This window comes from Solanum dulcamara, chromosome 8 (genome assembly GCF_947179165.1).
Source record: "Solanum dulcamara chromosome 8, daSolDulc1.2, whole genome shotgun sequence".
NCBI classification, from domain to species: domain Eukaryota; kingdom Viridiplantae; phylum Streptophyta; class Magnoliopsida; order Solanales; family Solanaceae; genus Solanum; species Solanum dulcamara.
Window position 1 is genome coordinate 5,870,687 of NC_077244.1, and position 144,179 is coordinate 6,014,865.

At 34.2% G+C, this 144,179-nt stretch overlaps 6 protein-coding genes and 2 pseudogenes across 7 annotated transcripts; 5 read left to right on the forward strand and 3 right to left on the reverse strand.

Annotated features, from left to right (window-relative positions):
- The first annotated feature begins 9,753 nt into the window (after positions 1 to 9,753).
- Positions 9,754 to 12,368, forward strand: LOC129899760 (putative late blight resistance protein homolog R1B-17; annotated as a pseudogene).
- Positions 12,369 to 20,514: 8,146 nt separating this feature from the next.
- Positions 20,515 to 22,079, reverse strand: LOC129901498 (receptor protein kinase CLAVATA1-like). The gene is made up of 2 exons (XM_055976697.1): positions 21,181 to 22,079; positions 20,515 to 21,084 (listed from the first exon to the last, which is right to left on the reverse strand). Exons 1-2 carry the CDS (start codon positions 21,816 to 21,818, stop codon positions 21,036 to 21,038), a joined length of 687 nt encoding a protein of 228 aa, XP_055832672.1. The 5' UTR covers positions 21,819 to 22,079; the 3' UTR covers positions 20,515 to 21,035.
- A 29,857-nt stretch (positions 22,080 to 51,936) lies between these two features.
- LOC129901282 (pentatricopeptide repeat-containing protein At5g59600) lies at positions 51,937 to 54,997 on the forward strand. Its single transcript, XM_055976418.1, has one exon. It carries the CDS (start codon positions 52,129 to 52,131, stop codon positions 53,719 to 53,721), a length of 1,593 nt encoding a protein of 530 aa, XP_055832393.1. The 5' UTR covers positions 51,937 to 52,128; the 3' UTR covers positions 53,722 to 54,997.
- Positions 54,998 to 59,748: 4,751 nt separating this feature from the next.
- LOC129901283 (transcription factor LUX-like) lies at positions 59,749 to 61,207 on the reverse strand. The gene is made up of 2 exons (XM_055976419.1): positions 60,097 to 61,207; positions 59,749 to 60,016 (listed from the first exon to the last, which is right to left on the reverse strand). The coding sequence occupies exon 1, from the start codon at positions 61,009 to 61,011 to the stop codon at positions 60,118 to 60,120; it is 894 nt and encodes a 297-aa protein (XP_055832394.1). The 5' UTR covers positions 61,012 to 61,207; the 3' UTR covers positions 59,749 to 60,016; positions 60,097 to 60,117.
- A 4,156-nt stretch (positions 61,208 to 65,363) lies between these two features.
- LOC129900761 (putative pentatricopeptide repeat-containing protein At1g12700, mitochondrial) lies at positions 65,364 to 71,057 on the forward strand (annotated as a pseudogene).
- A 1,387-nt stretch (positions 71,058 to 72,444) lies between these two features.
- Positions 72,445 to 81,989, reverse strand: LOC129900902 (pumilio homolog 2-like). Of its 2 annotated transcripts, none has more exons than XM_055975984.1 (10): positions 80,621 to 81,989; positions 78,423 to 78,858; positions 77,427 to 78,351; positions 77,202 to 77,343; positions 76,990 to 77,097; positions 76,584 to 76,796; positions 76,396 to 76,506; positions 75,238 to 75,432; positions 73,308 to 73,578; positions 72,445 to 72,849 (listed from the first exon to the last, which is right to left on the reverse strand). In XM_055975984.1, exons 1-10 carry the CDS (start codon positions 81,194 to 81,196, stop codon positions 72,812 to 72,814), a joined length of 3,015 nt encoding a protein of 1,004 aa, XP_055831959.1. In that variant the 5' UTR covers positions 81,197 to 81,989; the 3' UTR covers positions 72,445 to 72,811. The 2 variants fall into 2 exon arrangements, with proteins under 2 accessions (XP_055831959.1, XP_055831960.1); XM_055975985.1 differs by having other exon boundaries at positions 73,404 to 73,578; positions 80,621 to 81,988.
- Positions 81,990 to 107,378: 25,389 nt separating this feature from the next.
- LOC129899949 (uncharacterized) lies at positions 107,379 to 110,142 on the forward strand. Its single transcript, XM_055974942.1, has 5 exons — positions 107,379 to 107,516; positions 107,620 to 107,688; positions 108,160 to 108,307; positions 108,408 to 108,820; positions 108,956 to 110,142. The coding sequence occupies exons 1-5, from the start codon at positions 107,397 to 107,399 to the stop codon at positions 109,763 to 109,765; spliced, it is 1,560 nt and encodes a 519-aa protein (XP_055830917.1). The 5' UTR covers positions 107,379 to 107,396; the 3' UTR covers positions 109,766 to 110,142.
- Positions 110,143 to 133,687: 23,545 nt separating this feature from the next.
- LOC129900688 (probable E3 ubiquitin-protein ligase RHC2A) lies at positions 133,688 to 135,375 on the forward strand. The gene has a single exon (XM_055975701.1). It carries the CDS (start codon positions 133,850 to 133,852, stop codon positions 135,002 to 135,004), a length of 1,155 nt encoding a protein of 384 aa, XP_055831676.1. The 5' UTR covers positions 133,688 to 133,849; the 3' UTR covers positions 135,005 to 135,375.
- The last annotated feature ends 8,804 nt before the right edge of the window (positions 135,376 to 144,179 follow it).

Below are 144,179 nucleotides of genomic sequence, written 5' to 3' on the forward strand. Positions count from 1 at the left end.
GAATTTCAGCATCAAGAATCCATGATAAAGAATTTTTTCCAGAAATGTCAAGTGCCATAAATTCAAGTTTTGATAAATTTGACATGATAAAACTGGGATAGAAATTAATTTTAGAAATAGAAAAGACAACTAAAATAAAATTTCTTTAGTAGATATACCTGATATAGAGATTAATTTTCTGGAGAAAATTAGGACTTCGTGCTGATAACGTGTTATAAAATATAATATACTTGGTTTACAAAATTAATTGGAAAGAGACAGTGAGGCAAAATTAGGAAGAGATAGTGAGCCAAGAGAAAAGAAGAAAAATTATAGTGTGTATTTTCTGTCTATCCGTTCTTTTCATATATCCAAAGAATGGCCAAGAATGGCCATTTATATAAGGAAAGAATACAAGTTAATCAACTTGTCAATTTGCTAATCAACTTGCCAAATTGCTTTAGTGGATCCATGAAATGGACATCCACTAATCCATTTGTTGTTTAACAGAATATACTTTCTACAAAAAAATAATTAAAAAGGCTCAACTAACATAGCATAAAATCATAATAAAGAGAATTGTGAGAGCCATTCTTATGGAGGTAAATGTGAAACCTCCTTCAGATTATTAGCTTTTAATAATATACCTTTGGTCTTCTGAGAAAAATTAGTATGAACTGAAGTCTAATCTAAACTTTTGTTTGCTTTATCAAATGGGGAAAAGGGCCTCAGATATCCCTCAATTTTGTGATTTAGAATTGATATACCTCTCATTATAAAAGTGACTCACAAATACTCCTATTGTTACATAAATAGCCCAAATGTAACCCTTTTGATCTAATGAGAGTGAAGAAAATAATTTTAAATTTATTTTTTTGGATTTTTTATTTTGTGGGATTCTACAACAATTACATCTAGAGGCAAACTGTTGTCCAAAATTAACAATAAAGGAACTTTCCTTTTAACCACTTTCAACATTTAAAGGAAGAAATTTAAGCATGTTAACATATCATTTATTATAGTTTCTCAATGAATGCTTATTCAATAAATTTTGTATAAGGGCTAATATTCTAAGTAGTAAAAGCAAATTAGGAAATTAATCAAATGGAATCTTTTAAATGTTGTTTGTGATAAGAAGTAAGAAAGTGAAGTATAAGTCACAAGGGTCATTTTTAAAAATATTAATTAACTACTTACCAACTAAAGATTTTTTGGCCTTAGCTGCAATATTTTTTTACTAATTCTAATTCATTCACAAGAAGTCTGTGTGAACATTCAGCAAAGTAAGATTCCAAACATAAAAGGTGTGATATATCAAATTTGGAATAGGCTGTGAGATAAAGTGTGTGGTTGGTATGGTGAAGAATAAGTTTCAATCGAATGGGACTGACTGAAACGTGGATCGAGAGCCCAAATGGGGAAGGAACTGACTATGATACTATGTTAAAAATATGATATCTAACATAACTCAACCCCTGAAATCTAACTCATGAAGGGGGATTGTTTAAGTCCATATAAGCAGACCATCAATTCATTCCCCAATCAATGTGGGACTGCAACCCACTTTAACAATGATTAAAGGAATTCTACCCATGCTTCTACTGGGGGGATTGATCCACTAGTTAACAACCGCAAAGACGCAAATGCGGATGGAACTGGAGCAAAATATTCTGTTTTGGAGATTACTGAATCACCAAATTTTGAGAAGCAATTAACTGCTAGAAACGGAGTTGAAATTTGTTGGGAAAATGCGGACTAACACGAAAATATATATGGTCAAATTAATAGAAATAAAATGGAAAAATAATGACACCAAGAATTTACGTGGAAATCCTTTTAAATAAGAGAAAAATCACGGGCCAAGAGGAGTAACTGATATCACTATAGTAAGGAATTTTACACTGGGTAGTCATGAGTACAATACTCAAAGTTACCACAACACACTCAAAAGAAATAACAAGTTAGGATTGTCGTATGATAGAATTCATATGATAGAATTCAAGTTAGGATTGTCGTATGATAGAATTCATTGTTGTGTTAATGGCTGCATGTTGTTCTACAAGACTGATAGTGAATTAGAAAATTGTAACTTTTGTGGACAAGCTCGTTATAAGAGGACTCCTACTGGAAAGATGGTCTCAATTAAGGCGATGCATTATTTACCTCTTATTCCTAGATTAAAGAGGTTGTATGCATCGATGAGATCTTTCCCATATATGAGATGCCATCGTGAATATAGAAGGCGGCCGGGTGTCTTGTCTCATTCATTTGACGGAGAAGCATGGAAACATTTTGATAACATGTATCCTGATTTTGCTAGTGAACCAAGAAATATAAGATTAGGGTTGTGTGAAGATGGCTTTACACCATTCTTTAATGTTGCCTCACCTTATTCTTGCCGGTATGTATTTCTTACCCCGTACAACCTTCCTCCTGAAATGTGCATGACAAGTCCGTACATCTTTCTAAGCCGTGTTATTCTAGGTCCTCATAATCCTAAAAGTTTGATTGATGTCTATCTACATCCATTGATAGATGAGCTTAAACAATTGTGGTTTGAAGGCGTAGTGACTTACGATATATTAACTAAGCAGAATTTTGTTACGTGTGCTGCTTTAATGTGGACTATTAATGATTTTCCTGCATACGGAATGTTGTCTGGTTGGATGACTGCTGCAAAGCTTACTTTTCCTCATTACATGGAAAATAGTAAGGCATTCACCTTAAAGCATGACAGAAAAAATTCATGGTTTGATTGTCATCGTCAGTTCTTGCCAATGAACCATGAGTTTAGAAAGATGAAACATGCATTAAAAAAACAGGGTTGAAAATGACCCTCCACCTCCATCACTGACAGGACATCAGATTTGGGAAAGAATTTCTCAATAGCCTAAAGTTACAGAAACTCCACCGTCTAGACTTCCTGGATATGGTGTTGAACATAATTGGAATAAATAGAGCATATTCTGGGAGTTGTCGTATTGGAAGGATAATCTCCTACGACATAAGCTTGATGTGATGCACATTGAGAAAAATTATTTTGACAATTTATTTAACACAGTGATGGATGTTAAGGGCAAGACAAAGGACAACACAAGAGCTAAAATGGACTTAAAGAAATACTGTAGGAGAAAAGAATTGTGGTTGCAAGAACTATAAAATGGTAAAATTGTCAATCCTAAAGCTAGTTATTCATTCACATTGGATGAGAAACGTGACATATGTGAGTGGGTTGAAAATTTGAGAATGCCAGAGTGATATGCTTCGAATTTGGGTAAGCGGACAAATCTGAATGAAGGAAAGTTGATAGGTATGAAAAGCAATGATTGTCATGTATTCATGAAAACTTTGATTCCTATTGCTTTTAGCCATCTACCTGATAGGATATGGAAGCCAATCACAGAGGTAAGTCTTTTCTTTAGAGATTTATGTTTTGAAAAGTTGTTGGAAGAATTATGCCGGTATTGGGATACCAAAAAAATCAAGGCTTTGTCCGAACAAGAAAGCCTAAAGGGTGGCTCGTTGCACACCGGAGGTACAAAGAGTGTTGGTATGATTCAGAGGGAGATAGTAATATTTCTAAAATTTAAGTTTAAATTCATTTTCTTAATTAAATTATTTGATAAAATATTATTTCATTAATTGTATTTTTATTTATAGAAAAAAGAATTGGGACGCACTCCCTATCGTCATGAAGTTTTTAAAAAGACTCATGTAAAGAAAAAGAATAATGCGTCGGATCCGGATGAGTGGGTGGAGGAAAGGGCCGAACGAGCCTATGTAAGTTATTATAATAATGTATAATATATTTTGATTCTAACTTTTATGTTTAATATATATATATATACGTGATATGAGAGATTCGTTCCAGCTAACACTTGAATAGTCCACTCAAATTTGGATAGAAAACGTGGTTGGAGTCAGCCACAAAAGCCAAATATATAGAATGGGCTCTAGAAATAATGTACGACGACTCGAATCAAGTTTAGAAGGTATTGGATCATCGCATCAAGACGAGGCTGTTGACGGGGTTCAGATAGCTGCTATGTCTCAGCAAATTGCAGAACTTACATGCGCATTGACAGAAACTGAGAAAAGAAGGGAGAAGCAAAAAAGTATGAATGAACAAATTGAGCAAAGTAAAGAACAAGTGCTCAATCTTTCCCATCAACCCCCGCCCCGTTATTCAAGAGGGTCCACTCCGGATGAATCCGACAATAGTGATGAATACATAGCAAATAGTCCTTAGCTTCCCTATGTTAGTTTATGAATATTTTAAAATTTTTTGTTAACTTTAAAACACTTTAAATCATTCTAAATAATGACTTTATTCGCTTTAACTGTTTAATTGTGTTTATTATTATGTATTTTGCGTATTTTATTTGTTGTTATTTGTGTTTAAATGAGATGAATTGTTATGAAGTGAATTGAATTTTGATTGCAAGTAGGCAGCATAAACTGCAGGTTTCTACTGTAATAAATATTGCAGATAAGCGACGGACTGGGTCCTTTAGTACGTCGCTTTTCTAGAATTTTTTAAAATTTTTTTTTAGAAAAGCGACGGACGGAGACTCTAAGTCCGTCGCCTTTCTGAAAATTTTTAAGAATACCAAGATCAAACAGCGACGGACGGAGACCAATAATCTATCGCTTTATATTAAATAATTATTTTTTAAAAAAATAAAAAGACGGAGTCTATCATTTTTTTATATATTTTTTAATTAAAAAAATTTAGGAGCGATGCAGTCCGTTGCTTTTTGCGACCCTGTCCATCGCTTTTTAAAAAGCATCAAGCAAAAAAGCGACAGAAGTGACTGCGTCGCTTTTCCATCGAGTTTGACCAAAAAAGTGACGCAATCCGTCATTTTTTCATATTTTTTTAGTAGTGCATGCACCCAAAGGAGGTATTTTCATCTTCTAAGAGAGAGCTCATGCCAATAAGTTTTTTGCACAATTCGAACTTGTCCCTTGTTACTACTTTGGTCAGCATATATGCATGATTCTCATTTGTAGAGATCTTTTCAACCTGCATAGATTTGTCATCTATCTTTTCTTGAATTGAGTGATATCTCACGTCTATGTGTTTCGTCCTTGCATGGTACATTGAGTTTTTGCTCAAGTCTATTGCACTTTGACTATCACAATAGACGACATACTCATTTTGATGCAAGCCAAGCTCTTGAAGAAATTACTTAAGTCATATCATCTCCTTGCCAGCTTCAGTAGCCGTAATATACTTATCTTCAATTGTAGACAGTGAAATAAACTTCTGCAACTTCGACTACCATGATATAGCTCCCCCTGAAAAAGTAAACAAATATCCAATAGTGGATTTTCTGTCATCAAGATCACCTACCATATCAGCATCTGTATAACCCTTCAAGATTGGATTTGATCCTCCAAAATACAAGCATTTATCTGAGCTTTCTCTTAGATACTTGAGTATCCACTTTACAGCTTCCCAATGATGTTTTCTTGGATTTTAGAGAAACTTAATGACAACATCAACTGCATGAGCAATATCAGGTTTAGTGCATACCATTTCATACATTAGACTTCCGACGATGGAGGAATATGAAATTTTGGCCATGCTCTCTTTTTCCTCCCTAGTTGTAGGACATATTTTCTTGGTCAACTTCATAAGACCAGCAAAAGATGTTCTAACAGACTTAGCATTCTTAATGTTAAAGCGCTCTATTCTACGTTCAATGTACTTCTCTTGTGACAGATAACTCTTCCTTTCATATCTAAGACGAGTAATCCTCATTCTCAAAATTTGCTTGGCATAACCCAAGTCTTTCATGGAAAAAGACTTACACAACTCTTTCTTTAACTCGTCAATCTTGGAAATATTCTTGCTCACAATTAACATATCATCCACATATAGTAAGAGGATGATAAAATCATTGTCAGAAAATTTTTATACAAACACACAGTGATCTGAGGGAGTCTTTTTATACCCTTGCTCTCCCATAATAGATTCAAAATTCTTGTACCAGTGTCTAGGAGCTTGCTTTAGCCTGTAGAGACTCTTTTTGAGGTTGCACAAAAAATTTTATTTACCATTTACTTTGAAGCCTCAGGTTGTTCCATATAATTATCCTTTCTAGGTCACCGTGAAGAAAAACCGCCTTCACATCCATATGCTCAATTTCTAAATTAAGAATAGCAGCCAAACCAAGAACTGTACGAATGGAGGACATTTTCACGACAGGAGAAAATATTTCGTCAAAGTCAATACCATTCCTTTGACCAAATCTTTTAACAATCAATCTAGCTTTGTACCCGGGCTTCAAGCTGTGTTCTTCAACTTTAACTTTAAACACCCACTTATTCTTCAAAGCTCTCATGCCCTTAGGCAATTTCACCAACTCATAAGTATGGTTATCATGCAAAGATTTTATCTCATCTTGCATGGCTTCAATCCATTGATCCTTATGCTCATTTTCCATGGACTCCTCATAACACTCAGGTTCAGCCTCGTCAGTGAGTAGCACATACTCATTAGGTGAATAACGATAAGAAGGAATATATTGTCTTGTGGACCTCCTAAGAGGAACATTTGATTCATCCACAACTTCATGAGCAGGAGCATCATCAATAATAACAACATTGTTATCATCAATATCAACATGTTAATCTGGGACTTGATTCTAAGCATCACCATGATCATCAAGCCCACCAATGTCATACACACTTGTATGAGGAATTTGATCAAGATGGACTACTCCATCTAAACTTGAAGATTTTAGCTTCTTCGATTTGTCAATATCTTCAATGGTTTGATTTTTCATGAAGACGATATCGCGGTTTCTCACAAGTTTCTTCTCAATTGGATCATATATCCTGTAACCAAATTCATCAATGCCATATCCAATGAAGATGCACTTCCTTTTCTTGGCATCTATCTTTGACTTCTCATATTTTGGCACATGTACAAAAGCTTTACAATCAAATACTCTCAAATGGTCATAAAAAATATCTTTGTCATACCAAACTCTATTTGGAACATCACTTTGCAAAGCAACAACAGGAGATAAGTAAATAACATGTGCAATGGTCAATAAGGCTTTACCCCAAAAGGAGTTCGACAACTTTGCTTCAGAAAACAAACATCTAACTCTTTCCATCAAGGTCATGTTCATCCTCTCAGCCAACCTATTAAGCTAAGAAGTCTTAGGAGGAGTCTTCTGGTGTCTAATACCTTGATGCTTGTAGTATTCATCAAATGGTCCACAATATTCACCACCATAATCGATACGAATACATTTCAGTTTCTTTCTAATTTCTCTTTCAATTGAATCTTGAAACTACTTAAAGACACCCAACACTTGGTCTTTAGTCTTAAAGACATAGACCCAAAGCTTTCTTGTGCAGTCATCAATGAAAGTGACAAAGTAGAGTGCATCACTCAGAGTCTTTATCTTCATTGGACCACATAAATCAGAGAGCACCAACTCAAGCGACTATGCCTTTCTTGAAGGAGGGTTAGACTTAAAGGAAACTCTATTTTATTTTCCAGCCAAGCAGTGCTCACACTTTTCTAGTTTAGCACTTTGAAAATCTGACAATAATTTCTTCTTGGCTAGAACATTAAGTCCTTTTTCACTGATGTGGCTAAGCCTCTTATGCTATAGCGTTGAAGATTTATCTCTCTCAACTGCATTCATCATATTCACACAAGTAGAAGTTGTAGTTTAGTATAAACTACGACGTTTGTTACCATGAGCCACAACCAAGGAACCCATAATGAGTTTCCACTTTCCATCTCCATTGGTACTAACATATCCCTCATCATCTAGAACACCAATAGAAATTAGGTGTAGACGAACATCATGTGCATATTTTACATTGTTCAAAACTAGTATAGTTCCAGCACTAGTTTCCAAACAAACTGTACCAACCGAACCACCCTAGATACAGTCTTATTACCCATACTCAAAAAAAAATTACCCATACTCAAGGTTCCAAAGTCACCAGGAGTATAGGAAGAGAAAAAATCCTTCCTTGATATCACATGAGATGCGGCACCAGTGTCCACAACCCAACTTGACTCATCCTAAGAAATATTTATCATGTCTGCATCAAGAACGGTAACAAGTTCTTCTGTGGTGATGGTGGCTACGCAATTTTCATTACCATATTCTTTATTTTTCTCTTTGTCTTTGTTCTCCCTCTTCAATTTTCGACAGAACTTCTTTGTGTGCCCTTTCATGCCACAATGATAGCACTCTATACCTTTAAGTCTACCAAGATTTGCTCCTGTTATGTTCTCTATTCTGAGAACTACGGCTCTTGTTTCTCCCCATTAAGGCCAGTCACTGGGACATTCGAGGAAGAAGAATCTTGAGATTTTCTTCTCATCTCTTCAATCAAGAAGTTGCTCTTAGCGAAATCCATAGAGATCACACCATTCAGAGAAGAATTTGACAATGAAGTTCTAAATGTTTTCCAAGAGTCTGATAGGAAACCAAGTAGAAACAAGCCTTGAATTTCTTCATCAAATTTAATGCCCATAGCAGATAACTGATTCATGATTCCTTGAAAATTATTCAGGTGATTTGTCATTGGAGAACCACCAGGATATTTTAAACTTAGCATCTGCTTTATTAAAAATGTTTTGTTATTTTCAGTCTTTCGAGCATACAACCTTTCAAGATAATCCCATAGGGTACGAGCATGTGTCTCCCCAAAAATATGGTTCAGCACATTATCGTCAACCCATTGCCTAATATGTCCACAAACTTGTCTGTGCAACAGATTTCACTCTTCGTCTGTTTTATTATTAAGCTTCATAGTAGTAAAGATTGGTTGATAAAAATTCTTGACATAAAGCAGATCTTTCATTTTCCCCTTCCAAATGTCATAATTAGCATCATTCAAAGTAACCATTCTACTAGTGTTGGCTTCTATAGTTTTCCCCCCCAAAATATATAACTTTTGCAAATCAAAGTAAATCTTTTCTAATGTAGAAATTTAGATTGTGCTACCACAGAACATAGATAAAACATTGCTCTGATACCAGTTTGTTGGAAAAAATGCGAACTAACACAAAAATATCTATGGTTAAAATAATAAAAATAAAATGGAAAAATAATAACACCAAGAATTTACGTGGAAACCCTTTTAAATAAGCAAAAAAACCACAGGCCAAGAGGAGCAACTGATATCACTATAGTAAGTAATTTTACACTGGGTAGTCATGAGTACTATACTCAAAGTGACCACAACACATTCAAAAGGAATAACACTCTTTTGGTTTCTCACCTTACTAAAATATCGCTAACACTCTATTGTTCTTCACATATTATTTTCTTATAGTTTATGGTATACCTCACTTTGCTCTCTAATAACTTTTCTCTCTATCTTGGTGTGTTTAACAAATGAGTAAAAGTGACCTATTTATAGGAAAAATTGTCATTGATGACATCAATTAGAAACCAAAATTCAAAGTTAGGTTTCTTGGTAGGAAAGCATGGTGAGATTTGGTTGTTGAGATTTTTCAACTACCAATCCACATTTTTGACTCACCAATTTTTTAACCTAACAAAGAAAGAAATTTGTGGCATGGGATGGATACCAACAAAATTGTAGGTGCAGAGCACGTTTGTTTTGATGATACTCGTGTACTAATACAAGCTCTAATTCTTGAAAATTCTGGGCACTTTTCAGCATTATCGTTTAGTTTCTAACAGTAGATATTGAAAAAGGTGAATAGAAATGTTGCTCTTATTTGATGAAACTTATATTTAAGAGTTGGTGAACTTGCAGAAGATGGCACACAATGACATTGACAATGTGTTAGATCAGCTAAGATGGATCAAGAATGGAGGTGATTTGGATACAATCAGGATTGGTCTAGTTGAGATACTTGAAATAAACCTAAGATTTTTTAGAATATTTATAAAGTACCATAAGGTTCTTTTTCCTAATTCGTTGGTCGAACTCACAAAGACAGCCAAATCGGTTGGGGAAATGCTTCACTTAGTTTTTTCGTCGAATTCCAGATGAACACAAAATTAATCTTGATCAGGAAAGGCCAGAATTACACTTGCTAGAATTCATTGAAGGTAATACCATTTTAAGGTACAATTATGAGTTGAATGGTTCCTATATGTCGGAATATATGGACTGGATCAGAAAGAATCTAAATTATGCACTGATGTTCCTGGAACTCACTCCCTCAACGAATAAAGAAAACGTTGTAAGAAATCAAATTATAAAGCAAGTGAAAATCATTCAAAAGAAAATGAGATTTTTGAGATACTTATATGCCACAGAGATAAATGGTTACGTCGACCATGAGAAGTGGAGTGTTTGGAGACTCGAATTTGGTTCATGGCTAACAATGTGGAACTGTTTTATGGTGTTGTTTCGCTTAGCATTTATGAGGATGAAGATGTTATCTTAAATAAACCTCCGTATCTTTTATGCCTGATTGTGCTAGTGGAGCTGGAAATGAAGAAGATCTTTCTTAGTGAACTAAAGACTTCAAAGTTTACTCAATCAAGAACTTTCAAGGACAAGAAATTACCAAAAGGATTTTCACATCATCTCCACAGTCTTCTGATGTACCTCAGAAATAAAAACCTCGATAACTTTCCTAATAATGTCTCTGCTCCAATTATTGATGTGGCAATAGAGTTCTTGTTGGTTTTCCTTAATGCTGATGAGTCAAATCATGCTATTGATGGCAACTGGTTGAATGAGGTTATGGAAAAGGTTGGAGCTATAGCGAGTGATGTTCTATATGTAATTCAAAAGCTTCTTCCTAGCTCTATAAACAAAGATGACGCTAGCAAAATAAATATTTGCTTGATACATATATTGGAGAAAACTAAATATCTGAAGGGAAAAGTGGAGACGTACTACAAATGCTTAAAATTGACTCCATCTCAGTTTCCCACTGCTGGTGGATTGTGTTTTCTGGAGTCTCTTTTATGGAACTTGAATGATATGTCGAAATATAAATCAGGTTTAGATTTCATGATGAAACCTCATGTTGGTAGTTTAGAGAAAGAGCTATCATCTCTTACACCCATATTACAGGAGGAGTTGTCATCTTTGTTATCCATTTTCAGAGATGTTCCAATGGTGCACCATGACCATAAAATTCCTAAAGATCTTCAAAGGCGTACTATCAATTTGGCATATGAAGCTGAAGTTTCCATTTACTCTATTTTGCTCAGTATAGTGCTCTTTGGCATACTTTTTGCTCACTTCCTGCAATCTTAAAAGAGATCAAACACATTTGTGGGGAGGTGACTGAGATGTGGTCGGCGGACGTTGCTCTTAAGTTGTGTTATATGATAGAATCATCTAAACATCTGCCAACTTGACATACCGATCCTGTGAATGAGGAGGAGGTAGTGGGATTTGGGAATGACACAGAAACGATAATTCAGTAACTGATTAGAGGTACAAATGTGCTGGATGTCCTCCCAATTGTAGGCATGGGAGGACAAGGGAAAACGACTATTTCTAGAAAGGTGTACAATAATGACATAATTATTTCTTGCCTCAATGTTCGAGCATGGTGCATCATTACCAAAAGTTATAACCGGAGAGATCTATTACAAGAGATTTTTAGTCAAGTTACTGGTTCAAAGGATAAGGGAGATAAGGATGACGTCCTTGCTGACAAGTTGAGTAAACACCTAATGGGAAAGAGATATCTCATTGTCTTGGATGATATGTGGGATGGTATGGCATGGGATGACTCAAGGCTTTCCTTTCCAGATGTTAGAAATAGAAGCAGAATAGTAGTAACAAGTTGACTTGAGAATGTGGGTGCGCATGCCAATTGTTGCAGAAAAATGTATTTCAGACCTGAACTACAAGAAGTGAGTCTAGCAGTTGCAAAAAGATGCAAAGGATTGCCTCCAGTGGTTGTCTTGGTAGCTGGAATAATCAAACGGAAGAAAATGGAAGCCTATTGGTGGGATGTGGTTAAAAAATCTCTACTTTCCTTTCATGGTGAATCTGAAGGATATAGTTTGTCAGTTATGCAGTTAAGTTACCTGAACATTTAAGACCATGTCTACTTTACATGGGGATGTTTCTGGAGGACGCAAGAATTCCAGTGTCTAAATTGATAAGTTTATGGATTGCAGAAGGACTGGGAGACTAATGGAAGAGGCAGCTGAAGGTTACTTGATGGATCTCATCCACAGTAATGTGGTAATGGTTTCAAAGAGAAAATATAATGGTAAAGTCAAAGACTGCCAGGTTCATGATGTGGTGCTTCACTTTGCTTGGAGAGAAGTAGAGAAGAGAAGTTTATGTTGACAGTACAAACTTCTGAATGGAAGGAAAAGCTTCAATTAAGGGATTTCACTCATTCCGAAGAGTGGTGCCTTCTTATAGATATGATGCATAAATTAACTTAAGTTCTTGAACTGTCCAACTTACATATCTCAAGGTGGGATGTCTCGAAGGAATCCTTTCCCCTTCTTGAAACACTTGTTATAAAAGGGTGTTGTGAGCTTGAGGAGATCCCCTTTAGACTTTAGCTTTTCAAATGCTCCAACACTGAAAAAGATTAAGTTGATGCACAACGAATCTCTGGAGGCTTCAGCTGAGAGAACTAAAGAAGAAATCATAGAGAACGAAGGATTTGACCGTCTTAAACTCATCATTATCAAAGTAAGTAGAAACAAACTCCTATCCTATGTGCTGTTTTTAAGTAGAATTTGATAACAATGTGTTTAATACAGTGAGGAAAGCTATCACTGGCAGCTCTGAGTTTTTTCTTGTAACCACAACAATTGTATTGTTTTATTCAATGCTCGCTTTCGCTTTATTTCTCCATGTTGATCTCAAACTAAGGAGGATGTGTTCGAATTTGACAACTGCTTAGATAATTAATGTTGCTATGCTGTCAAGACCCAAGCTAGGCCCTAGACGTGACACCACATACATAAGGTAATAAGACATTCATAGAGAAAATCATAAATGCGGAAGGAAGTCTCAAGTAGATGTCTCAATAGAAGAGAATCAAAACATAATCTCTGAACAAATGGGAGCTACATACTCATAATAGTCTAGACATGCCTCTTCTACATTTAGATGGGCATAGGACAAGTTCCTAGCTCACCAAAACATAAAGAAAGAAATATAGTATGAACATAATAAAAGACACAGCAGGTTCGCCCTCGAATCATGAGGACTCACCAAAATAGCAAAGCAGAGTAGATCGCCAACTAGCCATGTGGAGGATGAGAGTCGACCCTACATTATGAGACAATGTAGGCACAAGTATGCATTAGTACGTGGAATGTACTAAATATGTGAGAAATATGCATGAACATGAATAAGCGGACATAACAATATGAACATGTGATGCATGACCAAATATCTTGAAAACATTTAGTAAAGTCAATGCATCATAAAACATCATACGAGCTTATAAAAAGAACATAGTACTTTGTGGAATATTAACTTTAACCGACATTTAAGACCATGCGAGCTAGAATATGAAATTCGATGTAACTGCCACATTGAGAAGAGAGAGGCTACTTGCCATGGTAGACTCCGTATCATAATCATAAACATGTGTTATATGTGGATTCACTAGCTAAGCCAATTAAGGCAACCTACGGGGGCAATGTAGTTTGGGACTAGGGGTTGCTACTAGAGACTCACTTACCAAGGTTCCACCACAAAGTCCTCTCGGTGCTTAGTTAATTCCAACGGAATAAGTAAATCATTAACATTAGGAAAGGCAAACAAGTACCAATCCACATTCATAAAATACATCATAAGAATAGCTCCTTGAAAATCATGATCATAACATATTCATATAGACACTTGCCTTTCTAAGCATCTAAGTCATAAATTCTTCATATTGTGAGAAAACCTTTCACAATTCATTCATTCATACTTGAAACATACTTGAAAAATTAGTTCATAGCTTTACATAAATCATTCATAAATCCTTGATCATAAATTCATAGTTGATAGTTGGAAACCATAGCATTATGCATAGGTCCATGTGAAATCAATATAAAACCATGTAGTAATGTACAAGCATGCATGATCAAGTGAGATAACATCAATTGAGTCAATATAGACCCATGGAGAATTGACTTGAAACCCTCTTGAATTGGGTAAAATCAAATTGGAGACTTGAGATTCTTCTAGGACCCAATGGATGAATGAAATTTATTGGTGAATTCCCACGTACCTTAAAATCGAAGCTTTAACAATGATGGTGATTGAAGCTGTAACACCCCTCAAAATTTTCCCTAAGATTCGGGCCTTCTTTGTATACGTGTGGGGCCCATCGTATTTATTTCAAAGTATGTGCTTGAGTTAAGATGAGTCCCTGAGAAATTAGGAGCGTTGGAGGTGATGTGGGGTCATTGAGGACCCCTAGGACCGAGCTAAGTCCAAGAGATCCGTTGTGGCTAAGTTTAGGACGAGTTCATGTAAGTAGGGCTGGGCGTTCGGTATTCGGTTCGGTATTTTCAAAATTCGAGTTTGATAATTCGGTAATCGGTAATTCAAAGTATATACCAAATACCGTACTTTCAAACTTCGGTTCGGTAATTCGGTAATCGGTAAATCAAACTTCGGTTCGGTACGGTATTCGGTAATACCATATTGAAGTCAAAGTCCACACGGAATATGTTAGTAGATCATATTCACAATAGCAATAATAAGAGATGTGAAGATTTTTAATAACAAACTAAACAATGGATCGAATACAACTGAGTTTCAAACTAATTGTAAAAAATATGTACATTATGGCTTATTCAAAATCTCCCAACTTCAAAGACATATATAACCCCAATGATGAAAATCCAGGCATTGCAGAAAGCCAGAAACTGTTAAGGAAAAAAGGGAACCCTCTAGTCAATCAAGAGACTCAGTAAGAGCCAGAGGTGCGACATTGGTTGTTCGACTTGTTTCATCCTCCATCTAAACATAGAAGAGATAAGGGAAAAAAAATCAAGCAGCAAACAAGAAGTATCCATTAAACAAACACAAGCTAATAAATACTCCTGATATATCAACTACTCATCGCGACAGCCTACATGTAAGAAAATGCATTGCTGTAACAGTTAAAGGTTTAGAACTAACAACTAAAATGAAAATCAAAACCACGAAAGGGGAAACTCCAATGTCGCAATCAGTCAGAAAATTAACACACTCTTCCAACCATATCAAGCAGCAAACAAGAAGTAACCATTAAACAAACACAAGCTAATAAATATCATAATCCTAAATATCAGCAGATTAAGATGATGTGTAATCAGTTTTCTACGTCGACTTCTAGCAATTAATGACACGGATGCCATAGTATAAAAACAACAGCTGCTTCAAAGCAACCCAAAACTTGGTACTCGACACTTATAGATCTAATAAGAACTAAAGACAAGATAAATCAACCAGTCCTTAGCTTCAAGTTTTCCACACGCATATTAAACTGATCGACTAACAGAAAAACTCATATATAAGTATAAGTATAAACACTGGTCTCGTATTCATAATCGAAATACTGGCCACCTAATAGGCCTTCACAAAACAACAGTAACATGAAACTTGTCATTGTTGGGGTTTGGAAAGAGCATTAACCAGATTAGGCATAAAGAGTGACAGAAGCCAATGAGGCTGTTAAGTTTTCTGAATGACTGACTATAATACCAAAAGGAGTAACATCTTAATTACTTCAAGAAAATTAACAGAGAAATGCAAGGTAGGAGAATGATGTTAGATTTACATTGCAATATATCATTTCCGACACAATTTTTTCCAGCAATAAGAGAACTCAGCACTTTGAATCAATAGCAAGCCGAAGTGATGAACCAAGTGTCTGCAATGAATCCTTGAAATTTCAAAAGAACATCTTATAAAATGGAAAAATGGAAAAATCACATATAGGTAATAGTAAAGAAACTAAACGAACACATTTGGCATAAGTACACTCGCGATTTTTTTGACTCATCTATCAAAAAAGACAATGTAAAAGCAAAGGAGCTTAAACCTCTCTTGGAAACCTATAACTTAACATTGGTTGTCGACTTGTTTCATCTTCCATCTAAACATCGAAAGATATTAGAAAAAAAAACAAATCAAGAAAGGACCCAAGTAAGTAGACAGAGAACTCAGAACAGCAAGTCAGCAGTTAAAAAAAACATTAGAAGAAGAACAATGGGCAAACACCTACAAAACACGGTTAAAAATAAATGATTTTAAGTTTTGTAAATGTGTACAAACATGGTTAACTAGGTAAGAGGAATTGAACGGCATCCCCAATTTGAGTTCTAGAAAACAAATTAATCGAAAAATGGAAGAAAAAAAAGGGAAACAAAAATTTGGAGAGTAGGTAAGTCAGAATACATTAGCATAAATATTGAAGCTCACAGAATCATTTGCTGACTCTTGCATATTGTAATTTCCTCCTCCTTACCATTGACAAGAAATAAATAAATATGAACTTTATACTCTGAAAACACAAAGAAGTCGAACAAAAAAAAGAAATTAACTTTGTGAAGAATGGACACAAAAATCTGATACCAACTTCTAATGTATGTTGCTAAGACAGACTAAACATGTTGCCTCAGCTGTATGTCGAACCCTCCATACAGTTCTTGTCTACAGTTCCACTCACTTCAGATTTTCAGATTTTCAGGATAATAAGAGACATCAATCAACATGAATCTCTTACCTGGAACTTCTATTTCACTAATTCCGTACAAATTTTTCCAAAAGATTTGATATTTGATGGAGAACGGGAAGCTGATGGTGGCGTGAAGGGCTGAAGGCGGCGTGAAGCTAAAGGGCTGAAGGCAGCGTGAAGACTGAGGTCTGAGGCGGTGGTGAACTCAGAAGTTAGAACTTAGAAGTGAAGAGTGATGAGTGAAGAGTGAAGATTAGGGTTGGGCAGTATAGAGATAATATTTAATACTGAAATGGATAGGTTAATTGGGCTAATGGGCTGTTAGGGACTTAGGGTATGTTACATAATTGGGCTGGGACTTAGGGTATGTTAGATATAGTTAAATTATACGAATGGGCCCAACAGAAATAATTATAGGAGGCCCAATTGCCAATAGAAATAAATTCGGTATTCGGTAAATACCGAATACCGAACGGGAAAATTATAAAATACCGAAACCGAAACCGAAATACCGAAATTTAACATTTAGGTACCGAATACCGAACCAAAATACCGAATACCGAAATACCGAAATAATCGGTTCGGTTCGGTAATTCGGTTTTCGGTATTTTATGCCCACCCCTACATGTAAGGGTCGACTTTTAACGACCCTATCTTTTGAAAGGCGTCAATCTGGGTGGCCCACGACCTATCAAATTAAAGGTCATCGAGTCTTCTTTCCAACGCCACCAAGAATGTAAATTTTGGAGTTCGGAGTCAAAAGATATGACGATCCTAAGATGAACTAGCACGACAGGAATTTCATTTTTTTTGGCCTGAGTTGCAACTGCTGGGGAAATGGCCTTGGCGCTGTAAGGGCGCGATACGCCACTATCGCGCCAGAAACATGCCTCAGTAGTTTGGTCCCTGGCGCGACGCGCCACTAAAAGTTGTGCATGGTTTTTCAGGCCAAATTCCCAGAATTCAGAACAATGGGCTTGGCGCTGTAAGGGCGCGACGCGCCACTATCGCGCCAGAAACATGCCTCAGTAGTTTGGTCCCTGGCGTGACGCGCCACTAAAAGTTGTGCAGGTTTTAGGCGTGATTGGCCTTGGCGCTGTAAGGGCGCGACGCGCCACTATCGCGCCAAGGGCGCTTTAGCCTATTTTCGGAACTTTTGAGGAGGGGCAATTTGGGAACTTACCCAAATTATATATATGTAACCCTTGGTCTTTTGGGAACCCATTTGGTAGCCCCCACTCTCTCTCTAAAAAGCCCTAGGAGCTTCTCTCTCTCTCTCTCCTTCATCTTCTCCATTTCCAACAAAAAGAGTCCAAGAGCTTCAAGATTTGAGTCCCCCATTGAAGACCCAACATCAAGGTTTCTTCAAAGTCTTCAAACAAGGTATGTAAGGCTATCCAAAACATGGGACAAGTTCACCCATGTGCCCTATTCTTGCTTGAGGTTAGATATTCATGAAAAATAGAGTTCTTGGTATGGTGTATGTCGGTATGAACTTTGTCTCCTATTTATATAATGCTATATGTGTTGATGTTGTTGAGCCAAGAAGTCCTTAAATTCCTTTATGATTAGTATGAATTGATGGAGATGAATTGTTGTTATGTTTTGTTGACCTCTTTAGCCATGTGCATATGTTGTTTAAGTCAATTTCCTTAAATGCACTATTTTATTTGAATGGTTGAGTTGAAGTCATAGAGTTGTGTTAAATCTTGAGGAGATGTCATAAATGTTTATATAGAGGAGGCTTGATTGAGTTGATATGAGGAAGGAATTGGCAAGTGGACAAGGTCCTAAATGAGACTTGTCATTATGCCTCAATTGAATTGCAAATGAGAACCGAGTTGATGAGGTGGTATTGTACCACATGAAACTAGCCGTGAGGGCTTGTTTGAGATGATTTGAGGAGTCTTATGAGCATAGAGTCATGGGAGGAGTATCGAGCACCAAAGCGGGTGAGAGTATAGTCCATACTCAAACCCCAGAAACTACGCCGCCAACGTAGGTAGGGATGGAACCATTGAAGTCGGATGCTTCCCGAGGGATTGGAACCGTTAAAGTCGGATGCTTCCTGTGGGATCGAACCGTTAAAGTCGGATGTTTCCCATTTGTATTATCCTGAAATGATAGGACTTGACTAATCGATGGTACTCATGATTAGAGAGGCGTTCATACCCTGGCAAGGTATGGACGAACGTGGCAACAACATCGGATTATTGTACTATCACCGGCTCATAGGTGATGGTTGTCGGTTAAGAGAAACTCCCATTTAGGCCTTGTTAGTGCTCCGAGTCAGTTGAGTTAAGTGGCTTATGAGTTAGTCATGTCTAAACTATTCTTGTTGGACTTAGGACACTGAGTGAGTTGTGATGTATACATGTATGAGTTGAGGTCCTGAGTTGATATTGATGTTTTCTTAATGTGGTTTCATCCGGCCATTTTACATACTCGTACATTCCATGTACTGACGCCATTTGGCCTGCATCGTTTCATGATGCAGAGACAGGTACTAGAGATCATCAACCGGCACTCCGTTGAAGATCCACATACACTTCCAGCTAGTCGGTGAGTCCTCCTAGTTCCCGGAGGATATTGGGCCTTCTTGTACAGTTTTATTGTCTCTTCTTTTATTTAGATTGTTGGTAGCCATGGGCTTGTCATTGGCACCTTTTAGACTTGAATAGAGGCTTCGTAGACTGGAGTGTGGGGAGGATTAAATTGTTATCTTGAGGAGTCTTAATTTACTATTCTTGTTGGGTTGTAAATGTTTAGCCTTCGGCCCTTATAGTATGAAAAGTATTTCATTAATTGAGTTACGCTAAGAGAATGTGAATGAATGGATGAGTGACTGGACCAGGTGGTTCGCTCAGAGGTCAGAAATGGCCTTCGGGTGCCGGTTACGTCTAGGGTACCCTCCCGGGGCGTGACAGAAGCACTTGAACTTTGGAGCCTTAGCTTGATATTGAAGAAGAACCTTTGGGAGAATTCTTTTAGAGAGAGAATTTTCAGTTGGGAGAGTAATTGAGAGAATGAGGGTTTTGGAGGGTTGAGAATAAGCTAAAGTTTAGGAATAGGCTCTAAAAATGTCCAAGTATAGGAATTAAAATAATGACAAAATACCCAAATACCCTTAACATAAAACTGACGGGAATGGCTTCATGGACCACTCATACGGTCCGTATAAACTTCTATGGGTCGTATAGTAATTCGTAGAAACTAAGGGGATCAAAGTCTGGGCGAAGGGGAATTTGACGGATGGGTTACGGGCCGTCATCCTCTTCATGGGTTGTGAAGAGCTTCGTTAAAAATGGCTCGTTCAAGTCCTGGGAGTCGAGTTTCACGGACCACCTTACTATCCGTGAGAATGTCTACGGGTCGTAGACCCAGTCATGGACCTCTCCTTGATCTCCCCCTTTTCTTAGTCTCCTCCACGGGATCCTTATACGGATCGTGGTTTCTTTCACGATCCGTATGAGGGTCCGTATACCCTCTCCCTCTGAAGTTTTCTAGTGGCTTATTCTGCGGACGGGACTATGGTCCGTAGGACCTTGTACAGATCGTAAGACCATCACAATAACTTTCCTTTGCCCAACCCCATCTTCAGATCACTTCCACGACCCCTTTCCACGGACCGTGGTGCTTCCTACGGCCCGTGAAGTGGCCTCGTGAAAGCCCAAAAGCTGCAATTTTTTTGTGATTTTCCTTTTTCTTGACTTTTCAACTTCCGGGGTCTTACACATTCTCATGCTATAGTCTATTGTACGGCTAGCAGAAACGTCCATCCTCTTATACTGTAACACTACTACCAATTGCTAAGTTTGTTTTGATTGATCAACTCTTTTTCTGTATGTTTTAAATGATGTCTTTCACTGTGATTTCTTAGTCAAACTGTTGGTTTTATCTTTTTTCTGTTATACAAGGCTTTAAAATTCTCTGTTTTGAGAGGTAATAAAAAGTATTGATTTGAGAATTACGATCTCTATCTTAAAATTCTATACATAATGGATGGTTTAGAATAACATACAAGAGCAGACGGGTCAATTCCACCTAGTGCTGACTACTCACAAGCTGGAGCCTAATCTTTTTGAGTGTTGAAAGAGCATCTTCCATGCTAATTCTTGCATCAGGTGCCACTAAACTGCAGCTCAAAGCTAATTTGTATCAATTTGTTCATCCCCTGGCAGTACCAAATTAAAATCCACAGCCTTATGAAGTCCACTTGGGAAGGAATCACTAACCCAACGTTGTATGCTCAGGTCTCCGGTAAATATTTCATCACTCGGTCTCCTTCTTGTAAACGTCTCCATTATCAAGATGCCAAAACTATAAACATCATAGCTCGTGGATACTATTCCATGTTGTCCGTACTCTGCAATGACGGTCAGAAATGATCATAAATGCTTGCAGGGACAGAACCAATAAACTCATTCTGTGATTATCCCAACACCTGTAGTTTCTGGGAAAATGCTCCACTGGTATCTCTCCTGACAATTGTTGGAAATATATGAGTACCAATTTGGCCGACGAGAGAAAATATATGAATAAAATTACATATATCTTGTAAGGAAACATCATACTACCTTCCAAGTAGAGTGCTCCAAGTTGGCCAACTCTCTTGGTACAGTTCCAATAAACTCATTTCAGACAATGACAAGGCTTGAAGATTTCGGCATTTCTCTAGGTTTGTTGGAGTAACTCCATCTAGGGAGTTGAGTGAGAGGTAAAGCCCTTTCATGTTTGGAAGATGATCGCATATAGTTGTTGGAAGCTTACCAGTAAGATTGTTGCTTGTAAGAGCAATGATTTGCATTGTCGTAATGTTAAAGATTGATGGTGGAACAGAGCCACTAAATTGATTATGTTGTAGGCCTAGGATAGTAAGGTAACGAAGATCACCGAGTACACGAGGGATTTCTCCTTTCAGAAAATTTCTTTGCAAGCTCAACACTTGTAGCTTTGTTAGATTGGAAAGGGGAGATGGAATTTTCCCCGAAAATTGGTTGTTCCAGAGGTACACAGACCGTGGATTTGGTAACAAACTTAAAAATGATGGAAAAGCTCTGATGAAGTTATTGCTTGTGACGTTAATCGATTTCAACCTGTGTAAATGAGCCAGCTCTTCTGGCAAATCCCCGTGGAAATTGTTGTTAGTGATGTCGAGGGAGATGAGAAACGAAAGGTTTCCAAGGTGTGGAGGAATGGTACCATGAAGTTGCATGCTAGAAATGTCTAAAGTAGTGACGGGAGCTGCAAGTGATTCCGATCCAGCTGCAAACCGGGCTGGAAGAAGACCAATTGCTTGCTAAGATGTTGTTAGGATGAGTAGAAATGTGAGATTTCAGTACAAGAAGAGCGGCTTCATCGGTGTTAATATTAGCAAGTGAAGTATTGTGATGGAGCAGAATGAAAACTGCAAGAGCAAAGAGAAGATTGCAAATTCTGTCCATAATTACTATGACATGAAGGTTTCTCTTTCTTTTTTTTTACTTGTTGAGCTATAACAATAATAAATGATACCACAAGTTGGAGCTTTGGATAAAAGTGTCAATTTTTGAGTAGTACAAGTTGTATTGTGACCACAGGTTTGTATCTATTTTTCTTGTGTGAACTGAAATAGATACTTATGTCTCATGTGGTAAAGTAATATATTTCTGAGATGTGCCCAAAATTTCAAATAAATGAAGAAAAATGTCAAATTACAAAGTCTATTGCCTTTTAGACAAGTTAGAAATCCTTTTTTTCTGGTCACTTGTGTTTTTGCATTTATTAGAAATCCTCCTAATGATTATTAAACACTTTGCACATCTTTTCTGATACAAATACGACTATTAATCTACTTAGTAGTCTCTGAGGTTTTGGAAAGCATTGTGCTAGGGTGGAATATAAAGGTACACAATCTCCTATTTATTCTAAGAAAAATTGTCAAAATTGACTCTAAACTATGTGAAATAGACTACTTATATCCTCTGTTACATTTTTGTGACACCCCGGAATTTTTTTCGCTAAGATTCGAACATTTCTTCACGTGAGTGTAGACTCGGACCGGAGGACTTGAAATTTTTCACATGAGTTAGGATGAGTTCCTAAGTAATTAAAGAGCGTTAGAGGTGATGTGGGTCATGAAGGACCCCTAAGACCAAGTCAAGCCAAAAGATTCGTCGTGGCTAAGTTTGAGGAGGAGTTCGCATGAGGGGTTGGCTTCTAATGACCCTATCTTTTGAAATATGACGATCTGGGTGGCCCACGACCTACCAAATTAAAGGTCGTCGAGTCTTCTTTCCAACGCCACCAAGAATGTAACTTTTGGAGTTCAGAGTCAAAAGATATGACGATCCTAAGATGAACTAGCACAGTAGAGATTTTCAGGCCTGGGTTACAATTGCTGGAAAACTGGGCTTGGCGCCGCAGTGGCACGACGCGCCACTATCGCGCCGGAAACATGCCTCAGTAGTTTGGGCTCTGGCGCGGCGCGCCACTAAAAGGTGTGCAGGGGTTTTCAAGCCAATTTCCAGAACCCAGAAAATATTGGCCTTGGCGTTGTAAGGGCGCGATGCGCCACTATCGCGCCAAGAATGTGCCTCAGTAGTTTGGTCCTTGGCACGGCGCGCCACTACGAGGTGTGCAGGTTTTAGGTGTAATCAGCCTGGCACTGCAAGGGCACGACGCGCCACTATCGCGCTAGGTGCATTTTTAGCCTATTTTTAGAACTTTTGAGGAGGGGTAATTTGGGAACTTACCCAAATTATATATGTATCACCCTAGACCATTTTGGGATCATATTATTGCAGCCTCTCTCTCTCTAAAAATCCCTAAAATTTTCCCTCTCTTCTTCTTCTTCTTCTTCTCCAAATCCTTCTCCAACAAAGATTGCCTTCAAGAGCTTCAAGAATTCAAGCCTTCCATTGAAGACCTAACAACAAGGTTTCTTCAAAGTCTTCAAACAAGGTATGTAAGGCTAACCTAAAATATGGATTGAGTTCTAGATGTGTTGGTTAGGAATTGTGAAAGAGTTGCACCTTCTAGAAAGGTTTTCTTGAAAGTTTTCCCTAAACTATGGAATGTTTTTAGATATTAATGGTTGATTGATGATTTTAATGACTTGAGTTACTAAATAGTTATTTTTCATATTATCGACTACAAATGTACCTTTGTATATAGATTTATAGGTATAGACGATATTCTTGAGTTGAGTTTTGTTGAGAGTAAGGATTCATGTTTCATTCACATGAACCCAAGATGAGATTTCTTTTGTCATAATTGTCTTGAGGTTGAGATGGATAGTTGTGTGTATATATGTATTGATTGGAATGGAAAGAATGAATTGGATAGTTAAGAATGTCCCTTTGCTTCTATAAAATGAACATAGGACAAAAATAAGGATTTTGGAGTAGATGTTTGATGATTGATATGGTGATGATACTTGACAATGATGTGATGATAATGTTTGATAATGATGTAAATGATAATATATGATGATGATGTGATGATGATGTTTTGATGACGATGTGAGTGATGACGTGAATGGTGTTTATTAAATATGTGTAGAATGATTGATGAAGAGGTATATTGAGGAGGATGTTGTGTGATGAAGTGGATTGGAGTTTAATGTGATTTTGTGGTATGTGATGTGTATAATTTGAGTTGATTGGAGTCTTAGGAATATTTTGAGAATAAATTATCTTTTGAGGAGGAGCTTTAAATAAATTATTTGTGAACCTTTTTGTATAAACCATTTACACGCTATTTTGAGTCTAAGGAATCATTAGTTTCATCTTTGATTTAGAAAGGAGTTTAAGTATGAGTTGAGTATGAAGAGCCTTTAAATGAGTTGAGTATTTTTATATTAAAGTATCTATTTTGAGTTTGAGTCAAGGGATTGAAATTATGTTTTAATGTACATAATATTTTCTGCATTCATCGAGTTGAGATTGTACAAGTTTTAAAGAGAAGAGTTTGATGATTTGAGTTGAGTTTTGAAAAGAGTCCAATGAGACTTGCCATTATGACTCGATTGAGTTGAATTGAGGAGAGAGTTTATGAGTTGACAAGGTTGTAATGAGACTTGTCGATATGAGTTGATTGAGTTGATTGGATGGAGTTTTATGAGCATTGAGTCTTGGGAGGAGTATCGAGCACCAAATTGGGCAAGAGTATAGTCCATACTCGAACCCAATACCTGTGTTGCCAAACGTAGGGGGGATTGAACCGTTAAAGTCGGATGCTTCCCCGAGAGGTTTGTCCTGACATTATAGGACTTGGTTGGATTGGATCCGTGATTAGTTGACTCGTTTATGCCCTGGCAAAGTATGAACGGACGCGGCAACAACGTCGGCTTGTTGTACTGTCACTGGCTCATAAGTGATGGTTGTTGGATAAGAGAAACTCCCAAATAGGTCTTGATACTACTCTGAGTCAGTTGAGTTGAGTGGTTTATGAGTTGGTCCTGTCTAAACTATTTCTTGTTAGACTTAGGACACTTGAGTGAGTTGTTACATATTTATTGAGTTGAGTCCTTTGAGTTGAATTGTAAAACTTTGCATAATTTAATTTGCATATTTACTGAGTTGAGTCCTTTAAGCTGATTGTTGAGTTGAATGTTGAGTTGATTGTATAGGGTCGGATTGGGTTAGATGATATGTGATTGACTTCGAGCTAACAGTATATGATTGAATTGGATTGAATAATTTGATTGAACTGTATGGTATATGATTGGTCTTTGTCTAAAAATGTATTATTACTTTAGACTTATGACACCTTGTTGAGTCTCTCTTACCTTTCTGATTTGAGATAATTGGACTGCTGCTATTCTTCCTTGAGGTATGTTTCATTCTACCATATTACATACTCGTACATTCCACGTACTGACGTCCATTTGGACCTGCATTGTTTCATGATGCAGAGGCAGGTTTAAGAGATCGTCAATAGGAGCATCATTGGGGATCTATTCGCACTCAGCGTATTGGTGAGTCCTCCCCTACATTCGGAGGACACCGCTCATATAATCTTGCGTCGAGTTCGCATTTTCATTTTGAGTTGAGGTAGCCATGAACCTGTCATTGGCATCAATTAGATAGTAATGATAGAGGCTTCATAGACTAGATAGTGATGGGTCGATTGAGTACTTCTATCTTTGAGTTATTCTTGTCGAACTATTTTAATGACAAATATTTTAGTTGATCTGTTGGCCCATGGCCTTTATTCTTCGAGTTGGATGGGTGATTTGAGTTGCCCGCCAAATTATTCTTTATTTTTAAACTTTACGCTGAATGAATGAATGAACGGAGGTGTGATCAGGCTATGTGGTTCGCTTGGGAGCCAGAAATGGTTTCTGAGTGCCGGTTACGTCTAGGGTACCCTCCCGGGGCGTGATAATTTTGGGATCAAAATGCCCCCTCCGTTATTCTAAGAGACCACAAATACCCTAGAGATGACTTGCCAAGTAGGCATTTAAACTTAGTGAGTACGACATCGCATATCAACCCTGTACTGCTATGAAGTCGCAAGTCTTGGCTGATTTCAGTACATGAATAATTCAGAGGCTAAGAAAGAAGCGATACTTGATAATAGGGATAGTTACCAATAGATACCACTTGGCTATCTAGTTTACTAAACATGGCCGAAATGTACCCTACATACAACCCCATGGTATATGGTGTGTATATGTTGTGTATATATATGTAAGAGTATGTATTTTAGTATAAAAATATATACTACCTACACATTGTGTACATATTTTATAAATTAGATGCCCCAAAAGTATCGGACTGTAATTTTTCATAGATTATATGATTCGAAGGTAGCAAATAAACTAAAGAAAAAATTACTTAAATACACGTCTTATTTTACCATAATCTCTGGAATTTCCTATCATTTAAGAAAATTTTAAAAATTCCCTCTCGTATACATCTCTCCTCTATGTATCCAGATGTCCTATCCCCTTGTTGATACAACTATATCCCCTCTCTGATACATACTTTCCCTCTCGGATATATCCCTCCCCTATGTATCTGGATGTCTGCTGATGTATTCGAAAGTGCAGTGATGTATTCGAAATCCATAAATTTTAAGGAATTTTCATAATTTGGAAAAGAGTAGAAAAATAATGTAATTAGCTCTTAACACTATGCGATATATGTAAATTACACAAAATCAAAAGGTAAAGTCAAATGTAGCCCAAAACCCATTTTACGCTATCAAGGAGCATCTAAAAGAATTAGAGAAGAAAAGATGAGGGCCGGAACCAGAAACAAATGGGATAACCAAGCAAAATGATTATCCGGTCATTTATACATGTATACATCATTTATACATGTGTATACATTATTTATACATATACATATATATACATATATGGGGTCATTTTGTTGTTGAAAATAATTTTTATCACATGTACATATATCGCTAATTTTGGGCTGTTTTTCATGTAAACGAAAATTTGACTATATTTGGTGCAAATGAAATTACTTTACTGTATAGTTATGAAATTTACCAAAAAAAACATAAAGAAATAAACAACATATATCACATCATGCATCATATAAGAGTTTGAAATCTAATTCAATCAATTCAAATATAATTACTACCAAAAAGGATGTAGTGCAGTGGATGAGGCTCCTCCTCTCTTAACCAGATGTCTCGAGTTCAAGCTCTAGAAAAAAATTCTTGATAGGAAGCTCTTCCTCGCGAATGGACCCTATGTGGTACGAATCTGAAATAGTCGGGCTCCAATGCGGATAACAGACACTGAATGGGAAACCAAAAAAAATTCAAATATAATTCATAAATAATGTAACTTCCATCATTGATAAGAAAAAGGGAAAGTGTGAACATGGAACCAATTGATAATAAAATTCATATAATGAATTGAAATGACAACTGAAGTAATCCTCAAACTTCTACAGATTATTTAGTAAAATCAAACAACAAAAAGGGCAATGTGTAAACAGATCAACGTATGAACCCTTTAGTAATGCAATTGGTAAAGCTTCATGATCACCATGGAGCATCAGCCTTCGAATCATCAAATGTGAGTGCAGCACTTGCAGCCCACTGAACTTCAGTCATATATGGCTAAATTTCCGGCAAAAATGAATAAAGTCCAAACATATTTGCCTGAACTTCACTCATATATAATTTCAGACATCGTATATTGAATCAAAATTCGAACTTTTTGGATTTTTAGATTATGGATTGAATTTCAGATTTTTTTTCAAAATTTTAGAATTTTGAATTGGATATCGAATTTGATACTTTGAATTTTCGGATATATAAATTAATTACTGGGATAATTAATTTAGAAACTATTATGCGTCTTTTGTATTTAAAAGTTTCATCAAAACATTCTCCGCATGGCTAATATCATTATTAATACTCAGAATGAGAGAAATCAAGGATTGTATTGATACATAAACAAATAGAGTACATGCTCCTTATAAGGAGTGAATTGTAGAGTCCTAGGGTAACTACACTTAGAGTTCTACTATAATACAAATACAAATATAACAAGAGTAGTTATCAACTACTATTACTATAATTGTGACTTATTCTAGTCAACTTCAACTAGCCCAGTCGACTTATGCAGTAACCCAATCCTAGTGTAACTCTAACTCTAGACTGTTCCATATCTTCAGCTTCCCTTATCTTCAAGGGTCATCTCATAGTAATTGTCCCATAGATACTATTTTCGATAAACTAGTTAAATTTAAAACATACCTATTAAAGTTAATTAATGAGAAACATTAAGAACATCTTATTCTTCAACTCAACATGAAAAGTACAATACAACATTTTATCAAAAAAAAATGTGTAGAGTTATAAAATTATACCTAAATACTAGGAGAAAACTTTGTGAAATAATACTCCAGACAATCTGAGTCAGACACTTGAGAGTTTCTTTGATGAATTTTATCTTTATAGCCAATTAATTAGTGCAAAAGTTAGACCATCTTACAAAAATCTGAGATATCAATAATTGGACCACTATGTTGCCTATTGTCGTCTTCTACAAACCGCGCAAGGTATTAGTATTTTCTTATGGATATTCTTTTTTTCTTTATTTTGGTCAACAAAGTATTATATATTCATTAGTGTTCGTTTTTCATCTTTTAACGTTTAACTTGTTGTTCCACTTTTTCTTTGAATAGACAAGTAGCAAGAAAGATCCAGTGGAAGCTAATTTTCTACGTATCAGAAAAATTTATTGTATAAATTTGATTTTGTTCAACACCATTGTTGTAATGACCTTGAAGGGCGTTCGGTGGATAAAGTCTACCTTTGTAATGTTAGGTCGAAAAGGGGGAAATGATAAGAAGATAATCAGAAGGTTGGCAATGCAATTCGTTGCGCGGGGATGGGATTCGCCAAGCTGGGGCAAATCTTTCCCGATTGCACATTCAACATAGCGTTCAGACTCATGTGCCTTCCAGAACTAGGGTATTCGAGCCTGCTGCGTCCCTTTCTCACCGGCAGCAAAGGAGGTGGTGACCAAGTGAAGACCCCAGAAATTGGAACACATTGATTCCGCTCGTTCCCGTGTGAGGTTTGGAACCCTTCAATTCCTAAGTGGAAGATGCCCTCAACGCTCGCGTTCTACGGGGAACTTTTTTGACTATTTACCTTCGCCGAAAGCAAAGGGGAAAAACTCCAAAACTAGTAAGGGTCCGGAGCCGGCTGGTAATGGACGGGGTATAAATTTGATTTTGCTCAACACCAATGTTGTAATGACCCTGAAGGTCATTTCTGAAAATTTTTATAAAATGGTCATTTTACCCCTCCTTATAGTTGCCCCGAATCGTCTCTGATTTGTATCGAGTGTTGATTTTGGGAAATTCTATGAAAAAATGAGTTTTGGAAGTTTTGAGTTTTCAAAAGCTTAAAGTGTTCAAAAATGGTATTTGGGACCAATCGGAGCTACGGGTGTCGAAATAGTATTCTGTTGATTCCAACAGCCCCAGAATGTGGAATTTGGTCTAGAGAGTTTACGAAATCAGATTTGGAGTTGTAACGAAAATTTTGAGGCCTTAAGTTGGAAATTTGAGGAATTTTAGGCCAAATTTTGACTTTATTCAACTTTCAGAGTTTCGATGCTCAGAATGGAACTCTGATGATTCTGTTAGATTTGGGGGATAATTTTAGGTCTAAGAGTGGCATTGGTTGAATTTTTGGACGTCTCAATCCCATTTTGGTACTTTGGAGGCCTAAGTTAGTTTAGTTGCAACTTTTCGAGTTTCGGGTCAAGGAGACCTCGAATTTGCATTTTGATGGTTCCATTAAGTTTGGAACGTCGAATTTAGTATGATAGATTATAAGTTTTATGTGCTTGAGATTTCGAACGAATCCCGAGGGTTTATTCCATGATTTGAACTTGGTGAGTTTTGCGGAAATCTGCTTCTGGTGCCATCTTCTTCGCGTTCGCGGCACTCCATCTGCGTTCATGAAGGGTCTCTCTACTGACCTCCACATTCGCGGAGGAGGGGTCGTGTTCGTGGAGGGTAGAGATTTTCTCTCCGCATTTGCGTGCCATCTTAGGCCGCGATTGCGAAGGTCAAATATGACTTGAGCAGAGTTTAATCCCTATTTCGGGAATTTGACCCTATTTCACCGTTGTTGGACCTTGGGAAGGTCGAGAGAAGCAAATTTTCAAGGGATTTTCTGGGGAAATCGTCAGGATAAGTTCTTTATCATGAATTCGTCATTAACTATTGATAATTTCTGATTTCTTAGTTCAAAATTGAGGGTTTTAAGTTGGGAAATTGGAAGTTTTTCAAGAACATGGAATTTTTAATATTTTGATGATTATGAACAGATTTTAAGTCCAAATTCGATTCCGTTTTCACTAATAGTTTCCAAATATTTCAAGGATCATTTTCACATATAAATTTTTAGATTTTCTTTTTAAAATAAATTGGGTTTTTCAGGTCGATTTTGGCTCGGTTTTCAAAAATTATGATTTGGGTGTTGTTAGACTCGTATTCTTATTGGGATTGCATATTTGAATAGATTATATTGATTCGAAACATCGGCTTAAGGGAAAAGCTCAGATTTCAGAGTAGTTCGGTGTTAAATTCGAGGCAAGTGAATTTCTAAACCTTTATTTAAGCTTGTAGGATCATGTATTCCTGTTTTGTATGTCTGGAAATAATGGGAAGCGGTTTGGGAGTATTTGGTTATTCGATTGAACTTAATAACGAAGAAATGGGGTAATAAATAGCAAATTTGATAAATTGAAATGAGGTGTTCGATATGACTAGACCTTTGACCTATTGCGAATACTTGAATATATTGTTGTGATATAAGTTGTGACTTGTTATTGATATCATTCCATTATTGTGATTGACATGATCATTGCCTATTTGCATTGGTTTTGATATTTTAAGATAAAAATTAATTTGAGGATTATGCTAAAGGGAAATAGTTCCGACGGATACATGGTCCATGGGTTCCGTCCTGCTAGTCAGCAGATGAATATCATTTAGGATACACATGCATCACTATATCTGATATTGCATTGCACTACATTGCATCATACATCTTTTGCCATTATGGACTGTTTTACCCCTGATATTCCACTAATCTATATTATTGGTTGTTGTGATTCGATTGTGACTGGAGTTTTTGTAACACCCCTCAAGTTCTTCCCCTAAAATTCGAACCCTTCTTGTATACGGGTAGGTTCGAACTCGAGTATTGAGGAGCGTAGGCATGAGTCGAAATGAGTCTTTGAGAATTTGAGCAGCGTTAGAGGTGAGGCAGGATCATGAAGGACCCCTAGGATCAAATTAAATCCAAAAGATTCGTCGTGGCTAAGTGGGTAGGAGTTCGGATAAAGGGTCGACTTCTAACGACCTTATCTTTTGAAAGACGACAATCCGGGTGGCCCATGACCCATCAAATCAAAGGTCGTTGAGTCTTCTTTCCAACGCCACCAAGAACGTAAATTTTGGAATTCGGAGTCAAAAGATATGACGATCCTAAGATGAACTAGCACGGCAGGAATTTCATTTCTGGCCTGGGTTGCAACTGCTGGGGAAATGGCCTTGGCGCTGTAAGGGCGCGACGCGCCACTATCGCGCCATAAACATGCCTCAGTAGTTTGGTCCTTGGCACGACGCGCCACTAAAAGTTGTGCAGGGGTTTTCAGGCCAAATTTCCAGAACCCAGAAAATATGGCCTTGACGCTGTAAGGGCGCAACGCGCCACTGTCGCGCCAGAAACATGCCTCAGTAGTTTGGTCTCTGGCGCGGCGTGCCACTACGAGGTGTGCAGGTTTTAGGCGTATTCAGCCTGGCGCTACAATGGCGCGACGCGCCACTATCGCGCCAGGTGCGTTTTAGCCTATTTTCAGAACTTTTGAGGAGGGGTAATTTGGGAACTTACCCAAATTATATATATGTTACCCTTGGTCTTTTGGGAACACATTTTACAGCCTCACCCTCTCTCTAAAAAGCCCTAGCTTCTCTCTCTCTTCTTCTTCTTCTCCATTTCCAACAAAAAAGAGTCCAAGAGCTTTAAGATTTGAGTCCTCCATTGAAGACCCAACCACAAGGTTTTCTTCAAGTCTTCACTAAGGTATGTAAGGCTATCTAAAACATGGGTTGAGTCCACCCATGTGCCCTATTCTTGCTTTGAGGTTAGATGTCCATAGAAATGGAGTTTCTTGGTATGGTTTATGCTTGTATGAACTTTGTCCCCTATGTATTTGATTCTATATGTGTTGATGTTGTTGAGCCAAGAAGCTCCTAAATTGAGCCTTTATGTGAGTACGAGTCGATGAACATGAGTTGTTAAATATGTTTTATTGATCTTCTTAATTATGTGGATTATGATGAAGGATGCTATTTTCTTTAAAATGTTGCTTATCTTAAATTGTTGACTTAAAGCCTTGGAGTTGTGATGAGTTTCAAAGATTGAGTAAATGGATAGAGGAAATGATTGGTTGTGCTTATATGATGCTATAAATGTGCATTCAAATTTCTTTTGAAAGGTATGACTGAGATTGACCGGATAGTATGATTGGAAAAGATTTGATCATGATAGAGTTGATGAGTTGACAAGGTTGTAATGAGACTTGTCGATATGATTTGATTGAGTTGATTGGATGGGGTTTTATGAGCATTGAGTCTTGGGAGGAGTATTGAGCACCTAATTGGGCAAGAGTAAAGTCCAAACTCGAACCCAATAACTATGTCGCCAAACGTAGGGGGGATTGAACCGTTAAAGTCGGATGCTTCCCTGAGATGTTTGTCCTGACATTATAGGACTTGGTTGGATTGGATCCATGATTGGTTGATTCGTTCATACCCTGGCAAGGTATGAACGGACGCGGCAACAACGTCGGTTTGTTGTACTTTCACTGGCTTATAAGTGATGGGTGTCGGGTAAGAGAAACTCCCAAATAGGTCTTGATAGTACTCTGAGTCAGATTGAGTTGAATTGTATGTGATTGGTCCCGTCTAAATCATATTCTTGTTTAGACTTAGGACATTTGATTGAGTTATTATTCCTCTTGAGTTGAGCTTCCGAGTTGATTAATTCTTTCGTGATGTTTGTTGTATTCGGCCGTTTTACATACTCGTACATTCCATGTACTGATGCCATTTGGCTTGCATCATTTCATGATGCAGAGACAGGTACTAGAGATCATCAACCGGCGCTCCATTGAAGATCCACATTCACTCCCAGCTAGTTGGTGAGTTTCCTAGTTTTCGGAGGATGTTGAGCCTTCATGCACAGTTTGTTGACCTTTCCTTTATTTTGGTTGTTGGTAGCCATGGACTTGTCATGGGCACCTCTTAGACTTTGATAGAGGCTTCATAGACTGGAGTGTGGGGAGGTCGAACTGTTATTATGAAGAGTCTTACTTTATTGTCTTGTTGGGTTGTAAATGTTTGGCCTTCGGCCCCCATATATGAATAGCATTTCTTTAATTGAGTTTCCGCTAAGAGAATGTGATTGAATGAATGCGTGACTGGACCAGGTGGTTCGCTCGGAGGTCAGAAATGGCCTTCGGGTGCCGGTTACGTCTAGGGTACCCCCCCACCCCCGGGGTGTGACAATTTTACTATTGTTAAGATAGATGTACTTGTGTTGTTAGAACTGTTAGACTGGCTGATTTCTATGTAGATTGTAGTCTGAGGGGTCGTATGGTATGATAGGTGTATGTGTATTTTACTAGCTTAGCTTAGTCTTAGTTGTTCGCTTGTTGGGTACCGTGTCGATGGTACTCAGTCCTTGCTATCTACACTTGTGTAGATTCTGAGCTCGGACAGTGATAGAGTTCTTTTTTCTTTCATTCGAGGCTTTCAGAGGCGATTGGAGAGGTAGTTGTTGGTGCCGGCCATCTTTCATGTCCCTCATTACTTTTACTTTGTTCTATTTGAGATACAAAGATTGATGCTTATATTTATTTCAGTATCTTATATTTAGATGCTTGTACATGTGACAACCAGTCCGTGAGAGATTTTATAGTTAACTAAGTTTTTTGCTATTATCTTTTAAATTACCCACTTTAAACTGTTTCCACATTTACTTATGCATTTGTTGGGTTTAGGCTGACTTGTCCGGTAAAAATGGATAAGTACCATTACGCCCAGATTTTGGATCGTGTAAAATGGTATCAGATCCTATGTTCGTAAGACTCACGTGTACAAGCCAAGTCTAAGTAGAGTATCGAGGATCGGTATGAAGATATCTGTACTTATCTTCGAGAGGCTATGAAGACTTCTTGCAAACTTCTGTTATTCATTACTTCTTATTGTACAAGGTTGTTACCGTTTGTATTGAACGTCGCGTATTGTTTTCACAAATGTCGAGGACCAGATCTACAATTGTTGGTAGAGGGGGGTAGTCCTCGAGACTGATGTTGGGACCCCAGCTAGGGGCTGAAGTAGAGTCCATGGGTGTGGATAAGTCGCAGCTAAAAACCGTGCCCGAGGAACAACAGCAGCTCAAGGTCGTGCTAGGGAGATTTCTCCAAAGCCATATGTTGAGGTTGGTGGAGACTAGGTCCTTCCAGAGGTTGTAGCACCATTGTTTCAAGAGACCTTATTGAGGATGTTGGGTGTTCTAGGGGTATTACTCAGGGTGCTAAAGGCACACCACAGGGTTCACAGACCAGAGTTAGAGCACAGGCTCTGGAGCAGCATCAGGCTCCAGTAGTTCAGGGTTTGGTGGGTCAGCCACCTACTGGTCATATGGTTGATGAGGGTAGAGTACAGTGAGAGAGAGCTCAAGATGCACCTACAGTTACGATGAGCAACAATGAAAAGTATCGATATGAGAGGTTCCAGAAGATGGACCCACCACAGTTTCAGGGTGGGAAGGTTGAGAATACACATGAGTTTTTGTACAGGGGGTTATTATAGACAGTAGGGTTAGATGATACCTATGGAATTCGGTATGCTATAATTCAGTTACGTAGGCCAGCTCGAGAGTGGTGAAGGGTGTATTTGAGTTCCAAGCCAGTGGGGTCAAAGTAGGTTACTTGATATGAGTTTGCTATTGCCTATTATAAACATTTCATCTCTTGGAGTGTGAGGGAAGAGAGTCGGTTACAGTGTGAGGATTTGAGACAGGATAGCCTCACAGTTACTGAGTGCGAGACCCGTTTTTACTAGTTGTCGAGACATGCTATGGCCGTCCATTCATATGAGACATAGTGGGTTCACAGATTTGTACGAGGATTGACTTATTCCATCCGTGCAGTAATTTTTTAAGCTTCCCAAGAGAGGGCTTCCTTCCGGTCCATTATGGGTGCCACCAAGGAAGCGGAGTTGATGGAGAGAGAGAAGTTTGGAGACCCCAAGAGGGCCCGTACTACCGGTCAGTTTTTGGGTACCTTATCTGAAGGTAGAGATTCTTACAAATGAGGTAGTTTCTTTCTACGTAGAGGGTCAGTTCAAGCTTCTATGACAGCTTCTGAGGGGGTCAGACATTGTGTGGATCATATAGTGCAATTCAAGGTCATCAGGGATTATAGTAGAGACCGACAGGCCGGGTGAGTTCATCTGGTCCAGTACAATAGTATTCAGTTTTGAGATCTTGATATGGTTGTGGGGATCTTGGCCATCTAATCCGTTATTTCCCACTACAGGTTCATACCAATCCCTAGTGCACTTATTCTACTCCAATGAGAGCACCAGCGCCTTCGACCTAGGGTCGAGGCAGAGCTCAGGCAGATAAAGGTGGTCGCACTCCAGGTAGGGGTGCTGGTAGAGCTATAGTGCCACAGGGAGGAGGTAGAGGTACCGTGTAGGCCGGCGGTGGTATGGGAGCTCAGTGCTATATTTTTCTAGGGAGACCCGAGGATAAGGCTTTTGATGTAGTTATTACAGGTATCGCCCCAATTTTCCATCGATCTGCATTTGTGTTATTTGATCCTGGATCTACATTCTCCTATGTGTCTGCCTATTTTGCATCTGGTTTTGATTTGACTTATGATCGCATACCCGTGCATGTCTATGTTTCTACACCCTTGGGTGAGCCCTTAGTGGTAGATTGGGTGTATCAATCCTGTATTGTTTCTTTAAATAGGTCTGATACTTGGGTAGACATGATTATTTTAGGGATGGTAGAATTTGATGTGATATTGGGTATGGATTGGCTTTCTTCTTATCATGCTATTTTTGATTTCTATGCTAAGAATGTGACCTTAATGATACCTGGTGCCCTGAGAGTTGAGTGGAAGGGTACTAACGGTTCTTATTCTAGTAAGGTTATCTTCTATCTTCTTGCTTAGAGGTTGATTGATTGGGGATGCATGTCTTATTTGGCATTTATTCTGACCACTAGTGTTGATTCACCTCCCATGGAGTTTATTCCCGTGGTTAAGGAGTTTGCTGATATTTTTCCGACTGATCTTCTCGGAGTTTCTCCGGATAGGAATATTGACTTTTCTATTGATTTGGAGCTAGGCACTAAGCCCATTTCTATTGCACCTTACCGCATGGCCCAGACAGATTGAAGTAATTGAAGGACCAGCTATAGGATTTGTTGAGTAAGGAGTTTATTCACCCTAGTGTGTCACCTTGGGGTATACCGGTTCTATTTGTGAAGAAAAAGGATGGGTCTATGAGGATGTGCATCGATTATAGGCAGTTGAACAAAGTGACTGTCAAGAACAAGTATCATCTTCCCCGTATTGATTATTTGTTTGAGCAGATTAAGGGAGAGGCCTTGTTCTCTAATATTGATTTGAGATCTGGGTACCATCAGTTGAGGATTAGACTGTTAGATATTCCTAAGACAACTTTTCAGACCCGCTATGGCCATTATGAGTTTCTGATTATGTCTTTTGGGCTGACTAATGCCCCCACGACATTTATGGAGTTGATGAATGGGTCTTTTAGTCGTATCCAGACTCTTTTATGATTTGTTCATTGATGATAACTTGGTATATTTCAAGACAGTGGAGGGTCATTCTTTCATTTGAGATGAGTGCTTTAGAAATTGAGAGAGAAGAAGTTATATGCAAAGTTCTCTACATGTGAGTTTTGGCTGGATTCTATAGGCACGTGGTGTCCAAAGAGGGTATTAGGGTGGATCCGAACAAGATTGAGGCAGTTAGAGGCTGGACTAGACCTACCTCTCCCATCGAAACTCAAAGTTTTGTAGGGTTGGTTGATTATTATCGACATTTTTTGCAGGGTTTCTCCACCATAGCAGCTCATTTGACTAGACTGACTCAGAAGGTTGTGGATTTTCATTGGTCTAATGAGTAAGAGGCGAGCTTTCAAAAGCTCAAGACTTTGTTGACTACAGCTCTTGTTTTGACTCTACCCGAAGAGGGTGTGGACTTTACTGTATATTGTGATGCCTCCAGAGTTAGTTTAGGTGGAGTATTAATACAAAAAGGGGAGGTGGTTGCCTATGTCTCCAAACAGTTGAAGGCTCATGAGAAGAACTACCTCACCCACGACTTGGAGTTAGCGGCAGTGGTGTTTGTGTTGAAGCTATGGCGTCATTACTTATATCTGGTACATTGCAAGGTATTCACCGACCATCGGTCATCAGTACATCTTCAGTGAGAGGGATCTGAACTTGAGACAGTGTAAATGGTCTGAGCTACTGAAGGACTATAACATAACTATCTTAGATCACCCGAGGAAGGTCAATATGGTGGCTGATGCTTTGAGTAGGAAGGCTCCTAGTATGGGGATTCTTGCAACGATTAGTGTTGATAGGAGGCCCTTGGCTAGGGACGTTCAAAGGTTAGCCAACAGTTTCATTTGGTTGCAGGTTTCTAGGGAGAGTGGAGGTTTTATTGCTTTCATTGAGGTCGTTCTTCATTAGTTGAGCAGATTCGGGAGCGGCAATTTGATGATGAGAAGTTGTGTCTAATTCGAGATAAGGTGATGAGGGGTGAAGCCAAGGAGGCTAAACTTGATTCAGATGGTGTTTTAAGGATTGAGGGTAGGATTTGTGTGCCCAAGGTGGGTGATTTGATAAGATTGATTCTAGAGGAGGCTCATTATTCTAGATATTCTATTCACCCATGTGCAGCAAAGATGTATCATGATCTTAGCCAGCACTATTGGTGGTGTGGGATAAAGAAGGACATAGCAGAATTTGTGTCCAAGTGTTTGACCTGCCAACAATCCAAGTGTGAGCATCAACGGCCTGAAGGTGTGACTCACAGAATGCCCATTCCTACTTGGAAATGGGGGAGGATTACCATGAACTTTGTCGTAGGTTTACCTCCCACCGTGGGTGGTTGTTGAAAGACTGACCAAGTCTTCCCATTTCATTCCAGTTCGGGTGAGGTACTGTAACATCCCCTAAAAACGTTGTATACGATGTTTCAATTTTCGCCTAAACATGATACAGCCTCTGTATTTTGGGCATAACTTTTCATAGTAATATCCAAATGGAGTGATTCAAATTTCTGAGTAACCACAAGATCATTACCTACAACTTTTATGAAGACCATATTTTAATATTCGGAGGTTAAGTAGGTCAAATAAATTATTTTTTGTAAGGTAGGATGTTGTGACGGAAATGAGTATTTATAGAAGAAAAATCATATTTCACTGTAGGTTTATCCAAATTGGTTGATTCTTGAACGATATGAAACTAGACTTCCATATCTACAATTCTTATAAAGACACCAAATCCTAATAAGGAATTTATCTTATTCAAACACAGCTCCCAAAAAGAGTATTCTGTCAAAGATAGCTCATTTCACCTACCATAGAAAGATCTAGATACATTTGACATCACTCATGACATAAATTGTCCTCCATTTAACATCATCCATGACATCAATACATTCCACTAAATTTTCAGATTTTTCTTTATAATTATTTTATTTATTGTTAGGTCCCTCTTTCCCACCTATAAATACCCACCTTATTTCCTCATTTTATTCATCAAGCTTTCTCAAGCAAATCTTCTCTCTATACACTTGTTTACACATTCTCAAATATAGTTTTAGTTCTTAGTAGTGAAGAAATACTATTCCGGTGATTCATATACTCTGGGTAGTACACAAAACATTCCGGCGAGGAGAGAAGCTAGGACTCAAGAGTGTTCATTAAGTCTTTCGGTACCAACTAAAGCTTCGGTCTCCAGGTATGTAAGGCTTCAATGAGAGTATTTCTTCCACTCTCATGTCTAAATTATTTTGATTATATGATAAATTATATTTATTTTCTTTAAGCTCTACTCTAAGTTATGTGGGTATTTATCCATGGGTTCTTCTACCCATGTAGTCCAAAAACTCTTTCAATTAAGTCTCTTGATTTCAAGTAATATTTTTGTTATGGTAATTTTTATTTTTACTTAATAGTATGAATCATGGTTAAACTAATGATTATTGGTCTATTTTGATACAACATAATTTTATATATATGAATTGATGGATTGCAAGTAATTTATTTATTTATATTTTTAAAGGTTCTTGAAATTCATGGTGGATTGTCTAAAGCATGACTTTTAATTAATGGATTTCAAAGTATTTATGTATATTTACTTACATACATGTTTTTAAGTTGAAGTAATTTGAACCCACCTAGTTTTACTATGTTTTTAATAAAGTTTGACTTGAAAGTTTTGACTCCAAATAAATGTTTATGAAAGCAATATTTATGATCAAAAGAGAGTCTTATAAAATGAAAGAATGATGAAATGATATGAATGATGGATTCTTTATGCAATAAGGACAATTCTTGCATACTTGAATTACCAAATATTTTAATGAGCTATTCTACCGAATATGATGTTTTGAATTCTCAAGCTATATGTTATGACTATTTTGAAGTATTAAACTATTCCGTGGGATTGACTTAGCACCGAATGGGTCATTGAGGTGGGATTCGGTAAGGGAATCCTAGTAGCAACCCCTTGTCTCATTAACTATGTGCCAACATAGGAGCCCTTGTAGGCTTAGGCTAATGGATCCATAAATAGCCCTTAAAGTTAAAGTTAAAGAAATAAATAAAGTTGACGGAGTTCTACCTGGCAAGTAGTCTCCCCGGCCAACGTAGAGGGTTATGTTGGATTCCATGTAATAGCTCGCATGGTCTTAAATGTCGGTTATGGTTAATTTCCCACAAAATGAATGTTTTAAAGGATATCTATATGATTTATTATGCATACATTAAATTATGTTTTTAATGTTTCCTCAATGTTCATACATCCTTACATACTTAGTACATTCAAAGTACTAACGCATACTCTTTTGCCTACATGATATCACCATGTAGGGATCGGTGCTCTTCCTCATTCTCCTCCACGTGGCTAGTTGATATTCCATTGAAGACTACTTTTGGTGAGTTCCCATGTTCCGGGAACAATACTCCTTTATCTTTCTAGTTTATGATATGTTAAGATATTTTACTATGGAATTTCTTCTATTATGATTGAGGGTGAGCTAGGGACTTGTCTTAGCCCCATTAAATCTAATAGTTAGAGGTATTGTTGGACATATGTAACTTGAAGATTTACTATTATGATTTTCGCTTGTTTATCATCATTACCTATGAAAGGCTAAAAGAATGCTAAGAGGCTTGATTGAGGTACTTTCGGGTACCTCATTCGCCATGTCACGTCTAGGCCCTAGGCTTGGGTCGTGACAGGTACACAGCGGAGAAGCTAGCCAGTTGTATATCAGTCAGATCGTTCGGCTTTATTGTGTCCCGATATCCATCATTTCAGCGTTGTTAACTTCGCACATTTGGCAGGTATTACTCGATATGAGTATAATTTTTCACCCACAGACCGATGGACAGTCTGAGCGGACAATTCAGGTGTTGGAGGATATGCTTCAAGCCTGTGTTAGTGATTTTGGTGCTAGATGGGATCAGCATTTGCCCTTAACGGAGTTTGCCTATAACAACAGTTATCACTCTAGAATATTTTGACCCGAGACGCTTAAAAATGATATTGAAAAAATTACTAATCATGATATCTTAATATTGGCCTATTTTAAATCAACCCTCAATTTATCATAACCCAACTCATAATTAAAATTTTAACTAAATTTCATACTCTCCCCGTCTAATTGTCTATCTTTAAAAAATTATTATTTTTTATTAATATAAAATTTTCTATCAAATATCCAATTATCTTGTTCATTCCATCTTTTTTTTAATTTTTTTTCTTAATTAGGATATCAAGGACTCAAATTTGAAATAAACTTACATGTTCATATTCTTTAATTTGTATTATTATCATGATAGGATTGGAGTGGAAATAGGAGAAAAAGTTATTTTCATTCTTTTATTTTGAATTTTTGATACACACAAAGAAAAATGCATACATACATAATTGCTTAATTAAATCATCTTCGGTTAAACTTATTATTTCTATACGAATGTCGTCGTTATTTTTCTGTCGTGCTTTGTCATTAGTTGGAAAAAAAATTAAATTTAAAATGGTGAACATGATCCAAGAAGAAAAAAGATAGAAGAGAGAGGAAGTGGAGAGGGGGGGGAGGAGGTGAGTGCAAAGAGTAGAGGACTAACCCTTTTATATTTTAAATTAACGATGAAACCCAAAATTAGGTCAATCATATGAACCCATATATTAGAGTCCAAAGTCAAAAGGTTCATTTTTTTTCTCCAAAATGTATAAAGGGACACTTAATTTTAGAGTTAACCAAAGCAGACACATCGCTCAATATTGAGTGATATATATTTGTCTTTAACTACCGTTTAACGGCGTCTACTCATTTACATTTCGCTCACTATTGAGTGATTTCAGTGAAAATTCTTTTTTAATTGTCGCTCTTGGCTGAGCGATTTTTTCTTTTTCTTCTTTTTTTTTTCAATTTTCTCGCTCTTGGCTGACGGATTTTGCTTATGTTATTTAACGGGTAGAATTCTACACAGAATGAGCACCATGTTCTTTATTTCAGGGCAAAAACTTTCGCTATGTATTTTGCTTATGTTATTTAATGGGTTTATTTCTTTTTATACTGTTTGAAAGAATTTAATAATTATAGAAGGGGACAAGAAAGTTCACATTATTGCAAATTGGATGTCTCTTTCTATTGCAAATTGGATGTAATTTTCCAAGTGGGCCCCACTTTTAAGTGAGCAACATGCCTACTTGGTATTTGTTCTTCTTATTATGCCTATATATAGGCAAAGATTGTTAGAAGAAAATGGATGTGCAGAGACGAAAAGAAGAAAATCAATTCTACTCTTTCTATATTATATTACTCTCTTTCCTTTATAAAATTATCGAGTTAGTTAATTTATAACACGTTATCAGTACGAGCCTCTGTCGCTTTGAGCTATATTTTTAAGAAGATAATAAAAGGGCTAAGAATTTTATTTTCTTAACATGTCAAATATTTCAAAACTTGAATTTGTTGCTCTTGATATTTTTGAAAAAGGCTACTCATCATGGGCACTAGATGTCGAAATATATCTAGAATCGATAGCTCTGGCAGACACCATCAAAGATGAAAATACGGCATCTAGTCAATACCGTGCCAAAGTCATGATATTTCTTCGCCACCATCTTGACGAGAGATTAAAATTACAATATCTCACATTAAAAGATCCCCTTAAATTGTGGAAAAAATTAAAAGAAAGATATGACCACCTGAAGTTGGTCATGCTTCCACAAGCACGTCATGATTGGCTAAACTTGTGATTAATGGATTTTAAAAATATAACTGAATATAATTCTGCCATGTTTAGAATTATATATCAGTTAAATTTATGCGGAGACAAAATAATTGAGCAAGATAAACTCGAAAAAATATACTCCATATTTTCACCCGTGAATATGCTCCTGCAATAACAATATTGCAAGAAAGATTTTAAAAAATATTCTAAATTACTATCTCACCGTCTTATTGCTGAATGTCACAATGAACTATTAATAAAAAATCATGATAGTCTTCCCGTTGGTTCTTTGCGACTCCCTAAAGTGAATCAGATAAATTATAATCAACGCGAAAGAGGTCATGGCCCCTTTCGTGGTTGTGGTCGAAGAAGAAATTATAATCATGATTCTCGGCTGGCACCGCGAAATGATCAGCAATATAAAAGGCAGAGTAAAAGGCCAGAAACTTTACCGAAGAAAAATTCAAAAAGTGTATGTCATAGATGTAGAGGTATGGGGCACTATTCACGAATTTGTCGGTCATCAAAATGTTTGGTTCAGCTATATCAGGCGTCCTTGAAAAGGGAAGAAAATAATCTAGAGATAAATTTTATCTCTAAGGATAATATTGAGCCTATGCATCTGGATGTAGCTGATTTCTTTAATTTTTCAGAAGAAAATATGAATATTGATAAGACTAATCATATTCAAATCATTTTCTTTTTTTATTTTATTTTATCTGTACTAAATATTATGTTTGTATTTTCCTACTCCATGTAAATAAATAAAATTTGTGTAATAAACTATGTATTAATTATAATATTTACTTTATTTCCTTTTGAAGAAAAATATGGATATGCCTCAAATTTTATTTGGATCAATGATCAATCACGAGGATATTTGTGTAATTGATAGTGGAACAACTCATGCTATTTTTAAAGACAAGAAATATTTTTCCAACTTGCTTAGAAGAAAAGCAAATGTTACTACAATTTTTAGTAATTCAAAAATGATTGAAGGCTCCCGAAGAGCTATTATAATTCTTCCTAAGGGGACAAAAATTATTATAGAAGATGCACTATTCTCTTCTAAATCCCAAGAAACTTGTTAAGTTTTAAAGATATCCGCAGAAATGGATATCATGTTGAGACACTAAATGAAATGAATACTGAATATCTTGGTATAACCAAGAGTGACTCATGCCAGAAATATGTTTTGGAAAATTACCAACTTTGTCGTCTGGCCTATATTATGCAAAATTAGTGCAATTGAAACACAAATGATCGTAAATCAGAAGTTTACTGATCTAAATACATTTGTGTTATGGCATGATCGAATAGGTCATCTTGGATCAATAATGATGAGACGAATCCTTGAAAATTCAACTGGACATCCGTTAAAGAACCAGAAGATTCTTACGAATGATGAATTTTCATGTGCTGCTTGTTATCAAGACAAATTAATTGTCAAACCATCGACCCTGAAGGTTGGCATCGAATCTCCTAGTTTTTTAGAGCGTATACATGGATATATATGTGTACCTATTCATCCACCTAGTGGATTATTTAGATATTTTATGGTCCTAATAGATGCATTATCTAGATGGTCTCATGTGTGCTACTTATCATCCCACAACCTAGCGTTTGCGAAGTTGTTAGCACAAGTAATAAGATTGAGAGCGCAATTCTCAGATTATCCAATTAAGGTCATTCGCCTTGATAATGCTGAAGAATTTACATCCCAAGATTTAATGATTATTGCTTATCAATTGGGATAAAAATTAAACATCATATTGCTCATGTTCATACTCAAAATGGCCTTGCAGAGTCATTTATAAAGCGCCTACAATTGATAGCAAGACCTCTACTAATGAAAAAAAATTGCCAATTACTGTTTGGGGTCATGCTATCTTACATGTAGCAGCACTTGTACGTCTCAGACTGACACATTATAATAAATACTCTTCGTCACAATTAGTTTTTGGACATGAGCCAAATATAGCCCATCTAAGAATTTTTGATTTTACGGTATACGTGTCTGTAGCACCACCACAACATACAAAAATGGGCGCTCAATGAAGGTTGGGCATATATTATGGGTTTGACTCACCCTCCATAATTCGATACCTTGAACCGTTGACTGGAGACTTAATCACTACTCGATTTGCAGATTGTCGATTTGATGAAACAACTTTCCCGCCATTAGGAGAGAGAAAAAGGAACCCGAAAAAGAAATTGCGTGAAAAGTTTCATCACTATCTCATTTTAATCCACGTACCCACACATGTAAGCAGGAGGTCCAGAAGATCATCCACTTACAGAAAATAGCAAATCAAATGCCAGATGCATTTACTGATTTGAAATGGATAACGAAGTCACATATCCCTGCAGTGAATGTGCCTATCTGAATTGATGTTCCAAAACGGCCATCTACTAGTATCATAGCTTCTGAATCCCAAACACGCCTGAAGTGTGGTAGACCATTGGGTTCAAAGGATAAAAATCCTAGAAAGAGAAGCGTGAGGAATAGTAAAGATGATACTACATAAGAACCTCCTAAAGAAGGTCAAGATTTGAGTAATCTTGATATTCTTGAAAAAATCAGTGAACCTGAGACTCAAGTGAATGAAGAACTTTTAATAAGTTCTACCGGTGAAGAGATAAATTTAGACCAATCAAAAATTATGATGGATAATGTTTTTGCATATAATGTTGCAATTAACCTCATGCAAGATAGGGAAAGTTTTGAGCCTAAATCTGTCGAAGAATATCGACGTAGATGTGATTGGCCAGAATGACAAAAGGCAATTCAATCAGAATACTCACTTGCTAAATGTGGGGTTTTTGGACTTGTAGTCCAAACCCCTAAAGGTGGAAAACCAGTTGGCTATAAATGAATTTTTGTGCGAAAACAAAATAAGAGAAATAAAATTGTAAGATATAAGGCATGCCTTGTTGCACAAGGATTATCTCAAAGACCCGGGGTCAACTATGAAGAAACATATTCACCTATTATGGATAGAATAACATTTCGATATCTCATCAGTCTAGTTGTACATAAAAATCTTGAAATACATCTAATGGATGTAGTTACAACTTACTTTTATGGTTCACTTGATAATGAAATTTACATGAAAATCTCAGAAGAATTAAAATTGACTAAAACATGTAATAAGTCTCGGAAGATGTACTCAATAAAACTGCAAATATCAGTATATGGTCTGAAACAATCAGGGCGTATGTGGTATAATCGCCTTAGTGAGTACTTAATAAATGAAGCTCGGAAGATGTACTCAATAAAACTGCAAATATCAGTATATGGTCTGAAACAATCAGGGCGTATGTGGTATAATCGCCTTAGTGAGTACTTAATAAATGAAGGCTATATAAATGATGTTATTTGTCCATGTGTTTTTATTAAGAAAACGGAATCAGAGTTTGTTATATTCGCCGTTTATGTTGATGAAATAAATCTCATTGGAACCCCTGAAGAGGTCCAAAAGGCAATTGAATATCTAAAGAAAGAATTTGAGATGAAAGATCTTGGAAAGACAAAAATTTGTCTAGGTCTACAAATTGAATATTTAGCAGACGGGGTCTTTGTCCATCAATCTACCTACACTGAGAAAATCTTAAAATGATTTTACATGGACAAAGCACATCCATTAAGTACTCCAATGGTTGTTCGATCACTTGAAGTGGAAAAAGATCCATTTTGGCTTCCAGAAGAGGATGAAGAACTTCTTGGTCTTGAAATACCATATCTTAGTGTTATTGGTGCACTTATGTACCTTGCTAACGCAACCAGGCCTGATATAACATTCTCTGTTAATTTGCTGGCAAGGTATAGTTCATCCCCAACGCGAAGGCATTGGAACGGTATCAAACATATTTTGCGATACCTTAAGGGTACTATTGATATGAGTTTGTTTTATACTAACAAAGGTTGTGCATACCTTATTGGTTATGCAGATGCATGTTATTTATTAGATCCACATAAAGCTCGATCTCAGACAGGCTATCTATTTACACACGGAGAAACTGCTATAGCATGGCAATCTACAAAGTAGTCTATTGTTGCTATTTCTTCAAATCATGCTGAAATAATAGCAATTCATGAAGCAAGTAGAGAATGTGTAATTGAGATCGATGATACAGTTTATCAAAGAAAGATGTGTCCTAGAAAATGATGTCAAGGTACCCACAATTATATTCGAAGATAATATCGCGTGCATAGCTCAATTGAAAGGTGGCTTCATAAAAGGAGACCGAACAAAACATATTTCACCAAAATTATTCTTCACACATGATCTTCAAAAGAATGGTGATATTGATGTACAACAAGTTCGTTCAAATGATAATCTTGCAGATTTATTCACAAAGGCATTACCAACATCAACTTTTGAGAAGCTGAGATATAAGGTTGGAATGCGTCGTCTCCAAAATATCATATGAAGTTTTCATCAGGGGAGTAAAATACGCGTTGCACTCTTTTTTCCTTAATCAAGGTTTTTTTCCACTGGGTTTTCTTGGTAAGGTTTTTAATGAGGCAGTACTCAAGGCATATTACCAGATATGTGTACTCTTTTCTTTCACGAGGCTTTTTCCCACTGGGTTTTTTCTAGTAAGACTTTAACGAGATACAATATTTATGAATGTTTACAATAACTATGTATATCGTTTCTTGTAAAGTTTTTTTTACATGGACATTCAAGGGGGAGTATTGCAAATTGGATGTCTCTTTCTATTGCAAATTGGATGTAATTTTCTAAGTGGGCCCCACTTTTAAGTGGACAACTTGCCCACTTGGTATTTTTTCTTCTTATTATGCCATATATAGGCAAGATTGTTAGAAGAAAATGGATGTACTGAGACGAAAATAAGAAAATCAATTCTACTCTCTCTATATTCCCTTACTCTCTTTCCTTTATAAAATTGTCGAGTTAATTAATTTATAACACACATGTATATATATATGGGAAAAGGGTATGATATATTCCTCAACTTTGTCATTTAGAACTGATATATTACTCGTTATGAAAGTTAGACATATATACCCTTATTATTACACAAATGGCTCACATATACCCTTTTCTTCTAACGAAAGTGAAAAATTTAATTTAATTTTTTAAAGTTTTTTATTAAAAAATAAAGCATATAGGGGTATATTTGATCCTTCTGACATATAATTTATTTTTTTGACTTTTTTGATTCAACGACTAATTTGAATTTATTATTTTGATAGTCAAATTTATCTTTCTCACTACTTTTATTGTAAAATTTATTATACCTGCCCCAAATATTTTTTATAAATATAAAAATTAAATTACAATATAACAACAAAAAATTAGTTTTAAATTACAATATAGCTGCAAAAAAATAGTTTAAAATTTTTTTCTTATTTTTTTCTATTTTTTTCATTCACACTTTTTTTATTTCTCTTATATTTACACCAAAGAATGAAAAAATAAAAATAAAATAAGAAGCAGAAACTCAAATAATGATAATCAAAAAAGTCAAAAAATAATTCATGCATGAAAAAGATTATATATTGTCACGCTCCGAGAGAATATCCTAGGTGTGACTAGCACTCGAAGACCATTGCTGGTCCCCAAGCGAACCACTTGATCTAATCACACATCCAAGCTCTCAGCGGAAGGTTTAATATAACTCCAAAGACAGATACTTCAAGTGGACACTCAAAACATCATGAATAATGAAATAATATGTTGAAAAATACTCAAGCATGATGTGACTCAATGTCATATACTCAATAATGAAATTAAGTTTTAAAAAAACAAACTGTGAAAGAAATTCATCCAACTCAACTCTGACTCAGCCCATGAAGCCTCTAACTCAATACTAGAAAGCTGCCAATACAAGTCCAAGGCTACCTCAATTGACTATCTAAAGAAGAATGAATGAAAGAAATATAAATAAAGTCCTCCGGATGCAAGGAGGCCTCACTGAAAGCTGGAGGGGGTTTAGTCTTCAACGATGCGTCTGTTGAGGACCTCTATCACCTGTATCTGCATCATAAAATGATGGAGGACAAATAACGTCAGTATATGAAATGTACGAGTATGTAAAATAGCGGGAAATGAACATAATCAACAATACTCAATCTCATGCAACTCAACTCAAGGGACTCACTCTGAAATGACTCAACTCAATAAACATGAAGTAAAATAATATAATACTTTAAATGATACGCAGTAAGAGATGCAACTTAATATATAAAAATAATAATATTTTACTCTTGGAGAGTTTCTCTAACCGATAACCATCACTTATGAGCTAGTGATGATACAATGCTTAAAACTATCGTTGCCACAACTGTCCAACACCTTGTCAGGGCAAAGCACGCTCAACCTCATGGATCCAATATAATAATTCTTTTTTGGGACAAGAGTGGCATAGCCTCCATACTACGCTAGCTACATAGTTTATGGGGTTGGAGTTGCCTCTACTCTTACTCTATATCGGTGCTCAATACTACTCCCAAAATACTCTATTATCTTCATATACATTAAGTGAGAAAATCGCTCAATTTACTCATTTATTCTCTTTTGAACTTTAACTCAAACTCAACTCATCTCAAAATAGACGTTTTAGTGAAATATTGTTCAACTCGTTTATACTTAGAATACTCATGCTCAAGATACTACTCAAGAGATTTCGCAACTCATGCTCAAACTCTTTCTCAATCAAAGATGACACTCGTCATTCTTTAAACTCAAACTAACGCATGAAATATTTAATGCAAAAACGTTCACAACTTTAAAACTCCAATGCATAAAGTACAATGAAATCTCACTTAGGGTTCATGTGAATGCAAACACGAATCCACACTCTCAACAAGGCTCAACTCAAGAAACTCATCAAGGAATATCATAATACATGTACAATAACACATTGAAATTCATATACACGACTCAATAGGAATTATAAATAATTCAAGAACTCGATCTATGGAACTTCGAAACTCATCTCAACTCAACAAACTGAAAATGTAGGGCACGTAGATGAACTCAATCCATGTTATGGGTAGCCTTACATACCTAGAAATCAAAGAATAATCAAAAGTTGGAAGGTGAGAGTGAACACTTGAACCCTAGCTTCTTTCTCTTCTCTAATCCTTGCTCTCAAATAAACTAAGTGTCAATGAAGGATTGGGCATATAGGGTACTGTTAAGGGACTCAAAATAGTCCTAAAAATTCAAGGTTTTGATTGGAAAAGGATGGGAAAAGACCAAACTATCCTCCACAAAAATCTGATTATAACCATATATGGGTCTTTTCTACGACTCGTCGAAACTTTGACTAGACGTAGGATCCACTCGTCCTGTCAAACTCTGAAAATTTGAGTTTTTGAATCTCTCCTACGAGTCGTTTCTACAACTTGTAGACTCTCGCATCATCACTCGTAGGAATGACTTTACTTTTAAATTTTTGTCTAAGTGTTTGGAGGTTCTACGAGTCGTAATCAAGACTAGTAGAAAAGACCCTAAAGACTGAAATTTTTCTAAGTATTCAAAGGTTCTACGAGTCGTTCTTATGTTTCGTACAAAACTCTACGAATCGTAATGTTGAGTCGTAAATTTGATGATTTGATAGCCTCTAGTAAAACGGCCATAACTTTTTATTCTGAATTCGAAATGAGGCAAATTTGGTGGCGTTGGAAAGAAGACTCAAAGACCTTTAATTTGATAGGTAATGAGACGCCTAATTCGTTATATTCTAGGAGATATGATCGTTCGAAGTTGACTCAAGTAAAATCTTATATCGAAACTCAATCAATAAGAAAGCTTTCAACTCAACTTTGTGCTAGAGGATTATTGTAACCCTAATTCACTTCAAATACACTTCAAGCCCTAAAGAATCAGTCATAACAATTACATTACAATTAAAATTATTGGATTCGGGCCTATACGCAAACAAGAATGATTCGGGTCTTAGCATAGAACTTTTCGGGGTGTTACATATATACCCCTAAACTTTGCCAAAAAAAATTCACATGTATGGATATATATTTTTTAAATTATTTTTTTACTTTCTCAAAAAAAATATACATACATAAAAAAATTTAAAAAAAAATAAAAATCAAAAAATTATTATTTTCACTTTCTTAAGATGAAAATGATATATGTTAGCTATTTTGTAATGATGGAGTATATATGAGCAACTTTTGTAATGATAGGAATATATGTACACCATTTGTGTAATGATAAGGGTATATTTAAGTGACTTTCATTACGGAGGATATATCAGCTATAACCTATAAATGACAAAGTTGAGAATTATATCAGGACTTTTTCCCATATCCTATATATATATATATATATATATTGAGATGTTGACCTAGCTCACTGTTGAGCGATCTTCTTCTTTATTTTTATTTTTCCATTTCTCGCTCTACGTTGAGCGATCTTCTTCTTTATTTTTCATTTTTTGTTTGTCGCTCAACAATGAACGATTTCGTTTTTTTCTCTTTTTTTTTGTTTCTTGCTCAACATTGAGCAATCCTCTTCTTTATTTTTTATTATTTGTTTCTCGCTCAACATCTTCTTTACTATCCCTACAAATCAGTTAATCAATTTATCATTAAAAAAATATTGACATAGCAAAATAAATTATTTTTTTATAATGAACTTCACAAATAAATAAAATTAAAGAAATCTCATTAAAAAAATTACGAACAAACTTAGTTAGTGAAATAAATACTTTATAATTGTTGTATAATATATATCTTGATTTAATAAATAAATAAATCTTTGTTAGTGAAACATAGCTTGGTATTACTGTAATACCATATACAAGTAAATATTTTTCTTTGTTTGCCCTATTTTTACTCTGTTTTTTGCCCTGCAGTAAAGAACATGGTGCACATCCATTAAATAACATAAGCAAGATCGCTCAGCCAAGAGCGACAAACTTTAAAAAAGAAAAAAAGCAATCGCTCAGCCAAGAGCGACAATTAAAAAAAAATTCACTGAAACTCAATAGTGAGCGAGATGTAAAAGAATAGACGCCGTTAAACGACAGTTAAAAGCAAAATATATATCGCTCGACACTGAGCGATGTGTCTGTTTTAGTTAACTCCAAAATAAGTTTCCCTTTGTGTATTTTGAACGAAAAAAGTGACCATTTTGGCTCCGGACTTCCATATATTAAGTAATTTTAAATTATTTTAACAAAGAAGGGTCTAAAATGTCTTTAAATTATGAGATTTCGTACAATATTGCCCTCCATCCACCTTATAAATGTAAGCAGTTAGAAATAAAGATATTTTTAAGTCAAAAGGTCGAAGATAGAGAATAGTTTTATACCAATTCAAATAATTGAGGGACATTTTAAGCCTTCTCCAAAGAAACAATTTTGTCCTTATTTACCATCAGCTAATCCAAACAAGCTCCCAAGTACTCTTTTCTCTCTCAAAATGCTTAAATTGACAAGGAATTTCTAGTTATCCAAAGCATGAGAGAAATGGTCATAGGCACCAAAGCAAACGACTTATACACAAAACTTGTCGAAACCTATACTCAAAATGGCGCTTTGCAATTAGGCAAAGCATTACATGCACACTTAATCATCAATGGATTGGCTCAAAAAACCCATTTTGCTTCAAAGCTTATTGCTTTTTATGCAGAATGTAAACATTTATCCCATGCACGTAAACTGTTCGATAAAATTCCCCAATCAGATATTCGTCGCTGGATTGTTCTCATCGGGGCATATGCTCGTCGTGGGTTTTACGAGGAAGCAATGAGTGTTTTCTATGAAATGCAAAGGGAAGGAAAGAACCCGAATAAGTTTGTTCTTCCTAGTGTCCTAAAAGTGTGTGGACGGTTCAATGATTTTCGAACAGGGGAGGTACTGCACGGTGTGATTCTGAAGAATAAGTTTGAATTTGATTCGTATGTGGTTAGTGCATTGGTAGATATGTATTCAAAGTGTGGTAGAGTTGAGAAGGCGAAAAGGGTGTTTTATGGTACTGTGGATAAAGATTTGGTTGCGTTGAATGCTTTGGTTTCGGGTTGTGTTCAACAAGGGATCGTTAAAGAAGCATTTGATTTGGTTGAGGAAATGAAAGTTCAAGGTATGAAGCCTAATGTGGTGACATACAATACTCTGATTGCAGGGTTTTCGCAAGAAGATGATCGGGGTATGGTTTGTAAAGTTGTTGAATTGATGCACGATGATGGACTTAAGCTAGATGTAGTTTCTTGGACTAGTATTGTTTCCGGGCTTGTGCAGAATTTTCATAACAAGGAAGCTTTTGATACGTTTAAGCGAATGGTGGATGATGGGATGTGTCCAAGTTCAGCTACAATCGGTAGCATATTGCCTGCTTGTGCAACTGTGGTAGATTTGATGCGTGGGAAGGAGATACATGGTTATGCGATAGTGATGGGGTTCGAGAAGGATGTATATGTAAAAAGTGCTCTCATTGACATGTATGCAAAATGTGGATTTATATCTGAAGCAAAGCACTTGTTTTCTAAGACGCGTGACAGGAATACAGTAACCTGGAACTCGATGATTTTTGGCTACGCGAATCATGGGTACTGCAGCGAAGCAATTGAATTATTCAATCAAATGTTAAGAGAGGAAGATAGGAAACCAGATCACTTGACTTTCACAGCAGCTCTCACTGCTTGTAGTCATGCTGGACTTGTGCAGTATGGAGAAAGTTTGTTCAAACTGATGCAGGAAAAGTATGTGATTAAGCCAAGATTGGAGCATTTCGCATGTATGGTGGATCTTTTAGGGAGAGCAGGGAAACTCGATGAGGCTTACAATTTGATTCAGAGCATGTCAATTGAACCAGATTTATTTGTTTGGGGAGCGTTATTAGGAGCATGTAGGCAGCACGGAAACATGGATATAGCAGCGGTTGCAGCTGAAAAATTGGCTAAACTTGAACCTGAGAGCGCTGGAAGTAGTGTGTTGCTATCAAGTTTATATGCTGATGCGAGTAAGTGGGTAAATGTCGCGAAGGTAAAAAGGGTGATCAAGAAGAAGAAACTGAAAAAGGTTCCTGGCTGTAGTTGGGTAGAAGTTACATAAGTTTTCAGATGACTTAGAGAAGCTGAAAATCAGATTATGTTGCCATGGGAAATACCTGGTTTAAATCGAAGTAAGATACAAAAACTCAGCAAATTTGGTAAACAGCTTAAAGAGGCAAAAGGTATACCTGAAGCAAATGTCATCATTCAAATTTTGTTGCATGCTGGTTCAAGACGTTGAGAGCACATAGGTAGACCGTATGCTCAGGGATGAAGGCGCGCCTCAAGGGGGAGGTGTAGAGAAATCCAATGGTTGTTTTTGCTCCCTAGTCTCAACAACACAACCAAATGGAAAATGCACCATTCAACAAAGAGGCAACCAGTTCTTTATTGAACAAGGTCTAGAATCAAGGTGATCACAACCTAGTGTATGCAAGATTTGGGAGCTGAGTTGAGTCATTACCATACTGAGTACCAGCTCGGTTTCCAAGGACGCTACTAAGTGCTGGAAATGAAACAGTTTGTCAAGGAAATGAAAGAAGATACAGATAGGCAAAGCATTAGAGAGTCACATGCACTTTGGGTCCTCAAAGGCTTGTCCAGACAAAGAGCACGCCAAAGGATACTCACTTGTGTCTCTCGGATGAAAAGCTAGTATTTTCATGCTGCATTCAGTTCGGTGCACTAAGCTCCTGCTATGCACAGGGGTTCGGGTAAGGGCCAGACCACAAGTGTCTATTGTACACAACTTTATCTTGCATTTCGCTAGAGGTCATTTCCACTGCTCAAACTCGTGAGGAACAACTTTCTTTACCAGCTACATCAAGGTTTTCCTTCCTCAACTTTAGGCCTAAAGCCTTGTAAATAAATTGCATAATACGTGTACTAGGATTTGAGAAATTAATATTAGTTTGTTCTAGGGGAAGAGGGACGGTAAAGTTATTTACATGAGTGGAAACCTGTGTTTTGGATACAGGTTTTAACAGAATGAAATTATTAATCTATATGCTTTTTTAACAAAACACACACTCCCCACACTCTCAAATAATATACTGTAATTACTTAAAATGCTACTACTACATATCTCATCCAGTCACCAGAGTATAGGGAAACAAGTTAAAATGAGATAAGAAAGTTCAGTGTTTCCGTGAAACAATTTCCAACAATATTACTAAGAGCATTTTACAGAAGGAACTTCTCATAAGAAATGACTTCCATCATATCAAACACGCTTGAATAGAAAAGGACAGCAAGAAGATCACAACATAAACGAGTAGAAAATCGATCAAACCAGTGATTCCAAGAAGTTACAAAAAACAGGGCGTTTGATCCTTGTGCAGGAGGCAAATCATGCAAGAGATAATGAAATAAAACTCCAAAACCCCTCCGTCGTGAAATATGAAACAAACCACCTTTGATCTTTTGACTTCTCTGGATTACAGTTATCCATTGCTTGATAAACCGCAGAGTACAGAGATGATTGCATACCTACAATCAAGTTCAACAGTACGGTTTCTATCCATCCAGAGTATAAACACAAGGCAAATGAAAAGCAATCAACAAAATAAATGGACACAGGATTCTATTATACAGGCTGTATCCTTCATAATGTCTCTATGAAGAATGACATATTTAGTAGAATAGCAGAAAAGCATGATGAAGAAACAAGCAACTAAAAGAGAGATAAAATTATTCACTTATATCTCTCATCTCTTTTAGCAACTACCCACATAGGATCTTCTACCAAATAAACAACCAGAATACAGGAAACACCTGAATGAGACAGTAACCATCCGACAAGAACAAGAAAAACATAGGGACAGTAAATTTTGCCAAGAGAACTAAAACAATTTCTTCTCCACCAACTTTGAGCAGGCACTCAGAGCACTAGTCTTTGTTACCTATGAGTGATGTTTTCTGAAATTGGTATTACCTTTTGGGTCGCTAACGTACGCAGATGCACATGTCGGTCCCCATATTTGAAGAGTAGTCGCTAACATACACAGCCATAGTGACAAACAGCAGATAAAAGGAGAAAGATGAGATGTAAGAAGAGAGAGAAACTACACAGCACCACAAAGACAATTAGGAAAAACAACTAAGATTAATCTGAAAAGAGTATTTACTTCTGCTGTTTAATTATTATTCAGAAACATTTCTATGTGATGTCCATCGAGAACAAGTGCATAACTAACCACGACTTTTTATTAAGGAAAACCTAACCATGATCTCTAATGAAGTAGTAAAGGAACATCAATATATACAGACAAGACAAACAGAAAATTAGTAGTTAATAAAGCCAAGAAAATTGAAGAAAATCATCTCCCTCGAAATTGGAGTTGAGATAGTGTGAACAACATTGACACATGCATCAATCTAGATGACCTACAAGATCAAGAAGAAAGGATGTCAACTCCACTCATTTTCTAAGAAGCCACCATCAGAAGTGGTTAGTTCAAAAAAAAAAGTTCCAAAGTTATCAAAATCATTTCAAATTCTACATAAATTCCATGAGTTGTGATTCAGTGCATCCACATGTACATTTTAGACCAATGCAGGAAGACAAATAATATCGATATTAGCTAGTGTCAGCCATAATATTCAGACATTTCTCATAGTTAATATTTTTACCGTCGGCCATCAACCCTCCTCCTTTATCTGGGCTTTGGACCGGTTGCGGTCTGCAAAGCTCACCCATAGTCAGAGTTTTAAAGCAATAGAAGTTGCATAAAATATATTCTTCAAATTTTTAACACGAGAAAAGAATATGAAGAGAAAGTACTAAAATAGGGGCAATACAGTATCTAACAATCAGCCGAAACTCACCGTTGCTTTGCACTATTGCTTTGCTGAACTAGCTTAAAGAAAGGAACAGTACAAGAGAAACACATTCACATAGTCCATAGATAGACATATACATATACATCCCATGAAGGAAAGGACACACATTTACAATATAAGGCTTCAAGCTCAAGCAACACTACCAAAGAAATTACAAGTAGTATCGTAAATTGACAAAAGTTATTAATCAAAAGCTTCTCAAATATTAATCCCACATGATTTCAGTCACACCTTTGATGGTCAAAAATATATGTATGTATATTCACATTACGAAGACGACACAAAATTGACTAATTCATCTAGACCAAAATAAGATATTCAGTTAATGTGTCCCCTCAAAGAGTATGTATCAACAACAACAACCCAGTGAAATCTCACAACGTGGGGTCTGGGGAGGGGAAAGTGTACGCAAACCTTACTCCTACCAAGGTAGGACGGTTGTTTCCGAAAGATCCTCGACTCAATAAAAGCATAAAAAGAGGTCAGATAAGGCTAAGAAATTCAAAGCGATATGGGAAAGCCAATAACGAAAGCGACACAGATAAAATAGAGTAATCAAAGTACAAACCGTAATAAATAATAACAGAAATCAGAGCACAAGAAATGGTAATACGCTTACTAATAAGGAAGAATAATGAGACTATGTACTAGCCTTCTACCCTAATGTGGGTCCTCCACACCCTCCTATCTAAGGTCATGTCCTCGGTAAGCTGTAACTGCACCATGTCCTGTCTAATCACCTCTCCTCAATATTTCTTCGGCCTACCCCTACCTCTTCTGAAACCATCCATGGCCAACCTCTCACACCTCCGCACTGGGGCATCTGTGTCTCTCCTCTTCACATGCCCAAACCATCTCAGTTGCATTTCCCGCATCTTGTCTTCCACCAAGAACACTCTCACCTTGTCCCGAATAGCCTCATTTCTAATCCTGTTGCTCCTGGTGTGCCCACACATCCATCTCAACATTCTCATCTTGGCAACTTTCATCTTTTAAACATGAAAGATCTTAAATGGCCAACACTCTGCCCCATACAACATAGTCAGTCTAACCACCACTTTGTAAAACTTGCCCTTTAAGTTGTGGTTAAATAAGGGGAAACAGGGCAGCAAATTATGATTTCTTCCCATTTGTCCTAACCTTGGTGGACAAGCTTACCTAATTCCTACTGCTGGTGGGAGATGGCAAGTATCTCATTGAAGTAGTAGCGGTGCACGAAAGGTTGCCCGGACACCACGTTATCAACAGAAAAACAGGGCAGCAGATTATTCAGGTGTATTGGAAAACTTTAAGCTGCCTCAGAGTTAATGTAACCACATGAAATGTTTGTCATTTGTACTTAACTTTAAGAAAGCACAAACACTTAGGAGCCACAAAGTTGGCCAATGATGTATGGTACAATCAATTACTATGTTATAGAAAGAAAATATGGCTATAAAGTGGCAAAGTAGGGTATTTATACTTCATATACCCATGTTAGGCAGCTGACAAGTTCCTAACATATTATTGAGTCTTTGATCATTACTGAATACAAATATGTAATACTAACATTAAGCAAAATGTTAACACTTATCATTAAAAGGATTGTACAAACAATTTGCTGTTATTGGGTGAAATTTATTGTAGGAAAACACCCACATCAATGTTTTACAAGAATAGATCGAACAAAGTACTATTTTGCTGTCTTAACTCAAATTTGTCTCGGATGTTACCACAGTATGACTCATGGTATCTATTGTAAATTCTCTAAGCTCAAGCATCTGGCTGGTCCACAATACAAATTAAGTTACAGTGGATCTGAGTTTCATTGGATAAACATTTCAAACTTTTAATAATTACCAATGATCAATAAGACAAATACATTTTTGTTATCAGGACAAATACCTTTTATATTAGAAGAGATCAATAAGGCAAATACATGTAATCCAGTATGCCGTTTAACATTTTTAACTCAATCTTCTGAGGTAAAAGCACAAGCCAGAATTACCAATGCAACAACAACTTCATTTGTACATGTTGATCAGACATTCAGAATGAAACCTTTTTTTTTCCCTTAGCCAACTCTTTCTGAATGTGAAGGGAAAATGCGCTTTACAATCACCGTAAAAAAAAAGATATCTAGTTTCCCTTTATACAGCCATATTTAACTACCAATGCATGAGTAAATGGACCAGAAAGAAATCAAGTAATGGGACGAGATGTTTCCTCTTCATCGAGAAATGGTAAGTGGTGGGGAGGGGAAACCAGCATTTGATAGTGAATGAAACAAATGAATGTCAAAGCAAAATCAAACTTTAATGCCCTCAAAATGTAGAATGCCATATGTAGTGTAACTCTTGACATCCAATAGATACAAGTAACTCTCAATGTATATCTGGTAGAACATTAGGTACAGCAGAAACATTTCTAGAATGCAGAAATATAATCGCAAGGAAAACGATTTCAACTAAGGTGTTACAACAGTTACTGCTACAATATGTTGGAGGCTAAAAGAAAGAAATGTATTTGCTTTATTAGCTTCATTACAAAATTAGAATGGGTCGAGCCCTCGTTGAAGTGCTGGTATATCTGGTAGAACATTAGGTACAGCAGAAACATTTCTAGAATGCAGAAATATAATCCCAAGGAAAACGATTTCAACAAAGGTGTTACAACAGTTACTGCTACAATATGTTGGAGGCAAAAAGAAAGAAATTTATTTGCTTTGTTAGCTTCATTACAAAATTAGAATGGGTCGATCCCTCGTTGAAGAGCTGGTTGTGGCGCAGAAAAGGCATTATATGTTCTTAGTTGACCATCCATCTTAGTTTGCATCAATTTCAAGAGATCGGCAAGAAAAAAATTCTTTTAGTATCTTACTTTCTGCAGCTATAGAAATTGGAATACGATTATTTTATCAGCAACAATACACTTCCAGGACAATGAAGATCATTGTATGACCACCAAATATTCCTTACACGCCAATAATTTATAAAAAAGTTTGACTCGTACCATATCGCCCACACTAATCGCTAGTTAAAATGTTCTATGGACTGAAATTCTTGGAACTAGTTTGCTTTTTGTCATAGTAAAAAAAATTGTAATCAATCAAAAGGAGGATGTATTAAACAAGATGTAAGAGTAAGCAGTCACTCCCATATCTTCTACACCCACATCTAGGAAAAAACTGGTTTTGCCGTCAATTTTGTATATTATAAACACATTGGCACACCAAAAGATAAGCTGCAATACTTATCAACACAAAAAGAAGAGAATCCGGTTATTGTACTACTTTTCAAGAAAAGTGTGATTGAAACAACAATTTTATCCTGTATTATGTTCTAAGCTCCTTTCTGAATAAGAAGCTACAATCAGAAATGACCTGGCTCTAAGAACTTTAGAGCAATTTATGAAACTTTTTACCTATAAATCTACCAAATCTAAACAAGTAAGAAAAAGGACTAAAGGATCTAACTGGAATTCCTAGTTTGCATTCCACCAAATGAGATTTCTGATGAACAATCAAGTAACCAACCCTGTACAAACAATTAACTATTAGCATACAAAAAGTTCACAAACAGTAGAGTTGCAACTTGTATAGAATCAAGAATCCAACCTCTTTTTTTCATGTCTACAGCTATTTGTCACCAGGAGCAACATGATGATAAGAACCAAATTTATTTCCAGACCAGTCCCGTGGTTGCCCCATATTATACTGATGATGAAACCCATGTCCTGACATTCCCATCATAGGCATTGGCACCATTTGCGGCGGATACATCATTGGCATTGGCATAGGCATTGGCATATGACCATTACTACTATGACCATTACCACCAGACTGCTGCAAACTCTGCGACACAGGCGTGGAAGCAAACAAATGATCAGACGAAGACGGTCCATCATTAGACAATCCTTGCATTCTCTTCAAATACAACCTATACTTCTGTAAGTGACTTGCAACATTTTCCCTTGTTAGTCCTTCCACATTCATAAGCTGCATAATTGTCTTAGGCACAGCATTTTTGATCCCTAAATGCGCCACGACGTCTACAAATCGCTTGTGCAGCTGCGGCGTCCAGACTAGCCTCGGCCGTTTCAACGTCTTAGCTGAATTATCATCTCCACAATTCTCATTCCTCAATTCAGAATCTGCCTCTTCCGTAACCATTTCCAGGTCAATCCTCCGGGTCTTCCTCGATTCGGATCCATCTCGTGTCAGATCCACCTCGTCATTCTCATGATTTCTCTCTTCGTTCCTTCCTTCATTGAAATGAAACTTCTCCGATAACATATGTAACTGTCCTGCACGGAGAGAAGAAAAGGTACTCTCCGAAGCACGATTGACATCGGCCATCGTCCTCGTCGGCTCCGGCGTGATTCTAAACGCCGACGCTAGCTCCGGCGGGATTAAAGCCTGAGATAACGGCGTCAGATCGTCAAAACTCGGAAGTCCGTCTTCCCACTCGAGAACACGGTTATCATCTCCGGCGTAAGCATCACCGTCGGTGATTTTCACTTCTTCACCCATAGAGAACCTTCTCGAATCCCAAACTTGTTACAATTTTTCTCTTTGTTTATTACAATTTAATTTATTTTTTTCGATTTAAATCTAATCTTCCGTGATATCAGTAGAGGATTGGATCAGAGTAACAGGATTTTCCGGTACGTTCACCGGCGGGAAGAAATTGGGGTGAGAAAAAGGAGGGGGTGGGGTATGTGGCGGTGGAAAATGGGGTATTAAATAAAGACGAAAAGTGTGATAAAAAGTGCAATATCTGATTCTAAATTGGCCCAGTAACGCCAGCGTGGATGATTTAGCTAGATATTTTTCTCTCTTTCTTACTAGAATCTTATAAATATCTATATCTTTTTCTCACTTTTTTTTCTTTTTTTTCTTTTTCTGGTTGAAAACATGCTTATATTACATGTGTTTTTCTGTTAAAAAAATTATTAAATATTTTTAAAATTTACTTATTATCATCTAAAATCGTTATTTAAAAATTATACAATTGGAATCGTGATTTTTCTTCTATAATTATAAGTATAAAAATGCATTATTATTTTTTAAAACACTAATGAAAAAAATGTTAGAAATGAAATAAAAAGAAGTATCAAGTATTTGACAAAATGTATTTTAGGCCAAATCAAGAAAAATATTACTAATACATTATTTTACTTGTTGATTATTCTAAAAGATTTTTTTACTTTTAATTGTTACTTTTAATATATCAAATAATTATTATTTCTTCCATTTTATTTTTAATATTAATTATTTATTTTTTAAATTATTTTTAAAATCTAAGACTATATATCAATTAATATAGGTATCATGATAAAATATTTATATTAATTATTGTTTTTATGAGACACGCAAAATTTATAGTGCACAAGTAAAAGTGATTAAAGAAAGTACTTTTTTCGTTTTAAAAAAAATGATCTATTTTTTTTTATTAATAGACTAAAAAAATTGATTAAAAAAATAGATCGTTCTGTTTTAAACGGTAACAAATATCTATATCTCTTTCTCACTTTTTACTCATTAGCCAATCCAATTGGAATGTGTCAGGTGTCTATTTATAGATTCTTTTTGTCTTTTCTTTTGGTCCTTTTTGCTAGAACTAGAATCAGTAATTGTCATAAATACACAATCTTATTTATCAAATTTGAAGTTTTAACTTGAAATAAGTATTTATTTATACAGTTTAATAAATTTTAAATTTTAATTTTAAATTACGATTTCAATCTCAAATTCTCTAAAAAGTAGAATTTTAAATTTCAAAAAAATAATTTTAATTTTTTTTAAAGTATAAAACTTATCCCATAAATTTATATTTACAAAAAGAGACTCATTTTTTAATTTCGAAAGAAAACCTGCACGCTCGATGTAAAGAAATTGTATGTACCAAGTGGGAGGATTATAATTTGTTTTAAAATAGCTAGTTACTATTATTGTTGATTTAATGGATCAGTGGATCTTTGTAAAAGTATTTGTATTTAAAATTTTATAATGAAGTATTTTTTAAAAAATGCATGTTGGACGTAAATAGATTGTTTGTATCACGTGGAAGAATTATATTAAAAATAGCTAGTAATTACGGCTGTGTATTTATTATACTAGTGATATCTTTGTAAAATTATGTGTATTTAAAAGTTTGTAATAGCATGTCAAGCATTTATTTATAAAAAGAACATGAAGTTATGTGATTTATTTATAAAAAGAACATGAAGATATGTGATTTATTAATATGGCGTCTTAGGATATTCTAGTACTTTATTTATGAACTATGTTTTGTTTATTTGATAAGATTATATATGAGTTGGAAAAGTTTTGATAGTTTTCACAACTTATGAGATTTTTATTTTTATTAAAATACAACTTAAGAAATCTAAATTGGATATCCAAATAAAATTTCAACTTCATATCAACATGATTCCATATCAATAACTTTAAGGGATAATTATGTAGATTGTCAGTTCATAAACTTTACCTACCATCTATTTAGCCTAAGCCTTTCTCTTATTCTTCGTCGTCCTCCCTCCTCTTCCTCCTTTAAAATTTGACATTCCGCAAACGTGAACCATTTCGAATAAATTATAGATCAAAAGACTCGAAACATCGAGAAGATTATTTCATACCTAAAATTTAGGACTGCTTAGAGAAGATTTTGAGTTGATATGGATTGAATAGTCAATGTATACTTCATGTATAGTCAGTGTATACTTTATTTATAGTCAAGTTATATGGCATTTTTTGAGTGTATTATAATGTATAACATTGTATAGCTCATGCATAAGTAAGTTATATTCAGCTTTTTGAGTGTATTATAATGTATAGTCAGTGTATACTTTTTATGACTTTTGGCTATTTTTATGCAAATAAAAACATGGTTATATTTGTTATAAATTAATTATTTTATTATATATATTTGAAACTATGCCTAACTTCACATCATAATTTGAGATAATGTCCAAATGTACCCTAAGTACTTTGTACTCCCTCCGATAAAAAATATGTTTTCGTTTAAATTTACGTGACATAATTTAATTGAACATAAAATTTAAATAATAAAAATAAACTTATAAAACTTATGATCTCAAAGTATTATGAGATTTTTATAATTATAAAAGAATGTCATTAGCATAAAATAAAAAAAGTTAAATTAAATTACTTACAAGTATAACAATATATCATTTTTAAAAAAGAAATTGATAAACAAAAAAAAACAGTGCATGTAAAACAAATGGGAGAGTGTCAATTGTTTTGGCAAACTGATGGGTGACCCTTCTCAACATTTTGTCATGCAAAGATTAACAAAGAACAATACTACTACTACAACAACAACATATCCACTAAAATCTCACAAGTGGAGTTTAAGAAAAATAGAGTGTACGCAAATCTTATCACTACCTCGTGAGGATAAAAAAATTATTTATGAATAACCCTCCGCTCAAATGACATAGAACAAGAGTAGAACTCCCAAATATCTAAAAGGCAAATGCCCCTTAGAGAAGTGTAACCCCACCAAAATATAGCTTCTTTGTCATTTGATCTACACCCCCAAAGTAGATAGTACTCTTATTTACACTTGCTATTACACCAAAAGCAGCAGAAAAAGCAAGGAAGTAGTCATATACTTCTAAGGGTAAATCACCTAAATGTACGATGTTCGGAAAATATTTACCACATATAGCAACATAATTATTTTAATCATATATAGCAAATTATTTGAATTAAATTAAGTACGGTCCTTATTCTTATAAAACTCTTATCCATGATTTTCTCTTTCCCGTTTCTTTCCAAATTTGCTGTATCAATATTCTCTCAAATCTTCTCACCCACGTTTTTCTCCAAAATTAGGGCAATACTTACCTTCCTAGCTTTTCAACCACGACTTTCTATAACATTAATACTTCAATTTTGGAACTTAGTGATGTGTATTCGGGGGTTATTGCCGAAGAATTGCGAAATTTAGGTGAATGCAGATTTGAATCAGTTGAAAAATTGTGATTTCTGAGTAGAGATTTGTAATTACTAAAGGTTTGAATGTTTAATTGTTTGAAGGTTTGAATTAGATTGCATGTCTAATTCGTTATCGATACACGATTTGTATTCAGTTGTGATTCAATATGAAAGTTTATTTCTGTTTCTACGTTTATCATGATTACTTGTTTACTTGTTTAATGTGTGTGCAATACATTTGTTTGTTCAAGTTTAATTCATTTTTGTGGCCTATAGATCACTGAAGACTGCTTTATTAGCTACATATTTCATTCGTGTCTAATTCTCTTTTAATTCATGTTTAATATGTGTGTAATACATTTGTTGTTCAAGTTTAATTTATTTTTGTGGCCTACAGATCATCAAAGGCTGGTTTTATTAGCTACATGTTTCATTCGTGTCTAATTCTCTTCTAATTCAAGTTTAATGTGTGTGTAATACATTTGTTTGTTCAAGTTTAATTCATTTTTGTGGCCTACAGATCATTGAAGGTTGATTTTATTAGCTACATGTTTCATTCGTCTCTAATTCTCTTCTAATTCAAGTTTAATATGTGTATAATACCTTTGTTATTCAACTTTATTCACTTTTTTACTTATCCAATATTCAAGTTTATATTTTTTGGTCACAATTATGTAATGGAGTTTCACTGTGTATGAAATTTAAAAAGTAGGAGAAGATTTTGTAATGTTACTTTTAACATATTACGAAAATATCAAGAAAATACAATTTTTTTTTTTAACTCTCAAGATTAATTACTTGTTGTCCAAAACATTTTTCAAGATCTAAGATTATCCAACAAAAACAACAACACACTTATATAATTCCATAAAGTAGGTTATGGACAATAGGGATGTATAAAAATCAAACCGACCAATAAATCGAATGGAATAAATTATTCACTTTTTTACTTGTCCAATATTCTAAAAATTTCCAAAAAGCACACGAAATAAAGATGGAAGTCCATAAATTAGGGCACGCACAGCAACACTGACACATCCATTAGCCATTGAAGATGAAGAGAATTTCTCTGCGAAATGGCAATGCTATTCCCTTTATCTCTTTCTTGCCTACTTCACATTCTGCTTCTGCAATTACAGTAGGAGATTATTCTGATAAATCCATTTCAGGAAAGGGTAAAGTTGGGTTAAACAGTAGAAATTTTGACAAAGTAAAGAGTTTAGATGATGCTGTTACTCTCTTCAATCAAATGGTTAGAATGAAACCTCTTCCTTCACTTGTCGATTTCTCTAAATTGTTTAACAATATGATAAGTATGAAGTATTACACTACTGTCCTTTCTCTTTTTCGAGAAATGCAGAAATTGGGTATCCCAATTAATGTTTTCATATTGAATATCGTGATTAATAGTTATTGTCTGATGGGTTGTTCTGATTGTGCATTTTCGATGTTACCCATTTACTTGAAGAATGGCATTCCATTTAGTGTTGTCACCTTTAACACTCTAATAAGGGGAATCTTTGCTGAAAATAAAGTTAAAAGATGCAGTTGAATTGTTCAAAAAATTGGTGAGAGAGAAGATTTGTGAGCCCAACGAAGTCATGTATGCAACCGTCATGAATGGGCTTAGCAAAAGGGGCCATACTGAAAAAACCTTAAGTTTGCTCCGGTTAATGGAACAAGGGAACACTAAGCCCGACACATATATCTACACCATTGTCATAGATTCCCTTTGCAAAGACAGAAGCTTAGATGCTGCTATCAGTCTTTTGAATGAGATGAAGCAGAGAGGTATTCCTCCAGACATAGTCACCTATAATACAATAATTGATGGTTTGTGTAGGATTGGTCAGTGGGGAAAGGTTAAGATATTGTTCTCTGAGATGGTGAACCTTAATATTTATCCAAATGTGCGCACCTTCAACATACTAATAGATGGACTATGCAAAGAAGGAAAAGTCGAAGATGCTGAGGAAATAATGAAACTCATGGTCGAAAAGGGTGTAGAGCCTAATATAATCACCTACAATGCGATTATGGATGGATATTGTTTGTGTGGTCAACTAGATAGAGCAAGAAGAATTTTTGATATCGTGATAAAGAAGGGCATTGAGCCTGACATTATTAGCTTTAACATACTAATAAACGGATATTGTAAGAAAAAGAATTTGGCTAAGGCCATGCAATTGTTTTGTGAAATTTCTAGAAAGGGATCAAAACCTAATACTGTTACCTACAATACTATCTTGCAAGGTCTGTTTGGAGTTGGAAGAATTGGTGTTGCAAAACAATTGTTTGTTGAGATGGTATCTACTGGACCAGTACCTAACTTATGCACTCATCACACTTTGCTTGATGGTTATTTTAAGTACGGACTTGTTGAAGAAGCTATGTCACTCTTTAATAAGTTGGTTGGAAAGAAAGAAAATATTGATATTATATCTTACAATATTATCATTAATGGATTGTGTAAAAATGGTGAACTCGATAAAGCTCATGCTATTTTTGAGAAGATTTATTCAATGGGATTGCTTCCGGATGCGAGAACATACAATACAATGATAACTGGATTTTGTCTAAAAGGGTTGTTAGATGAAGCTAAAGATATGCTTAGAAAAATGGAGGGGAACAATTGTCTCCCAAACAATGTCACTTGCAATGTTATTATGCAAGGCTATCTTAGGTGCAGGAAAATAAATGAAATGGTAACTTTTATGAAGGAAATGACTGTAAGGGGCTTCTCATTTGATGCAACTACAGCAAAGTTACTGGTAAACTCTATAAGTGAGAATCCTTCCGTCCTTGACATGATACCAGAGCTTCATGCGGAAAACAAGAAGTGAATATTTCTTTCGCTTGGTTTATTCGGCTATGTTATAACTTTGATACAATTTCGGTTTATCACTTCACATGAAAAGGAATCCAATGCAATTGTGGAAGATGAAAAATGAAAATCAAAACGTTGCTTGGGTTTTCATGCTGGCTTATCGAGGAGGTACATCACTTCTGATATTTTGATTGTTTTTCCACTATTCTTTATCTTGAAAATCTGGTATTACTGGTCTCTTGATATGATAAATAGTGTGAGTTACCCTTATGTGTACACATTATAAGTTTAGGAATAGCATTTCCAATGCTATTTGTTATCTTCTGTATTGTCATTTTCTATCTATTTGAGGAGTAGTATATCTCAGATAGGTATTCCATTAAATGATGTCAATTTAATTAATGTGTGGTTTGCAGAACAGGTTCATCATGGTCACGCCTGAAACTGAAGTTCTGAAAGCGAAGCAACTGATGATAGGTACTACTTTCTGCTTCATTTCTTTTTTGAATGCCCTTTTTTAGTGTATTTGCTTTATACACAATAAGATTTGCAATAATGTACTATATGATGGACTTGAGGAGTAACATATTATATACAAACAATTTAAGCCACACCAAAAAGAAAAGAGAGTATACAAGAACAACAATTTTGAAAGAACAAATTTTGGAATACTTAGCAAGACTACTGGTTTTTAACTAAAAGAAAAAAAGGGGAAACTTGACAAGAGTACTTATTCACCACAACAGAGTTGTCTGAGGGTTTATCTTTTCCCTCTAAGGCTGATGTACTGGCAAAGAAAATTGTATCTCGTATTCCTTACACGCCCTCTGCAAAGAAAATTACACTGGTTGAAGAAATCGGAATAAAAGAAGAAGAGAACTTACTCCATTTTATGTGGCACTCTTTTTCTTTTTAGCATGTTTTTAATAGTACAATGCCTTTCTATAATTGAAAATAATTTAATTATAAATTTCTCATTTTACCTTTAATGACATGCTTTTATAGCCACAAATATGACATGGCATGTTTAGCACTAGAAGTTCCTTCCTTTTTCAAACTCGGTGTCCAGTCAAACTCTACCACATAAAATTAAATGGAATATGTAATAAATTCCGTCTATACTTACATATTTCCCAAGGTAAGAGCGCTCACTACTTTTCACGCACGGTGCTTAAATAACGAGATATTATTCAGGCCAAGGACTTGAAGCTCGTCCCCTCCCCTAATATCTTCAGCATATTCCTTAATGTTCTTAGCGGAATATTCAAGTTTAGGGCTCTATACAAGTCTTTCAATTTTAATGAATAAATATCGCCGAAACTAGGCAGAATCTCCTCAAGCTTACGACATCCCCAGTGTACTAATTTCTGACACACGGGAAAGGATTCCTCCCCAACCTCCCACTTGGCAAGAGTCAGTTGGCTCATATTAAACAAATTTGAGATTCATAAAGGTGTCTTCCTCCCCCATGTTCCATTTTTCTCCCTGGATAATTTAGTCAACAAGGGTCAGCTCTTCAAGGTTGGGCAGTCTCCCTATTGTTGATAGTGAATTGGATGTCTGAGGAAAGTCAGACGACCACAAATTTTTCAAACTCAATGGAAAGTGAAAATCCCATGGCTGATTTGTCTCTACACTGTCATTTGTGTTTGTACTTATAAAACCTACTGTAAGCGATTCTAGTTCATTACAGACATCCAATTTTGGGAACCAATATCGCTCTGTTGAATAATTCCATGCTTTCTTGAGACTCAATTGAAGATTGGAAAACCTTTTGAAAATATCTTTTGTATCTTTTGAATAGGAAACCACAAGTTTATCTAAACATCTCAAGTTCTCTAACTTTGTATCCTCTGCTAACAGTATTGGTTCGTCTGTATCCATATCAAAAAAAGAACAAGCACTCAAGTATATGTGAAAGTCATGCACAAACAACTTTTCATTTCTTGCTTTTCTCAAACAGAAGTCCTGAAGTTGGAAAGTCGGGTATTTACCTATCTCGTTGAAAAGAACTACCATTTTCCAAATGCCCTTTTCTCTAATAACTTCAATCTTTCATCTGGTCTGAGCAATTGAAGGTTAAGAGATGTGTCGTTTTCCATGCAAAGCCACTTTCTTTTCTCGAGTAGTAAAAATAATTCTACTACCTTCTCAACGTCTGGAAAAGGTCTTGTTAACTCATCCCCTGTTGTGGTATCCCACAAGTCATCTAAAGACAATAAGATACCACTTTCCATACAGTTGTTTCCATAGCTTATCATCAACATCAATATTCTCACTCAATTTCGAACCAATCCAGTAACTTGATTAAAAAATTTATTCAACAACTCCTAAATTATTCTTGGTGGATTGTGCACCATGCGCGAATGTCGAAATGACTAGAAACTGATTTATCATTGTATACTTTGTACGCCAAAGTAGTTTTACCCGAACCCGGCATACTAGCGATCGTAATAATATCTAGATCTGCCGGTCCACTCGTGAGCTTCCTCATTATCCAATTTGTCTCCTCAAAACCTACAATTATGTAACTCACAATTTGCTGCAGGAATCTGAGTGAACTGGACTTGGGAGAAAGTGAATTGGAAGACCTCAGTGGCCATTGGCTTAAGTCATTTTCCTGATAGCTCCATGCACACCGCTTTTGTCACTTAACATTCCTTGTTCGGCTTCTGGTGTCAGCTTCTCAGCTTTGGAGAGTCTAGTTTCTCGCTCTCCTCATTTAAGCACTCTTCGGCTCAATCGTGCTGTGTCCATCTAGAAACTTCCATAGCTACTTTGCCATGCCTCCCAGTTGGTTGAATATGGTACCGGATCCTCACTGCTGACATACAGGCTGATGTTTCTGAAGTTTCTTAAACGTATCTCAAGCTTTTTTAGGCTGCAATCAACTCCAAAGCTTGAGTGAGGTTTGGGAGGCCATGCCAACCTACTATTTATCCAGTCCACTCCAAACTCACCTCTTTGAATTTAAGCTATGCTGCCATTCAAATACGCAAGCTCATCAGGGACTGTCACAATTTGGAGCAGTTGTGGGTAGGTTCTAGTTTGTGTTTTGCTTTTGTATAGATTTGCTTGTTTTAACATTCGAGACTCGGTACATTAACTGTGCTTGTGATAAAATAGAAATGTTGTTCATGGTTATCATCTTAATACCTTCTGAGCATGTTGTCTAGTTGTCAAAGCAGAAGTCTCTCAGAGAAGAACAATAATCCTAACTTATTCATTGTTATGCTGATTCTGAAAACTACCAGGGATAAATAAACAGCATAGATAAGCTTCGGTGTATACTGAAATAATGTAGCTGAACGATTAATGTCGAGTAATTTCTCTGAATAATTTGCTGGTCAGCCATATGGAGAATAACTTAGTGTTGCATAGTTGCTGTTATCTGGATTAAAGACTTCTCAGTTATTTGATTTTTGACCCTACACTTTGACAATGAGTCTCTGTTGTCCAATGCTTCAAAGTTGGAGACAATGCGAGCCCTTTGGGTGTCTAATCGTGCAGTAAGTTTTGAAATATGTAAGCTGCTGGCTCAGAAGTTGCCAGGGCTTAATGTTGAAGTTATAGACGGGAGGGGTCATCTGCATACGAGGCTAGAAAGTTGCCCTGTGTATCCTATTTTGTATCATTATGTATCAGTTTTAACTTTCTCTAGTGACTTGTTCATCTGGTGGAATGGTGTTGTCATGTACTTCTGGGCATGTATGGTTAATCTTTGTTGTAATTCTCTTTGAAGATTAATGTGAATCAAGACATTCATTTATACATCTCAAGTGCACTTCATGACCTTGCAACATGATGCAAATGGAATCCCATTTGTTGAACATTTAGAAGCTATTTTAGTGTTTTACTATTCTTTCTTTTCTATCGATAAATTTGCTTTAATACTAAGTTTTAAGTTTGGTGAGTGAAAATTTGAAAAACTTGAAGAAATGATAAGTCAGTTTGATAAACAAACACTTATTTTTGTTCAAAGTGGAATTAGGCCCAAGTTGGTTGAAAGTATACTGATACTGTGCTATTTTAAGAAAGGGAAATTTACATAAATGTAGTACATTAGGAAAATATTTATTATTTATAGCAATAATATTTTTTTCACTGAATACTTATAATACAATTTTAATACATATTAGCGAGAATAATTTATAAAACTCATATAATACAACTTTTATTCATGGATAATTTATTTATTACATACATTAATACACTTATAATACATTGTGTCAATTTCTTACCAAACAAGTATAATATATTTTAAAACACTTATAATACATTTATATTGCATGCATAATTCACTTTTAATACATAGTAAATATATCATAATATTGCTATAAATGATAATAAATAAAAAGTATCGCTAAAATCAGTAATTATTTATTAAAAAGTGTTTTTTCTGATAATTTTTCCTACTTGTAACAGACATAAGTAATAAGCTTTTTGCATATCAACCTTTATCAAGCACAATCTTTTCCTACCATACATACCCTTTCACCATCTCATGGCTAAGTATGATATTATGTGTGATCACAATGCCTGGCACTAATAATGATGATGGTGGTTGTGATTACAAAAGGGGGTTAGTGATGATGGGTAGAATGGTGATAAAATTATCCATACAAAAATACCTATTAAAACATAGTTCAAGATATTATTAATTAAAACATATTCAAACCAAATAAGTGGTTAAATCATAACGTAAATCAGACCTCCACAAATAAATAAGGCCCAAGTGAATCTTATAGGACCTTGTACCTAAAGTAGACATATTGACATGGCTAAGGTTTTTTCCTAAAAGTTGACATTGTGAGATTGAAAGATGATTTGTAGCTTAAAATCAATCGACCAAACAAACAGTGCACATTAGTGACGCTATTTGTGACACGTCATAATTGGTCCTTTTAGCTGTATCCACTGCAACCAAATCTCACAATCCAAAAGTCTCAAATTCGACTATGAAACAAAATGTTGTTAGGAAAACCCCTAAACGGATCATATGGGGCAAATCCAAATTAGCCAGGACTCCAATGCATATATCGGACATCGCATGGAAACCAAAAAAAAAACATATTCCACATCACTAAATAGACAAACACAAGCAAATCCAATTGCAGATAAGAGTACTTAATCCATATAAAATGATAAGAGAGTAGTAAACTGAGGATCTGAGATAAAGGAAAATATACTTGGCCATAAAAGAAAAATTGTCAAATACCATACATGAAAATTCTTACCCCCTCTAAACATCAACTCTCCAACAAAGGCAACATTTATACAGTCGCGTCGATGTAAAACTACCTCGCCTTTTTATCTTCCTTTTTTTACACCCTTACGGAAACTCAACATCCGTCTGCACAGCCATCTCGAATATTTGACATCTGAGCTTCAGCATACCTGATATTTATGTTTTTAACTACACAATGTACAGCTCTTCTAGTACATGCAACAAATTTATTTGCAAATAACAGAACACAGATGTGGAAGATAGGTAGCTCAAACTAGCCTCAGTTAGCTGTACAACTTTCTTTTCCTACAAGACTAAGCAGTACTTGGGGACTGAGCAGCAATCCTTCTTTCTGCAAAACAGCATAACAAAATCATTTAGTAGACGTTCGGACAATCTTCTGTTGAAGCTGAAAAAAGAAGCTTTTGAAGTCGAAGTTGGAAAACGAGTCTTTGGAAGTTCAATTGTGTCTGGACATGAATCACTTGGAAAAAAGTTGGAAGACTTAGAGCCTGTTTGGATTGACTTTTAAGTTGGTCAAACCTACTTTTAAGTCAGTTTTTGACTTCTGGAAGTGTTTGGCAAATATAAAATAACTTAGAATAAATTTAAAATGACTTAAAATAAGTTAAAAACCAAAAGTAGGCCTCCCCCTACTTTTTATTTTTTGACTTAAAAGTCATTTAAGTTTTGATTTTTTATTTTAGACTTAAAAGCTACTTTTTTTAAGCCAATCCAAACGGGCTCTTAAAAGTGAAAAAAAAATTCAATAGTGTTATGTTATGCAAATACTGATATCGAAACTTCAACCTGCAGATAATGACCAGCATTTGCATGTGGAGCCAAACACCATAGTACCATAATCACAAATTGCTCTAGACAAGTACAAACAGAAAAAGAGCTCACCCCCAGCAGCAACTAGCTTTTCAACACGGGCGACAATATGCTTCCCGTAAGTGTATTTCTTCAGAGCATTCAAGTGAACTTTTATTCTCGACATGATCAGCTCACGTTGCTGATCACTACAAGTTTCCAGAACTTTCTGTACTACGTAATTTGCAAACTGATCTTTCATCATAGCCTGGACAAAAAGAAGAAAGATGTGAAAACACAATGCACAAGAGAGAAAAGAGAGAAACAAGACTATTAAAGTTTATCTGTTACAACTGTTATCAAAGTCACAACCATAGATCTATGCGGTTGTACTTCTTAGATGAACTCTATTCCCAAAGATGTAAAAGTTAAAGCATAGTTATTGCTGAGGTCCAATAATTATATAGAAAACTCTGACTGGATATCTTGACATAGAAAACATTCCGGGCGAAACTCCACCCCCTTGCTCCATCCTTTTCTTAGTAGAGCTCCAAGACATCAGTCTTAGCATCCAAAGTCAAGTATTAATTGGTCACAAGACTAATGAACATTCCTTCAAGGGGAAGGAAACATGCTAAAATGTCCAAAAGAACGAGCAAAATACAAAGGTCAGAAGAGCCAGTTGCCCTCTGCCATCAATCCGTGATATGTTTGGAATGGTGAACAAATTAACACCTGAACACCTAAATATTTATGCAACATCACCATTCACCACGCACATTAATTCTCATGTCTTTTAGCAACATGGCAACAGGAAGTCCAACGCCGATCACCATCCAGCAAGGGTTGAGATAAGTTTAGAAGTTATAGCTAACACCCATCATTTCTCGTGCTTAAACTTGAATCCATTATTTTGGTTTGAAATAAAGCAATAGAGTTCAATGATCTTAACTTCAACTTGGCAACAGTTGGTTTTAAGATTTTTCTGGGTTAATTTCAGAGGTAGGAAAACTGAAAAATAGAAGAATCAGGGTTGATGAATGATCATTCGATAGCTTCATCTTCAACCACTTCTTGCTTTTCGAAAACATGTGCCACAAAACATCGGGTATAAGCTATGAATCATGATCATAGCTTCTAGGCTAACTATCTTTTCTTCCAAGTTCAACCTTTTTAAGAGACTGATAGCCCATTCAAGCCAAGTCCTAACAATAAAACAGCTGGCTGCCTTAGCAATTAATCTGAGCTAAGTTGCGCGGACTCTTCACTTTCGATGCCGCACCCGTGTCGGATTCTCCAAAAATACACTACTTTTTGAGAATCCGACACGCACCCGTAGACTTTTTTGAAGAGTCCGAGTAACATAGAATCTGAGTAATCTGAGACAGTCTCCATGTCCCATTACGAAGGGAAATGATGGAAGACCGCAATGCCATGTGTCTCAACAGAAACAGGAACACAAACAGAGGTAGTGAACTTGATATGTTAAGTATCTCATTAGGGGCCACCAATAGATAATAATCATTAGTTCAGCAATCTGTAGGTCCAAAGATTCAATCCAGAAGCTCCAATATATCCTCAACCAGGCTTGCTACCTCAGGATTTGGAAATTTGGTGGGTGCATACAGGACTTTAAAAGTTCAACAAATGCTCAACTTAGGTGGTTTATACTCCACCCTGACGTAACAACAACATCATAAAAAGTATAACGGGGTCTGGGAGGGTGGTGTGCAAACAATCTTACCCCTATCTTGTGTAGGTAGAGAGGTCGTTTCTGATACTCTTAACGCAATGTCATGTTAAAAAAATTTAAAGTTCCTGTATACGTGATCTTGAAGCAGTACTGACTATTATGAACCCAGTAGCCATAAGCAAATCAAAATCCTGCTAAATAATGGTAAAAATGCTAAACAAAATTTAGACAAACCTGAAGAGGCTCATTTTCATCAGTTGTGCCAAGCATCTCATTCACCAGTAGCTGTCGTTCACTGGAATTACAAAAAGTTAAACACTTCTCAACAACATTAGACGCAAACTTCTGCTGGCTCATTTGCACGATCTTCCCGGCTAGTTCCTGAATTATAGTAGAGCGCTCATGCGGCTTCCCATGCTCCAATACATGCTGGAAGTATTGCATTATAAACAACAGACGGAAGAATAAGTAGAAGGAAAAAAAGATCGAATTATACCACAGTATAGGGATGCAAGACATGTTTGCTACATTTTTACAATAAGCAAAAATTTAACTGACTAAAAGAGCTCTTCCATTCACCAATACTCTAGTGAAACAAAATCAAAGGCAGCAAATAAGATCTAAAGAAGGGCTTCTGTCTTATAAAAGAGGGGAATGCTGTTGCTTAATAACCTTTTTTTCCAGCCAAAACAGGTATTAGGTTCCCCATTTAGCATCCTCTTAAGGGTGGTAGCATGCATTGGCAACTCTAGAGAACCAGGTGAATGTGGATGTGCATTTGGTTGAAATTTTTTGCAAATTGTCTTTTCAATTTTCAAACTTCTAGTTGTCATAGATGTTGAAAAAATTTAAATAACTTAGCGAACAACAAAAGTTACAAAACTGACGAACCTTTCTGCAAAGATTTCACTTCTCCAACCAAACATCTTTACAGTAAAAACAAATGACCTCAATTTTGGAACTAAAGCGATGAGATAAAAGTATTTCCCTATAGACTATAAAAAGAGCAAGACAGAGCCATCAATCAATGGAATGAAATGTACAATTTAACATATTTAAAAATAAGTAAAATATATGCTCATAACAAAATCTTCTTGTGTCTGCTGGGAGGAACGGGTAGCTTAGATGTTTAGGCAGTTCCGTTTTTCCCTGTAATGTTTTTGTATATCTCGGTACTTTATTACAGTAATAAATGTTTACCTTGTCAAAAAAACACAAATTCAGGAATTGCCAACTCAGGTACATCTTATGCATTGCTCCATAGTAGTCAAGTGAGGATATTGTGTACAACAAACAACTAACTCAAGAAAAAGAAAATAAAAATAATTACTTCTAAATATGATAATCTAGACGCCAGCAGCAGCAACATGCTGAGTAGTGAGTATTCTATACCTGAACAACATAATTGCCATATTGATCTTGTGCCAACATGCTTACAGATCCCAGGATTTCTTCCATCACTTTCCTTTGAGTTTCTGGATCACCACAGTGTTCCAATACTCTCTGAAATATCAAGGAATATTAGTAATATATCAAACTAAATTACTATGACAAATAGATAAGAAACATCGCTGATTTACCTGTATTACTCGACAGCCATATGGATGGGTAGAGAGAGTAATAACTTGTCCAAAAAATGTCGAGACGATAAATTGGATGTTATCTTCTGGTACACATTCAATACATTTCTGAATGACATGATTCCCATTCTGATCTCGTACACAGCGCATGACATGACCATCAAGCTCCTCAACCATTTTAATCTTCTGGTCCACGTCAACTACTTCTATTGCCTGCAAAGTGAACCATACCACAATTTTCATCTCAATATAACTCAGGTTATTGAGAAGAAGCTGATAATGACCCCAGAGATCCCACTGGTTGGTGCTAGATTTAGTGTATCAGAACAAAAACCAAAACAAAAGATTAACCCTAGAAGATAACACTTGAACATATATGAGCATTTCAAGAGTCACTTTGGTCTACCTTCTGTATCACGCGACAACCATACATTTGAAGGCTCAGTGTTAGTACATGCCCAAAGAGTATGCTAGCCAATTCTCTCCTCTGAGATGACATTCCATGTTCAAAAAACTGCACCAGAAATAGGTACACATTTAAAGAGAAACAAGACAGGTTGGAGATCATACACCTCAACATCAATATATACTCCATAGAACAACCAACGTTAGGCATACCTTCTGGATTACGTAATTCCCAAAGACATCAGTCATCAAAGTAAGAGCTTGGGGAAAAATTTCCTGGAAAACCATGTTTTTCTCCTCAGTGGTTGCAGTTTCAAGTTTTTGTTGAATGAATCGGCTCCCATACTGATCAGCACTGATCATAGAGATATATAGTTTTAGAAGTGAGTCTAGTTTAAGTAGGTAAAGACCTAGAAGAACAAATTTTATGATACATACCTAAACTCAACAACATGGCCTGCAATTTCTGAAAGTTCAAAACATTTGGCCTTGTTGCTTTTGAACTCTTCCAATAGGGAGGACACTATGCTGTTCTCCATGTTATCCAAATGATATGGTCCTACGACACCTCCAGCTACGTTTCTCATTCTACCAGCAAATCTCATATTATAATCACTATGCCTCATAGGACTACCAGGTCCTACTGGAGAGACTGGACTTGCTAAAGGACTCCCAGGATATGATAAACCAACTCCAAATGCAGGATTTCCATAATAGCCATGATGACCTGAACCACTACTTTTGCTGTTCAATGGGACCCCATATTGAGATTTCTGAGGTAGCACATTACCCAGATAAGCTTTCTGAAGCAAGTCCACATATGAATTACCCATATAGTTCCTGTCCAAGGAAGGATCATTAAGAGCAGCAACCTGCGCAGCATATTCAGCTGTCAAGTACTGAAGATACATAGGATCCACGAATGATGCCGGCAGAGCATTCCCTCCCATTTGATTTCCCATTCTGCTGAGAGTCTGCTCTGAGGTTGCAGCGGTTAAATTAGATCCCCCCAACATTCGAGTGTCCAATCCAGGTACAGCCATCGCTGATGCTGCAGCAGCATTTCCAAATAAAGGTGGCAAATTATAGTTGCCAAGATGGCTTGACATTGGACTGACAGGATGACCACTTAATCCATAATTAGAAATGGATGAATTTGGACTATCCAAATGTGGATACTGAGACAGCATCCCACCTCCACCATTCAATCCCGAAGTTGGGGATCCTTTGAGGTATGAACTATTGGAGCCAGTAACAGCAACAGAATATGGTACTTTTGCAGACTGAGCAGTGGAAGCCATATTAAACTGGGGGGATTCAGATTGCTTCAAGAAATCATGCTGCTTCGTGTTATTCTGCCCACCTGCAAGATTGTGAGGATAGTATTAAAACCAATATCCTGCTCAATCAAAGAAATGATCTCAACTAGCGTACCATTAGATATATTCATGCCAGATAAAGCAGCAACAAGCTCTGCAGACTCGGTTCGGTGAGACGACACACCATTAAATGGATTTGGACTACTAACACTTCTCTTCTCTGAATTGACTACCCTCCCTCCACCAATAGGTGTGAGGGAAGGGCTAGGAGCCCTCGCAATGTGTTGGGGATCAGGAGTGGTACTTCTTGATAAGGAAGCCCCCAAAGCAGCAGCATATGAATAGGAAGTAGGCACCTCATCATGTTGAGCAGCAGATGAGATTTGTGTGCTTGACGCAGACCTTATTGGCTTTGCAGAAGAAAGCTCGTGATGAAGATGAGAAAGCTCAGCTTCTGCTGAACCTATTGTATCACCACTTCCGTCAAAAGCATTTCGGCTAGCTGGACGTGAAGGGTGAACAGGAGCAGGAGACACACGGCTAAAGTCATCCTGCATGAAACATGGTTTAAAACACACCAGATGATTATGCAAAATTCTCTTTCTCAAGATTAAACATAAAGGAATTTCTCCTTAATCAAAATAATAACAAATATCATCACTCAATTTTTAAATGCAAGGAAAAAATTAACTCTACAAAAACAAATGTATATTGATTGAAACTCAAAATTCTGAAACCCAAAAAAATAAAAATGGTAAAAAGAAATGACATTGGCAATACAACAACACCTATAATGAATCAGATGCCAGGCAGCAGACAGAAGTTTTGATCCATTTCATTTAAGAAGTTATGCTTTGTAAGGTTCCGGAAATTATCCAAAACGACCCTTTATGGAGTACAGAAATTCCATTCAGCTGGAAACCCATATAACATTAAAAGAGAAACTATAGATCACAGGGGATAGGAGAAGAATGGAGCACAACATCCACCAACCAGAAAAGCAGATTTGAAATGTAGGACCAGAGATCAGACATGGCTAAGTGTACTCTCAAAAGGGCAAGAAATGAACGAAAGGCATTTTCATACCACTAAACAAAGAAATGCAACAACATTGCTAGACTATTATTAATTGTTACATAAGTTTTCTCTTATCATGTGAATGCTAAAAACCGATATCATATAGCCATATAGGAACCATATATACACACAAACATACCAATATCAGGATCTTGTATACCTTCTAAAAAACATCAGAATCTTGCATTGTTTAATGAACTAAAGGGCGTTTTCAAACCCAGTAAACAAGAAATGCGACATTCTTCCAGTTGACAAGAGATGCTTGCTTTTATTGGAGCACACATGCACCATTATCAGGATCTTAATCATTTATGCGCTAAAGGGTGTTTTCATACCCAGTGAACAAGAAACACAACATTGTAAGAGATGCTTGCTCTTCTTGGAGTATGCACTGGCCAACGTTTCCTCAAAGCCAATCCCACACTTGATATGATTAATTGTTACACTAAGTCACTAACAACAACAACATCATACCCAATGTAATCCCATAAGTGTAGTCTAGGGAGGTAGAGTTTACGCAGACCCTACCTCCTAGAGATAATTGTTACACTACTTTGCTCTTATCATGTGAATGCAAAACCAATCTCATATCTGGAACAAAAAGTACTCATTTATGTCAGATACATCCAGATGATTGTCAGTTAATTCAAACTTCGAAGATGCCTCCTTTAATCATACTGTTAAAATGTTAGCCTTGAAGATGTAGAACTACCTCAGATCTAGTCAACATAACAGAAATGATTGACGGAAGAGTTTCATGTCTACCAAGCCATCTTGTAAATAAAGTGGTTTAACGAAGAGTATCACAAACAAAAAGAATGATTTCCAGCACACAATTTTTAAGCAACTTTCATGATAGGAGACCTTCCACGAATGATTCAAAATATTATCATGAAAGGCTTGTGCTGCAAATTGTTACCATTCAATAGAATCAGTTTAGATGAACATGAATCAACTACCATGTAGAATTCATGCCACACAAAAACAAAAAAATTCCACAAACTGAAAATGCCAAGTCCAGCCAAAACAGCTCAAGGGAACTCGTAGAGAGTAGTTTCCGAGTTGAAACATGCTGGTTGAGCAGTAACATAAATGAGATAAATTCATGAAGCATTAATACCAAATGTTAATTGTTGCACTTTCAAGGCATTTAATAGCTGAAACTTGGAATCCAGCAACCATTAGCCAAAGTTTAAAATTGGAAAAGATACACTACATAAAGTTTCAAGTATGCACCTGGAACATTTCAGCAATGCTCTTCTTTTTACTACCTAGTCCTAGTCCTGGCAAACCAATCAGCCCATCACCACCCCATTCCACTGAACCCTGCAATTTATCTGTCTCATTCTCGCTCTCTGCTTTTTTCGAGTTAAATCCCGGAGGCATCTGAAAAGGTGACCTCCCACCATTACCATTATCATTCTTGTTAACCTTCCTCCTATCACCAATAGCAGAGCTCCCTCCTTGCAACCTCTGTGAAAAACGCCAATCTTCTTTGGACAAGAGTGGTGGAGGCAACCTAGGATTAAGATTTACATTCGAGTAATAGTAAGATAAGTAAGCAGGATCAGACCTTAGCTCCTCTTCAGACATGAAACCACTATTATTGAACAATCCACCCACTGCATTCAATGAACCCTCAACAGTAGGTGGAGCTGACCCACTTCTATACATATTCAGCTCCTTCTCACGATCATCAGTTTCTTGTCTTCGCTGGTCACGAAGTAACATCCCAATCTCTGTCTCAAACTCATCTCCAAACGAATTTTCATTGTTTCCCATCATTGGTCTCCTACCTAATTCAGATACCATCTTCACAAACTTAACACACTCATCCCACAATAAATATAATCACTACCCACAATCCTTAACAACCCAATAAAGCTTATCAAAATCAAGACTTTGTAATATAAACCTTAAAATCTACAAACCCCACCAAGACAACCTCAAAATCAAACCTTTAAGCTCATAAAAACCCAATCTTTGATCAACTAAAATTCCAAGAAAGCTATTTTCTCAACATCCATGATCAAACACCAATAACAAAATCAGTTGACAACAAATATAATCACTACCCACAATCCTTAACAACCCAAGAAAGCTATCAAAATCAAAACTTTATCATATAAACCTTTAAAAAGCTACAAACCCCACGTGTACAACCTCAAAATAAAACCTTTCAGCTCATAAAAATCCAACCTTTGATCAAATAAAATTCCAAGAAAGCTCTTTCCTCAACATCCAGCATCCAAGACCTCCATGATCAAACCCAAATTACACCGTCAGTCCACAACAAAATATAATCAATACCCACAAAACTTAGCAACCCAAGAAAAAGAAAACCAAAACCTTTTTTTTAACATATAAACCTCAAAAACTACAAAACCCACATGTAAAAACTGAAAACTAAAGATTCATGCTCATAAAAATCCAATCTTTGATTAACTGAACTTCAAGAAAGTGCCTTTTTTCTCAACAAAATGGTGAGCAAATGTGAGAGATGATGAAGGTTAAAAGGGGAGAGGAGAGCAAAAAAAAAAATCTGACGGCGAATCAATACTGTTTTAGGGTTTTGTTTTTGAAGTACTATTAGGCAAGAGCTGATTAAATGCAAAAAATCAGAAACTTTATTCAAAATAAATATAGGTGTTATAGGAGCATATAAAAGAAAATATTATTTTCCCCTTGTTTTTAGAAAGGTAAGTTGAAACAAACCTAATCATTAATTAATTAATAATAATTATATGTATGTGGGAAACAACAAAATGATTTTCCCATTCATAAATCATACAATAAGGGTTTAATCTTTTTTTCCCTTGTTAGATGGAAAGGATAAGTTTGAAAACATACAAGTCAAGAGACTATTTTAATCCAAGACTTATATATTATTCTCATATTTTTACTTTATTTTTTATTTATTGGTGACTCGAAGTCACACCTTTCGAGTAGGAAGCGAGGATACTTATCATCCGAGCAACTCTCTCTTGTCATATATTACTTTCATGATCATTAAATAATTTGTTATTTATTATTATATTTTATTTTTATATAAATTTTATTTTTGAGTCAAAGTTTATCGAATATAGTCTATCTATGTTCATAAGATAGGGATAAAACTACATACACATTGGCTTCTTCATTCACTTATAAAATTATATCGATTATTATGTTGTTATTGTTATCATTAAATTATTTATTGAGACATTTAGAATAACCAATAATAACGTAATAAGTGTAATCTTATGAATGGATATGAAAATGCGTATGTATATTTTATTTTTATCTTAGAAGATAGAGTGATTATTTTTTATAAATTTTTGAGATATTTAAGACATTTGTTTAGCAATGATAATTTTTCTTAGAAAGAGAGAAAATAAAAATATTTTTTTATAGATATATTTAGAGAAATAAAGTGACGTTTGTTTGGTATGCCTAGTCTACATAAAAGAAGAATCTGAAAATTGCCACGTCTCCTCTTAATTAGATTGGGGTCTACCCTTCTATAAATTCTCTGTCCTTCTGGAAAGAAATCTTTTGTTGGTAAGGAAGTATTGAATAATAACAATAACAAAATAAATTTTAGATATTGAATAATAACAATAACAAATTATAATTAAAATGAGATTTTTTTATATATAGAAAGGTGTGTTATAAAACTAAGCTAAAAAAAATAACAATATTGAAACATATTATAGACAAGAAATAAGAGTTTTCTTATTCTTCTAAATATGTTCAAATGTATGCAATTGGGTACAACATAATTCTCAAGACATCTAACTGTTGAATTACATTGAGAAACATCAGATGGTGTCATAAATAGGGTATGAACCCTTAAAAATGTAGGAAAGATTATGGGATTGTGGGAGATTAAATGATTAACGAGGTAGAGGAGGTATGGATATTACTATCATAAAGGTGAAAATTACACCTATGAGTTATATGGGCATCCATAATAACAATATTTACAAACACTACTCAACCTCTCCTCGGCTCACTCGCTGCCTTAGCCTTAAGTCTGAACCTTCACTCCGGAAGTTCCTTCGTTTTGTTTCAATAGAAGCTAGATTGCCGCCTTCAAGCCTAGAGAGCGCTAGATCTACCGGATAATCAAGTTGCACCGGAATGTCTACGCTCCCATATTAAAGAAGAGTTAAGATACCTCTTTCGCCCCCTTAGTCTATACGGGCGAACTCCCATTACGCTATTAAGGGACGGGTCCTTTATGTCAAAAGCTTGGAAAATTCTCTAACTCTAGTGCGGAATAAATTCTGAAAGAATGGAAGATTGGCTTTTTAGATAAGGTTTCGAAAAGCAGTTTTTCCGCTTGTGCGAATCACAGTTCTTCTGCTTGTGGTACCTTTACAGTGGGTGGAGTCCCATCCAAGCATATCCTCATATCCTATTTTCAGTCTTTTAAAGCTGCTTTCGAGCCAGTGTAAGATGCATTGAGTTCCTCGCCACTGCAACTGATTTTGGTTTTCGTATCATGGATCTTGGGTCGACATCTAACTGTTGAATTACATTGAGAAACATCAGATGGTGTCATAAATAGGGTATGAACCCTTAAAAATGTAGGAAAGATTATGGGATTGTGGGAGATTAAATGATTAACGAGGTAGAGGAGGTATGGATATTACTATCATAAAGGTGAAAATTACACCTATGAGTTATATGGGCATCCATAATAACAATATTTACAAACACTCTCTCTTGAATGACCATCGATAAATATGTGTATTGTTAAAATCTTACTAGAAAAAATTCTAGCGAAGGAACAAGGGTACATATATCTTGTAAATACGTGTTATTTGTCGCTTTGTTAAAAATGTTGCTAGATTAACCTATTGGGACAATAAAGGCTAAAGGAAAAGGAGTGTAACTTATATATTACTCTCCTTGATACAAACATCATCTAATTTATTGGAGACGATGCATTCCAATCTTGTACACCAACTTTTCAAGTGTTGAGGTTGGTAATACTTAAGTGAACAGATCCGTTAAATTACTGAGAAGTTGCAGACGAATGAGTTCTACGACTCATTTTTTTGTCTACGACTAGTAGACCTGAGTCATAGGCCCCTTGACTTTTCTAGCCCAGTCCTACGAGTGTACTTCTATGACTCATAGAAGACCCTACGACTTATAGAGATGACTCATAGACGGCCAGAGACGATATTAATGAAGGGTAGTTTAGTCTTTTTCCACCCTTTCCAAACCAAAACCCAATGTTTTGGGACTATTTTGAGTCCCTTATCAGTACTCTATACGCTTAAAATCTTATTAATACTTAGAATTATTTGAGATCAAGGATTGGAGAGGAGAAAGAGCTAGGGTTCAAGGTTTCAACCGAAGTCTTCCAATTTCAATCATTCCTTCGATTTCCAGGTATGTAAGACTATTCATAGCATTGGATTGAGTTCATCCACGCGTCCTAGATTTAAATTCTATCATTAAAGATTTGAGTTGATATTTAGCCATAGCTTTTTGATGAGAATGGTTTTCATGCATTAAACGAAGTATGATTTAAACTGACTCTGTACATATTTATTGAGTTTTGAAAGAGCACGAGCATCGCGTTTAAATGAGTTTGATGAAATTGAAAAAGATAGAGTTAAATGAGGGTTTTGAACTAGATATTTTGATGACGACGTAAATGATATTTTCTTTCAACCAACCTGTGTAATGATTGATGAAGAGGGAATGAGGATGACGATGTTTTGAGATGAGTTGATGTTTACATTAAAAGTCCAATGAGACTAAATGATGATGTTAATATGAGTATTTTGGGAGTAGTATTGAGCATCGAGTTTGGTAAGAGTTTAATTGATTCAAGTCCCATAACTACATAGCCAATGTAGGATAGAGGCTACATCTCTCTTGTCCCAAAAGAGGACTTGATGATTGGATATATAGATGTTGATGTCCATTATACTAGCAATGTATTGGATGGATGTGGCAATGACATCACTTCGTTGTATCGTCACTAGCTCATAAGTGATGGTTGTTGGTTAGAGAACCTCCTTAATGAAATAAAAATATCATATTTTCATATATTGAGTTGCATTTACTTATTCATATCATTTAAAGCATTTTGTACATATCGCTTGCTTATTTGAGTTGAGCTATTTAAGAGTGAGTCGAGAAGAGTTGAGTTGAATATCTTTGAGTATGTTCCTTTCAGCTATATTACATACTCGTACATTTTATGTATTGACGTCATTTAGCCTACATCGTTTTATGATGCAGATACAGGTGATAGAGGTCTTCAACAGGCGCATCGTTGAAGACTAAGTCCCAGTCCAACTTTTGATGAGACCTTCTTGCATCCGGAGAGCTTCATTTATGTTCTTTCATTCTAATTCTTGGATAGTCATTTAAAGTAGCCTTGGACTTGTCTTGGCACCTTTCTAGTGTTAAGTTAGAGGCTTCATGGATTATGTCAGAGTCGAGTTAGATGGATTTCTTTTCAGGATTTGTTTTAAACCTTGATTTTATTATTGAGTTTATGATGTTGATTTACATTATGTTGAGTATTTTCAGTATATCATTTAATTACTATTGAGGTGTTGAGTGCCCACTTGAGTTATCCATCTTTCAAGTTATATTACATCTTCCGCTGAGAGTTAGGATGAGTGAATGGACCAAGTGGTTAGCTTGGGGCCAACAATGATTTTCGAGTGCTGGCCATGCCTAAAGTACCCTCTCGGGGCGTGATAAAAACATAGCAAGAACTTGTCCTTGAACATTAAAGGTGGATTTTCTTGAAAACTCTAAGATTCTTGATGAAGAAGTTCGTTAGAAATTCAAAATTATAGGTTAGAATCATTAAAAAAAACTTTTTAAAATTTTGTGGGAGATTGAGAGGTCAAGAGGAGGAGAGAACAACAATCTAGGGCTTGAGATAAATAAGAATAAAATAAGAATCATCTAAAAAAGTATTTTAAAGAAAATTCCATCGATGAGTTTGCAAAGGGGAGATACGATCGCATCTCATGAGATGCTTTCGGAAGTTTCATTACATCTCCCTAACAGAAATTCGATCAAAAGCTTAGAGTTTGCAATGTGGGTATGCGATTGTATATCTGCTTGATACAATCGCAAGTCCCTATGTAACTCTAACACTCTGTTTAGATGTTGGTTTCTCATGGTTTCATAATGTACAGTATTGTATGGTATGGTATGGTACTTTACAATACAATACTATGTTTGAATTGACTGTATGATTTATTATTGTTTAATGATAATTTTATTATTTGGTTTGACTATATGGTACTATATCGTAACTGATAAATTTATGAAAATGCTCTTAATTATTATAAATATTAAATTTATTATTTCCCAACTCTAATCTTATTCTTCGACTGGGTCTCTTGTTTCTTGATGTTCATCTCCATGCCTTCTTCATCAATCTCCATCGATAATTCTTTAATCATCTCTACTTTTTGATCCAAAAGACAGAGGACCCAAAAAGTTCTCTTTTGGTTTTCCAAGAACCCTTTTTTGTGCCTGTAAAAAGGTTATTGTTTTTATTCTTATTTTTTCACTTCAATTTTTTGTGGGGTTGACCTTTTATTTGAATAATTAGCAGCGATTAACAATAAATTTGAGTTTTGGGTGGGGTCGTATTATTTTTTCTCTGATATACTACAGTAGAATGTTATAGTTTCTTGTGTTGTCATGGAGGTATTATCTTTATTATATAAAATTAAGGTTATAATTGGGAAAAAAATAAGTAAACAATTGGATACCACCAAATTGGTGGTTTCAAAAAGTGAGGATTTTCATGGTTACAAAATCATGAAATCAAACCATACCATACAATGTAATTAAAGAAATAATCAAAATAAATGTGATTCTCTTACTAATCATATCATATTATACCACGAAAAACCACCATTCAAACGAACTGTAAGGTACACCATCGTTGAAATATCTTGGATATATGGTGTTAGTAAGTGATGTGTGACATCACATTAAGTGTAACCACATAGACCTTCGCAAACTTGAAGTAGAACATCTAGCAAAAATTGTCGATCCATAGTCTTAAGGTATGATGTGTCACAGAGATACCACCAAAATAGACAAAGTCTTTTCCTAGATTTTCCTCAAGTTTAGAAGATTGGAAAAATATGGAAAAGTAGTTATGTATGTATGATATTCACAGAGGATAGATCTCCTCATGTGAAGAGCAACAAGTCAACTATAAAGCATAAATGACTCACTTCAAGTTTGGCACATCTTGGAAAAAAGTGGAGCTCTTTGGTCTCCTTGAGGGAAAATTTTTAACACCTTTAGTCCTTTAAATATTGACAAATTCTGATTTTCATCATCATGATTTTTAGTTAAGAATATTTAATCTTCAATTAATTAATAGATATAATCTCAATTGCGTTGACATAGATTCTTCAAGAAATTAATGAATTATGAAGAGTTAAGCTATTCAATTGCCAACGCATTATGTTAAATTTATATTGCTACTTTATATATGGGGTAATGTAGTTTTAGAAATTGGGAAAGAAATATAACACATTTCATATATAAAGGGACAAAAAACTCACATTTTATTTAGTTGAAGGTTAAATATGCTAAGCATAGTATTATAATTTACAAGGATCAAATCAAGAATTCATCAGTAACTGAGGGATAGAAAATATAAGTATCCTTATTTTTTTTTCTTCTTCATTTTTTCATTATTATTATTATTAGACATAAATGGGATGATATCCACTTCTCTTCTTATATTATCACTTGGAAATGAAATATGATATTTCAATTTGTCATAATTATACTTATAATTTACAAGAGAAAAAGATTAAAAGGGCAAATAACACAAATCTCATTAATTTAGGGGCTAATTACCTGCTTTTCAATGAGTTTTTAATATTATCAATTCTATCATATTTCACACCTTAGATACATGTATCTGGCGCGTCCAAATACATGTTAATTGGATACATCTAATTAAGTGTATACAAATAAGGAATGTAACTGAAAGGCATTAAATAAGGAGAAAATCATGTTATGACGACTTTGGAGGATCTGCTATATCATAGCTCCAAAAAAAATAATCAAATATTTTGAAATTAGCCCTTTTTTTCTCTCTAAATTTGGCATGATTGATTGGACAATTTAATAAATATCGAGTAATTTTTTTATCCGAAATTTTGAGTTGCAATGTTTAGAAAAATCGTACCCTTTTTCTCCACTTTTTGTGTTGGACTTAATATTTTACAATACTAAGAAATTATGGTTGGTTCTGGCTTGATCAACAGCTTAAAACAACACATACAACCTAAAAAAAATGTGATTTAGTTTAAATAAAACTTTCGTTTTTTTTGAAGGAAAAAAAACAAAGTTAATTTTATTTTATTTGATGCATTTTGATCGGATATGAAGTTAAATAAATAAATAAAGTTGAATAAATTTCAAAATTCTTCTCATTTATATCTAAATTTACGAGCATGTTTGTCAGATACATGTAACTCAATAATGTGTCAGATACATTAATAATGTGGTAGATACATGTTAGCGGCATATTTTGTCAGATGTCAACAAATAGACTAGGAGGACCAACTGCAGAAGAGGACCTTGCAATAGAGTGTTATTGAGTGAAATTCGAAACAGAAAAAAAAAAGAAGAAGAAGGTATGTTTATGGTAGGTTTATAGTGGTGTGTTGTACCTCTCTTAACAATCCTCTTGGTTGAAGATTCTTTAGCCATCAAATTAGATTAAGAAAAATCTAATCAATGAATTTTCAAGAAAATAATTTGATATAACTATCCAAAATTAGAAAAAAAATAACAATTGAAAGTTAAGAAATCATATACATGACTCAAATAACGATTGAATCAATTACAAACCTCAACAATCTGATTTATATTGCTCGAATTTCCATTCAGTTTTGGGTGGATTTAATAGAAGAAGATCGTGTGAGTGAGATGGAGGAGAGAGAATGGTGATGAACGTGGAAGGAAAAAATTAGGAGAGAGCATGGGCTGAATTGGAGTGAAAGCGTGATTAATTAGGATGTGTGTGTGATTAACCAGGTATATACATAAGATCTATTTTAGGCTAATTTTAAAGAGTGATGTATCTCACTCCAAATTTGAGACAAAATTATTAAATAGTGAAATAATAGGTAATTATTTAAATGTATAAGTTGGATTATTAAATATGATATGAATATATGTCTAATTAGGTAGTGTTTCCAGTTTAAAATGTATGTAACAGGGTATTTAATTATTCTAAAATTGCTCTCAAAATTTATTCTTTACAAACATTTTACGTTTGCATAATTCTTTTTCACTATGTTTTTACAAAATTCTATAGAGAATCGACATTTCTCGACACTGAAAAGCAAACTTACAACCTAATATATAGTGAAAAGAAAAAAGATTTGACTTACTTTCGAATATGATTTGATTGGGGAAAAAAGTTTATATGAAGTTAAGTAAAAAAAATAATAATTCTGAGTTGGTGCATAGAAGAAATGAGTTGGAGAATGGTGTATATCTATTTATCTTATAATATATCTATGAATACCATATGTATATCTCTCCTGTATAGCCATATATTTCCTATATATTAATGATATTCATGAAAATATGTGTGTGATATACATTAGCATATATTGTATACACATAATATACATAGTATACACACGTGATATACCTTATCACAATGATTTATTTTTTCCAGGGATTTCATATTTGAATATTAACTAAAACTAGCCCAAATCACCTCCGATCTTCCTCAAATTTTGTATATAGTTTCATCCTGGTGTTTCCCATGAATTCCAACTACACCAACTCAATAATAACGATTCCCTCAATTTCAATTTGTTTGTCTTAATTTAATTATGCAAAAAGTTTAAGAAAGTAAATAAGGTTTTTAGATTTTGTGGTCATAAAAATTTAAAATGTATTTAATGTATCAAAAAGTCATTTATCTCGTAGTCCTAAATATGTCATGCAAGATGTTAAAAAGACATAAATTCCCCCTAAAGTTATACCAAAAAGTCAGTTACACACTTAAACTATCATGGTGACTTATTACACATCTAAACTACCTAAAAGTGAAATTATTACCACCCTACAACTGACGTGGCAAAAAAAAAAAGAGTAGTGCGTCAGAAATTCTATAAAGTAAAAAAAAAAATTAAAAATAAATCACCCCACTCCTACATCCTTTCTTCTTCACACTCACCTACCATCTTCTTCTTTACACTCACCTACCATCTTCTTCTTCACACCCACCTACCCTCCTCTTCTTCACACCCACCTCCATTTACTCCCATTTTGAATCTTGATTTTTTTTCTTTCAAAACCATTAAAGTAAAAAAATTAAAAAAATAAAATCACCCACCCCTACGTTCTTTCTTCTTCACATCCATCTACCCTCTTCTTCTTTACACCCACCTCTATTTACTCTCCATTTTTAATCTTGATTTTTTTTTCAAAACTCATTAAGAAGAAGAAGAATTATTCTCCCCATTTTAGTGGAGAAGACGATTGGGGTTTTGGGGGGGGGGGGGGCAGATGGGTGGTTAATAATTAATTAGGAGTTAATTAATATAAAATATAGTTAATAAAAGAAAAGTTAATTAATAAAGAAAAGAAAAGAAAAGAATATAAAAAATCAGGTGGGTAGTTAATAATTAATTAGGAGTTAATTAGTATAAAATATAGTTAATAAAAGAAAAGTTAATTAATAAAGAAAAAAAATATAAAAAATCGGATGGGTGGTTAATAATTAATTAGGAGCTAATTAGTATAAAATATAGTTAAATAAAAGAAAAGTTAATTAATAAAGAAAAAAAAAGAAAAAAAATAAAAAAAAATTGGATGAACAGTTAATAATTAATTAGGAGTTAATTAGTATGAAATATAGTTAATAAAAGAAAAGTTAATTAATAAAGAAAAAAAATATAAAAATTATAATTTCTGACGTGGCAATGATGTGGCACTAACGTGGCGTCACGTGGCAGCGAGTGTAATACACCACATACTATGAGAGTGGTGTTATGTATTTAGGGGGGGAGGGGGTAATAAATTCACTTTTAGGTAGTTTAGGTGTGTAAAGTGTGTAATAAATCGCTATTATAGTTTAAGTGTGTAACTGACTTTTCGGTACAATTTTAGAGGAAAATTTATACCTTTTCCCTTAAAGAATTGCTCTTTTTAACAAACTAGAAAAGAAATTATTCAGACAAACAAAATGAATAGAGTTGGTCATCACAAAATAAATAGTGTTGTTCTTATCACGATAAATTGTGAATTAAGGCCAAAATAAAACAAATAAATAGTGTTGTTCTCAGAATTTTTATTTTCTTCTAAAATATATATTTATATTTGGTGAAACAAATAAGATTACAAATACAATCTAAATGCGTGTAAGAATATTTGAAAATGATAAAAGATAAGCATTAAAAACATATCTGAACTATTCCTCTTTTTTGAGTTTCATACCTAAACTATTGGGAGTATGAGTTTCATACCTAAATTTAGATATGAAACTCACAACTTCCAATAATTTAGGTAGAAAACTAAAAAAAAGAAGATAATTTACGTGTATTTTTAACACTTATCTCAAATGATAAATGTGAACGGTGCAAAACTACACATTTCAGTTTGTTATATATGATAGGCAAGAGAGATGGACTCATTTGACTAATCAGTGATCCCTGGGCCTATTCCTCGTATTCAATAAGGATACTGATAGAACAGTAAGTTCACATTTTAAAACACATTTCAGTTTGTTACAATTAATATTAGTCGTATTCAATGTGAACTGTGCAAGACTACACATTCTTTAATGTAAATGAGTAATGATTATTTTGGATTTGTTAATTACAATTAATATTTTTTAATGTAAATGAGTAATGATTATGATTAAACAGCGAGTAATTTTTTTTATCGTGAAAATCTTTACGCACCAATTAACTTTTAACGTAGACTGATAATTTTTATAACATAAACAATATATAAATAACATTGTTGTTCCTGAAAAAGAGCCAATTAATTGCTATTAATTTCAAAATATTAGGAACAGGTGAGCCAAAATGGACTCAAACAATGATGACACAAAATGCCTCTTCTCACATTTTTTCAATATGTAGACTCTTTACCCAGATGACAAAATATATTTGACTATATATACATACATCATCTTCTTATTTTGAATTTTAGTGATAAATATAGCATTAATATATAGTTTTTCGAGTATAAAATAAATTAATAATATTTATTGGTAATAAATTAAGTAATTTACTTTTATAATTAGAAGAAGGTAAAAAAAAGAGAATAAAGAAATAAATTTATTAAGAGTAGAAATTAGAGAAATGTGAGTTATGAACATTTAATTGGCATATGAAGAGTCTTCGTTATTAATGTTCATTCATTAATAAAGTATTTATTTGTAATAAATTAAGTAATTCACTTTCACAATAAAATAATTAATTTAAATAAGAAAAAAAAAAGCCAAAGTACCCCAATAATGTTGTAATAATAAGAATAATTGTATTAGTGTTGTCAACATTGCATGCACCTTTTTTTAAAAAAAAAATCATTTCTTTGTCACTCTTTGTTAATCTTTATATAATTGGAGTAGGTAATTATCCACCAAGTCACTAAATGATATTATGAATAATTGTGTCTCAATTCCAAATAAATATAAATGGTTCTTGTTTGTGTGTGTAAAAAAATTTAAAATTACCTTCTTCCTCCCTCCATGTTTCTTTAGATTTATCAATTTTCACGCCATGCATATTTCTTAATTGCTCTAAGAATTTAAACATAACAAACACCAAATAAAGAATATATTACAATCATTAAAATTTATTTCTTTTAAACAATCAATTATAAATTTTAAAAAACATAGTTAAGTTACTAGTCTTTCGGAAACAGTCGCCCTACCTTTCAAGGTGAGGGTTAGGTCTGCGTACACTCTACCCTCCCCAGACCCACATGGTGGGATTATACTGGGTTTGTTGTTGTTGTTGTATAGTTAAGTTACTAATTTGAGTCAAATAAATCAATTATAAATTTTAAACTTGGTTAGTACTTATAGCAAAGTTTCAATCATAATTAAGATAAATTTGTGAGTAAATAGTATCTCTTTAGAATCTACTTTAGCATTTTAAAACACTAATTTGAACCAAAAGAAATTATAGACTTACAACAATCCGAAGTTCATATAAATATTAAACTTTAAAGGCATTATAGAGATACATACAAAAATAAAGAAAGAAAGAAAGAAATAAGACAATACGTATATCATTACGATTTTAATTATTACAAAATAAAAGAAAAAACAAAATCATTACATAATTGTCTAAATTCTTATCGATATCGATTTCACAAACCTGGCATTCTTCAAGAGCTTTCTTCTTCTTTTTTAAGTCAAACAAAAGCATGGGTATAATACTTTAGTGAAAATGAAAGATAAATTTGGATAGAATCTCATGAAACAAAAAAATATGAATTTATATAGACAAAAATGAAAAAATGACCACAAAGCATCTTAACTTTCACATTTAATATTTAAAGGTTATGAATATGAAAAAATGAAAAATTGAAAAATATGAAAGTTATTTAATATTTAAAGGTTATGAATATGAAAAATTGAAAAATATGAAAGTTATAAATATTATTAAGAGTAGAAATTAAATAGATGAGTTTTGAAAAAAAAAATATGGTGAAAAAAAACAAATAAAGAAGAGATAAATATAGCATATCAATAGTATTAATTGTGATATTACGTGGGCTTAAGAAAAATAGATAACAACCGCCTTTATTGGCTGGGCTTTGTAAGACAAATCTCAAATCAAATGAATTAAATATAATTTTTCTTAATTACTCAATTTTATTGAATAACTTAAAGGAGAAAATATATAAATTATCCATTTTAAGTGTACATATATATGTATATTATTTTTAGTTATACATTAAAACGATGAAAATTCTTTAAGTGAAATACAATTTTTTCTATTGGCAACAAAATTCTTAAGAAATATTACTTCCTCCTGTTCTTGCATCACAAATTTTAGAACTACTGATTATTTTTTTTTAAAATTTGAGATGCATATCTTGCATTTGGATTACGTAAAATTGATACAAAGGTAGCAAAAAAAAAAGATTAATTAAATTTAAACACTTATAATGTAACTTAATAGACGAATTTTGAAGGTAAAATTACTTAATTGACTGTGTTTTAAAAAATATTTACCATTTTTAAATATACTTTTATTTTATTACCATTTTTAACAATTAATAGCAATATTTTAATTAAAGAAACATTATATTCCCTTTTTATTTAAGGAAGAGGAAAGGTTTTTCTCTCTCTAAGGTTTCTCTAAGGTTTGTGCGTCTCTCTCTTCTTCCTTCATCTCTTCTTCATTCTTCCATTATTCCTTCATCTTCTTGTTTATTTCAGACGGAATTTATAGATTTTAGGTGCACAATTGTAATGAAAGGTCAAAAATCTCCTAGAAGAAGCCCAAGAATTCGAATTGTTGATTCATCCGGCAGTGGTGAAGTGAATGTCGGTCCAAATTTTAGTTTGAGAATTTCTGCAAATCAATCTCCAGAAGAAGCTGGTGATAAGGTTAATCAAAATTTTCAAGCATTGCATGTGAAGAAAAAGGGCGGTAGAAGTAAGAAAAAAACCAATGAATTGAGTTCTAAATCGAAAAGAAAATGAGTTGATGTTGCATCGGCATCTAAGAAATTTGTTGACAGTGATGATGATTTTGAGGATTTACCTCCTCAATTTCAGTCAAAGAAAGTGAAACCTACAGTTGCTCAGGAGAAGAATCCAAAAATTCGAAATCGATTGTTCAAAAATACGGTTCTACCGGAGAGTTTATATCCGGTATGTCATTCTACCAACACATTATTTAACTGATAGCATTTTCAATCTGTTTATGTGTATTTTTTTAGTTTGTTGTTGTTTTGAACTTGTGTGCTAGATGTTGAAGAAAAATTTGTGTATTTGATACTTTTATTATAGTCTAAATTTATTTGCTCAAGTTTATTATATCAGTGATTGTTGGGAGTTTTGTCATGAATTGTTAGATCTTTTGTGTTGCAATTTTTTTTAAATAAATAAATATAAATAAATTAAACTTTGAATTAAAATGTATTACACATACATTAAAGTTGAATTAGAAGAGAATAAGAGATGAATGAAATCTGTAGTTAATTGAAAAAAGTTTTCAGTTATCTGTACACCACAAAAATGAATTAAACTTGAATGAAATTGTGTATTACACACATTAAAGTTGAATTAGAAGGGAATTAGAGACGAATAAAACCTATAGCTAATGAAAAAAGTTTTCAGTTTCTCTATTTTGAAATCACTTCTTACGTTAGATTCATAATCCCTTAATCTTTTGTATTTATCTTATTGTTGAGCTTAAGACCAAAGAAAGATTTGATAGCAATAAATAGATCTTCTAAGATCATTGCTATGTATTATCAATTATTGTCATATAAAAGACATTCCAATATAAAAACAGTAATGGGTAGAATTTGCAATCTTCTGTTTTCTTTTGCAGTTTTCATTATGCTTCATTACCATTCTTCTTCACTAGCTAATATTAGCACTGATAAAGCTACTCTTCTTTTCTTGAAATCTCACATATTTTTAAGTCCTATTTGAGGGTTCATGTTAAGATATAATTATCTATAGTGATAGATTGAAATTATTTATATGCAGGATCGTAAATTTAATTGTTTATCAAATAAATACTATCTTTTGTATTGGTCTTATTAAACTCAATAGTATTTTTATAATGATTTTATATTTTAAATTTTATAGGGATTGTGGAGTTTTTGTGGCTGCATTTGCGGAGTTAGTGAGCAATGGCCAGGATATTGCAAATCAACAACTAAGTGCAGACAGTCTCCGAAAGAGGTTTGAGGCTCTACTATGGGAATATGCAGTGAAGAAGCAAAAGAGTAACCTTCAAAGTGAAGATGAAAGACCACATAAATAAATAAATGTAGTCTAAAAACAGTTTATAGCTGATGTATTAGTTAGGTTTTGAAGATTGTTTTGTGCTATCCTTTTTAAGATAATTTTTGTACACGTAAAATACAATTTTAATATAGTTTTTTATTCATGTAAAATATATCTTCTTTTTTTATAATGCAATACATAGCTACGTTAATGTTAAAATGTTTCAATAGTGTTATCAAACTGAAACCTGCATTATGAATTAAATTTGAATGAAAAATGAATTAAACTTGAATAAAAAATAAATTACATACATATTAAAGTTGAATTAGAATAGAATTAGACACGAATGAAAAGTGTGGCTAATGAAAAAGCCTTTAGTGATCTATAGAAACACAAAAATGAATTACATACACACTAAAGTTGAATTAGAAGAGAATTAGATACGAATGAAAATTGTAGCTAATGAAAAAGCCTTCAGTGATGTGTTTCAGTAGTTTTATCAAACTGAAACCTGCATTATAAATTAAACTTGAATAAAAACTGAATTAAACTTGAATAAAAAATAAATTACATACATATTAAAGTTGTATTAGAATAGAATTAGACACGAATGAAAAGTGTGGCTAATGAAAAAACATTCAGTGATCTATAAAAACACAAAAATGAATTACATATACACTAAAGTTGATTGGACCACCAAGAAACTTTCAAAATTGCAACATATCTTGCAATCTGGAAGGAAAAACATGCACAATGCAATGGCTTTCCAATGTTGCTGCTGTGCAACAGTCTTGGAGGTACAGGATTTTGCAGGTACACTCAACAAGCAAGCCTAAGGTTGCAACAAATGCAACATGCAGCACCCCTGGAAACTGCAACACCATAACTGCAGCAAGTAGCATAGCTCCAAGAGTGAACAACATACATGTTCAACCATCTCTGGGACTTCTTCTGGAGTTCTTTTCTTTCCTCTGCCTTTCTTCTTTTCTTATTATGCAGGCACACTCTGAACTGCAGCACATGAAAATGCTATCAGCTTGCAAGCAGCAACTAACCTTTAGTGTGGTTTTGAGTTTGGCTGTGCAGTAACAGTTCCAATACATGGAGCACAAAAAGGAATGGTGGATCACAATGCAGGGATCCTTGTTGAGAGTAACCTGCTACACCAAACAATCCAACCATAGCAATCAAATACATCATCCAATACAGATCTGTACCAGTAGTCCATCACTCTCTTTTGCTTGTGGTTGCTTAGTAGTTTGTACAGGTTTTACAGAGCTAAACCAATTGCAGCAACTATGGAGCATTGCAAAATTCAACAATACCAAACAAGCTTGGGGATTCCTTGGATTTAGTTGTTTGTGCAGGTACAAAGGCAGAACTGCAGCACCTGTAACTTGCAGGGCTGCAACAACATCACAGCCAGAAGCAACACACAAACTGAACAACAACCAATAGCCCTCAATAAATTGCATCACCCATCACTAAAAATGCTCCAAATTTTGCAGGATTACAACAACTCCAAAAATTGCAGAGCCCAAGAAGTTTCAGCTCGAATGGATAATCGGAAACGTTAGTCGAGCAACCTCGAAAAAGGCAGTCGATCACCACTATGAAGGCAGTTACGGATTGACTGGTGCATTCCCTAGCAAAGTGGCCAGCCTCTCCACAGTATATTAATTAAAGTTGAACAATAAAGGAATTACACACATTAAACTTGAATTAAAAGAGAATTAGAGACGACTGAAACCTGTAGCTAATGAAATCAGCCTTCTCTGTAAGCCACAAAAATGAATTAAACATGAATTAGAAGAGAATTAGACACAAATAAAACATGTAGCTAACAAAACCAACCTTCAGTGATCTGTGAGGCCACAAAATTGAATTAAAGTTGAACAACAAAGGAATTAAACTCACATTAAACTTGAATTAAAAGAGAATTGGAGACAATTGAAACATGTAGCTAATGAAACCAGCCTTCTCTGTAAGCCACAAAAATGAATTAAACTTGAATTAGAAGAGTATTAGACACGAATGAAACATGTATCTAACAAAACCAGCCTTCAGTGATCTGTAGGCCACAAAAATGAATTAAAATTGAACAACAAAGGAATTAAACTCATATTAAACTTGAATTAAAAGAGAATTAGAGACGACTGAAACCTGTAGCTAATGAAACCAGCCTTCTCTGCAAGCCACAAAAATGAATTAAACTTAAATTAAGAGAGTATTAGACACAAATGAAACATGTAGCTAACAAAACCAACCTTCAGTGATCTGTGAGGCCACAAAAATGAATTAAAGTTTAACAACAAAGGAATTACACACACATTAAACTTGAATTAAACTATAAACATAGGAGATCAAAGTTAAATAGATGAACATACGTCGAATCTGAGAAGAAGACAGGATTTGCCGATAGAAAAATCACCGATTAACAATAGTTTGAACAAGTAATTGCTGCAATCAAAAAAATGAAAATCGGTAATAAAAATAAAAAATTTTGGAGAAAATTTCGCATGAATATTGTTGAATATCATACTATTTTTTGCTCATGTTTGCTTCTTCCTCTTTTTGGCTATGGAGAACAAAATGTTTTCTTCTGAGAAGTGAGATTCCATCGAATACACGTCACTTAATTCCAAAATTGGAGTACAAATATTGTAGAAAGTTGTGGTTGAGAAGCTATGAAGCTAAGTATTGCCCTAATTTTGGAGAAAATTATGGGTGAGAAGATTGAAGAGAATATTGGTGTAGGAAAGTTGGAGAGAAACAGGGGAAGAGAAAATAGGGGGTGAGAGTTAATTTAATTCAAACAATTTGCTATATATGTTTAAAATAATTATGTTGCTCTATATGGTAAATATTTTTTGAATACTGTACATTTAGATAATTTTCCCAATTTTGAATGACATAATTAAAGTTTACCTTGATGTACGCAAATGTTTTCATTGATAGTTCAACATTTGAATTTAAGAGGCATAAAGTTCCATTGTACCCTTTTTTATATTAATTTTAAAAGAAAATAAAAACCTCAAATCCAATTTAAGAATGTCTTATAAATATAATTTCTTGTTTTCGATAATTTCGCTCCAAATTTAGAACTGTCTCAAGAATGTCTTATAAATACACTCATTATCGCAAATTACACAAATATTGTTGCTCGTTAAATATCTACACTCACTTTTCCCTGGTCACTATTCGCTGAGCTACACGTACGCTGCTGGAATGTATCAACACTTGTTGAACTACAGTATTGCAACTAAAGTGTCCCTCTTTCTCATCATATATATAATAAAATCCTTTTAAGAAAAATGGTGTCTGACCTGCAAATCAATCCCGATAATCAATTTAGGATCCAACCTCGATACTCAAATCAGAATACGACCCCGACGATTAATTCGGAATTCGACTTCGACACTTGATCTGAGACTCCGACACCTGAAGTTGGACATGACTCCGACGATCAATTTGGAATTCGACCCGATATTTGATTCGGGAATCTGACCTCGACTCCTGAACCGAGACCCAAATTTTAAATCGGGATCCAACCTCTACCCTCAACATGATTTTGAATTGGGATCCAACCTCGATTTTTGATCCGAGACATAATTTTTAAATTGAGATTTGATATCTAATCCCAATGATTGATCCGAAAAATGATCCTGACAACTGATTTGAAACTCAACATCTGAATCAGGACTCGATTTATGAACAATGATCGGACCCTAACATGAAAAACAAATTTTGAATCGAGACCTGCTCCCGACCCCGTCACTTGATATGCGACCCAAATATTAAATTGGGATTCAAACCCAACCCTGATCCCGACACTCGACTCGATCCCGACTCTCAACCCAAGATCAAACATCCAAACCAAAATTTGACCGTGACCCCAACTTTTAAATTGAGACCCAACTCATAATACTGACCCACGATCCAACTTCTAAACTAGGATCCAATCTTGAACCCGATTTTGGACCCGAATCTTAATTAAGATCTGATTTGACACCCAACCTGTGATTCAACTTTCAACTCGGGATTCTACCCTTTCATTCGACCCCGACGATGGATTCAGGACTCAAGCCCAACATTCGACCCCGATGATTGATTTAGGACTCGAACTCGATATTCGACCCCGACGATTAATTTGAAACTCAAACCCGACATCTGCTCCAAGACTCGATCTCGATATTCAACTCGGGACCAATCTCGACTCTCGACTCATGACCTGACTTTCAAATTGGAGCCGACTTCGTCACTCAATCCGGGATTCGACTTTCAAATCGGGATTCAATCTTGATACCCAATTGAGAACTCAACTTCTAAATCGAAATCTGAACCTAACACCTGATCTGGGACCCGAATTTCGACACGAAATCCAACTTTGATAACCAACTCAAAACCCCACTTTGACACTAGATTTAAGATCCAAACTCGAATCCTGACACCCAAATCGGGATCCGACCTTGATCCATTTCGATATTTAGGAGTTGGGTATCTCGTATCAAGGTCGGGAGTGTAGTCTCAAATTGATAATCAGGGCCAAATCTCCAATTAGTTTCGAGAATTGGTACCCGAGACTTGAGTTAGGATGGAAAATTGAGGTGTGAGGTTGTAAAAGAGTTTTGGAAAATATTTTCCTTAGTTTTAGAGGTGTCATTCTCCTTAAATTTGAGAAAAATAAGTTGATTAGAAAAATATTTTTGAAAACATTTAAACCAACCAAACATGAGATGACCATGTGTTTGGCCTTAGATTTTGGGAGAAATATTTGATTTTTTCAAAAATTATGATTTATATCCATAAGTCTAAAAAATATTCAGATTATCCATAATTTATATTATCATTTTATAATGAGCGTGTCCCGTTAAAAATAACCTTATAACATTATTGATGACAATCAACTATAACAAAAACAACAAGATGAGCAAGAGCAGTACAATAATTGCATAGTCAAACTTGTCACTGATTTAAGATAATTTATGACCCATTAAAAATAAATTGCTCTTTAATGAAGTTGGTTGTAGATAGATATTAATTAGGATTAATAGATGATGAATGCTTTTATAAAATATAAAAGTTTGGGGTAATATTTAAATTTTTCAAAATTTCCAACTACTAGAATTTGGCCCAAATTTTTGTTTTTTCTAGAACTTGGGAACTTGAGAGGCTTCCCAAATATATTTACCAAGTAATGGGAATTAGTTATATGGTCAAATACTAGTTCCCAAGTTTTTTTCAAATATATTTGTGGCCAAACGGTTCAACTGTGTTTGGTTTTGAAACTTCACCCAAAACTTCACCAAAAAAAAGACTTGCCAAAAATACTTAGAAATTTGTGTTCAAACACTAGCAAAGTCACTTGTTTTCCATATTTTTATTAAGGAAAATATTTTTCTTGTATTCCTAAAGAAAATATTTTTCAAAATTTTAAACCAACCGAACATGATCTTTTTTTTTTTGAAAAATATTTTACTCCATACCCAACACATCCTTATAGCCTGTTTGAATTGATTTACTTTAAGTGTTTTTAAGCCAAACTAATTTTAAAGTATTTTTGTAACACCCCGGAAAATTTTTCGCAAAGACTCGAACATTTCTTCACGTGTGTGTAGCCTCGAACCGAAGGACTTGTAATTATATATATAAGTTAGGATTAATTCCTAAGTATTTTAAGTGTGTTAGATGTGTTTAGGGGTCATAAGGGATCTCCAACGCCAAATCGAGTCCAAAGATTTCCAATCGATTAAGTTTTCGGATGAGTTAGTATAAGGGTCAACTTCAAACAACCATATCTCCTAGGTTATAATGAACTGGGTGGACCACGACCTACCAAATTAAAGGTCTTTGAGTCTTCTTTCCAACTCCACCAAGATTACAATTTTTGGAGTTCGGAGTCAAAAGTTATGACCATTTTACTACAGACTAGTACTGCAGGAATTTCAGGCCTGGGTGACCACTGCAGGAAATTTAGGCTTGGCGCCCCAGTGGCGCGATGCGCCACTATAGCGCTAGAAAACAGCCGCATTAGTTTGGTCCTTGGAGCAACGCGCCACTATTAGATGTGCAGGGTTTTAAGCCTATTTTGGCTTGGCGCGACGCGCCACTATAGCGCCAGCAAGATTTTTGCCCAATTTTCCAGATTTTTGAAGAGGGGCAACTTGGACTTTTTCCCTAATTATATATATACCTATCCTTGGACGTTTTGGGACCATATTTTTCAGTCCCTCTCTCTCTAAAAGCCCTAATATTTTCTCTCTTCTTCTTTTTCTTCTTCTTCTTCTTCTCCAACAAATGGTGCCTTCAAGAGTTTCAAGGATTCAAGTCTCCCATTGAAGACCCAACAACTAGGTCTCTTCAAAGTCTTCACAAGGTATGTAAGGCTAACCTAAAATATGTATTGAGTTCTTTCATATGCCCATAGATGTGTTGGATACGAGTTGTGAAAGAGTTGAACCTTCTAGAAAGGTTTTCTTGAAAGTTTTCCTAAACTATAAAATGTTTTTTTTTGATACCATTGGTTGATTGATGATTTTAATGACTTGAGTTACTAAATAGTTATCTTTCATATTATTGACTACAAATGTATCTTTGTATATAGATTTATAGGTATTGACGATATTCTTGAGTTGAGTTTTGTTGAGAGTATGGATTCATGTTTCATTCACATGAACCCAAGATGAGATTTCTTGTCATAAATGTCTTGAGGTTGAGATGGATGGTTTTGTGTATATGTGTATTGATTGGAATGAAAAGAATGAATGAGATAGTTAAGAATGTCCTTTTGCTTCTATAAATTGAACATATGACTAAAATGAAGATTGTGGAGTAGACGTTTGATATTGATGTGATGATGATATTTGACAATGAGGTGATGATAATAATTAATAATGATGTGGATGATGATTTTGATGATGATGTGAATGATAATGTGAATGGTTATTATTTAATATATGTAGAATGATTGATAAAGAGATTATGTTGATGAGGAGGTTGTGTGATAAAATGGATTGGAGTCTAATGTGATCATGTGATATACCTAATTTGATGTGGTTGGAGTCTTACGAATATTTTGAAAATAAATAATCTTTTGGGAAAGAGTTTTAAATAAATGTTTTGTGAACATTTTTGCATAAACTATTTACACACCATTTTGAGTTTTAAAGGATGATTATTTTCATCTACGATTTAAAAAGAGTTTAAGCATGAGTTGAGTTTGAGAAGTCTTTTAATTATTTTTGAACATGAGTATTTGGAGTATAAATGAGTTGAGCATTATTTTTCTTAAAAATGTAAATTTTGAGATTTGTATAGATTTTTAAAGAGAAGAGTTTGATGATTGGAGATGAGTCGATTTGAAAGAGGGTCCAATGAGGCCAAATTTGATTGAGTTTTAAAAAGAGTCCAATGAGACTAAATGAGTTGATTTGAAAGAGTCCGATGAGGCTAAATGAGTATTTTAAATATTTTACTCACTTAATAGCTATGCGCGTATTGAGTCTTGGGAGTAGTATTGAACACCGAATTGAGTAAGAGTATAGTCCATACTCGAATCCCATAAACTACGCCGCCAACGTAGGAAGAGATTGTACCGTGTCGGATGTTTCCCTATTTCATTGTCCTGAAATGATAGGACTTGATTGATTGACGGATCCATAATTGGTTTGAGTCGTTCATACCTTGGCAAGTATGAACGGACGGAGCAACGGCGTGACTCGTTGTGCATCACCTATATATAGGTGGTGGGATTATTGTCGGTTAGAGAAACTCCTAAATTGAGTGGTTGGTGCATGATATGATTGGTTCGATTGAGATTGGTTGATGATTGAGTTGGATTGTATAACATTACTAAGTTCTAAGTTGCATATTTATTGATTTGAGTCCTTTAACTTGATTGTTGAGTTGTTTGTAGAGTTGATTGTATAGTATTGAATTGGAATGGATTAAATGATATGTGACCAAATAGTGTATGATCGGATTGTACATGACGAGAAAGGGATCGAATTGTAAATGATTTGATTGAGCTGTATTGTGCATGATTGGATTGGATTGTATGGTTTATGATTGGTCTTTGTCTAAAAATTGTATTCTTACTTTAGACTTATGATACTTTGATTGAGTCTCTCTTATTTTTCTGAAGTGAGATATTCGAACCAACGTTATTCTTCTTTGAGGTATGTTTCATTCTGCCATATTACATACTCGTACATTCCATGTACTGACGTCCATTTGGACCTGCATCGTTTCATGATGCAGCGACAGGTTTAAGAGATCGTCAATAGGAGCACCATTGAGGATCTATTCACACTCAGCATATTGGTGAGTCCTCCCCTACATTCGGAGGACACCGTTTATGTTATTCTTGCGTCGAGTTAGCCTTTTTTTATTTTTGATTTGAGGTAGCCATGAACATGTCATTGGCACCAATTAGATAGTAGTGATAGAGGCTTCATAGACTAGATAATGATGGATCGATGGAGTATTTTAATTCCTTGAATTATTTTTTGTCAAACTATTTTTATGACAAAGATTAGAGTTTGATTTTTTGGCCCATGGCCTTTCTTTCTTGAGTTAGATCGTTGATTTGGATTGCCCACCAAATTATTTCTTTATTTTAAATTTTCCGCTGACTGAACGAATGAACGGATGTGTGATCAGGCTATGTGGTTCGCTTGGGAGCCAGAAATGGTTCCTGAGTGCAGATCACGTCTAGGGTACCCTCTCGGGGCGTGACAATTTTTATAGTGTTTGAGTAAACTAAAAAATGTTTTTAAGCACATATTTTAGCTAAAAAGACAAAAATAAGCCAAAAGAATTATAATTAGTCCATTCAAACAAACTCTTATATTTAAGAAATTCTTAGAGAACCTAATAAATAAAATGAACTGTGAGATACTGAGATTAATTACAAGTTTAGATCATTCTTAAAATTTAAAATTTCAAAAAACTACGACGAGACTATGATCAAGGAAACGTTAAAAAGATCAATTCATTTTAAATGGAAAGAATCAACAGCAAATTATGAGATTTTATTAATTGATTCTGATTAATTATATTGAAAATCAATTACAAATCCTAATCTGCTATTTCTTCAAACTTCAATTTTTCTCTTTTTGTCCTATTCGATGTTCAGTATCTCCTTTATGACCAACTTATTCGAAGTAATCACACTTAACTACATTTTTTTTACATTTATTAGCTCAAACCCAAGATCTTTGACTAAGGATCGTAACGTTCTATTTATACCAATCAAACTTTCAAATGCTATCTTTATATTTTTGGTTAAAGATTGTGGGATTTTTGAGAAGTTGATGGAAAATGGAATGTTATGATATTGGAGATCAAAAGCTTAAGCTAATTGATATTTCCTCAGAGGAAGATTTTCTTATTGATTCGCTTTTGTTTGATTCTCTTGAAGAACTTCGCCTTTCAGGTCAGTAATTCTCACTATATACTTATGAATCCGTGGCGGAGCCAAAATATTCACTTTAAATATATGAAGAAATAAAGTCTAGGGGAATCAACATTCCCTTTCTAAACATAAAAAAAAGAAAATTAATTTTGACTTTCTACATCTAGGGTAATTTTTCGGCGAAAGAGGATTCAGATGAACCCCTAATGCCTCCAACCCTTTTACGAGTCCTTCTTGCTGTTGTTTATGGATGTATAGCAACATGTGATGGTATTTGATTCGACAAGGAGTTTTAAGAAGTTAATTTGACTTATATGTTAATTTGAATGGTCTAATGAATTTGAAATCTTGAAAAATCGTCTTAATAATTTTTAAAATGGAAAGAGTGTCACAAAAATCGGAGATGGAGGGACTATTCAATATTTTTCTGAAAGTATTTTAGAGTTCTAAGTTGTAGAAGTCTTAGATCAATCTGTACTTAGGAAACAACAACAAATACAACTATGCCTCAACACTAAGCATGTTTGGATCGGTTATATGAATCATCATTGTCTATGTCGCTCCAGTTTAGGGCGTCTCACTCCATATGTACTTAAAAGTAGTACATTTTTTTCTTTTTTCCTTGGATTGAAAACTAGTCCTGTTATGCACATCAGCATAACAATCGATTTGCTTGGGACTGAGGCGTAATTGTTGTTTTTTGACTGTATAGAAGCAATTGTATGCAATAACTTCACTTGATGTCATTTCTGCAGTAGCAATGGACAATATAAATGAGAAGAGTGAGGGTTCAAATATATCAAGAACTTCCGCGGAAATAGATAAATCAACACAAGTGAACGAGCAGAAGGAGCTAAAGCATTCGTCTTCTGCACCTATTCAGCCCGGAAGACCTAGTTACTTGCGCAAAAGTTCAGCTTGGGATAGCGCTTTCTTCACTAGCGCAGGTAATATTTCATCTGTATTGTTCTATTTACAATGTCAATGCAGTTAACTAGTTGCTTCATGTTTGTAAGATTAGATATACTTCATCCGTTGATAGGTGTTGATCTATATATGATTATTTTGTGTCTAATGTTTTCTAGGAGTCTTTTACTATTGTTAGAGATTTGTATGCCAAAAGTAAGTATAGAACTATCACCATCTATCTATTAAAACACACCTCAACTATCTGATGTTACCTTTTCCTATCTGAACTATCATAATCGTTCAGGTAAGAAAAGGAAACAATGGACACTTGAGGTGTGTTTTAATACATAGATGGTGATAGTTCAGATAAGAGAAGCGAACAATTGATATTTGGAGTGTGAAATTCGCGAAAAAGCAATAGTTCAAGAAACTTTTTGACCACTAATATACTTCAATCATCTATACATGTTGATCTATATACTATTACTTTAGGTCTAATGTTTTCTAGGAGTCTTTTACTCTTGCTAGAGATTTGTATGCCAGTAGAAATTGTAGAGAACTTGAAGTGCTTAGTTCTTATTTCAATAAAGTATTGGACTGAGATGAGCTTAAATGGAGCGACATGGACAGTGAGAATTCATATAGCTGACCCTGACTTATTTGGTATTGAGGTGTTATTGTTGTTATATCCATTGACAGGTCTTCTTGATCCACATGAACTATCATCGATGAACAAAGAGTTCGACACATTAGAGGATCATCTCCTGCCTGTCATCCAAGAAGATGTATGCTCTAGGAGGCCAGACATACAGTCTATTTCAAATATTAGAACTGGTCCCAAAGACATGGTTAGTTACATAAGGGACAATGTAAATATTGATGTTTCCCTTTCTCTACAAGTACATTATGCAGTTCATTTAATCGATTAATGTTCTCATTTTTAATTGTCAGATCGATCGTAGTCTAGTTTTCAAGAGGAAAAACATCAATGATGCAAGACCAAAGATAAGTAAAACACAGGTTAGTGTAGCTATATACATTTATCAAATACATGACTCCAAAATTCAAAGAGTTGAATAGCACATAATATAAGAGTTTAACTTTTATATACTGACAATGTAAAAATCTTTTATACGATCTGGTCATCTTAGAGGTAATTGCGCACATTGAGTGTGATCATGCTATATGTAGGAAAATAAGAAAAATAACCTTCTATAGTATGTTAAAGTACAAACCTATTGTGTGAAAATTCATTTTATGTTGTCAGTAGATATAAGATAAATCCATAGTATAATAGAGAAATGCGTTCTCGTGTTTCTTAGACTTTCACCCCTTAGTAAAGGATATCACACTCTGCCTTCTATACACAGCTTGATTATTCATATTTGCTTCTATTTCAATGCCTAAGTTTGTTTAAATTGCAAACTTCTAATGATATTGAAAAGTGATTTTTACTAACATAGTTTTGTTGTTGTTGTTGTTGTTAACTAGCAACTTTGTAAAAGAAGAGAGTGCAATTCACAAGAACTCAAGCTTCCGAAAGTATGGCCGAGGACAAGAGCTTCAACTTGGCAAAGCAAAATATCATCAGAAGACATGTATTCTGTGGACATAGAAGGCAAGAAGAAAACTGGACCTGGTACGCGACACACTTATAGAAACTCCTCTTTACAATTGATGGTTGTTTTTCTCATTCTCGATCGTTTATCATAAGAATAAATAACATGTGACATTTGTAGGACGAGATTTGATGGTGTCGAATTCTACTACTCACTCTTCAATCACCTCTTATCCTTTGTATGAGACATCTGCTTATGCTAGGAAACAAGGAGAAACCGGAAAGACTAAATTCTCTACGAAGACTCCCATAAGATCATCTACAAAGAGTACTAAGTTTGAAAATCTTAGTTCCTCAATGGAAATTCATCATTCCTCTCATAAAACACCTCCTAGTACTACAAATGCCCTGTCCTTGGAATCATCATTGTCCATGTCTAGCATCAATCGAGCTCACAAAGATTCAAATCATCTTCTTAATATGACATTTGGACCATCTCAGAACTTTACAGGACCTGTTGCTTCATTGCCAAGAGAGAATCCCCAACCATCCGGTCTTTGTATGCCATCACCAAAATTTGGCTTCTTCGATGAGGTTAGTTTTGCATTTACTTTAATTCATCAATTGCTTTAAGGAAAACAATCCTTGAAGAACATATACATTTTGTGTCATAGTTAATATGTATGCATACTTGATATAAACTACACGACTCACGATTTTTGTTAACAGGATATGTCAGTGGAGAGAACTTTCGATGGAAATTCTAATCCACCACAGAAGCAGGGAATTTCAGCAAGTATAGATAAAGGCAAAACTGCTGAAGCATCAATTAAAGTTAAACGAGCTAGAAGTCCGCTATGCATTGACAGTGTAAACCAAGATTCGATGACAACAATACGACTTCTAAGTCCAATCAAGTCCCGAGATGCTAAATCGATGTCTAAGGCAAAATATGCTGCCTATATAGCATCCGTTGCTCGAAAAGGTGGCTTTGATGTACAGTCTAAGTATCAGACTGATAAATCTGAATCTATTGAGATTGCCAGAAAAGTTTGTTCAATGTTGAGGAAAGTTGTTGCTGCAGAACATGACAGAAAAAGAGTTGGACTAGTAAATGGGATAGTGAAGACTAAGGTAGAAAGAGAGAAGATGGTTCCGAAAGACGAAAAGGTGATCAACGTTACAACAACAACTACTCCTCAATCCCAAACAAGTCAGCGTCCATTATATGAATCTTCACTGTCTATGTCGCTCAATTTAACCCCGTCTCAGGACAAGGGGATTACTAGCACTTCAAAATCAAGAAATCAAGAAAATGAAGTCAATGATTTGAGTAGATACTTGGAGCTCATTGATTTGAATGATGGAACAGAAACACAGCTTAAAAAGAGAAAGAGTTTTCCTCATATGAGAACTCCATTGGTTGAGAAAAAATCTGTTTGCAACAGAAGTGTAGCTCTCTTGAGATCAGATATGGTTAAGGACAAGGAGTCATCTAATTTGCTTTCTTCTAAGGGAACAGACAAAGAGAACAACTAAGCACTACACAAATCTATGTTGCTCGGACTGTCCAAAAATATTATAGGATCCTTGTCGGATCCTCCAAAAATGCATTACTTTTAGAGGATCTGATACGTATCCAACGACATTTTTGAAGAATCTGAACAACATAAATGCAAATTATTGATGGATACTTAGGTTGTCTGGCAAATTGTTAGTCCTTTATGTTATTGATAGACATCATTTTGTTTTAATGCATAATATCCTTAAACTCTTTGCATATGTTTGAAAGCAGACACTTTGCTTTTGTCACTAGCATGAGTTGGCCATTGATCAACCCAATGGGGCAATTGGCATTCATTTCTATTGTTATCATAAGTGTCAAAAGCCACATACTAAGTATTTTTACAAAATTGTAATTCAAGAAAGTAGTTTGATTTTTCAAATAATAGTAGAGTTTAATTTCTACACACTAAAAGGTTCTTTTCTTTCTTGATTGAGACTGAGAGTCAGGGCATCAGGAGAGACACAGCGCGAGTCCAGGACCTTGCTGGACTTCGCAAGTAGCCATTCTTTAGGTGCATTTGATTTATAACTTGAGTGCTTTCATGCTCATTATTTAACGTGAACTCTATCAGGCAAGCAACCCGATGCACTAAGCTTTCACTATGTGTAGGGTTAGGGAAAGGATCAAATCACAAAGGTTTATTGTATGCAACCATAGTCTGCATTTTTGTAAGAGGTTGTATCCATAGTTCGAACCTCTCACCTTTTAGTCATATGACATCTATTTTACCAATAACGCCAACGCTCTTCGTAAAAGAAAATTCTATTAGACCGCCTAAAAGATAACTATGAATAGCATAATAAAAGTTCTTTACAAGTTAAATCCATGATAATGTTGCTATTCTTTTTTAGATCTTACTCTTTCTACCTTAAGTCTTTAAAGGTTCACATTGACTGTCAACATCAATAATTAGAATTTGGTGTAAGCAAAATTGGGATTTGCCCTTTTTACGCATGTAGCTCAACAGGAAGTAAAAAAGTTGCTTTTTATATCAAAAGTGATGGTCCTTTTGAAAGTGGGCATAAAATGAATTTGCCTTTTTCCCCCTTTGTGTCATCCATTCCAAGGGGACAAAAAAACAGCATAGGACTTTGAGCATTATTCTCTCTAGGATATGAAGGTAAAAGTAGGGGTTGATATAGACTGTAACATATGTCTGACATTATGTATATGTGTTAAAAGACATAGGTGAAATTAGGATTTAAAGATTATGGGTTCAGAATTCCAACCCTTTTAAATTATTGAGTTCTAAATTATTAATTTATACATATTAAATAATTTTCTTAAGATAAATACAATATTTGGATAGAAGTTATTACTAAGTTCGTCTGAACTAGTACCTTGATTTGTAACTCCATGAATAACAAACATAGAATTGGAGGCTTAAAACACAAACGAAATACTTTTTTAAAACAATATTTCTCTTTTTCTCTTCGAGATTGCTATGGATTGTAAGCAAATAGCTTTAATGATATGATAAACCTTTAAATTTTTGTACTAAGCAAAAGTTTATATAAAAAGTAAGAACTTGAACTTAATCTTTTTAGTCCACAAATTTGGAGAATAGAGTTTTTAGAGAATGTTGTAAAGAAGGATTCTCTGTAAAAGTATAGTACAAATTAGAAGAAGTTGAATTTAAATAGAATTGATGGTAAACAAAAAACGAAATAACACATCATTTGATTTTAAAAACACTTTTATCTTTTAAAATATTAAATTTTCTTTAAATAATTTTTGAGTCCATTTATTAGCACTTAAGGATGCTCGTATTGAAATTCTAATTCATAAAGTTCAAACTCTGGATCTATTTCTAAATAAAAGAGGACTACTAGGGTCAGGGGCGAAGCCAGGTAGAGTCAATGGAGTTCATTTGAACCTCCTTCAGCGAAAAGTTATAATATTTATACATGATTAAAATTATTTTTAATTATATATATATATATATATATATATATATATATATATGTTGAACCCTTTTGATTTCTTCGTGTGTTTACTTCTTCATATTTTGAACCTTCTTAGCAAAAATTATACTTCCGCTACTAACAAGGGTGTATATTTTCCAACAATGGAGCCCCCAAGGCTACTCATTGTTTAGATAGCTTAAGCATATTTTTCATTACATGTTTGAGAAAGAAAGAATCGAAGTGAATAGCTTGTCGTGTTGATTTTTGGTAATTTCTAATCAGTATAAAGTGTAAAAAAACTAGAATGATTGACATCATGACCAGATTCCTCAATGATATTTTTTGGCACTATTTATTTGTATGTATGGAATAGTAATAATACTTTGTCTGTGTTTAGTGTTTATTTCAAATTATTGTAATTTATCATGATTAAGTGATAAAATAAGATGAAAACAAATAGTACTAATACTTGATACAACGAAAGTTTTTTTTTTATTTCATGATTCTTTTCTTCATGATTCGAGGGTTGTTAGTGATATATTTCTCGAATTGGATGATTTGGACCTCTTTGGGATTTATTTGATGATGATTTTGCGGATCTTCCAATTGAAATATTTGATTGTTTAGTTGAGTCCGGACATATCTTGATCTCTTTATAATTTTTCAAGAGTTTATGAAATACTCGAGATGTCTCTTCAAAAGAATATATGTATTATACTTTATATAGACATGAACTAGAGTTTAAGATATAGTAGCTTTCAAAAACCCTAACTGGAATTGAACTCGTCCCGCAGAATTCCACAAATTTTTGATGTCTACAAACAACACTAAAAAAAGAAGTAAAAAACGATCGAAAAAACCGACAGACATGTGTGGTTTTCCAATGATTTTTTTAAAAATGATGGACATCCGTTGGTTATTTTTCGCTTAAAAACTATAAAACAAAGTTTGTTTTTGTATTTTTTTATAAGAAAACGAGTGGATTCCCTCATTTATTTATTTATTATGAAATCGAGGAATTTTGTCCAGTTTTTAAGTGCAAAATTGCGGTTGAGTATAAATAAAAAACAATGGAAGTATTTCATCAAAAAATATGTGTGGTCTAGTGGTAGAATTGTTCAATGTCATAGATGTTGGGGTAAGGAAGCACCACAACTAAAGTTTGATATGACAATAAATATGGAAATAAATTGGACACGAGAATTTTACGTGGAAAACTCTCTAACTGATAGAGGAGAAAAACCACGGGTAGAAGGATCTCACTATATAATATGGAGTACACTGTTCTCAAATACAAGGAGAAAACAACAATTAACACTTCTCTCTTGTAAAAGGAACAACTACTAAATAGAACACTCAAGACTACAATATTTATCTTGGTGTATAACTCTCTTTGTATTTTTACTCTCACTTTCTGGGATGATATAAATGAGGGCAGAATGCCCTCTATTTATAAGCCAAAAAAAATGCGTAGGAAATTACGCGTTAATAATTTTCTACGCGTAGGCAACTACTTTTCTTGGGCGGTGCCTCTCAATTCAAAAGATGCTGCCAACTGTTTCCTTTTCTTTTGCAGCATTTCCTTTTTCTTCCTTTTCACTTTTCCTTTTTGACTTTTTCTTTCCTTTTTGACTTCTTCTTTCTTTCATTCTCACACTTGAAGATTTAATTGAGAATCAATTAAGTCTTCACACCATCCTTTCTACCCAATTACTGTGATGTTACGCTTTGCTAGGCCAATAGAAGATCGACACCATATGAACTTATTACTGTTGATCAGCTTTGTAAACATATCTGCTAGGTTGTCATTTGTGTGAATTTTCTGAATGTCCATACTGCCTTCTTCCACCTTCTCACGAACAAAGTGATACTGAACTCGTATGTGCTTTGTCCTTGAATGAAATGCCGGATTCTTTGCAAGATGCAAAGTGCTCTGACTGTCACAAAACAGAGCAACCTTCTCGTGTTTGTGCCCGAGCTCCTCCAATAACATCTGCATCCATATTGCCTCTTTGCTAGCTTGTGTAGCTGCTACATATTCTGCTTCCATCGTAGATGTAGCCACGATAGATTGAAGTTTTGAAATCCAACTTACAACTCCTCCAGCAAGAGTAAATACATAACCTGTGGTGGACTTGCAAAATCTGAATCAACATAACCTTTAACAGTAAAGTCTGATCCTCCATAACACATTGTAACATCTAAGGTACCCTTGATATATCTCAGGATCCTCTTAATAGTATTCCAATGCTCTCTACCAGAATTAGCCATGTATCGACTAACCACTCCCACTGCTTGTGCCATGTCAGGTCTTGTACATACCATGTCGAACATTAAACTTCTCACTGCTGATGCATACGGTACTCGAGACATCTCCATTCTCTCTGCTTCATTGCTAGGACTCATACTTGAGGATAACTTGAAATTAATAGGAAGTTGGGTAGAAATTGACTTACAATTTTGCATCTTGAAGCGTCTCAAAATTTTCTTCAAGTAGTTCTTTTGAGAAAGCCAAATCTTCCTATTATTTCTGTCTCGGTGAATTTGCATCCCTAGAATCTTCTTTGCTGGTCCCAAGTCCTTCATTTCAAACTCTCTAGCCAACTGTGCCTTTAAATTTGTGAGACGATCTTTGTTGGGGCCTGCTACCAACATGTCATCAACATACAACAGCAAAATAGCAAAGTCTTCATCACCAAATCTCTTGTAATAAACACAAGGATCTGAACTATGTCTATTGTATCCAAGGCTTATAATGAAGGAATCAAATCTCTTATACCAACATCTCGGCGCCTGTTTGAGACCATATAGAGATTTGTTCAACCTGTAAATCAAGTTCTCTTTTCCCTGTTCTTCAAAACCTTCTGGTTGGAGCATGTAAATTTCTTCTTCAAGCTCTCCATGAAGAAATGCAGTTTTGACATCTAACTGCTCCAAGTACAAGTCAAATGTAGCATACATCGCCAGGACCACTCGAATTGTTGTGAGTTGAACCACCGGAGAAAATATCTCATTGAAGTTTATACCTTTTTTCTGAGTGAATCCTTTCACCACCAATCTTGCACGATACTTCTCCACTTGATCATTACCATTGCGTTTGATCTTGTAGACCCATTTGTTTCCAATGGCCTTCCTTCCTTGTGGTAATTGGATAAGATCCCATGTTTTATTTTTATGAAGAGCTTCAATTTCTTCTTGCATTGTTGCCACCCACAGAGATGATTCTTGGCCTTTCATAGCCTCATGAAAAGTTAAAGGCTCTCCATCTTCTGTTAGTAGACAGTATGTAATATTACTCTCCATAAAATTATCTGAGTGCCAAGCTGGTTCTCTTCTCTCCCTAGTTGACCGTCGAACTTCTGGAGTTTCGATATCAGTTTGCTCTTGTTCTTCGTGCTCTGGTGCTGCTTTAGAAGAAACTGGAGCTTCTTCTATTTTTTCAACTTCAACTGTAGTAATCTCTGATTTTTCTTTTGAAGTGCTACCTTCTTTTGCTTGTATCTTATTTTCAACAAATACAACATTCCTGCTGATTACTACCTTGCGGGCTGTGGAATTCCACAAGCGATACCCCTTGACTCCATCAGTATACCCTAAGAAAATGCATTCCCAAGATTTTGAATCCAACTTTGATTTTTCTTGGGTGTTGTACATAACATAAGCAGGACTTCCGAATATATGTAAGTGAGAATAATCAGTTGGTTTTCCTGTCCACATCTCCATTGACGTTTTTCAGATCAATTGCGGTTGATGGTGACCAATTGATCACATAACAGGCGGTTTTGACTGCTTCTGCCCAGAATGGTTTTTCCAACCCTGCAGTTGCCAACATAGCTTTTGTCTATTCCAACAAGGTTCTGTTCATCCGCTCTTCTACTCCATTTTGTTGTGGAGTATATGCCACCGTGAACTGTCGTTTAATACATACTTATTTACAGAAGTTATTAAATTCATCACCAGTGTATTCTCCTCCATTATCTATCCTCAAACACTTGATCTTTTTCTCAGATTCAAGTTCCACCCGCGCTTTGAACTCTTTAAAAACTGAAAAAACATATGCCTTGCTCTTAATTGGATATACCCAACTTCTCTTGGAGTATTTGTCGATGAATAACATGAAATATTTTGCTCCTCCTAGGGACTCCACCGGTGCTTGCCAGACATCAGAGTGGACTAGATTTAATATTTCCTTGCTTTTAGCAAAGGAACTGCTAAACTTCAGTCTATTTTGCTTACTGGTAACACAATGTTCACAAAAGGGTAATGAAATCTTTTTGAGCCCCGGAAGAAGCTTTTGCTCAGCAAGAATCTTTAAACCTCGTTCCGACATATGGCCAAGTTTACGATGCCATATCATCGTTGATTCTTCAAATGAACTTGTTGACGCGGTTGATGCTTCTCCTTCTTGGTGTGTTTCACCTTTAAGCACATATAGATTTGCAGCAAATTTTTCCGCTTTCATCACTACAAGCGCTCCTTTGGATATTTTCATGACTCCACCATGAGTTTTATATGAACATCCATTATCATCTAGTTGTCCTAAAGACAATAGATTCTTCTTCAAGTCTTTTACATGTCGTACCTCCTGGATGGTGCGTACCGTGCCATCATACATCTTTATTTTGATGGACCCAATACCAATAACATCCAAAGCATGATCGTTTCTCATGAACACAGATCCTCCTGAGATAGGATTATATTGATGGAACCATTCTCTCCGGAAAGTCATGTGCCATGTTGCTCCTGTGTCCATGATCCAGACATCAGCGAAATATTTTCTGCCTTCATTATTTGATATTGCCACACTTCATAAAATATCGCCATCATCTGAGGTACATGCAACATTCCCCTGAGCATTCGATGGCTCAGGGTGTTCACTCTTCTTTTTGAACCGACAATCTTTCTTGAAGTGCCCTTTCTTGCCACAGTTGTAGCACTTGATATTCTTCTTACTTCTTGATTGAGATCTGCCATGATTGTGACTCCTACTAGGACCACGTTCCGTTGGTCTTCCTCTCACCATCATCAAAGCTTCATCTTGCTGCGAACTTGCTTGTTTGTCTTCCTTATTTTTGCGCCGATTTTCTTCTTCCAAGACAGCGGCTGCAATATCATCGAAAACTAAACTGTCTGTATTGTTTGTCAGGTTGATGATGAATTGATCATATGAATCAGGCAGACTTTGAAGTGGAAGCTCCGCACGTTCAGTCCCCTCTATTTTGCAACCCATTGTTATAAGTTGCGAAAACAGAGTATTCAAAGTATTGATATGTTCAGTAACTGACATGGACTCTGTCATTCGAAGAGTATACAATCTTCTTTTTAAGAAGATTTTATTATGCAAAGACTTGACCTCATACAATCCCGTAAGAGTATCCTATATTTCCTTCGTCGTTCGTTTTTCCGCCACACTAGACAATTCTTGATCTACTAGTGACAAGTGTAGATCAGCAACTGCGTTGCTGTGTATGCCGTTCTACTTGCTGTCATCAACAAAGTTTGTGGGTCTGCCTTCAATTGCAGCTAAGCAATGCCCTTTTTCAATATCGCTTTTATTTTCATTTTCCACAATGAGAAATTAGTCCCATTGAATTTTTCAACGTCAAACTTCGTTGTACTCGACATTGTTATTTGCTTCACACCCTTCTAAATCATTTCTGAATATTTTTGCGAACAATCGTGACAAACTGTACCGTCACCAAAATTTACTATTCACATGAATAGTACTATTCACCAAATTTTACTATTTGCGAAAATTTACTATTCACAAATAGTACCTTGCATAAAATAGACAGAATAACCGAGGGCTCTGATACCACTGTTAGGGTGAGAAAGCACCACAACTAAAGTTTGATATGACAATAAATATGGAAATAAATTGGACACGAGAATTTTATGTGGAAATCTCTCTAACTGATAGAGGAGAAAAACCACGGGTAGAAGGATCTCACTGTATAATATGAAGTACACTATTCTCAAATACAAGGAGAAAACAACAATTAACACTTCTCTCTTGTAAAAGGAACAACTACTAAATAGAACACTCAAGACTACAATATTTATCTTGGTGTATAACTCTCTTTGTATTTTTACTCTCACTTTTTGGGATGATATAAATGAGGGCAGAATGCCCTCTATTTATAAGCCAAAAAAAATGCGTAGGAAATTACGTGTTAATAATTTTCTACGCGTAGGCAACTACTTTTCTTGGGCGGTGCCTCTCAATTCAAAAGTTGCTGCCAACTGTTTCCTTTTCTTTTGCAGCATTTCCTTTTTCTTCCTTTTCACTTTTTCTTTTTGACTTCTTCTTTCTTTCAATAGAAAATACTTGAATTTGATTTCAAGTTACTACTTTTTTAATATATATTTATAAAACAACAACGGACAAAATGTACGCAGTTCATCAATTTTTTTGGAAAAAAATTATATCAATTTTTTATTCAAGAGAATCAACGGACGTCCTTCGATTTTAAACAAGACAGTAAATCATTCCACCATTTTTTGACATAGTTGAGTCCGGCGATTTTGGGCAAAAAACTGAGGTCGTCCACCAATTTTAACCCTTAGTTTTGACCTTTTTTTATTAATAAAAAAAGTTAATAGATATTTGCACCAAATCATGTTAATTTAAACTTGATTAAATAATAAATTGAGTTAAAAACGTATGATATAAACTGTGAATGCAAATAAGTTATTTTAGTTTCTTGCTTAGCGCAAAGTTAAGTGATTTGGATAAGGAGTAAAGGCTTTTTTTCCAGTTAATTCAAATTTTGTACCTTATTATAAAAAAGAAATAGAATCAGGATGTATACAAAATATCTATCCGCAGATGACATTTGCACTGTTAAGCTAGAAGGTGAAGGATCGAGCTTTCTCGGAAGTTTAAGATCCATCCATGGAAAAGCGCCTTCAGTGGTTAAGTCGCAGGAGAAGAAAAGAAAAAATTGAACTGTAACTATGAATTAAGAGAATGCAAATGTTACTTTAACAACTGGCAATGAATTGGGTATGAATTCTAACCAACTAACTGACAAACAGAATCAACAAACTAAGCTAGTGCGAATACATATATAAAAATGCAATACAGTATAATATAATTTCAATACCCTCCCTCCAGTTGGAAAGGATGAAAGGACTGCCAACTTGTCAAGAACAACTGCATGCTTAACTCCAGTGAGTGCCTTGGTAAGAACATTTGCTAGTTGGTTAGTAGCAGGAGTGTGATACAAGGAAATGAGGCCTTCATGCAATTTGTCTCTCCCAAAGTGACTGTCCACCTTTATATGTTTGGTCCGTTCATGAAATACAGAATTTTTGGCAACATAAAGAGCTGATTGGCTATCCCAAAACACAGGAATAGGAGTAGAGAAAGGGACAGTGAGTTCCTTGAGTAGTCTGTCAAGCCAAACTAATTCACCAACAACCTTTCTGATGGACCTGTATTCAGCCTCAGCTGATGACAAAGAAACAATCTCTTGTTTTTTGGATTTCCAGTTAATGAGACAATTTCCTAGGAGCACTAAGTAACCACTGACAGATATTCTAAAATCTGGGCAGAAAGACCAATCAGAATCACAAAATGCTTTAATGGTATAACTTGGATCATGGACATAAAAATGTCCAAGGTAGGATCACCCTTTAAGTACCTCAGTAGGTAAAAAAACAACTTTCAAGTGAGGCTCTCTGGGTGTTTACATGAATTGGCTGAGATGTTGAATACTATAGGCAATGTCAAGCCTAGTATTAGTGAGGAAATTTAACTTGTCAATCAATTTTCTGTAGTAGATGGGGTCTGGTAACAAGGTACCTTCTTTGGCCTGAAGCTTCACATTTGGATCCAGTGGTTAAGTGAAACTATTGTGAGTGAGACAATCATATTCTTTGAGTAAATCAAGGACAAACTTCCTTTGAGAAATAAGAACACTATCATCTTTGTATAAGACTTCCAAGCCTAAGAAATAGTTCATTTTACCCAGATCTTTGATCTTGAAACTATCATGCAAGAAGGCTTTGAGTTGTTGGATCTCAGCTAAATCAATCCCAGTGATGAGAACATCATCAAAATACACAGCTATGAAAATGACAAAAGATGCGGACTTCTTATAAAAAAGAGAGTAATTATTCATTGAGTGACTATAACCTCTGGAACAAAGAGCTTGTGTAAGTTTGGCATACCATTTCCTACTTCAAGCCATACAGTGACTTTCTTAATTTGCATACAAGTGTGGGATCATTGACAACCAAGTGAGGTGGAATTTTTATGTAGACCTCCTCATGCAAGTCCCCATAGAGGAAAGCATTGTTGGCATCCAATTGATAGATGTCCCAACCTTTCTTTAATGCAGTGGAAATCAAGGACCTTACCATGGTTATTTTAATGACAGGGGAGAAAGTTTCAGTGTAGTCAATTTCAAGTTGTTGAATGTATCCCTTTACCACTAATCTGGCTTTAAATCTCTCAATACTACGATCAACTTTGTGCTTGACTTTATATAGCCACTTACATCTAATGGCTTGCTTGTTTGCTGGTAATGGGACCAAATCCCAAGTATGGTTAGCATGTAGGGCATCAAATTTTTGAGTCATGGGCTTTTTCCAAGAAGGATTAATAGTTGCTTCTCTATATGAAGAAGGCTCATTATCATGACAAATGTTCTCAACAAGATTCTGACTGTAATGGTTCAAAGAATCAGGTGTAATGTGTTGGTGTAAGGAGAATAAAACATAAGGGAATGAGGATGAGGTTTCAAAGAATGGACATAATCACTGAGATGAACAGGAACCTTGGATTCTCTTTGAGATCTTCTCACTCATTGAGCGGAAGTAGTGTTAAAGTTGTTTGATGAGGGCATATTATTGGTATGTTCCAAGTGTAGATCACTGTGGGTTGTGGTATGTGGGCTATGGTCACTAATATTATTTGAATGACTAGGTGATTTAGCATCCCTAACATTGGTTGAAGGACTAGGTGTTGGAGTATTCTTAGATGCTGGAATGGGTGATATTTGAGTGGTAGTATTAAATATATCACTTGCATTATCTGACATACGATGCATATGATCTTCCTCATAATCATTGGTGGAATAGAAAATAGTATCAGGAATGCAAGAATTAGAAAAGGAACCAAGTTTGAAAGGAAAAATATTCTCATGAAAAATGACATCTCTAGAAACATGCATCTTATTAGTGGCCCGACTTAGAACCTTGTACCCCTTGGTTCCAAAAGGATATCTAACAAATACATGAGGGGTAGTTCTTGGATCAAACTTATGCTTGAGATATTTAGGAGTAGTGGGATAGCATAGGCAATAAAAAACTCTTAGGTGGGAATAGTCTGTTTTTCTTTTGTGCAAGATTTCAAAAGGGCATTTATTTTTAAGGTAGGTTATGGGAAGTCTGTTGATTATATAGTTGTTGTGAGTAAACACTCTCCCCAATATTTGATTGGGAGTTGGGATTGAAATAAGAGTGCGCTGACAATTTCCAATAAGTATTTGTGTTTTCTTTCCACCATACCATTTTGTTGTGGTGTGTAAGGACAACCTTTTTTATGAATAATCCTTTTAGACTAAAAAAATTAGTTGGCTTCTACATTAGTGAATTCCAGACCATTGTCTGATATGATGGTTTTAATATGGGCGCTGAATTGATTTTCAACAAGGGTAACAAAGGCTTTAATGACTTGTAGTGCATTGCTTTTGCAGGACAATAAATGTGTCCAGGTGCACCTATTGTAATCATCCACCATGGTAAGAAAGTATTTTTAGTAGTCATGTATTGCAACATGATATGATCCCACAAATTAATGTGAAGTAAATCAAACAGTTGCTTGCTAAAAATGACTTTTTCTGGAAAGGGTAATCTTGTTTGTTTGGTCATGGGGCAAATGTTGCACATAAAGGGATGTTTGGAGGATAAGTGCTCAGGTATTGATGATATACCCTTCATTTTGACGAAGGAAACATGTTCAAGTCTGTTATGCCACATCAAATCTATATTATCTCTGTGAGAAGTAAAAGAAGCAGAAGAAGATTGTACTTTATTGATGTTCAAACTAGGTGAAGGTGGTTTACAATTCAGCTTAGTAGATGAGGAAAAGCTACAAGGTGAAGAAAAACTACTAGTGGTACTGAGCTCTGATTTGCTCTTCACTTTTTCAAAACTTGAATGTAGTACAAAATTCTCAGAATTAAAATATAGAATAGAATTAGAAATACAAGAATGACAAGTGGAATTTTTTAAACAATGAGAGTATAGAAGGTACAGGCCATCCTCCACTTCACCAATCTCCAGAGGCCTATTCATTGAAGGGTCCTGCAGAAGATGTAAGTTTTCAGTAAAGGAAGTAATGCCTTTAAGATTCAAAGTTAGACAATGTACAAAAATTAAATTATATTTGAATGAAGGAATATAAAGAACTTTATGTAAGATAATCTCAGGTGTCAAAACCACTCTACCAATCTCAAACACTTTGTCTTTATAACCATTTGGGAGGCTCACTAAGACAAGATAGATAGTTGTTTGATGTTGATTAAATAAGACCTATGAAAAGTTATGTGGTTTGATGCTCCTGAATCTATGATCCATATGCCTTCTCTTGCTTTTGAGCATTTACTTGTAAGTTTGTCAAAATCAATAAAAGAGATTATGTTAGAGCATATTATAATACCTACAAAGTCCACATAACTATTACCAATGCCGTTGTTTGAAGGTTCTCCTACATTCCCAGAATGAAAGTCCTGCAAAAAATTCACTAACTATCCATATTTCTCCTTGGAGAGGATCAAGTTATGTGTTTTCTCCCTGTGCTTCATATCATCATCCCTGGTAGACAACATATCTGCATGAGGACCTTGAGCATATGCCACTTTCTTTCCCTTCAAATCAGAGTTATTGTTCTTCTGGTGTCTAAAATTATGGCTCTGATAGGTTTGAGTATTTTGAGGATAGCCATAGATTTTGAAATATTTGTTTTTGGTGTGGCCTGGTTTCTTACGGAAATCACACACAACCTTATACTTGTGATTGCGTGAAGATTCACCATTATGTGGAGAGTAATTAATTCTAAAATCATTCACACCATTACCTCCATTGCTACTTCCAGACGTATTTTAGTTAGCTTTGGGAATATTACTACCATTCCCATTGTAAGATCCAGAAGTGGAACTACTAACATTAAGAGAAGTGAAGGTAATTCCTAGTTGATTGCTAGGTCTGATTTCTCTTTGTCTCTCATCTTGAATAAGTAATGAGAAGGCTTGTGCTAAGGATGGTAGGGAATTCATCATCAGAATACTACCTCTCACTGCAATATACACCTAATTTAGCCCCATTAAAAATTGTATAAGCCTCATGTCTTGCTCTCCCTTATGCACACTCTCCTTCGCACCATAATACAAGCACAATAGCATTTTGTCTTCACATTCATGCTACTTAAATCTTCCCATAATTTTTTTATTTTGGTATAGTAGCCAGTGATATCTAGAGTCTCCTGTGAGAGGTCATTAATTTCCTTTTGAATATGACAGCTTTGCACCATTAGTTTGATCATTTCGATCTTCTAGCTCATTCCAAAGTTCAACTGCATCGTTCACATACTTGACACTATCTGCAATCTCCATAGCTAAGGAATTCAGAATTCATGATGTGACCATGTCATCACATCTCTCCCACAATCGAAAATTTAGGGAATTAGCATTTGGCTTTTTGCACTCACCATTGATGAATCCAAATTCTATTTTCACTGATAATGAATGCAACACACCTCTTCTCCAAGATCTGTAACCAATTTCATTGAAGGGAGTTGGTACAAACATTGCACCCGAATTATCAAACGGATGCATGCATAACGGACAAGATGAATTAATTAGAATATCTTCCTTATCGAGATTGGTAGTAGTACTCATGGTGAATAACTATCAATTCGTAGTTCTGATGTAGATCCTCAATTAGGGAACAATTCAAATGGAGATAGATTTCAAAAAGAAACAAGATTGAAGGAAATCAAATTCAAAAATTAAGGTGAGTGCACCTACACAAAAATCGAAAAGAAATTGAGGAATCAAATCTCAATTGAGATAAACAAACTGACACAAAATGCAAATCTTAATTTGCAGACACAGGAAGGCAGATTGATTGTGAATGCCTATTGCAGAACGATCGAGCTAAGCTCTGATACCATGTTAAGCTCGAAGGAGGAGGATCTAACTTTCTAAGAAACTTAAGATCCATCCATGGTAGAGCACCTTCAGTGGTTAAGTCGCAGGAAAGAAAAGAGAAAATTGAGTTATAACTATGAAGTGAGGGAATGCAAAAGTTACTTCATTCCACTTGAATGTGTACATTATATAGTGGGCGAAAGGAAAATATCTAGTCCCAGCTCAACTAACTAACTCTAACTACCTAACAGATGGCAACAACTGGCAATGAATTGGGTATGAATTCTAATTAATTAACTGACAAACAGAATCAACAAACTAAGCTAGTGCGAATACAGATACAGAAATGCAATGCAGTATAATATAATTTCAATATACACCAAACTAATGGTCACTCTATATCATCAACTAGTATAAATTACAAAATTATCAATTTTTATGCTTGCGGTACAACTAAATTTATATACGTGATTCAAGGATACACGAATTGAGAGGACCAAGCAATAGAATTGTTATGAATTAACTCGCTTAAAGAATATTATCTTAAAAAAACATAAGGGAATAATGATTAGTGAATAAAATAGCAATGATAAAATAAGTAATAAATATAAGCCTGAATTTCGACGTAGGTTGCTAGCAACGTCACTAAAAAAGCAATGTATTATTGTATTTCAGAGTAACGAAACTTGTGTTTATAACACTTTAGTATATCTTTAGCAAGTGAATGAAAATAAGATGCGCTCACATCAGTTTAGAAAATTATCTTTTGTATTTTTTTTCTTCACCAGACATATGTATTCATCGCACTTAGATACATGTATCTCGGATATATACGGGTCAAATTATATGTAATTTATTCCATATACACTATATCCAAGTGTAATTTATATTTATCTGGGAAACACTGACTCTCTCGCTTGCCTCTCTCCTTTCTCGCTCGCCTCTTTCTTTATGTATTTGTATTTTAGAATGTATCCAGTACCAAAGATACATATTGTTGGTTTATTCACCTACACATATATCTAGTATCAAAGATACATGTTGACTCTCTCGCTCACCTATTTCGTATGTATATGTATTTTGGAATGTATCTAATATCAAAAGATACATGTGTCGAGTGTTAAAGATACATGTTTCTAGTATCAAAAAATGCACTAATACATTCATTAGTGCATCCGTACATAGAGAGAAAGAGTGAGGGGGAGAGTGTGAGAGAAAGAAGGAGAGAGTGAGGGAAAAATTTGAAGGAGTGGTATATTGACTTGAAATTTGATTTAAAATTATTAATTAGTGAGATAATATGTAATTACTTTAAATAATATAGACAATTAATATATATGATAGGAATATTTAATGTGTAATTAGGAGTTTCTCCTTACATTAATGCTAGATAATAGCACCCAGTTATTGAATGGCTAAAGCAAACATTACTGTCCTTGAGAGATTTGGTGTTGATTTAAACTTATATAATCACCAAAATTTTATATAGTTCCTTATCTAATTTCACCCTTCCCATAATTTTACTCCCGCTTTACTGTCGAAAGTGGATTTTCTTATTAGTTAAATCAAAATATTGTTAAGGACAAAGTATTAATTAATCAAAAATTGATATAAATATCTTATTGGTTTGATTATTGATTTAACGTGTTTACAAGTAAAAAAAATAACAAATCAAATCAATAATACATGAAATCGGATATGAACCGACTGATATGCACACCCTAGTACTCTAGGGGTGAGTGTTCGATTTTATCAAATTTCGATTTGGTACTTCGATTTTGAAAAAGTGTGCACCGAATATCAAATCGAACTAATTCAATTCGATTCGGTTTTGTTCGATGTTTTTGAAATAGTTTTTTCGGTGAGAATAAAAAATAAAATGAGGACAAAATCAAAGTATAAGACACTTAAAAATTCAAAACCATGTTAAGTGATGATGTGTCTCACCATGAAACAGTTATTGTGCTTAAAAGATCATATTTATCTTTGTGAAGAACATTAATGTGACTCCACCTATTGCTCGAGGAAATAAGGATGAAGACAAGTTCCTTTACATGACGTATATCGGCAAAAATACTTTTGAAATTCCTCTTGAAAATTAATATTTGAAGTTAATTATCTAATTGTAAATTTGTTGCTACTTTAATTTGTTCATGAATGAGTTAATTGCTAATTGACTTTTATTTTTTGGTATATATATATATACAAAAAAAATAATAAAAGTTCAGTCCTTCGGTGCACCAAAGTTTCGAGACCCTTACACCAAATACCAAATCGAAGAGCCGAATATTATCGACATCGAACTGAAAAACCAAATTAATTCGATTCAGTTTAATTTTTCAATTTTTCAATATATATGTCCACCCATACCTAGTACCCACAGATTCCTAAACATTTGTAATATGTATATATCTTATGGAACAGATGCCATTGTTGGGTGAGTTACAAATTATATATTAAAAAATCTTCAAAACCATGACCAGTTTAATTGTTTGGTACCAAAAGTTTATCCAATCTATCAGCTGAGTACTAGTAAACCTTCTTAAAATAATACATAATTATATTAGTTCTTATTAAAACGAAATTAGAAGGACGTCTTGTTAAAAAGCCAGTCAATTTTTCAATAAAAACTATTGGTATAAATGTAAGGATTGCCTGTTATAGTCAAGTTGCAAAATTTAATTGGTTTAAAAAAAAAAATCACGTCATACCTAAAAATAGATATATTACTGTTATATGTTGTGACATGTGGATACAGGTCATTGAGAAATTTGAAATGTATTTGTTGAATGTTGTGTATTTTTTATTTTTTATTTAGTGTTTGATATCTGTATTAAAGTATATTAGAATCTAATTAATCTGAATTCGTATTATGTATGGCCCATTCAAGGGAAGGGAACTAAGCAAGTATTTTTTTTATATCCAAAACCTCAAACTCAAAAACTCTAATTAAGAAAAAGTAGACTCATTCACTACATTATATTCTTCGATGGTGTGTATTTATTTCATCACCCCACCATTGTGTCCTTTTTTTTTGAACAACTTGGCAAGGAAAATGGATAATCCTAAAAAAAATAATTTAGCAGCCTGAATTTAAGGTTATTTATCTAACTTAGAGGAAACAGAGAGAATAAAAAAGTGTGAATTCAATATTGGGACTCAAATTCTAATTAACTGAATATCATATCATATATATATATATATATATATATATATATATATATATATATATATATATATATATATATATATATATATCATTAAAAGTGGAGAGAATCTAAAACAAAAGTTGGATTACGAAAATACCTCTTACCTATTAATTTATTTTTTTAAAATTATTTTAAAAAATATTTTTTCATTTAAAATCAACTCCATAACTACACCTCTTCATTTTCGTAACTTATATTCTAATAATATTCATCAATCTTGTGTCTTCAACTCACACATTATCATCTTCATAACTCTCATTTTTAATAATCTTTATTATATCTATGTCTTTTCAAATTTATAACCCCAAATGATATATTATAATATTATTAAATCTTTAAATTCAATAGATAATAAATATAATATTCATTATTTAAAACTAAACTATGCAATATTCACATTCAAATTCTTTTTCAAAAAATATCCATATATCTTGTGTTATACATTTGTTATTTTATTTGTTTTTGTATTATGAAATTTATACCCTTACATCATCATCATCATCATCATCATCATCATCATCATCATTATTATTATTATTATTATTATTATTATTATTTTCTTTAAATATTCACCTTCATATCTCATATTTAATTGCTTATTCAATTGTTACTCTTTATATCTATAACTCTCATAATTTTTATATTCATAACCTCTAAATATTTAAATTAAATTTTAAGATATCTTTTGGTCTTCCTCCATTTTTATCTATATAAATTTATTTATTTTGTTTCATGTGATCCCTACCTAAGGTTATTCTTTTCATTTGATAGTTAAAGTAGTAAAGTACTTATATCATTATTGTACTATTTGATTCATGCTTTAGTATGACTTGATGAAGAAGGCTATATGGGAGAAGGAATTGACGAGAACTTGAAAATTTTTGTACATATTCTATATTTCTTTTTCATCAATATTACTATGATTACAACCCTAAGAAGAATGTGTACATTATATTTTTTCTTCTCTGTTTTTTGTTTGTTTGTTTGTATTTTCTCCTTATTAGACTTTTTTAATTTATATTTTTATTTGAGCTCAAATTAGTCATTTGCAACTTTATTAAAAATATAGAATACAAGTGCAAAGCATGTGTCCAGAACTAATATATTAATAATGAAGTAGAGTTGGAAGCTTACATGGTCACTCAACTTTGGAATAATTGGCTATTAGATTCATTAAACTTTGCAAACTTAATTTTCATGGTCATTATTTTCAAAAATATAATTTTCAATGGTATTTTAAAAGACAATTTTGGAACTCATTCTCGAGCTCGCCCCGTGGCGGGGCACTAGCAAACACTTTGAAGCTCACGTGTGAGTCTTAGTTCTGTGAAACTAACGCTCTAAGCGTCTGATTGTATACCATAAACACGTCTAACGTCCAGCGCTCAAGACTTACCTAACAGTTCTTATATAAATTATGTATCAAATTCCTTAATATTAACATTGTTGACTTGCATAATTCTTCATTAATGAATGATGATTAATAGGCTTTTTATTTATGTAAAAACAAGAAAATTGAGATTAACTCAAATAACAAGTTGTAGTATTGCATACTTACTTGAGAACACCGTGAGGGTGAATATCAATTAATATTTTTTTTAAAAAATACATAGCCGAATGTGACATCTTTTCTTGTCAATGATCGTCATGTTTTTGTTTAATGTCTCAAAATTATAACATTTCATTATTTCTTTATTTGAAAGCAATTTTATTTTTATTCATGAAGAAGTGATATTTTAATTATAATACGAATAAAAGTTATGGATTATTTTCTTTTAGTGAGGTAAATTACATAGTATGATAGTAATATATCGTTGCATTATTTATACATGTAAAATCATGTTAAAAGACTTGTTTCTATGTACTTCGATCTTTAATCACGTTTTAATTTTTTTAAATTATTAATGCATTCTTAATAATATATATTTTGTTATTATATATTCTACTACATTATAAATTAGTATAAATTTAACGATCCATGGAGCTTATGCCCCGCTCTATGTTGAGTAAACATTGATTTTTGACACCTATTTAATAATGTTGCAGTTATAAATTTAGAAAAAAATTATTTTGAAAAATTAAATTAATATTTAAATATTGGGTTCTCAATCAAATATCCTGTTCTTTAATTTGTTTTTTTTTTCCTTTTGTTGTTATTCTTCACTTATCAAATTCAATAAAGTATTATCTTGAATATGAATATTTTAGATATATTTCAATATATACTCACAAATAGATTTAAAAATTTAAAAGTTATGATGATTTCTATACACGTAAAGTAACAAAGATTGGGATTGATGATGAAATTGTCAAAGACTTTTTGAGGAATTTAAGCAAAACTACAGAAATGGAATACGTCCATTAAAAGGAATATAAATTGACACTTTTTTGGGGGTGAAAAAAGATAAATATATGCGGTAACATCTTTGTATAATCATATTGTTTGTTTTGATATTTTTAGATTGCTATAGCAAAATATTATTTAGTTTCTTTGTTTCAAATTATATGACACAATTTGAATTTCAAGAGTTAAATAATTTAATTTTGATCGCGAATTGAGTCATGGAATCTTTAAATTTTTAAAAATAAATTGAAAATTACATAAAAATTATTACAAGTCATATTTATTAATAATTCATGATATTTAAAAAATATATTAAAAAAATTACGGTAAAAAAAAACTTATTTGAAACTCAAAATTTAAAAGATGTTATAAATTGAGGCAGGAGGGATATAAAATATAACATAATATAATATGAAATATTGACCCATGAAAAAAATATTTGTTATAATTAAATATTATTATAAAATATAATTATCATAGGATGGTCTAATTATATATGACTTTTTATTTTTAGGACAAATAATTTGAAATAAATTTCATTGCCAAAGGAACTAATATTTGGGAGCAGAAGCAGTACTATTTGTTTGCATTTTTTTCTCTCTCCAAAATTAGCCAATTTAAACAAATTTTAGATATTGGTCATTGTATAAGCACGTGTCCTTATTTGAGGGAAAATTTGGTTAAGAATAACTTTTGTTTTTGCTTTCATAGATTAATCAGCATTAATTAATTTTTATATATATATTATTTCTATAATTAATTCTTTTTGAAAGTATTCATATTTGTTTGTAAAAAAATTCACAAAAACTTTTACGGGGTGAATTAATAAATTTGTCTTATTATTTATGATTTCTTAAGTATCGTGCAAAGTGAAAAATAATCAATTAATATAGAACGGAGAGAATAGTAAAATTTCAAACTTCATAAACAATTTTTGAATTCAAATTTTTGTACTTTCACCGTCCACTTTTATTCGTCTAATATATTAAAATAAATATTCACTTTATTTATCTAATTTATAAAATTGAGAGCTTGTACCTAACTATTCTTGTTATTAACTATAGTCATTTCCTAATGTATTTTTCAATATATTGACTTTATTATATTTAAAGAGTGATTTCGTAACATTTTCATGTTATTTATTATTTAAATATATCAAATTAATATTGAACAACTAAAAATAAACGGAGGAAATAAGTTGAAAGACAAAAAAAGGGTTGATAGATTCAATTGAAATTAGAGAGGCTATTTAGAGAAGTAGAGTAATAATAAATATGTTGGGTTAGTTGTAAACATATTTTAAATGCCAAACAGATTGGGACTGATTATTAAATTGTCAAACACTTTCATGGAAAAAATCAGCAAAAGTACAGAAATAGAACGCGTTCACTATAAGGAATCTAAGCTTGTTTGGTAGGAAAGAAAATATTTTCTTTATAAATAATTTTTTTGGATACATTACTGTATTTTTGGATATATCAGCAGACATCTATATATATAAGAGAGGAATATATTCATGAAGGGAGAAATGTATTCAAGAGGGGATATAGATGTATCAAAGAAGAGATTGAACATCCGGATACATAGGAGAGACATGTATCCGAAAGGGGAGAAATGTATCAGAGAGAGGAGGGGTGTATCCGAGATGAGGATATGGATGTATCAGGGAGAGGATGGGTGTATCCGAGATGGGGATATGAATGTATCAGCGAGAGGAGAGTGATGTATCCGAAAGGTGATTTTTTTTTTGAAATGATAGAAAATTTTAGAGATTATGATAAAATAAGATGTGTATTTAGGTAACTTTTCACACACACACACACACACACACACATATATATATATATATATATATATATATATATATATATATATATATATATATATATATATATATAGATAGATAGAGAGAGAGAGAGAGAGAGAGAGATTTCCAACTCAAAAAAAATATTTTTAAAAAATTAAATATGTAAAATAAATACAATAACATTTTTTTTAATCAATTAGACATAGGAGTGTGAAAAAAGCGAATCGATCAGTAAATCGAACCGAAAAAAATGCGATTGATTTATTGTTATTGGGTTATCAATTTTTAATGATTTTACAAAAAAAAATATCAGGTTATCGATTCGATTTTGATTTTTTAATATTGAGTTATTTGGTTTGTTGATAACCTATTAAGCATGTAGTAATTTACTATTTTATCTCTATATAAATATTAAATATTAATATCATTAATTACTTGCCTTTATCCTTTAGTTTTCAATTCACATTTTACAATGACTTTGAGTTAACAAAAAACAATCTCTTTTATTTGTGTTGCATTTGTATATAGTTTTTTTTTTCATATTAGTTATCATTGTCTCTATTTTATGAACATTCTGTAAAGTTACATTATTGTCATGTCGCGTCAAATTATTGGTGAAGTCACATACTCTCTTCATCCCTTTTTAGTTATCACTATAAGGTTTGACACAACTCTTAAGAAAAAATTATTTAAGAATGTTGTTTGACTAATATATTCCTTATTAGTTATTTAATTTTTATCTATATACATACCTTTTAATTCTATAATAATTAATGTTAAGAGAAAAATTGGAAAAAGATAATTAATTACCTCTTAATTGTTTAATTTAATAATTATTTGGACAAGTATTTTTAGTATACATGACAATTAAAAAGGAACGGAAGAAATATTTATTTTATGAGCATTTTCATAATCGTCAAATCGAAAATAAAAAATCGAACCGTTAAGGATTAAAAATCTATAAACTAAAAATTGATACTTAAAAATTATTCTATTAATTTAATTATTATTTTAACATATTTAAAATTAAAAACTGATAACTCAAATTAATAATAAACCGAATGGATTGATTAAATATACGAAATTGGAATATCAAAACACAGCCTATTTGACACTTATTTTTAACTCGCCGACTATATTGTAAAAAATGAAAAATAATAATAATAAAGTATTTCAACTTCGGCGTTCGGGAATTAAATGGATTTCTAGTCAAGTCAACGTTCTTCTTAAACGTTTTTACGAATTTGCATAATGCCTCCCCCTCACAATTGATTTAGATATTTTTTGTTCAAAGTTTCACTGTTCAGTTTGTTGCATGTACATTTATGTATCGGGGATATTTTGTCTTTTGTAATTATCCAATTTAATCTAGCTATTTTGTCAATTTAGGTCTTAACAAAATTTATATCCAAAAAAAATAATTATCCAAATTTAATAAGAAACTCAAAATTTCAAACATTCACCAATTTCGGTCATTCTATTCTTCAACCTAAAAATATAATTCAATGGATGAAAAAATAATCTCTAGTTGAATAATAAAATTCTTTCACTGAATTTTCTCTTTTTTTGGGGATCAGATTTTGCAAACAAAATATAGGTGGCCTTCGAAGAAAATGAAAAAAAAAAAAGTAATGCTCCCAAAAATGGTGACCAGTCAACTAACGCCGTTAAATGTATCGCCGTCTCTCTCTCTTTTGCCGGTTGCCATGTAAACACAACTCCTCTACTCTATTAATTATATGCCGCCTCTCTTCCGTTAAATAAACCGCGCTCCATTCAACGCGTGGACCACACACTAACACTCAAATTATAAATTATTTTATTTTATTTATATTCATTAAATTAAATACTATAAATTAAAAATAATTTCATATTCAAAATTCTAGCTATAAACCTCTTAACTTTTTAGCTTTATCTAACGTCTTTTTATGTTTTATAGTATTAAATTGAATATTATAAATTAAAAATAATTTCATATTCAAAATTCTAACTATAAACCTCTTAACTTCTTATCCTTATCTAACGTCTTTTTATGCTTTATTGAGCCGAGAGTCTTCCGGAAACAGCCGTCCTACTTTGGTAGGAGTAAAGTCTACCTACAATTTACCCTCCCCAGACTCAACGTTGTAGAATTTTACTGAATTGTTGTTGTTGTAACTATAAATTTTTTAACTATAACAAAATAATAATCTATATACAATTCCACCATGATCAGCTGATATGAGCATTCTTTTTTATAAATTTTAAATTTGAATTTTAAACATGATACAATTCTATTGAAAACGTCATCTTTAAATAAGTCCTAAAATACGTTAATTTTATTTTTAAAATTTAAATATAAAATTTTTAATTACTGATTGAAATAATATTTACGGCTTCACCGCGACCAAACCAAATGATAGTAACAACGCTCCTTATTCTCCCACGCGTCTTCGTGTTTATAAACTCTCTCTTTTTTCTCCTTTCTTCTTTACCTTTCACATTCTTCAACGCTCCTCCATTTTTTCTCTTCACTTTTTCTTTTCTCTTACGAAAGCCTTTTTCTTTTGAATTATTATTCTCCGGCGATTCAAATCGGAGCATAATCTGGGATTATAGGGTCTAGTCTTGACGGATCTCCGGCTTCTGCAGATGTCTTCGTACTGGTGTTACCGGTGTACGAGATTTGTTAGAATTTCAGCTGGGAACGACGTTGTTTGTCCTCACTGTGATAGTGGATTTATTGAAGGTGCTGAGGGTAATATTGGGTCGCCGGAATCTCGACGGAGGTTTCCTATGTGGAATGACCGGCCAGAGTTAGATCGGAGTGTGAACATGGGTTCTCGCCGGAGCAGGCGTAATCGTGGTGATAGATCTCCGTTCAACCCAGTTATTGTTCTTCGTAGTCCATCTGAAGCTCCAGGGGAGGATGAAGCTGCTGCTGCTGCAGAGGAACGGAGTTACGAGCTTTACTATGATGATGGTGAAGGTTCAGGTCTCCGGCCGTTGCCGCCGACGATGTCGGAGTTTTTGATGGGATCTGGGTTTGATCGGTTACTTGATCAGTTAGCACAGATCGAGGTAAATGGTTTTGGTCGGCCGGAAAATCCACCGGCGTCGAAATCAGCGATTGAATCGATGCCAATTATTCATATAGCTTCGAATCATGTAAATTCCGAGACCCATTGCGCTGTTTGTAAAGAAGCTTTCGATTTAGGATCTGAAGCTCGAGAAATGCCATGTAAACACATCTACCATTCCGATTGTATTCTTCCATGGCTGTCTCTCCGAAATTCGTGCCCCGTTTGCCGACACGAATTACCGGCGGAATCAACGGAAACTACAAACCTCGACAACATTGCTCGTCCTAGAAACGAGGAAGAAGCAATGGGATTGACAATATGGAGACTTCCCGGAGGTGGGTTTGCCGTGGGAAGATTTTCCGGTGGAAGAAGGGGAGCTGAGAGAGAACTTCCGGTAGTTTATACAGAAATGGACGGTGGATTTAACAATGGGGTACCTAGAAGAATAGCTTGGACATCAAGAAGGAGCAATACAGGTCGAAATAGAAGTGGAATAACCCGAATTTTCAACAATTTCACATCATTTTTCCGGCGATTAACACCGTCTTCTCAACGCCGATCTTTATCCATACATTCCACTAGTTCGGATTCATCCGGGTCTGGTTCTGGATCTGCTGTTTTCAGGAGCCGGAGTGTGTCAACTACTTCAATATTCAGTAGGTATTTGAGAAGAAGCAGAAGAAATTGGGTACCAGAAGAACATAATGGAGTAACCAGATGGTAATTTTACTTTGAGGGAAAAGAAATGCCAATTTTCAATCATTACTTGCACAATTGTTTCATAGAGCAGTCGACTAGAAGCGGAACAAGAATAGAATGTGTCATTTGTAGAGCAGTCGACTAAAGGAAGAAGACAATATGTCGTTTTTCAATTATTACTTGTTGAGTCGGAGCACTAAGAAAAGAGAAAATTCATTTTAGAGCAGTCGACTAGAACTACAAGATTAGAAATATGGCATAATTTCTCAGAAAGAGTCTTCATTTTGTGGGGAATATGTAAATAGAGAAGGCTTTGATATTGAATTCAATACATTTTTAGTGTAATTTTGTTGAATTTTAGCAGTATTATAAGTAATAGAAAGACAATTGTAGCTTCTTTAAAATGTTCATTTTGATTATTTTTTGATAGCAATTGAAAGAAAACTTAAAGCTGTGAATAGTCATTTTTGGAATGTTACCGATTCGATTTTGTAATTATGATTATTCGTATTATTAACGACTCGATTGTCGATTAAGTCGATAAGGGCTAAACATTTATCAAATATATCATTAATCTCTTATATTTGCTTTCCAGTTTGCTAGTAGCTACTTTGCTTTGATCTGCTAATGGATGCAGATTCCAAAACAACTTATAGGATTAAAAATAAAAGTGAAGGATCACAATAGTATTTGGTTTTTTGAGTTTTATACTTGATTATGAAGTGCGTAAGTTTTTTATCTGAACTATCACTAATTATTAAGCAAAACATATCTCAACTATTAATTGTTCTCTTTTTCTATCTGAACGATCATGATATTCAAGTCGAAACAATTGATAGTTGATATGTGTTTTAATAAATAATTTGTGATAGAAATTCGCACACTGATAGTTCATGTATAAATGACAATTACTTCCTTCGTTCTCGATCCTTGTTGATCCGGCACACACTTAATTTTTTTAATTAAATATATATTTTACTAAATTAATCTTATTAATGATGGTTTAAAATCTTAAATTTGATTACTACTACTTATGTAATTATTTAACACTAAGAATAGTATGAAATAAAAGTACAAAGTTCTCTATGTTAGCTAAAATATATAAATAAAATGAAACAACTATTTCCCATATGGGACCTAAATAATATGAAATGAATAGAATAAAATGAAAATTTACCTTTAGAATAGTTGATAAGTAAAAATGAGCGCAGGAAGTAGGTAATTTTTTTTCCATCTATTTTAATATTAATGAATAAAATTACTAATACTTATTGATGATGAAGATTATAAATATTCCATAAAACTAACTAAAATACACACAAGTCAATTTGAACATCACACTTTAAAAAAAAAATAAAAAAAAAATACTTGTTACAATCGTAGTAAAATTTGGTCATTGCTTAGAAGACTTTGAAGTGATACATCAACAGAATTATTCAATAGATAACAAATTGAAGCATCTCCATTAATTCTACAACAAACATGTTTCAATTTGGCAAATATCTAACCGTTTGTTTCTTAGGTGGCTTTATATATATATATATATGAGTAAGATTATAATTTAATTAATTTTTATAAGGTTATTGATTAATTCATTAAGAGTATTGGATTAACCGTTTATTAAATCAATATTAAGAAAATCCTAAATTGTTAGAAAATTATTGATTCAACAATTCAATAACAATAATATTTTTTCAATTTAAATTATTAATTTTATCCAAAATATGCACCCCTAATTTGGGCAGAGAAAGTCCAAAGGAGAAAAATATTGGCATGTGATAGAAACAACCTAATTTCTGCTACCTTAACTTTAGATAAAATTACTCGATATCTGATGAATGGTATTCGATATATTTAATTTATGCAATAATATTTGATTTTCTTCTTTCAATTTATATAATATCTTATTTTATTAGATTTAATTTTTATTTTTTTAAAAAAAAACTTTGTAATTTAAAATAAACTATAAATATTTGTATGAATATAAAATAATTACATTAAGAATAGAAAGACATATTAAGCAAAATAATAAAAGTATGCACAAACTAATTTGGATAATATCCTTATAAAAAGGCAAGATCCTTTCCAAATTATATTCTAAGGAAAGGCAGCTTATCGTTAACTATTGTGATGGAGTAATTTTTTCGTCTTTAATTAAAAGTCATTGATTTAAACGCTATGAGAATAATCACTTTTGATAAAATGCACTTAAATCCTAAAGATATCGATAAAAATGAATTAATTAGAACCAAAATAGATACTTCATCCGTTGAATAATACTTGTACACTATTGACTTTGCACAATTCTTAAGAAATTATAAATAGAAGGGTAAATCATATCACCCTTTGAATATACTCCTCCTGTCCATCTTTACTTATCCACTATACTAAAAATAGATGTCCAACAATACTTGTCTAATTTATGAAATCAAGAAATAATTTTAACTTAGTTTCTAATTTACCCTTTTCATTAATTAGTAGTTTTTTTCCTATTACATTTTTCAAGATATTGTATTTATTATAATCAAATGGTGATATGGTAAAATTACTATTCTATTTATAGTTTCTTTAGAATTGTGCAAAATCAATAGTGGACAAGTATTATTGAATGGAGGGAGTAATAAAAACAATGTCTTGAAAAATGTAATAGGAAAATGAGTATTAATTAATACTCCCTAATTTGATTTCTCTTTTTACTTGTCAATTTTGACAAATCAAGAAAGAATAATTTTTTTCTTCCTATTATACCCTCAATTTATTAACATTGAATTAATGTTTTTGAAAAATATATAGTGAGTAAATATGTTTAAAACTCTATTAATTAATAGGAGTAAAATGATAAACTCGCCAAACCAATCATTATTTTCTTAATAGATGTTCCAAATTAAAATTTGACAAGTAAAAATGAATAGAGAGAGTAATAAAGATAAATTAGAAACTAAATTAAAATTATCTCCTAATTTTATAAATTGAATAAATATTATTGATAATTTATTTTTAATATAATAGATAAATAAAAATAGACGAGGAAGTACTGAACACAAGAAAAAACAAACAACAAAAAACAGCTCAGAATCCTATGGTGATGTTGGAAAAGAAATCAAATTTCTGTGCTGATTTGCTTGTTAGGTGCTCTTATTCTTGTCTTTACCAATTAAATTTGCTAAAACTTAATGGAGTTGCTGAAAATTAGCTGGATATTACTGGCAGTTAACTTTTCAAAAGATGTTCACTTTTGTGAACATTTTTTATAAATAAAATAAAATCAGTCTTGGGATGAGAAAAAGCAAAATTGATATTGAAGTTTCAATGATACAATCTTGTCGGACAGACAAATTCTTGAAATTGGAGGTTGTTTACGGCCTTCATTCTATATGTGTTAATCACTTTTGTATGGTGCTTAAAAAATCATAAAATAAAAATATAATTTTATTAATTTATTTTTTTTATTTTTTTTTGAAAATTTTATAAATAAATATGAATATTTTTAAAAAATTAATTATAAGAATAATATAGAAAAAATTAATTAATTTTTTTTTATTATGATTCGAAATTGGGTGCGATGACACTCGTCCTATCCCATCAGGACAAGCTAGTCTAAACCCAAGAAGGTGCCACCACAACTTAAGGGCAAGTTCTACAAAGTGGTGGTTAGACTGGCTATGTTATATGGAGCGGAGTGTTGGCTAGTTAAGGTCTCTCACGTTCAAAAGATGAAAATAGCCGAGATGAGAATGTTGAGATGGATGTGTGGGCATACCAGGAGCGACATGATTAGAAATGAGGCTATTCGGGACAAGGTAGGAGTGACCTCGGTGGAAGACAAGATGCGGAAAATGCAACTGAGATGGTTTGAACATGTGAAGAGGAGAGACACAGATGCCCTAGTGCAGAGGTGTGAGAGGTTGGCCATAGATGGTTTCAGAAGAGGTAGGGGTAGGCCGAAGAAATATTGGGGAGAGGTGATTAGACAGGACATGACGCAGTTACAACTTACCGAGGACATGACCTTAGATATGAGGGTATGGAGGACCCATATTAGGGTAGAAGGCTAGTACATAGTCTCGGTATTCTTCCGTATTAGTAGGCGTATTAGCGCACTATAATTTCTTGTGCTCTGACTTTTATTATTATCTTTCTATTACTTTCTCTACTTTAATTACTCTATTTTATCTGTATCGCTTTCGTTATTTACATTATTCGTTATTTGCTTTCCCATATCGCTTTGAACTTCTTAGCCTTATCTGACCTCTTTTTATGCTTTTTTTGAGCCGAGGATCTCTCGGAAACAGTCGTCCTACTTTGATAGGAGTAAGGTCTGCGTACACTTTATCCACCCAAGACCCACGTTGTGGGATTTCACTGGGTTGTTGTTGTTGTTGTTGTAATGTGGAAATACTAAATATATCAACTAAACAAAAGCAGAAGTCTTAAATAACTAGAATAACCCCCAACATCTGGTTGTCACGTGTACAAGCCACCAATAAATACGAAATGAAAGATAAATACAAGTCTCAATGTTTTTGTAACTCTAATAGAATAAAGCATAAATAAAAAGGGACGAAGGAGATCGTCACACGTCAATCCGTTACCTCTCAAAGGCACCTCGAAACTTCAGAGGATAAAGGATAACTCAACTCACTGTCCCGGTTCAGAATCTACACAAGTGTAGAAGCAAAGAGTGAGTATAAAAAAATACGGTACTCAGCAAATCAACTAATAAAACTAAGCAAATCTAATAAAATTTGGAAACTTCTTTCATCCCAACTGAATCTCCATAACTACAACATGCACAGAAAATCAGCTTAACGTAATTCATAATACACAATTCAATAAGTTCCACAATCACAGTTCAATCGTCATAATTCACAGTCATAAGTATCACACAAGTAAATCACAAGTTACAGGTACATCACACATTATATGCAAGGATGCTCATACACAATCAATAATTGAGCATCAATCACATTAGTCGGCAATGACCTCGACATCACGCTCTCGCCAAAAATGACCTCGACATCACGCTCTCGTTGAAAATGATCTCAACATCACACTCTCGCCGAAAATGACCTCAGCATCACCTTCTCACCGAAAAAGACCTCAGCAACACATTCTCGTTGAAAATGAATTTGGCATCATACTCTCGTTGGAAAAGACCTCGGCAACACAATCTCATCGGAAATGATTTCGGTATCACACTCTTACCAGAAATGACCTCGTCATCAAAACATGTGCGTCTCATCACAGTGTTCAAGAACAAAATGCAATCAGCACGTTTACACAATAATGAGGACGACAAGTTCAAAAAGCTCACATTCACAATGAAACTATCTAAGCATTTCATCAAATACAAATTCATGTCGAAATCAAGGCATTTCACACTTTCACATCACAAAATTAGCACACGTTGCCTTTTTGTTAACCCTATTTTTTAACTTAGGTTAATTCATGTAATAAAACAACCCACAACCTCATTCCCATTACTCCCTAGCACACACAAGGAAGAAAATTGAGGAATTTTACAAGATTTAACGGAGTTTTAAAAGTTCACTAGCATTAGTCAAATCACTAGCAATCAACCACTGAAGCCTTCCCCTTTTGAATAGTATCTGAAACACTACACTAGAGCCTTCCCCTTTTGAATAGTATCTGAAACACTACAATCTAATCAAATAATGCTTTACAATAAGATTTCAAAACTAACGACATCAAAATCACAAAATTCGAGCAAAAGGGTCAAAACAACTCAAGATTATAATTTTGAAAACGAGATTTAATTTTGGATAAATTTACACGAAAATATCTCTCAAGGCATTTGAAATCCATTAGCTAAAACCATCTAAAAAATGGAGTTGATTTCAACTCATAATCACCATTTTTCGTTTTGAAAACCCAAGTTCTTGAAAACCACAAATTTGCCAATAAAAATCTCAATTTTTTATGTTAAGATCACATTTGATAATGGTGAATTGAAGTTTTAGGTCAAAGACACTTACCCAATCGATTCACAATAAAAGCTTCTTCAAAAATCGCCCTAAGAGGTGTTTCAAAACTCAAAATAGTGAAAATGGGATTTAACCCCGAAATCAATCCCAAAACCACCCTCTGATGTCGCGATTGCGACAACTGTTCATTAAAGCGAACCCCACAAAAGGGTTGGCTCTGGCGAAAGTAGACCAAGGTCGCTTTCACGACCACCGCGATCGCGACCCATTAATTGTTTCAGTGACTCCCGTGAAACAGGTCGGCCCTCGCTTTCGTGAGGTAGTCTTCGCTTAAGCGAAGGTTGCTTTCGTGACCAACCTCTCTAGATCACGAGACCTGCAATAACTAACACAACATACATCACTTAGCACAAATATCACTGGATGGACCCTCAGAATTCGTTCGGAATTCCGTACACACAAATCATATATGCTACCTCACTAAATTCGACTCTCTAGACTCAATGGAATCGTCGAAATTTGAATTCGAGGTCTCCTTGATCCTGAACTCATTTAGTCACAACTAAACTAACTTAAGGTTCAAAAACACCAAAATAGGCTCGGGACCTCTAAAAATTCAACCAAGATCGCATCTAGGCCTAAAATCACCTCCCTGAATCCAATGGAATCATCGAAAATCACTTCCGAACTCCGGATGTTGACCGAATTCAACTCTAAGGCGAAAAACTCAATAATTTCCAACTTAGGACCTCAAATCCATGATACAACTCCAAACCTGATTCCGTCAACTCTCCTAGACCAATTTCCACATTTCGGAGCTGATGGAATCGTCTCATTTCGAAACTCGAAACTCCGAAAGACACCAATAATCACTATTTCGCAACTTAAGTTTCTTAAAACTCAAAACTTTCAAAAATCACAACTTTTTACAGAATTTTCAAAACCAACATCACAAATTGATCAAATATGACTCGGAACAACTATCGGGAGTGGTAAAATAGTCATTTTACGAGAGTTTCTAAAAATGACCATGAAGATCATTACACTTTCTTGATTTAGTAAGGTGGATAATTAATATGAGACAACTATTTTTAGTATAATGATCAACTAATATGGGACGAAGGGTATAATAATTTGTACGATTTTAAATGTGAGAACAAGTTAAAACAAAAATAGAGAAGAGTCCGAATATATTAATCCAAGCCCGCTGAATTCACATGTTAAACAATTTAATCGCCTCGTAGTGTTCGAGATATAGAATTATTTCTTTTCACTATAGAACAAATAATCACACTAATGTAACGATACTTTAAAACCCCAATATACAACAAATACAAAGGACAGTATTTACTTTGCAAGTGCAGAAAGTAATACAAAAAGAAAAGTATTTTAGGACATAAATATACTTCCCTTAGCCTATATTAAGGAGGGATGCTAAATGGCCCAAAAAATTTGGCCAAAAATGTAAAAAATCTATAATATCCTTATTTCAATTTTTGTATTTATTTCCTGAACACTTTTCCCTCCAAAACAAAATTAATTATCTGATACTATTTACTAAACTCCTTGAACTACTAAAATACAAACTCTTTAGTTGCTAAGAGAAAATGAAAAGTTTTTTTTTGTCATTGATAAGTATAGTTCATTCCATTAACAAAAAAAATATACGATTTATTTTTTAAAATAAATATTGTTCAGTTAATTAAAAAAAGTTGTACACTTTAGTTAAAAATTATTTTTTGTAATTTCATTTTTATTATGTTAATATAATTCTTATTACTATACCATACAAATTATGTTATACGTATACATAACCTTCACTCCCTCCCCCACCCCTCTCCAAAACTCAATTATATTCATAATGTACCAATGAATACCTTTGAAAAATTATTTTTTTGTTTCAAATAAATTTCTTTATTGAGGGAGACAATTAAATTCCTCATTAATAATAACTATAAATGAATATATTATCTACTTGAAATTATATTTAATTATTTCATAATATAAATTTAGTAAAATATACTATAGTAATTAAGCGCGGAATCAAAAAATTACAATTGAATTTTTTTCTTTAAATATAACAAAATAAATAGATTAGTCTATACAATGGATGTTTTTCAAAAGAAAAAACAATGTAATTTTGGAAATTAGATATTTATTAAAAATAATTGATGAAATGACATTTATAACTATACCATGAATAACACATTAATTTTTTTATATGATAATCGTTCCAAACAAGAATTAATATATATAAAAATTGGTAAAATTATTTCACCAATTTTAACCACAAATAAAAAATTTAATTACTCCAAAATACTTTACTAATCAGAAGGATGTTTAAAAACAAGTAAATAAATGATCACTCAATACCTCATTATCAATTATAATAATTTAAAATAGATATATTTTATGCAGGATACCATATTAAATTACAATATGTTTAATGTCTATAAATAAAGTATAACATAATTAGGATATATATTTTTTTAAAAAAATATTTTTGTATATCGGATTTTCTATCGAACGAGACAATTGAAATTTATGTTAATAATAGATATAAGTGAAAAAAATTATTAATTAAAAAAATACTAATTACTCACTAATACACAATTTAGTAAATTGAATGGGTTTACAAATTTACAATTGATTTGTCTTTAAATATAATCAACTAATAAAATTATATATAGTTCTACAACGATAAATAGACTGTTCATACAACGTATGCGTTTTTTTTTTAAAAAAAATAAGAAGATAATTTTAAAAATTAGATGTTTTAAATATGAAAAAAAATATTAAGACGTTTATAACTATACCTTGAATAACATATAAAATTCCATATATTGTAATTGTTCTACACAAAATAATAATAATAATTTATAGTAATTGATAGAATTATTTCACCAATTGTAACCACAAATATATGATTAGTTACTTCATTTATATTAATTAAGAAAACGATTCAAAATAAAAAAAATAGAAATAAAATCATATGTATATGTATGTATTGTATATGTATATATTCTATATGCTTATATATATTTAGGCCGAATTCTTAATTAAATAATCAAAAAATTATATAATTAATTCTTGATTTGATAAGTGTCTAATTGTACCGCTTAATTGTAACCGAATTCTTAATTAAACAATAATATATATATATATATATATATATATATATATATGTTGCATAATTCTTGATTTGATAAGTGTCTAATTGTACCGCTTAATTATAGTTCTCTTGATTATTTTTTT

Coding starts and splice junctions, on each gene's coding strand:
- LOC129900902 (XM_055975984.1), bottom strand. CDS start 81,196: ATGGTATCTGAATTAGGTAGGAGACCAATGATGGGAAACAATGAAAAT. Junction 75,433..76,395: donor ATGGCAATTATGTTGTTCAG/GTATAGAATACT, acceptor CAATACTTCCAG/CATGTATTGGAGCATGGGAA. Junction 73,579..75,237: donor ATGAAAATGAGCCTCTTCAG/GTTTGTCTAAAT, acceptor CTTTTTGTCCAG/GCTATGATGAAAGATCAGTT.
- LOC129901282 (XM_055976418.1), top strand. CDS start 52,129: ATGAGAGAAATGGTCATAGGCACCAAAGCAAACGACTTATACACAAAA.
- LOC129900688 (XM_055975701.1), top strand. CDS start 133,850: ATGTCTTCGTACTGGTGTTACCGGTGTACGAGATTTGTTAGAATTTCA.
- LOC129899949 (XM_055974942.1), top strand. CDS start 107,397: ATGAACAAAGAGTTCGACACATTAGAGGATCATCTCCTGCCTGTCATC. Junction 107,689..108,159: donor CAAAGATAAGTAAAACACAG/GTTAGTGTAGCT, acceptor GTTGTTAACTAG/CAACTTTGTAAAAGAAGAGA. Junction 108,308..108,407: donor CAAGAAGAAAACTGGACCTG/GTACGCGACACA, acceptor TGACATTTGTAG/GACGAGATTTGATGGTGTCG.
- LOC129901283 (XM_055976419.1), bottom strand. CDS start 61,011: ATGGGTGAAGAAGTGAAAATCACCGACGGTGATGCTTACGCCGGAGAT.
- LOC129901498 (XM_055976697.1), bottom strand. CDS start 21,818: ATGCAACTTCATGGTACCATTCCTCCACACCTTGGAAACCTTTCGTTT. Junction 21,085..21,180: donor TGGAGCACTCTACTTGGAAG/GTAGTATGATGT, acceptor AACAATTGTCAG/GAGAGATACCAGTGGAGCAT.